Genomic DNA, 121896 nt, shown 5'->3' with positions numbered 1-121896 from the left:
GAAAGCTCTTACATAATCTTTAGAGTTTGGCACTGAAGCCTTTCATATAATACAATGAAAACACAGAGACAACTGTCACCCCAAGCTTGAACGCAGCTCTGTAAGAACCTGGCACTGGCATAGTTCTCAGTCTTTCTTGTGTTGATCACTCTTTTTCCTTCCTCTTACAACACTGACGAACTAGATCAGAAAGGAAGCCAAAAACCATTTTCAAGTGAAAACTTAGCATTTTCCTTCTCTTAGCTTTCACTTGCATTTAAGCTGTCCCAGATCTGCTTTCATTGTATCTTAAAAAATCATCAGTTGCTTATGTAAAGACACACATGCCTCAGTTATTGTTAATCTATGTCCCAGAGTTCAGCGACCATGCCATTATCTGACAAATTTTGTATACTGATCACTGACAGGAAGAGTACCAAAATATTTTACAAATATGTGTCACTGTCTCAGTAAAGGACTTGAACTGCTGCTTTGTTTGAAAAACTGTATGGTGTCCTAAGTAAGCCATTCCCACCATCTTTTCACATTTCCCTACCTTTGCAATAAGGCATGTAGCTTCCTAGTTCAGCATATGTTTCTTCATGGTACAGCAAAAAAACACAAATGCTATCAAAACAGGACGTTGTAGCTCCCATCTCCTTGATAACTTTCCTATGGAAAGGTAGTTAGTAGCCCTTAGATAAGGGTAGGAATCCACAAATTTTAGTTGAATGTAAAGGCAGATTTAAGTAAGGCATCTGAGTCTAATGACACTTTCAGTAAGCCACAAGCAGCTTTACCAAAAACAGCCCAGAAGCAAGGAGGTGGGAAGGAAATGCTGAGTAGATATAATCTCTCAAAGCTGCTCATAAAGGTCCAGGATTTCCGTATGTGTCTCATTAGCTGTAGGTATAGACAAGTGCCACAGGAGGTGACAGCAAGAAGCTTGCAGGTCTGCTGCACCTCTCTGCTTCCTGTATAGTTAGTTATATTGGAAGGTCCATTAATTCCAGCATGTGTTTTGCCTCTTGTAAGCTCAGCACAAGTTCTTATTTTTTCCCACTGCCGTCGGACAACTTCTTCATATTTATAAAGTGCCAGTGCTCCTGGGATTCAGCAGCTTCTGAAGTTCACTTCTTCCAGCTGTCTGATGGCTTTTCTATGGGGCTTTATCAGCTTTATTGGGTAACTTAGAGCCATTTCTTTGTATTAGACATGATTCCTCTATAGCATGTAAATAGTAAATGCTGTACTGTCATATAAGATGATGTGTTTCCTTGACCTTGTTTTGCTTGACTAATTCACAAACTTAATTTCTCCATAAGAATCTCTACACACCTGCTATTGCTTATTTCTCTAGATTTTCTTCTATTTTTTGAATTCAATGATTCACTCATACTCAAAGGAGAATACCCTACCCAAAGTGGATTCCCACTGGCTCTCAGGACCAGGTAGGCATACTGCAACTAGAGTAAATGCAGATCCCCATTCTGAATATGTAGTATAAGTGTATTAAGCATTACTTTAAATTCTCATGTCTTCATTAGCCTATCAGCCTGAGATACTAAGTGATGGCACAGAATAATTTCAGCTCAGACTATTTTTCCTGAAAGCATCAAGGAAGAGATGACATAAATGTAGCTCTTTCAAATCCCTGGGGACTGTCAAGTTACCTTGCAGAATTCTGGCAATACAGCATCCATGACTGCTTCGTGTCTCTGAATATCAAACAGCAAAGTCTATTGGCACCATAATTCAGGTGTATATTTGCTACAAGCATCCTAGAAAGAGATCTGAACATGCATCTGAGAATTATCCATAGGAAGCAAACTTTGATTGATGTACTAGATGGGGCTCAGCAGACATTACCTCAGCCCCTGAACCCAGATATCACTGCACACTCTTCCTGCCCAGCTCTGCTGTGATCATGCAGTGTTTCCCCCTTTTGTCTGCTCTTAGGAACCACTGCTGCTCACACAAGTGGAACAGACACAAGAAGTAAGCAGGCAGCTTGATGAGTTAGCAACAAGGTTTTCCTCCTTTACAGTTCAAGCATACTCTTAGCCCCAAAGCAGACACTTCCTTATATGGGTTTTTACTACGTTAACTCTTTGTGGGTGCTTCTATTTATGAGGCAGCTTCCTTCTATCTGATCTGGTGGTATTAAAGCACAGGTTGCTAAATCCTCTCTCTTTGGGTCAAAGGATTTACCTAAGTTCCATTTCTTGGGATCCTGTCCATGCCAATGCTCCATAATCTGTCCTACTTTCTCCCTAATGTTACTGTAGTTCAAATTATTATCTAAATGTTCACCTACCAATGATGAATGAATCATTAGCCTTTCAATCAACAGACTACATATTTTTAGGGTGTAGGGACCCTAATGTAAGGTAATTTAAAAAAATTGCTATAAACTTTCCAAGTCATACAGGTATGCTCTATCTTTTGAGGAAATTTTCCTATCATGGTTAAAACTTCAATAGCCATCACTCTTACTGTTTTGTATACATCAAACTTTTCTCTGTAAAGATCAGGTTATATGAGCTGAATGCTTCTGAAGAATCTGCACTCCTTCTGCAGTTAAAAAGTTCTAATCACTTATCTATAAGCCTTTTTGACTTTTGGACCCAATTAAATGTTCAACACACTAAATGTTAGATGGAAACTACATGAAGTTTAAACTCCAGTCTTCCCCAGAACAGTATAATAGGAATCAATATTGTAAGCATTCAAAACTGAAATAATGTACACACCGTAGTGTTTGTGGTGGTAGTTCCTTGCTATGGTCCACCCTTGGTACTGAGAGGGTCAGAATTGCCCTCCATACATTAAACCTCCACCTAACAGGGAATGCGTGCTTTGATCCTGTTGAACTGTGACCCAGGAGTTTTAGACTATGCACTCCTCATGAGCTGGCTGACCAACTACGCCCTGGTTAACCTCCCAGTGGTTAAAGCTTTATCTTTACATAGTTCTGCAATCCTGCCCTCTGGGGAATGGCTATACTCCCTCTCCTTTATTGTTTTCCTTGACTCAGTTTGTTTTCTATGGCTGAAAAGCTAATCCAGATAACAAATGTTATATTCATTCCACCATCTCCTACCCAAATATTAGAGATACATAAAGTTTTACTCAGCAGTCTTGTTTCCAGTCTCTCAAGTTCCCCTTGGAGCTTCTAGGCACTGCTGGTTTGAGAACAGCACTCTCTGCATTCCATGAATGTGAATATCAGCCCTTTGGGATGCAGCACCATCTAGTGAGGCAAACTAGCTCTGAACTTCATAGGGACTTGAAACGGATGCCACCAGCAATATGTACAGTGGCACAGGCCACTTTTCCCAGGAGGCCAGTGTTTTATTAGTCATCTGGTGCTCATCACAGGGAGTTCTTTCGTTAGCATGGCAAAGCACAGGCAAAAATCTTTAAATGTTGCAGCAGCTGCTCTCCAACCCAAGTTCTCATATTTCATTTGTATTGTAAAATTTGTCTCTGAACACAGTGATTTCTAAATCTCTGCCTCAGAATCTTTTTGCCATGTCTTTTTATTGCAGACTTCATTTTCTACCTCCTTCACACATATCTGAGGAACCCACTCCCTCTTGTGCTTTGTCTAAATTTGCCATCACCTAAATGCATAGCCATTGTCACTGGATCTTCCCATAGTCCCACAATACCTGTTGGACAATGGATTCACACAACTGCCAGCAGGTATTGTATTCACAATACAAAATCAATGTGTAAAGTGAATCAGACATGTTAGTCATAAATTAATCACATTTTTGCATCTTCCCAATTTTCCAAGGATGAATAGTAGCTAGATGATTCCCATGTCATTTCTTTGACCTTGCTAATGCAGTATTTTCTGATTCCAATAATTCAGCATGCTGATGCTGTGTGTCTCCAGCTGTTGGAAGTGTAGTTATTTTGTAGTCATCTATTAATTATCTGAATGCAGTTTTCAAGTGTTTCTTTGCTTTTCCTATTTCTATTGATCCTTTTCCATTCACTGTCAAGAAACTGCCTCCAAAGGCCCTGGTTGTCAGGACACTGCCCACTTACCACATTTTTTTCATGTTTTCAGTTCAGCTGTCCCTTACACTCATCGTGATGACGAACATGGCAACAGAGTCAGTTTCCTTCACATCCCTCCCAAACCTCTTTACCATGGTGTCTGTAAAGAACTTCAAAACACATAGATTGCTATAGGCACCTCCTATAACATAAATACGGGCTGGTAATTACCTAGTTTCAAAAGTTCACTTTTTTACTGTTCTTTTTTCCTTTTCTTTCCCCAATAGACAAACATAAGCATTTAGCGGGTAAGCACACTTTTTTCTTTTATGCATAGCCGTGCAGTGGGCACAGCGACACAATCAGTAAGTGCAAAGTGCCATCCTCGGTGAAACAGGCTATGGAAAAGCCGCGCCGTGCGGCGCCTCCGGGCTCGTCCAGGCTGGTCCCGCGGGGCCTCTGCCCTCGGCCGTTGCCCGGAGACAGCGTCCGCGCCCGGGCCGGCCCGAGCATGGCGGAGCCCGCCGGGCCGCCGCCCCCCGCCGCCGGCCCGCAGGCCCCGCACGCCGCTTTCTTCGGGCCCGTGGCGCGGGGCAACCCGGTGGTGGACAGCTTCGAGGCCGAGCTACGGCGCGTCCTGAGCTCCCTGCGGCGGCTGCGAGGCGTGAGGGAGGCCAAGCCGTCGCAGCACGACCTGCACCGCCACGGGTAGGGCTGCGCCGCCGCCCCGATTCGCGCGTAGCCGCCCGCCTCGGCAGCCGCTGGCCCTGGTTCCCTCTGCCCCTGCCTCAGCTCTCTTTCTCTGCTGCACCCCTCCTGCTTCGCTCTGTTCCTACAGCCGCCCCGCGGGCTCTTCCCGCCGGGCTGCGCTTTCCGGGCCGCCGGGCAGCGCCACGGCTCCCGGGCTGCGCTTCCCCGCCCGCCGCTGCTCGCCTCCCCCTCACGCTGCAGCCACGGGCTGCCGTGCGAGTACTGCGCCCGCTGCACTGGGAGATAGCCAGGAGTTTGCTCTCTGAACGAACTTCCCCAGCAGTCTGCCAAAGCACCCGCAATCCGGTTTTTTTTGTGTGTGGGTTTTTTTTTTTTTAAACAGTACTTTTTCATTGTAACGAAAATTCCTCAGAATCTGAGCACCGCGGTTTATTTTATTTTATTTTATTTTATTTTATTTTATTTTATTTTATTTTATTTTATTTTATTTTATTTTATTTTATTTTATTTTATTTATTTTCTCTCTTCTCAGTACTTCCTAGAAGTCAGCGCTTTAGGTAAAAAGCACGAGGGGCTGTGGAAGTTGGCAGCACCGTTGTTGGTTCTGCCAGAGCTGCCTGAGCTTCCTGGTGGGAAAATCCCTTGACAGTGCTGCAGGGACTGGCAGCCCCCCAGCGTGTGCTGCTGCGTGCGAGGGTGAACACTTGTGGGCACGTACGTGCCTTCAAAAGTAGGGCTACACGAGGATAACACCACACAGCTCTTTCTGTGCATATGTCTCTGTCTACGTTGGTGTATTTTTATACACATAGATGCAGGCAGAGCATATGGCAGGTATAATAGTGCATATTTGTTTGCTCGCGTACATGCATATCTGTGGGTATGCATAAGTCGAGATTTTGTAATGCCGTTAAGATAGAGCAACTGGAATCGGTCTGTGATTCATAGTGCATACATATGTCTTTTACAGACTGTGCATTTCTCATGTAGCTCTCCCTGCTGCATTAGGCATTGTGATACGAGAGCTCAACTCTTTTAAGGTGAATAGTTGATTTTCTGTTGTTACCTGAATACTACTCTGTTCAAAATGTACAGGCCTTTAACATAAACCCCACAAGTTTCCCAGGGTATCAAAAGTTCCTTCAAAAACAGCATAGGAGTTAGGTTACCGTATTGCTTAGGTGCAGCCTTTACCCTTGCATATTTCACTCAGTAGTTTCCTAGAAATAGTCCACAAATTACCCTGCTCTGAAGTAGGTGTATACATTTTCAGAAGGTGTTCAGATTCTGCAGCCTGGCCTTTGAGCTGGAGATCTTTCCTGTTCTAAGCTATCTGGCTTCCTAATTTGTTTATGGGGCATGTTCATCATCAGGTCTAGGCCTCGATATATCATGTAGGTAGGTATCAGTCTCCAGGTTTTTGCCTCTAGTGCTTTGAATCGCACCATGTTGGTTTTTTTATATTGTTTATATTGTTTCAGCAGCTGATTTTGAAGCCTTTTTATAGTTATAAACCTTTTCAGCTTTAGCTGATAGGTGTTATTATATTAAAAATTATTCTCTCCAGGCCAACTTAGAAGAAGTAACACTACTTAGCTGCTTCAGACACTACCAAAATTGCCAACAGTGATTCTTCTATGTGTTCTTTGTATCTTCTAGTTGGGAGGTGGCCGTGCTGAATCTAATCTGTTCGCAATATTGTGCTAAGTTACCAGTTTTTGTGAAGTGTCTCCAAGCCTTTTTTTGCTTTACCTCTCAAACCTAAGTAAGTTCTGCCTTATTCAAACTGGTATTTTGTGGATGTGACACATGACCATGCATACCTTGGCTGGCATGAGAGCATTTTCACATCTGAAGAAATGTGCAGTGTTCGTCATGGAGATGAGAACTCACTCTATCAAGGCCTTGATCCCAGAAGTCTCTGGTGGTAATGATCCCTACCAAAATTCCAGGGCATTAGGAATACTTAGTAACATGAAGCTCCAAGCAGCTCTGCATCCTCAGGCATTCTTCATTTCTATACGGACAGTAAAAAGGTAGAAGACTGGAATTCTGATTATAAGCATATGTTCAGGCAGTTAGCAAAGTCAAGACTATTTATTTGTGACTGTGAAATTTTAGGGATTTCTCTCCCTACTGCTTCATTGTTTGATAACTCAAAATTGGTGCATATGCTGCTTGCAGAACCAGCTGTAGTCTGGTCCTAAGAATTTCTGAAGGTAATGGCTATTACAGATGCCTTCCTAAATGCTCTAAAGACTTCTTGCTATGTCATTTTTCAAGCTGTCTTTTGTGGCATGGATTGAGATCAAAGTGTTCTTGTTTGCAGCAAGAAAACCAGCTTCCACGTGGCACGTATGTTTCATTTAGAAAAATAAAATTATCAGCTATATTCCTCCAACTCTTTCAACCTTTGGATTTTATAGGTCAACAGAAAGGCCATAATTCAGGCACTTAAATGTTCTAAGGTAGGAAACAAAAATTATTGAGGGCTTGCCCTGGTATCACAAATCCTTTCAGTCGGAAATAGTAACAAAAGTAATTTTTCCTCAACTAAACAAGAAATTGTTTTGCCCCATTTCTCTTGGCAGCAGAGCCATCAAAAACTTTACCTTGAGCTATTGGTTTTATCTCATGTTGTGTGGCTTAGCTACCCTTATTTAATAAGATGGCTTTTGATAAGTATCAGAGAATTCTTTATACTTGTCGTAAAGATTTTAACCACGTGGGCCTTATCCTGTGCACACTATTATGGGTTGACCTTAGGGAAATTTCTTCTATTATGGGTGGAAATAAAGAAATTTCACCTCTGAGCTCCAACAGTCCCCTAATTTTTTTTAAGAATTCACTTGTTTAACTCGTTACTCTTGTGTCCTACAGGCTGCTTATAGGAAAGGCTGAGGAGCTGTTTGAGAACTGTCTCACGCTCCTCTTGTCTGTGTCAAAGAAACATTCTTGTGTCATGAACTCACTTGAAGTTAGTCATGGCATTATAGCAGAATCATTTTACCTTAATCTTCCCACTGAAGCTGAAAGTCTGGTCAGTTCCGTCAGTACTTTGCTAAACTAGTTTTTAACAGATTTGTTACTTGTTTATTAGAGCTGAGAATCTCACGTGTTAACATGAACATTCAAAGCAAAAAATGAAGATGACCATTTCTGGGGACTTAGAGCTGATCAGTCTTAAAGAAATGTACTAGTCTTACCTTACCAGAGCTTTATCTAGGGTCATTCTTTCTATCTCTTTTCCCTCTTCTTCCCCTCTTCCCCTTTCCCCCTAATATCCATCAAATCTCCTGGTCTCTGAAGGTGTTTTCCTAAATTCTTCCTTTAATAGTCCAAGGGAACTTTGCTCAGCTGCCTGACAGATTCCTTTACTCTGGAGCCTCTTTGCAGATACTAAGTAGTGTGGAATATTTTTCTCAGTATAAGAACTCAGTACCCACCCAGACTGCTAATTGTTAAGGATGGATCAGGAGGGACTCATTCCCGTCCATTTGGAGAGTTCCCTTCATTTCACTGAGCTATGGTTTCCTTAAAAAAATTCTCCTTAAAAATGCCTTAGAACATTTTATTCTGATTGTTGCTTTTGGCCTAGTTTGTGCTGTTACTGCATTTTTCCTTTAGGATACACCTCTAGGATGTCCTACTTATTTCCTTACTGCTTTCTTTCAAGAACTGAGAATTGTGATGAGATGATACTTTTAGAAAAATAAAAGGATTATGATTGCATTTCTTTGTTGTAAAGATAATTTTGACAGATTTCTCATAAAGCCATCTGTTTCACCTTGAAATGTGAAGGTGGCTCACAGCTTTCTGTGTGGAAAAAATGTTATTTATTGTGCTTTTTTTAAAATTGGGAGTGTTCTTATAAGCTGAAACGAAGAGTTATATGAGAGACTGAGAATTCATTCCAAGTGTTTGAATGTCAAGAGAAGAGTTTAAGAAAGTGTCTTGAGTTCTGATCTACCCAGTCTTGAGAGAAGTTGAAAAGTTCCAGCTACCTCACACCAGTACACATATGGTTTATGCATGACAATTCGGCTGGAATGATATTTTTTTCAGATGGTAATGTCTTTAAATGTTAATTTATGTTTCTTCAGTTGTTTTCTTTCCTCATAAATTGCTACCTATAAATAATTTGGCTGTAGCAGTATCACAACTCTGCTGATGTTTCTGGACATCAAGTGATTTCTTATGAGAATAAATGTAAAAGATGCCTGGGATGGTGAACACTGTCAATACTGGTAATGATTTGTTAACGGGAATCTTTCATGAAAAAGTCCCAGCGCTAATTTGCAGTCTGTCCGATCAGTTATTGTATTCCAGCTAGAATGTAGCTTTCTTAAAGAAGCATAGTGTGGGGAAGTTGTACACATGGGGGCATGAGGCCATCAAGCCATGGTTGGTAGGGACTGTAGTACTGGCACGATGTAGTCAGTGTCTCTGTAGCAGAGGGAAACTGCTTAGAATCTGTTACCATTTGTGGGAGGCTTGCTGGTTCAGCAAAATAGGCAATTTGTTAAACAAAGAATCCTTGATGACAACTGTGGCTAGAATCAGACAGAGGCAGCAGAAGAGCATCACAACTATTGCCATAAAATCCTCTCTGTTTTAGCAAGTGTGTCATTTGGTTCTCTTTGAATCCTACTTACAATTTAAATCTTGTTTCCTGACTCATGGTGTAGCTCTGTATACCATGAGCTCTGTATTCTATAGCTCTGTATACTCTGTATCTTTATGGTTTATTCCATGGCTACCAGTTCCCAAGGTTGCAACTACCTGACCATACACTGTTATTTTGAGATTTTTTTCCTGCTCTTAACATTTGTAGTTTCTGGTCCAATAATTGCTGTGAACTGTAATTCATTGAGTCTAAGATACCAATTTTTTTCTCAAACAGAGCTTCTCAAATACTAGCTGAAAGGTGGGACAGATTTTGTGCTTGTGATTGTGCTTGAACAACACAAGGGAATTATTACTAGGACATTTTAATGAGAATTTACATGGGAGAAAATTCATCCTATTTAAAATGTATGGTAAAAACTGGTGACAGAAATGAAACCCAGAAATGTCCTTGTCTGCCTGTTAAATCTGATTTTAATGATCACTTGTTTTGAAATATGTAGAAGTTCAAATAGATTTGGAAGAAAAGAGTTTTCACAATTTGAAGTCTTCTTGATTTGTTTACTTGTTATGACAGGTCTACTGCCAGTTTAATCTGAAACTTTTTTCCTTATACCTTTTTTTTTTTAGAGCAAATACTTTGTTTGACATATGGATCAAATATAAGCCACGGCTACCAGAGTGGTATTACAATGAAAGACTTGTGAAAGTTGGTGATACCCTTGCTCAGATCAAAGTAAGTCATTTGAATGAGAAAAGGTTCAATCATAGCCTTTGTTTCATTATGTTTCTATGCTACTTTAATTTTTAATCATATTTTACTGAAAGCTATTTAGAAAGTAGCAAAAACTTCTACAAAATAATTCCAGTGACAGTTGATTGTATTTCTTGGTTTTTTATTGTAAAGTTGTCCTGATTTTTGAATATATTTTCTATATCTGTATTTTCTATGCACCCATTGCCTTTTCAAACACCCCAAAATCTTTCTTTAATATTTGTTTGATGTTTCAGCGTGGTAGAGTACAATATCTGACTGTGACTTTAATGCTGTTAAAGTACAAACTGACAATGATAGAGAAGTTCCACTGACTCAACTCCATGCTCAGTTAACCAACCATGGGTAAAAAGAATTGTCAGGAGAGGATCAGAGAACAAAAACCAGAGTGCAATTGCACATTATACAACTATATGTATCAGTGGTGCTTCTGCATCTTGAATTATGTGTGCATTTCTGGTCTCCTCAAACAGGGTAGATCACAACTAAAAGGGATTCAGGCGCTAAATTGTTGAAATCAGAGTATTATTTGAGGGATGTTTCATTATATGATAACTCTATTTTTATGCTTTTACTTAGTTGTGTGTTACTGACTACAGTTGGAGATGGGACGCCAGGCTAGTAACTGTTGATCTGACTCAATAAGGCAAATATATTTTTATATACTATTTGTCCTTTTTCCCATAAAAAATATTCCTGAAGTTTTCATAGCTTCTGGGCCCTAGGAATTGCTTGAAACATTACATGAAGCTTTTAGTGCTTGCTAACTGCTGCTCTCACAGGTTATTTCAAAAGTATCAAATGCTGCTCCCTGTACTCTGCATTGGCTTCCCAAAGCAGCGCTCCAATATAGTTTGGTCTTTATGTTCGAGGTGCTTAATGACCTGACCCTAGATTGCCTGAAGATAATCCATGTTTCTGCTTAAAGACTTCTGCTTGCAGCTTCAGTTTTCTAGTGTCATATATTTTTCTACAGTAATTGGTGTTGCTGAAGAAGTTGTTTTGCTGGCCAGCCCAATACTTTCAACTTCTTTTTCGAAATTCTTCTTTTTTAAATTGCACTTTTTAAACTTAATTTTAGAATGAAAACCTAGTTTTCATTCAATTTTTTTCCTTGAAAAGAAATATATAGAAACAACAAGGGGTGGATGTTGCAAATTTCAAATGCATTACAGGAAGGATGGATATGATATAAAACCAAGGTCTGTGATAGGTGGGGTAAAGTCTATTCCATAAGTACCCCTTTTGACTCCTAGTTGAAAACTAGTGTTGAATCTTTTATATTTTAACCTTCACATTATATAATAATGATGTGTAGTCCTGAAAAAATAGTCAGTGGGTAGGCACCTGCTTAGCTTTCTGTCCTCCTGCTGTATTTTTTTAATGCCTTTAGATTCCTTCCTATAATACATCTGCTATGTTTTTTTTAGGACACACCTAAATTCATTAAGTCATATATCTGGAAATTACTTAGTCCATTAGTCATCATATGATCAGCACTGACTCGTTTTCTTCCTGCCTCCACTCTGCCTGTATCTGCCTGTTATCCTGGGTCATGTGTTTTTATCCCGGGTCACACGTGTTTTAAACAGTTTAGGAGAGAATTTACTTTTTTGTTATGTGTCAGTAGCTATCCTAATGGTGTTCTGATTGATGGCTTTGGATTCTAAGTGTTAGCACAGCCTGAATGTACATATTAGATTACACAAGTGACTGACTGCCCATAGCTGTCCATGGAAAGTCAAAGTTTCTAGGTATGGCTGCTGCTTTCACACAGCAAATAGGATAATAGGGCCATGTGAGTTGGACTCCTCAGATGATTAAAAATTTAAGGTGTCACTGTGCTGGAAGGAATTTGTATTGAGAAAAAGAAGGGAGTGCAAGGAAATAAGAATTTTGTGTGATTAAATGTTAAAGGATCATTTTTAGTGGCAGAAATTAGTTACTGTTTCCTACAAAATTTATTTGGTGTGTGTGCTAGAATTAGTGAAATTGGTAGAGAAACCTAAATGTAATCCTTGCTGAAGGAAGTGGTGGTGATGATTCAGTAAATGTCACTTCCAGATCTGAGTCAGAGCTGAACCATAGAGTCAGCATGATTCTGGAGTGGTTCGACAAGCTGCTGGGGAGCTCTATTTGGAATGAGACATAAAGCTCAACATCTTCCTTGCCAACAGTTCTTAAAGACCCAGTGGCATTTTCTGGTCTATTAATGCTGGTTTCTTGGCCATATGTAAATTCCAGTTTTCACTTGTTTCAATCTTTCTTTAAGGCATCTTACTCTCTCTCTCTGTTTTATATTACACAAAAGAAAGAAAAAAAAAAAAGCTTTGACAACATGGAAACAAGGAAGAGAGAAGTTATTACATCTATATATTGCTTATAAAGTTCTACATTATGAAGTACTTTTTTCTGAAGTTTAATGTCATTGTCATTACTGTTATGAAGTTGTAGAGTATTCCAGCAACTCTTAATTACATTAGCCCAGCACCCTGCTTTATAATTGTTATCTGATATGTCGTATTTATGATTAGAATAAAAAAACTCACTAAAACTTGCAAAGCACAAGCCATTCTTTTAAGTATTTCAACCTTTCATATGTTGAGTGTTCACACTACATTGCTAGATATTTGTATGAAACTGTAGTGCTTTACTTCCTGTTGCTCTTTCATGTTGTTACTTTTTTTCATAGAGATAATAAAAAACTATGTTTTATAGAAATAGCAATTAAATATACAAACCATAAAAAGAACTTAACTTTTTTTTTTTCAGGAATATAAGTTGGCACTTGTACAGTGTTATGAAAGATACCTTCAGCAGTTTGTTTCTGTAAACCTTGATGATGTCATGAGTGATGTGCACTGCTTTAAATCCACTTTTTTTCCAAATGGTGTCAAAGACAAAAAAGCAGCACTTATGGTAGGTTGTGGGTTTTTAAAATTTTTTCTGGTCAAAGACATTCACAGATTCAAAGTAAGCAGTCTATTTTATCCTCCACGAACGTACTTCATATTAATTATATATTAACATTAACTAATATTTAATAGTTTGTTGATATCAATTGCATTGAGATTTAATGATCATATGTATGATATGAACATCTGGAATTGGTGTATATTTTTAAGAGGATGTTAAGTGCCTTATGCTTTTATGGCAGAAGCCAACCACCATCAACTTAGTGTTAAAACAGCAGTTTTCTCTGAATGTGGTGTTCTGTAACTGCTTACAGCAGTTTTTGCTCTAAAATAGTTGCTATTATCCACTGTCAGAATCAGGATGTAGGCAAAATTTGATAAATGTCCTGCAATTTTGGAAATTTCTGTATTGCATTATCTAAGAACCAGGCAGAATGCAAGACAATTAAAACATTCTTCTGTATTTTGTACCGTAAGTGTACAAAATACCACTTGTTATAAAAGGTCACGACAGTTAGAAAAGCAGTGTTGTTTTTTTTTTAGCTTATTTTCTCACTGTGAAAAAAAAGGGGAGAATGCTGAATAATTTTCTAAGTGCTTTAAGCTCTAGGAAGCCAAGTGATCTTAAGAATGTTTTGGAACATTTTTGTGTTAACTGCATATCAAAGTTGGGACTTGCAGTATACCTTTAGTTATTCGTGGAAGAAAGTGTTTCAGTTGATATAGGAAGAATGCTAAAAACATGTTATATTTTACTTTAAGCAGTTCTTTGCTGAGAAGCTCTACTTTTGTAAATGATGGGTATTTCGAATTAACTAATGGAAGTTACTCTGTGATCAAGAACAATGAACAGAAGTGGTAGGCAGCTCCTGTGTATTGAGCTAATCAAATTCATATCCTCAAGTCAGAGTGTAAATAGGTGTTTAGTGAAGAGAAGAAAGCAGATGGTTTGCTTAAAAGCTAGAAGCAGAATCATAATAGAAAAGATACTTGGTTTGTGTTATTTTTTTGTTTTTAAAATGTGGTTCAGCTTCCTAGAAAGAATGTGATCAAAGACTGTTAATACATTTTTAAAAAATGTTTTGTAAATATATTTTAAGTTCAAGAGATGCTTTCCTCTGTTTTCTGTATGTTTGAACCAGTCCTACTGGCAAATGTTATTGCAGCCCATACTAAAATGCTTGTTCTGTAACTTAGCCTTTACAGACTAAGATATCCCTAAATTTTCAGACATGGAATCTAGTTTGGCAATGATCCCTACAATTTGAAATGGAAAATGATAATGTGTCAAATGATCACATCTAAAGGCTCTAGGTGTAACTTTTTTTGCCATGTTCCCACTGCGCTTTTTTTTTTAATTAAGAAATGGCATTTCAGGGCTAGAAACTTCCAGCTTTGGTGAATTAACTGCAACAAAATAATATAATTTCAAAAGTATCCAGTTTAGGAAGCTTTGAGAGATTGATAGGTACTGACTGGTCATGTCCCATTTAGCCCAATTTTTAATGTTGTTTGTTCAGTTGATGCTGTAGTTCAGGCATGACTGAGGTCACATTGTGTTAGGTATTACAAGGAAGAGAAGAATAAATCCATCTGTGTAAGAGAAAAGTAACAGATGAAAGCGAGAAATAAGATATTGGTGATATAGATGGAGAAGTATAGGTAAGTTAAAATTTGTCTTAGTTTGTGGAAGACTTCTACAGAGAAGCCAAGTGTCAAAGCTAGATTATTTGAATAGCATTTCACAATGCCACATTCTCCCTACACCACTTCCAGCACTCCTAGTGCACTAGGTGTTTTTTCATCCTGTGACACAGTGGAAATTGACTCAGGTTAGTGGTACAGCAACCCTGAAGCTTTAGCATTTTCTCAGTATTCCAATGCTCAGTTCAATGTTATACTGATTTTTTTTTGCTGTTATACCTAATCTTTCCTTACCATTTTTTTGTACTTTGCTGATGTGAACTGAAATATGCTTGTATTTTAATTAACTTTATATATATTTCTATGTGTTTTAGTTCCATGCTTTGCAAGCGAGAAATGTTTGTATTTATGAGATGGTTTGCAGCAGAGACAGAAATCTTCAGAATCAAGAGTCCCTGCAGACTTGTCTCAGTGTCTTGACCTCATTACGACTCACTATGCAAGTGGCTCTACCTCAGGAGAATTTGTGTTGGCTTATCTACAATGGTACCTCAGGCTTTCCATTTACATTTCTTTGCTAAGCAAAGCTGTGAAGGGAAACTTTTATACTCTTTATGCTCTTCAAGGTCAACCCAAGGGTCATGAATAAATCTCTAGTTAGTCTTCAATCACAGTAGGGTTTTCTTTGTAATTTTTGTTTTTCTAATAGAAGGGATTTTAAAATTAGGATTTCCACAGTGTCCATTTTCAGGTGGACTGTTGTAGAAACATCAACTTTTTCATCATCATGTGCTTAAGAATACTAATAAAATCAAAAGTAAGGACATTTTTGGAGTAAATCCTGATTAACAAAAAAAGCTCAAGATTTTTCTATCAATAAAATGTTTGTTTTGATGAGTTAATTTTGTCTTGGTTTTTTGGTTGGTGGGGTTTTTCTGGTTTTGGTTTTGGTTTTTTCCTGCTTGTTTGCTGTTGGGTTTTGGGGTTTTTTTGAAAAGAGGATTTCAGATCTGAGAGCAAAAAATTGTCTATCATTACATCTTTGTGTACATTTTTGAAAGTACTTTGAAGGGAAGAGTTGGTAATAAATCTATTCTAAAAAATACCATATGGTACTTAAGAATTTTGATCTGTGTATAAGATTTCAGGGTGCTGATTGTAAATGCTTGTATTAGGGAAATTTGAGAAAAGAATGGAACTTCTGCAAACTAGATACAAAGAGAATGATTTCTCAATTTTAATTTAAGATTTTAATTTCAGGAACAACAGCATACTTTTGCTTTGAAAGGCAATGTTATTTATTTTATGGATTGGAAGGGCCGTACAAGGATCATCAATTCCAACCCTCGAGTGAATGGACGGGTTGAGCCCACAACCTTGGCATTGTTAGCACCATGCTTTGACCAACTGAACTACTATTCAATTGTTGCAATATAATCTGCAGAGATAATATGTTTGTAATTTCATTTTGAAAAATGCACTTTCTCTGAGCTATGATTGGTCAAAATTCTTATCCTTTTGTTTTGCTGGGACTGCTGTTGCCATCAGTCCCTACTTTTGAGGTGTGTTTTTTGCTTGTATATTTCTGTGGGAGAGGAATTAAAACTAAAATATACTCACCTGCCATTGTGACATCCCACTGCCTGTGAGTGGGACAGGTCTCTCTACCAATCCTAGCCAATAATCTACTCTAATTAGAAGGAGGCAGTAACTCAGTTTTTCCCTAGTTCCTGAGCATTTTTCTGCAATTTCAGACAATAGATTTTGTGCCTCATTACACATTTGACTGATAAAAAGAAATCTTCCTAATACTTGCTCCATTTAAGCTTATTGGCATAATAACACCCTTCTAGCTGTGACAGGTGACATTGTGATGCCTCCTGCTGCCACAGGTGTCCCCTTCTGAAGGTTCATACAGAAAGAAGAATAGGCTTTTTTTTGTCTCCCAGAACTGCTCTGTCTTTTATACTTCTAAGACTGATTTTTGAAAATTTTACGACATTTCTTAAATCAAGTACATTTTTGACAGGTTTTTATTTCTAAGTCATTTTGATGCCTTTGGAAACTCTACTCGCTTTCAAATTTCTTCATGTCACTTATCATACTTAATATCATGTAATTGTGGTAGTGTCTGCCAGGTCAGTGCTGTGATGGGCTAAAAGAATCATGTAAGGTAAGGTCTGTGAGGAGAGGTAGTGTTTTGCTTTAAAGAGCCTGGCATTTGGGGATGAAAGTAAGATTTGTCTCTCTAGCAGTTACTGAGTGAAAATTTGATTTGGTAAATTTTTAATATTTCATTCTCATGAAATCTCATGATTATACAGCTTCACTAATAAAACTAATATGGAAGAAGAATTTAATGGTTTCATCTTCTCTAAATTAGAAGTTGTTTCGGAAAAATCATTAGTTTTTAATTTGTTTAATGAAAAGTCATTAGATTGTTCTTCTCTGGAAGTAATAACCCAGATAATAAGAAAAAGATTGAGTTGCTTAGCATAACAAATTTCATGTAAGATTATAGAACTTACCTGTTTGTTTAATTTATTTTTGCAGGTACTATCCATATTTACACCATATGCAGACAATTGATGGTGATGGGTCAGTCTGCTAAGGTACGGCAAAATAAATAGAGCTGTAAAATTGGCAGGAGTTTAGAAAATGCACCTGTGTTTTGAATAACACCGTACCCTGACTTTTCCATTTCTCTGGTATTGCCAATAGTAGTATTTTGTCACAAGGAAATAAAATGTCTGTGTTTCAAAGTGGTTGATTTCTAAGCCCTCATGCCTTCCTGAGTCTGCTCCTTCCTCAGCTGTGGAATGGAGCCCAGTGTAATGTCTTGCTGGACATTGAAATGCCATATGTTAGGCTGTTTCAGAGGATTCCAGGTCCTTTGTTTTGGACAGCTATATATGTTCAAGAATTGGTCTTTTGTTTCTTAAAATGTGGAAATGTGCTGACACCTGGTGGCTAGGGTTTTAGTTGTGAATACTTGATAAAAATAACCTGGCCTTTCCCCCCTGCCTTGTTTTTTTTCTGAATGTAGTTTTTGTTTGTCTTAGCTTTACTATTTTCTCCTAAATCTTGAACAGAATTTGAATCAGCCTTAATACAATATATTTTCTCATTTGTTGTTTTATTAATCTTTCACTGAGCAGGAAAGATTTTTTATCTTTGAACATCTATTAAAAACAGAAGTGGCTTAGAACCTCCTTTAGCATACTCAGGTTTGTGCTATACAGGAAACAGAGGAATTGGTCATGGGTATTTTCGATTCTTGAAATTTAGACTAAAAGAAAATCTGTATATTGGCTTAATTTAGGACAAAGGTGGTGAACATTTTATGTACCTCAGGGAAAAGCTGACTCAAAGAAAATAGTAAGAGGAAGATAAAGATACTGTTCATTCAGTCAAGGGCAAATTATTAAAATTAAACTGCTGCAATGACTATGTTGCCCTGCAAATTAGGAGCCAAGAGTTCCATGGGTATAAATTAATCTAAGTGCAGGTTTTCACCACAAAAGACAGACTTCAACTCTAGATCAGTAGAGCTGTCGGAAAAGGGAGGGAAAGCTCTCAAGAGCAGATGAGAGAGAAGGGCAGGATCTTTGGTGGCAAGACTATGGTGAACTGGAGTGGTTAAGGTAGCTTGGAGGCTAAAATAGTGCTTGACTGCTATTTAAGATGGAAAAAAACAATAACATGCAGGTGGAAGGCTTTTCAGTCAATAAAACACGTTAAAAACTATTACAATTTCTGTGATTTTTTCCCCCCTCTTTCAGTTTGTCCCACCAGGTGAAGATAAGTCTTTTTATCTGTCCTTTAGTAATAGGAAGCATATTTATGTATGTTAAAATGCATTCATTTTGAAATTAGATTTCTTCAATACAGGTCCTGGAATACTTACTGTGGGCCAGTATATGTATGGAATCATCCATTCCACTCTTATCTGTGCATTATTTGACGTGGAGAGCCACCCTATATACGGCAGTTTCTCAGTGTTATTTTGATTGTCAAGCTGGCATTCATGGAGAGGTATCCTGATTTACCTTATGTAGCATTTCAGATGCAATCAAATAGGAAATATTTATTTAAATATTCCTGCTTATTAGCAGATCATATGTATTTAGAGTTCTGTCCATATTCCAAAATTTTACTCCAAAGGGGAGATGTGTTTCCACGTGTAAATGTATAATCAACTGAAATGCAGTAGCACTTTGTAATATACTCACAGTCACAGACTTCTAGCATTAAACACTGGCCGGGTCCCATGCATATATACAAAAGGTATTTTACAAAGGTTTTATTTTCCTTTTCAGTTGTTCAGGACCTGGCTTTCATTGTGGCTCTTTGCAGTTGTATAAATTCAGGAACTATATTACTCTAAAATTAGATATCAACACAGAGTATATATATACATATTTTTAATTCTTTGGACAGATATTTGCTCGCCGTGGTTTGATTAAAATTGATGAACTGAAGCAATTAGAAGATACCAGTTCTTCTCTGGAACATACAGAGACAGAAAAGATTTTTAGAGAGGCCACTCTAAAGGTATCATCATGCAAGTCATTATAAAAAGGTAGAGGAGTTATGATCTTTATGAACAGAACACATAAAATATATATTGACTTAATTTTTAATTTGTGCCCCAGATGTCAGTAATGATTTTCAAGAGAGCAGTATATGAATCCAGAAGAAAGTCGAACAGCTCTCGACGTGAGTCAAAAGTTAACCCAAGAAAAGCAGTAAATGTAAGTCTGATATTTCATATAATCCTTCTCTTCCTTTACTATTGTCATGTGATGAAAATGTGATAATTTTTCCAAATACGGATGGTGCCATACCCAAGCAGTAAGTTTTATATTTGCAGTTTCATAATTAACAGAATTTATTAAGAAAACTCAGAACAAGCTTCAAAGTAGGGAAGATGTACTAATTATTAGTTTAGAAGATTATCAGGAGACATCTGCATGGTTTTAAACTACATGGCCTTAATAGTCTTCCTCATAATTTCTATTGTACTATTTTTGAAGAAAAATACCATGCCAGAGTGTGTCTGGTATTGAATTGATTAGTCTAAGTACTGTACCTGCTTAGCATGAGGCTTTGCTATGCCTTTGAAGCATGACATTAATAACAGTGATATATATTTTACAGTATGTTATTTTCTGTTTTGAACATGTACTTACTTTCTGATGGAGAAATGTTTTGAAAAAAATCTTGCTTTATTGCAAGTTTAGATGTCACAAGGCTTAAATTACCTCTTCTTACTTAGCTGTCATGGCCTCGCACAACTACTGAGCGGCTGCTGGTGGAAATGTTTGATGGTGCTGCAGCTCAGTTCCTTGCCATCCTGGAAGCACTGTCTGATAGCAGCAGGAATCTATTGCCCCCTCATCCTCCTCTTCCTGATGAAATTCAAATCCGTGTTGTCACTTCTGAGCTTTTTTCCGCAGGCCTAGAAATCCTCTCAGGTAACAGCTTAAAGAAGCAAAGCCAGTGTAGGTGGGGAGTCTGGAACTCCATTTTTTTTTTTTTTTTTCTATTAAAAAAAAGAGAATGAGCCTGAAGGTATATATTTAATTGATAACAACAGCACCTATAAAAACAGGTAGTCTTTCTTATCTTCACGTAATAGAAGGTAAAAATCTGGTTTGATCTCCATGGTCTATTATATTCAGTAAAAATCTGCAGCAGTTTATGCATCTATTTTCTAAGTAAACTGGAGTTCATTATCTTTGTAGTGGTCTTTACAGGCTTTACTGTGCCATATATTTATGTCTAAAATTGTTGTTAACAAATAGTGTTTTCACTACTGCTGAGCAGTTATTGCACAGCCTCAAGGCTGTCTCTCCAACCCTCCCCTCCCCAAAGGCCGCTATACTGGGGGTGGGCAGGAGGCTGGGAGAGAACATAGCTCAACTCACCAAACAGCTGATCCACACCAAAAGCTATCCAGTTCAGCAGCAGCATCTGTGACTAAGGGAAAGGATGGGGGGATTTCCCAAGCAACTGCTGCACACCCTGAAGCCTTGCTTACCAGAAGGTGGCTGGGTGTCTGCCCACGTATGGGAAATAGTGAATAAATTACCTTTTCTTCTTCATTTGCAGTCACAGCTTTATTTTCTTTATTTATTTGGGAGTGTCTAAACCATGAGCTTTCCATCATATTTTTTCCCACTGTCCTGTTGTGAAGCATGAGTGAGAGAGCAGCAGGATGGGGGTTGAGAAGCCAGGCAAGGTCAGAGTACCATGGTATTTGATGTATTCTATTTTCTTAAAAAATCTATTTGAAGTTAGATGTGAAAACTTGAGAAAAACACTGGACCTGATGGTTCCTTCCGCACTTTTTTTTTTGCTGGGCTGAATATAGTCCTGGGTATAGAGGTATTTTGTCAGTAAAAGGATATATAGAGACTAAGTACACTTCAAAAGGATATTTTTCTTGGCATGATTACTGGCTAATTAAAATTTAACAAGTCAAATAAATTATAAATTGATTTAATAATTTTATATGTTGAAGGTGGAGAGAGCAATGACACCAGTAATTTTGGTATAATTAATCCATCATCTACCCTTCTGCAGTTGATGCTAACAGGTAAGCTAGCTTTGAATTTCAAAGGATTTCTTTAACCCAGTGATGTAAATGCTTAGTGGACAGAATTAATTTTCATGTTAGTTCTATACATAAAGAGTGTGCAAAATGGTGTCCTCTTGGAGTGGTTGTGTACAGGGCTGGGAGCTGGACTTTGTTGATCAAGCTTGTGGGTACCTTCCAACTCATGACAGTGAGTGTGGCATATTATTAGGACTACAGAACACTGCTGAATATATTAGCTAAAAAATTGCTGAGAGTTCCAAGGACCAGGAGGTCTATTTTCTGCTTTACTGTGGTCTGGGTAAACTTGAAAAGTGAGAAAATAGGCTCCTTATGTGTATACGAGCATTTTCTGACACAGTAAGGAGAAATGTTTACCTGTCTTGAAATAAATTGTATGTGTTTCCATGCAATTTTTAACCCAAATTTTGGATAGCAAGGGTCTTTACAGGGTGATAAGCTCTTCCTGCAACAGCAAGGACTAAATCCTTGGTGTTCTTTACACAGGTATGTTAATATCAATAATTGTAGAGCCTTTTTTGAATGTTACACGACAATGTAATATAGTCAAGTGGGCATGCTGGTATTTGTTCAAAGTTTGGATTTGATTATCTTGGAGGTCTTTTCCTATATGATTCTATGGTTGCAGATTCATCATTAAAGCAGTCTGTAAGCCTAGACATTACTGTGAAAAGATAAAACTATTGTTTCTTGTAAAGTTATTAAAACATACTTCAAGATTATGCTGACTGCTGAAAAATGTTTTGTATTTATCAATGCCCAAATCATGAAAATAAATTAAATTAAACTTTCAATAAACTTCTGAATACATATATGTAAAACAAAGAAAATATTTTTGTCATCACTGCAGGACAAAAAGGGGTGTCTGGAGATGCTGCTGTGAAATTTGTAAAATTAGCTTTCAGCTATGAAGAGTTGGACGTGTTTTATTCTGCGCTTGAATTTGTTAATAATTTTCTTCAGGTAATCTGGATATGATTGAGATATTCTTTAGTTGGTCTTTTCCTATGAGGGTAAGGAGTATGCAAAATACATACTTTAATGACCAGTTTCTATGTTTTTTTCCCTCTCAATTAGACTCAAGATGACCCAACATGGAAGAAAGCTGAAATAGAACTCAAACTCCTTGCACTGATGCAACCTTTAGTATTCCCAGGAAAATTTGAACGTAGTTTTTCTGTTACTGATGATAATAGCGAAGAAGACAGCACACTTCAAGGTTCTGAAAAGACACAGACAATTAGAAGTGAGTGTTGTTCAGTTATAATTGTGTTTGAATTTCAAATATTTTTACAGCAAGAGGTTTTGTTTATTATTTATAACAATGTAATATGTTTCATGCAGTAGTCTATGACAAAAAGTAGCAATTGAGAAAATGCTACCTATTTTTTCCAGTTTTCATTTGTCAAAATATGACTTTATATGATTTCCCTTAAAAATGCATGATATATGTTAAACATGTGTCTGGTTATAACCAAAGATGCAAAATGATTGAATGTTTTCAGGCAAGTTTTCAGGGAAAAAGTGAAACGCATCTTTGAGGGGCTTTTTTTTGTCTGTTCTTACACTTAATTTATGCAAAATTTCTTTACACAGAAGCAAGAAAAACTTGTTAGACCAACTGCAATTTCATTCTATGACAATCAAAAACCTGAATATATCTTGAAAACTTTCTGTTTCCTAAAAATAGAAATGCTCATTTTCACAGAAGTGAATAAACTTGGAATTATCTGTCCCCCTCTGAATTTACTGTTTCTTAGACCATGTTATCTGCTGGTTTATATTAGTAAATTAGTTGACTCATATATTTTCAAACTTAGTTTTTAAATTAGATATGATGTGTTGCCTTTCCTTTTTCTCCATTTTTTATTATACATGTTGAGTGTAGAGAAATCCTTAAAGCCTGAAGATCCTTTTCATGATATTACAATTCTGGCAACAACAGCGTTTTCCTGTATCTCCACATCTGAGCAGGTAATAACAGAATTTGAGACATTTCTTCTCAATGTGTCACTTAGTCTGTAATGAATGCATATAATTGAAGATCAAAGGAATCAATTGCATGACTAACAAACTGCAAGAATACAAAAAGTGAAAAATGTATTCATGAATATTTTTAGTTTGTGATTTAAAAAAATGGTATATTTGTTCTAAAATTCTCTGTAATCAGTTACTTTAAAAATATTTATTAGGTATTAAATTTATTTGGAAGACCAAAGGGCTGATTGCATGTTTCAGCTAATAAAGGAGAGATCAAATTTCTTTACATACGTTAGATTTAGGTGGGCAAATATGCTCAGCTGTGGAAAACCGTTCTGCAATATTTATAGAAATGGGGGCAGTTACCCTACGGAATGATAATACCTTTTTAACAGCACTATGTCTGCAATTTAAGGTCAATTCTCACTGCAAAGAACTGAAACAAGCAGCAGCAACAAGAAAACCAGTGAGAGTGGGACTCTGTGCTGAAGTCTCCACTGTGGAATTAAGCCCATTATGTATCTGATGATTTATTCCCAGAGTAACCACTTTTACTTGCTCAAACTGAGATTTCCCTTATTGTGCTACTGGGAGGGGAAGAAATTACAGTGCAATGTCTCCACTACTAGCACTTATATTAAAATAGTTTGTGATCCAAAAAACTAATGAATTTTTTTCCTTAGAAAAAACCTATTCTGATAACATGGCATATATCTTAACTGCAAAAATTTTTTTAGATGTAATTTGAATACTGCCACAATTTGGGTGTAACTGGAGCACACACTTTTTTAGCTTTGGTGTATTTTATATTTAGTCAAAGTACCTTGCCTGTGAGGTACCCCACAGATACCTTTAGATACCATGATTTGTCAGTTTTAAATGTGACCTCTGTATGGAGGCAGTTATCTGGATTTAAACTCTACTTGTTCCTCTACACTTTCCTGCAAATCTTCTTGATCTTTTGTCCAGAGAGGAAAGACAAATTCGCCCCTGATTAACAGAGCATTCACTGGTGGTGAAGTTACATGATATGTAGCTGAGGCAATCTAGCAGCTTGCTGCCACCAAAACAGTGCAAAAATAATTTTGATTTACATTTTTCCCCTTTTCTTCTCCCCTCAGTTTCATTATCAATATCCCATAAATCTTGTGCTCAAACATAGATGAGAGTATAAATAGTGTGGATATATCAGGTTTCACTGCATCTGAGATGCTGATTCAGCTCTGCTGTAACTAGTGATAAAGATGTGTACTGATCCTTACTGTTGAGAATGTCTTTAACACATAGATGGATTCTATTGCCTTTTAAAAAGTGTTAATTAGGAGGTTAACTGACTAGAGTTTTGAATTTGTTAATTATTCTCTTTGCAAGATGCAGGTAGGGTTTAACATTTCTTTCACTTGTTAGATATTTCAGTCCAAATTTTTTTCTAGTTGTTTGTTTTTCACTGCTTCATAGTCTCAGATGCACCAACAGCCTATGGAAGTACTCTGTCAAGCAAAATGAAACTATTAATTTAGATTTTCTTCTGAAAATATTTAAATACTTCAACAAAAATAAAGTTTTTTCCAGACTCTACTGATTTCAGCGTTATAGTTAATTTGCTCTCTCATGTAATTTTCACCTCACTGATTTTCTTGTCTGTGTTACTTTTAAGAGCTTGCCAATGGAAAAAAACCAAAAAAAACTCCAACTCCCCAGACCTCTAAACCCACTTATTTTGTTGAGAGAAGAAAAGCTAGGGTGGTCTACCAGAACTTATTTTTAAAACAAATTTCTAAAGCTTTCAAAATGTTGTCATCCCTTATAGGAAAGTGACATATTTTATTTACTTGTGTTGGAAAATGTTGGGACTGTTCATGTACTGGGCTATTTGTGTGTTTATATGCCTACCTGTTTCCACAATTATATTGTTTTTTCTTTCCAGAGTGTCCATCCTGACAAAGAAATACTTGTTGATGTAGTAATGTGTTTGTGGCAGAAGTGTAAAACAGACCTTCAGCAAATCCAAATGAGTGGAAGTGACTGCTTAGAATATATCCACAAACACCAAGCTTACCAAGTACTCCTTCATTATAATGTATTTCTCTTAATGTGAATGCAGTCTGTAATAGTAAAGGTAGTGAAATACTGGTATCCAGTCTAAGTACCTTTTCTTATGGTAAAATGCAGATAAATCTTCTTAAAAAATATCAATTTATACACACTTTGAACACACTGTGCTCACATAAGCCAGTACCAAAATATTCTCCAAGTATAAAGTAAAGTAAAGTAACCCACTGTCTGCCAGTGGGCCATGGTGGTAAGAAGCTAAGTTAGTGAAAACATTTGGGCAGGATGTAAGAAGAAGAATTTAAGATGTTGCAGCAGAAAATACCAATGTATTTCAGGAAACTTCCCTAGGTCAGTTGAAGAAAGTGCCAAAAACCATACAACTTAATTGATGGGAGTCAATAGTAGAATAGTATTCAGCCCACTGGATGGAGGCACAGCCTTACCTTGAATTTGTTCTGTGGGTGAGAGGCTCTTGGTGAAACGGGCTCGCTGGGCTGCCAGTTGGTGCTAACCAGCCAGTTTCTGGAGGAGTTATTTTTGTGACTCTATACAGCAAAATTGTTTGGAACTTCCCCAGAAGGTAGTGTATGGTTATTTTCCTCTGTATGTACAACCGTAGCGTTTGGGTCTCTTTTATTCTGATTTTAAGTGGGAAGATATGGAGATAAATGAGAAACATGTAATCAAATCTACTGGAAGGCTTACTGCACTAGAGGAAGGTATTAAATTTATGGCTGTAGAACATTCATAAAACTTTCCAAAAAGATTGGCAGGAATAATAATGTTCTAAAATAAAAAAAGTCTGCTGTCTGAAGGAACAGGGTCTATGGAGCAGCATAATTCAGCATCTCAGTCTGGTGACATTTAAAAAAAGAAGGCAGATCCAGGAAACAAGTTGTGTGCATGCTTGTGAATATTTTTAAACAATTTTGAGTGCAAAACCCTGTCTACCTCTGTAATACATAAATGTCTTCCAAAATTTTGATTTATCTCCATCTTGATTCTTTTTCTACCCCTTTCCATCATTTTTAGTGGGTTCACATACTCTGGATAGTGAATGAAATAATTAAGAAGAGCAACATAGCAGACACTAATGTAATGTTTGCAGAGATAACCTTATGTCTAGCTGCAATACTGGAAAATGTAGCTGATTCTACAATTGTATCTAAGGAAAAAGAAGGTAAGAAAAATTGAGTTTTCTTTCAAAAATGGCTTTTAAGATTGGAACTTTTCTGAGCTGAAAACTGACTAACATGCAAATTAAAAAAATACTGTAAAGACATTGTTGAGAGGGGAAGGACAGTATTTTTCACACAAAATTTCACCCATTATTTGAGCTAATGAAACCTATTTTCCCAAGGATTTATGATTCCTTTCCTTACGTTTCCCGTTCTACTGAAATAACCCCATTTTGAATTACATCTCTTATTACTGACTCTTCTCACAGGTCTTCTACATGTCTCTTAGCCCCTTCAGAGTAGCCTCCGATCACTGCTGTTTTCTCTGAATATGGGCTACGCAAAAGGCAGTACGCGCTGTTGCTAATTTGGAGCCTTCAAATGCTGGTTGACTAGTTGCACGCTAAAGGGGAAAATATTGAGGTCATACTGAAGCTTTTGCATTTATTGACTAATCAGTTTGGTTTTCTTCTCTATGTATTCTTGATTTTTGTATAGTAATTCAATTGTTTTTGAAGTTGAACTTGGCTGACATTACTGGGATATGTTAATCAATCACAGTAAACAAATTTCCTTTCAAAACCTGACTAATGTTGTAAAACATGAATATTTAGACATACTTTGAAAGCTCTCTGTTGTGTATTTTGGAATATGAATCATAATTCTTATAAATGTCTTACAGTAACTAGAGAGTAAATGTTAAGGATCTTATTAGACCATGTCTAGAAACAGAAAAAAATTATAATAGTTTTGCACTTTTGGAAATAAAAAAATCTTGGGAAACTACTACTTATTAAGGTCGAGTAGGTATTGGTTTTGGTGGTGTTACTTAGATCATAAGGTTCTCAGGCAGGCTAAATGAGTCTTCATTGTAGCACTCTTACTTTTTCATTCAGTTTAAATATGTCTTTTTGGAGGAAAAAAAAGCTGAATAGGTAGGAGCCATTGGTCAAAATAGGCTGACAGTCAAGCATGTGCCGGTGCTGAAAAGAGCCTATTTACTGAGTGAATGCTGAGTGAATACAAATTTTCTTTTTTATGAGGAAGAGACAGTGAACAAACAAAAACAAGCATGCAAAAGTGGCACAAGGAGTGACTGGAAGGTTGTTCCTCTGAAAGGGGAAAAAAATAATTTATTTCATCAAAAAAATGAAATTAGATGGTTTAACCAAGAACTAAATAAATGGTTTTTCTTGTTTTGAAGAGGGAAACATAAGTTTGGATGCTTTCTTCATAAATTAATGTAATTTAAACAATCAAAGCAAACTTTAAAAGAATGATAATACTGTTTCAAGAAATATTAAAATGAAATAATATCTGTCATAATAATATGACCTCCTATTCCTAAAAATCCTTCTATAAGTGAAATTAACTATGAATTAGATAATAGGTTTGAGTTGATTTCAAAATGGAGAATTGCTATATGAATGCTACAAAAATATGAGGAACTACAAAATGAGTCCTAGTTTCAGTAGCTTGGTTATGACATGGCTATGGTGCCTTTAAAATACAACAGTATTAGCTAATAATATCCTGTATTACTATAACTGTACATATACATCGCTGTGTGTCTAAGCCCTTGAAAGCTCTTCAAGAAACAGTATTGTTACCTCTCATAGTCAAACACTGAAGAACAGAATTATTGCCAGACTCTGAAATTATTAATAGAGCTGATCAAATGGTACTAAAATTTTCTGGATTTATTTGATTTTTCACTTCTGTTTTTCTCCCTATAAGAAGGAGGAAGTGCTTCTCTTTCTCAAGATGAAACCTGTGATATGCCTGAAATACTGATGGTAACGTCCAATTTATCTTAATTGATACATTGATTTTGAATAGAATAAGAATACTTTGCTTGAAGCTTTTCATACAATTTTGTATTTAGTTTTACAAAGATGAAATGTTTAATGAAATCCTTCTAGTGCAGAGGAAAAAAGCAAAGATACTTTTTTAGCTGAAATAAAATTTGAAAATTTTCTCTGAGTCTTTTTTATCAATCCTTTTTCTGGAAGAGATTATATTTGAAAGCTTTGTTACAGCATGAGCATAGTAATTTCCACTGTATACCTTTTTATTATGCCAGTCTGTAGTACCAGCCTTGAATGGTTTAATAGCACATTTTATTAGGATGGTAGGAATTTTAGTTCTTGCTTAATTTAGGAAAATACTTTGGGTTGTGTTTTTGTTTCCTTCTTTTTGGAAGGATTATGGGGAATACATGAAATTCAGAATTTCCTTGCTTTGTTCAGCACTTTTTAGAATTGTCCAATCAAATGGCTTACTAAAGCATGTTAAGGACAAATGATACGTGTTAGTCTGAGGATTTGGGGGGTTTGTCAGTCACGTGTCTTAATACTTACACACATGGACAAGGTTTAGTTCAGTGACAGTCTACTTAAAGGTGGTGTTTCCTGAAAACACTGTGTTTTCTTAGTAGTGTTTAATGGGTTATTGAAAAATTGCAAGTACTATGGTTTCGATTTAATTCTTTAAGTTTGGTTTCATTCTGCTATAAGCTAACTCTAATGGGTTTTTGTTTGCTTTTGATTTGTGGTTTTGTTTTGTTGGGGTTTTTTTTCTGTTTTTTTTTTGAGCTGATTTTATTTCAGTCCTACTTGAAATTTAAAACATTGATATTAGTATATTGAAGTATGAGGAGCTGTACCTATGTAAAGATAATCTGACAGTTTTAAACTTCAACAGCTAAGAAGAAAAGCACATTACTTTTGATAGTCTATATTATAGGTTTTTATGTTATCTAAGGAAATGTGTTTACATTTTCATTTCAGAAAACACCTACAGAACAATTAAAAATTGCTTATGAAATTCTTGAAAAAGCAATTAATGACATGAACACATCTCGGTTAATGACCTTTTTACCAGATGGAAAGTCGATATTTGACAACTGCTGTACAAAGGTAAAATTTACAAAAAGCTACGCTGCAACAAAATCTATCAGTAATATATTTTGATGACACAAATTTAATTTATTTAGAAATTAATTTTATTTAGAAATGTTAGCACAATCAAATGTACCTCATCTTCCTTGCCCACGTAAGAAGAGAATAGAAAAAAAAATATATCTCTGTGTATTAGTGTTGTGGTTTAACCCCAGCTGGCAACTGAGCCCTACAGAGCTGCTCAGCCAGTCCCTCAGTGTCCTGGAGAAAAGGTAAAAGCCAGAAAACTCATGGGTTGAGATAAGGATGGTTTCATGGGGAAAGCAAAAGCAAAACAAGGAATTAATTCACCACTTCCCACATCAGGCAGGTGTTCAGCCAACTCCAGGAGCCCCCATCACATGTAGCGTGGGTGACTTGGGAAGACAAATGCTGTCACTCGAACATCTGTCCCTTCCTCCTTCCCTGAGGTTATGTACTGGCTGTGATGTTGTATGGGCTGGAATATCCCTTTGGTCAGTGGGATCACCTGCCTCAGTTGTGCCTCCTCCCAACTTCTTGTGCTTCCTCTCTGGTGAGGTGGTGTGAGAAGCAGTGCTGTCACAGCCTTGAGGCTGTGTGAGCACCGCTCATTAGTAATGAAGACATCTCTGACATTATTAACACTGTTTCCAGCACAAATCCAAACCACTGCTCCATACCAGCTACTACGAAGAAAACTAACTCTGCCTAAGCCAAAGCCAGCATGAGTTGAAAGAGCATTTTTCTCTTTCAGTAATAGACTGTGAATTCCTTTAGGCTTTCTTTAACATTTTATTTTGAAATAATTATAATATATATAATATATTATATATCATATATTGTATAAGATAAGAGCAGAAATCCTGTTCATATTTATTGCTTGCAACTGTTTATTATTAAAATAAATGTTTGTTCTTGATGTGAGTTCAAATTTTCTAAATATTTTCATTCTATATCAATATGATACTTGTTTTGTGGATTGGTAACACAGTAAAAGATAGTTTTTGCGGTTTTGTCTTTATTATTGATCCAGTTTTCTATTGAATCTCAGATTCTGTCTAGTTCTCTTTGTCAATTATCTGTGCTTTCTCTGTCTGGTCACTCTCCTTTCCATGCTTTCTTGATTGACTGCCTATTACACGAATATGACAAATTTCAGTTTTGTCAGTTTACTGAAATAATATCAATATCCAGAAAAATGCAGTAAGCTAAATAATGGAATTTTGTATTTACTTGATTGCCACTTCCTATTCATTAGGTGGACTCAAATGATCAGAATTTGAATTCTGTTCTGGGATGTGGTGATGGTAAAACAGGAACAGATAATGGTTTTGTAGCAGATTTACACTTGGAGCTCATTCAGGCCCAACATCGAGTAGCTGTGAAACTTCTTAAAATTACACAAGGTAGGTTTCAGTAGTTAAAAAATCTTCATGACTTGATTAGAGCCTTTTTGCTAAGATATTCTGTAGTACTAAGAAGTAAAGGAGTATCTGCTTTCTGGAGAGGAGCTGATGTTTTGGCAGTTTATATATAATTTATGTACCAGAAATATTGTACTGAATTTGCAGAATTTAGATTTACATGATACTGGTCTCCAACCTTTACTCAACCAATGGCAGTTAAACTTCACTGCAATTAATGGATTTCATTCCTAGACAGTTGTTGTATTTTAGTTATAATATTAAGTTTTATAATGCCAGTAAAGAAAAATCGGGGGATGTTCTGCAGATTTTTTTTTCTGTAGTGCTAATTTTCTCTCTAGAGAATGACTTAAATATTTTATTCAGTGCTCTTGGTAATTTGAACTTCTACTCCTGTGAAGTTGTCTCTTTATCTTTCCAGTCAACGGATACTCCACTTTTGCTAAATGGCTTCTGAAAAAAACTCAGCTTTTTCTCTCATTATTAGTGTTGTTTTGGTTTTTTAAAATTAAAACCTAGTATTAATTTGACACTGCAGAGCTACATTGTGCCCTGCTCCCTATGATCAAACCTCTCTTTTTCTGTGGTGTTAATATAACTACTAAAAATGTAGACAGGAGGATGGAGTATTTTTAGTGGCATGATCTGTACAAGAAGTTCTACTTGAACCAAAGAAAAGAATGTGAAACAGAGCAGAGCTTTACTATAAAACTACGTATTAACCTATCACTCAATTTTTTTGCAATAGCACTATCAAAATAACTCAATATTCCCATCCTACACAGGTACTCAAGTTGTTGACAGACGTCTTAAGTCTAGTAAGTCTCGTGAAAAGAATATTGAAGATTTCCAGTATTTATCAGGTAAGACATTACTTAAGATTTTAGAAGTATAATAAATTATTGCCACTGTTTCATAAATATCTTAAAATATCTGTTTTTTAGAGGAACTTATAATGAAAAAAATTAAAAGGAATAAGCTATCCAGAGCAATCTTTTTGATGCAAAAGGCTGCACAGAAGTTCCCTGAAGAGTTAACTACTGCTTCTCAAAGGCAGCTACTGGAGGTAATAAGAACTTTATGATAGAAATACTTTACCATTAGCACAGTTTTTCATGTTCTATGTAATTAAGACACGTAATACTACTTTTTATAAAAACAAAAATGGAAGGAACTTGAGGGTCATTGTGTGTTTTTAACTTGTATTGTCAATTTTTTCTGGAGAAGTTTCAAAGAGTAAAGTGACCTTAAAACAAAGAAAGGGCACATCCCCAAATTTTGTGCATACATGCAAATTTCAGGAAACCTGAGAGAAGATTAGATCTTTCCTTCCTTCCTATTTTATCTCCTGCGCTTTGCAGTTATGAACCTATACGTTGCCAAAATGTCATTCAGGTTTCCTTACTGTAATCTTCGACACTGCTCTTTTTCCAAGATCTTCAAGTCTTAGAATGCTTTAGCTGGTGATGATGACATGGACTTTATTTTATTCATTCTAAAAAACCAGTTTATATATTGGGATTTTGGAATCTATTGGAGCTAAAAGCAGAGTCTTCCTGGATTTGTTTCAGTCTTTTGAAGTCAATGACAGTATTTCCATTGACCTTTGTGCCAGCATCTGCCCATGAAAATTGCCATGAAAAAGCTCATCAACAGGGCTTGAAGTTTCTTTATAGCCTTTATAACAGATAACAGAATCTGCAATTTTCAATATGTAATATATAAAAGAGTATTTTAAACAAGAAGTTACTAGAAATTGTTTTTCTTTTAAGTGCCACAAATTTGGAAGCATGATAAGTAATACATATATTTGTTACATCAGAAGAATGCAAAAACTGGATCAGAAAATGCATACATTAAAAATATCTCATATATTTGTAAAATATGTGTTATTTATGAATATCATATCAGATGCTGTGATACAGTATGAAAGTTGTAACTGTATTCACCAGTAAAGACTTACAAGCAATTCCCAAGAAATATCTGGTTATCCCAAGCAAACATTTACCTGTCAAAAATGTCCTTCACTACATTTTGCTTCTGTGCACTTTTCACCAAGAAAGATGTAGATAAAAAAATATATCTGCAGGTAGTTTCCAGAAAATACTGGAATTAATTTTGTCTGGACAAACTTAGCATGATCTCTTTGACATTTATTTTATGATGAAATATTTAATTATAAGCTCAATTAATTTTACTGCTTGAGGTGGATGGTACTCACTTAATAAACAGCAAATCCGTACTTTTATTTTCTTGCTTTTTTTTTTTTTTTTTTTTTTTGTAGAGCTTTATATTGAATTACTTGCATCTTCTGGTCTTTTCTCCTGTAATCAGCACAATATCCTACAAATCTGTTTTTATTATTTAGCAAAATAGGAAGCAGTTTATTTTATTTTGAGAAGCATACAAATAACCATTTCTCATGCAGTAAACAACGGAGTAGAATATGGAAGCTTCTGAGTCATATGTGTTTACTCAATTACATCAAACTGCTTAACTGCTGTGCATTTTTATTATTTCTTTCACAGTTGTTTAATTCGTTCTTCCTGTCCTATATGTCTGGTTGGTTATCCAAGTTTTTACAGAATTGGATACACTGGTAGTTGTCATGGGCCAGTTGTAAAATTGAAATAATGTGATTAAGTTAATACCATGGTGCAAGTCCGTGACAGAGGCAAGGATAAAATGTGTTTTATCACAGTTCAAGCATTTGGGGTTTTCATGATGACATTTGGCTTCCTCAACTGCAAGATTAATCTTGCTCATCTTGCAACACTGCCACGTTTATTATCTTCCAAGTTCTACAATTACTGAAGTACAGGTCATGCAGTGACACCACTCTCAGTCACAACGCCATCTTTATTCAACCTGGGAGCATTGCCACCCTTGTGGTTACCAGATATATGTCCTCAGACAAGTATGAGTCCATGATACTTTCAGTTAAAAATTGTATCATAGGACTGCTTGCCATGGAGAAGTATAGTTTTGAAGGAAGCAGTGAAGCTTCAAACTACTGCTTGCAAAAGTTGAATGGCTGAATGATGGAGTCACTCCATATCTTGTTCTTTATCTTGTATCCTTCCTGTAATATGTCCCATTACGGTGGATGCTAAATGGTGCTAAAGGGGGAGGGGATGGGGTGGAGTGGTAGGGCTGTGAAAGTGATTAGCTATGCAAGTGGTTCTATTAGGTCTTAGCTCCCTGTTTCACTCATTTCACCATAAACCTGTAATCCATTCACAATTTTTGGATATGAGATTCCAGGCTTACTCAGTCTGTGATCTGACACACTATTGTGTAGTCTTCTAAACACATGAGGACAAAGACCTGTTAAGGTATAAGATTAAAGGATTGTCACTGAATTACCAATAACTTGGAATTTTTTTTTCATTTTATCTTTCAGACTCAGCTCAGCCTAAATCCTTGGTCTAGTACTAAATCCTTGGTCTAGGGTACTAAAATTCTTCAAATAATAAAGTTTCTAGTTGTAGGAATACATAATTTCTTGTCTCTACACAAAATGTAATCCTTGTTCATCTCTGTGAGTTGGCCTTTTTAGCTTTATTATGGGCTGAACAGCTGCCGCAAGTAAAGATATAGAAGTACTAAGTTCTTAATATTAGATTTCCATGTTAAGTTTCTCTTGAACTGGCAGTGAAATCAAGGTGAAGAAACCTACCAAGTTGCTATTCAGTCAAGTACGAAAAAAGTGTAGCCTCCAGCCAAATGGCCACATAATCATTGTATGCAAGGTTCCCCCACATCTTTGACAGCTGTCAGCTTTCAGCTGTCTACAGATAACCAGGGGGAAAATGGCTTAGCCCTACCTTTTCTGGACCCAAATTCTCCTCCTTTTTCTTTATTTGTAGACTTAATTTTTTTCCCCTCTGTTTCTGAAGTACAAAAAAATTCAGTCTAACTGCTTCTACAGCTCCTCTAGAAATTCCACAGGTTAGGTTTCTAGCTCCTAATTAGGAGTTGATATCTTTTTTGTTTCTTGGAGATAATCCCTGGGTGGCACTAATTGCTTATCAGCATTATATGTGATCACTCTATTTTTTCCTATGGGTTCTTCCAAAATTGGATATGCTTCTTTCATAGGTAACCCTTCATTCTCCAATTCTGAAAGTAATCTGCATATATGAGTTTACACAAAGTACCATTCATCCTCATTTAGGATGTAGGGTAATATGAAAAGCTACTGAAAGTTTTGTATGTAGCAGTGAAATTTTCTATGAGAATTTGAAAATAATGTATAAAATTTAAATCTGATTGTTATATTTTAATAGTTTTCTCTTTTGTTTTAATTTCAATCATAGGAAGCACTAAGTTTAATTGAGCAGGTTGAAGCTGAACAAAGTGCATTGTATTGCAGTCTCAAAGAAGCTATGAGAAGCAAGAAAAACATCAGGACTCCTCCTCCTCCTCTGTTGCTTTCTAGATCACATTGCTCCATGACATTTAAACCAGCCCCATTTGATTCAGATATTCAGGTAATGTTTTTCATGATGACTGCATAAGAAATAACTAAACCATACACAAGAGAAAAAGTTGTTATACAGTGCTATACCAAAACATTTTTCTTTGTTCCTGAGAGGATTATGTTATTCTGACTTAATTAAGTATCCCTTTTTTTGTCCTCTGTGAGTCAATTTTCCTCTGTGACTCACTGTTTTGATCTTCACATTTGCATGAGACTTTCTTAATCTCATGCATCATGTCCCTTGGTGCTTCTGTTGTCTAATACTTATTTATTCTAAAAGCTAATTTTCTTGCTTGGGGGTTGCAACTATATTCCTAGTTACCCTCTGAAGAGAGGCAAGACTGTTGCATCATGCGATGCAAAAAAAGTTCCACACTGAAGTCTCTGTTAATGAAATGTTGAAGTGGCATAGTTCAGGTGGAAATAATCCACTTTCTGTTGAGCATGTAGAGTCACAGGACGTAGGGGGCATTAGAAGTCTCTTGTCCAACCTGCTCCAAGTGGAGTTGCCTGTGAGACTAAGCAAGTTTGCTCAGAGCTTTATGCAGTCAGTTCTGAAAACTTCCAAGAATGGAGAGAGCTTCTCTGGAAAGTGTGTTCCAACAGGGCAACATGAAAGAAAACTTTTTTCCGTGTACAGTTGAAGTCTCCCTTGCTTCAATTTAGATCTTCTTTTTCCTTCTCCTACCATGCACTACTGTGAAAAGTAAATGGCATCTCCTCCTTCTCCTTCTTCTGCCAATCAAGTAATTTTGTCACAGAGGCCAGTCATGGGGGTCAGCCCTAATTTGCCCTTGGTAAATACCTTCTGACTTTTCTAAATCACCTTATTCTCCTTCCCTTGTCCAGAAAGGATTCAAACAGGCTGAAGTATGAAAAACACACTATGCAGGTTATTTTTGAGAGAAATCATAGTGGTTTTGCTAGCTTCTTCCAAATAACCATGTGTATAGACCCAGTAGAAACTCAAATCTTATTAATAGTGGCAAGAATGTTTCTGTGAACAGTTGTTTCATAACCTGCAGTTTTATTGCAGTTTTATTAGTAAATTTAAAATATTTTAGTTAGGGAAAAGTTTATAATTTTTATCCTTACTGATTCTAAAATGGGAAAAAAAACCCAACCCTTTAAAATTTAGTTGTTAATTTATTTTAGTATATGTTCAAACTTCATTTTGTTTGATACAGGAGAGTGAATGCAGCATCTTGGGCCACTAGATGGCGAAGTGTGATTATTGTTCTTAAAATTTGAACCCAGTCTAAAAGAAATTTTTTTTCTGAAGTTAGCACATAGCTGTTGAGCAGACAGGAAAGCTAGTTTTTTAATGTAGAAGTTATTAACTGAGCACTTAGGATTTTAGTATTTATTCTTAGGATAAATGTGTGCCTAGGATTTAATTAGACAAATATAGTGTTTGTACTAGGAGTCAAAATACCTGTGAAATTTTCAGATCTTAAGGCTCATTTGCTGAAAATAATCTTCTCAATTTCAATAACACCTTGTGAAAAACAGTCAACAGGGGAACACCAACAAATGTCACATTTAGACTTCTGTAAGGCCTTTGATATGGTCTCACATGACATGCTGATCTCCAGATTGAAAAGACACAGATTTGATGGATGAACAGCCATTCGATAGATAAGGAATTGACTGGATGGACACAGCCAGAGAGGGCTCTATGTCCAGGTAGTGGATGGTGATGAGTGGGGTCCCTTAGAGCTCACTTTTGGGACTGATGCTCTTCAGTACCTTCAGTGATGACAGTGAGACGGAGTGCAGCCTCAGCAGCTTTGATGACAGGAAGCTGAGCTCTGCAGTTGGCACATCAGAAGGAAAGGATGTCATACCTGCACTTCTTTTGCCTGATTTTAAGGATCTGTCTTCAAGTAGTTTTCTAGATTGGAACTCAGTCCCAGCTTTAGAAGAGTACCATTGAACGGATCAAATAATGGATCTAGGTGATTTTAAATCTATGACCTGTAGAGTTTGTGCTTTGAGATAGCTTTGAGGAATAGGGTAACTCAAGATGGGGTTAGCATAATGGAGAATCATCTGCTTTTATTGCCACTAGTAGTATATCTATTTTTATAGCAGCTCAATAAAATAATTGATGTTTTAATGCAGTGAGACTATACTTTTTTATAACTAAGCTGAGGTTTTTTGTAGAGATTGTTTTCACAAAATTTGTGCATTCTACATGAGGCAAAAAATGGAAATAATACTGTGCATCAACTAATTTTGTTCTCATTTTCTATAAAGGTTTCATGGTACTGTATTTTTGGCTGTGTAGCAGGAGGAAGTCATACAAAAGTAAGGTTAAATAGCAATAAACTTCAAAATTCAGGAGAACAGGTAAGACAGAGGTAAAACTTGCTTAGGTAATTCTCTCTTCCTCTAAAAATACCCCAACTCTGAATCTTTCTATCTGACACGTTTTTTAAAATGTAACTGGCTAAGCCTTTGACAAACTCTTGTATCTTTATACTAAAAAAACTTCCAGGAATCTTTTTTGAATAAGAAATTAAATTACTCAAAAGCTTGAAGTTAAACAAATCTCTACCTTGTTATAACTATGGGTTTTTGAGTGATATCTAAGAAATGCAAAAGTAAAATAAAGTATATGACATATTTCTAGAGTGTATTACAGACACTACTCTTTCCAGGAATTAAAAAAAGAGAAAAGTTCTAAACAGATAAAAATTCATTATTCTTCTTAATTGTGTAACACCTATCAGCTATTTCTTCTAAACAAGACATTGCCTTACTTAATTCTGGCAGCATGATAATACAACTTTTTCAATAACCTTCACATTCAGACACAGTTTATTTCTAGGTTCATGCTCTTTCCCTTTCATTCTGTGAATATGTGGTACGGTGAATCATCCCTTACATCTTTAATTACTTATGACTGATCATGTTGACTGTGTTAGTACTCCTACGTTACTTGTTCATTACAATTTAAACATCTTGGATTTTTTTTTTTTCTGCTTTGTTGGTTTGGTTTTGCATTTTTAGGTAGGTTTTTTTGTTCCCTTTGGATCATATTCTGGTGTTTCTGCACAGACTGAGAAAGTTCTGGTTTTCATTCACTCATGCCTGCTATTGCATTGTCCTCCAGTATGACAGCAATGAACCATCCAAATACTATGCATTTTATGATTTAGGAAAGGAGGAAGAAAGCTTCAGGATATCCTCTTCAGCAGATTTTTCTGTAGTCTAACACCTCATTGATCACCTCAGTGATAATTTCTATGTCTGCAAATCTTTATGAAGAGTTCTGTTCTTTGCAGGGCAGGTCTCTTGTGCTTTCTGACAGAAGAATGATCTCAACTTCTTTTGCCTGATGTTTCAGGCTTTCCTGGCTCTGCAAGCAATAACTCTCTATGTGCACTGATAGACACTGATGTGAACACTGACAGTGTTTGGTGATGGAGAGGGAATCTTCCCCTTTGCACCTATTCCCATGGTGCCTCTCCTTAAAAGAAAGTGTATGGAAAGAGGTGTGTGTAGGTACTGGCAGTAGAGGCTATGATGTAATTCCTAATACTCTGATCATCAAATCCACAAAACCAAGCTTCATGTGGTGTTTCGCAAGTTAGTTTCAATATTCCATTCTGTAGCAGGTGAATTAACTGCTTGACAAGTGACTTTCAGCCCACTGCCAGCTGTTTTTTCTGTGAATTTGCTGTAGTCCATCTAAGCCACTGACCTTCTTAGCTCTGACAGGCGCTGGATGCACACAGACCTGAGGTTAACCATACGCCTCTGCATTGGAACTTCTGTTTGCTTTAGGATATGCTTTGCAAAATGCTGATCTGCAGACAAAATCTCTATCTGCTGACTCCAAGAAAAATGTTTAGAATTCTTGGGATCAAATGATCTATCAGCTAAGCATAAGGGGATGTTTCAGACTGTTGTAAAGATATTTCTGGTCTGCTGGTTCAGGATTCAGCCCCAGCATCTGAAGGGATTTCAGTTGTTCAGAGGTCTCCTTATGAAGGACAGACTGTTTGAGTAAGACCATTCTGTTGATGCTGATTCTCATGTTATCCTTCCATCGCTGGCACTTGTTTCTGGTTTCAAGACCCTTGAAGTCCTCAGATCTTCCTTGTGTAAGTCACCTTGGTCACAGAGAGGAAGGTGGAAAATCTTGTTAGGAGTGAGCCATGATATTGAAGTGCAGGTATACAATTACTTGAAAGAAAAATGAAGATGTTGTTTGCTTTGCAATCTTCAAAGTACTTTTGCTGGTGCTGAAAGGAGCAGATATATCTCTGCCTATATCTGATGCAAGAAGGTCGCATGTATGAAGGAGAGCAGTATGGTCTTTGTCTGGAAGCGCAGTTCAGGGACAGAATGTTTCAGCTCAGTGACTGCAAGCATGGACAATCACTGTGTGAATGTTCAAATGGACAGAAGTATCATAGAAAAACATCAGGTCCTTTTACTTAACTGTTCCCTTAAGTTATGTGGTCTGCATATGCGTTGGCATTCTAGAGAAAACTTCACCTATCATTTCACTGTTTTCTCGTAGTTTCTCATTGTTTTCAAGAATTTAATACAAGAATCTAGTATACGACATGCTATTAATCTGGATTGTACTTTGATTGTATCCAAGACCATTAAATAGTTTGTTTAATAATAAAAGTTTAGAATTTGTGACTTGTTTTTGATACGTACAGTGAGTGTAACTAGAAAAATATTTTTATTGTTAGATACCAGCGAATGGGAAAATTCTCTTTGAAGTACAAGGGTTAGATGCCAATGAGAAATACATATTTGCCGTCGCAGCATATTCTTCAGATGGAAAACTTATTGGGGATGCCATTGGCCAAATGACTAAGCCAATCCTTGCCTATCCACCCCTTTCTGCTACTACTGTTCGAGCATATTTAACTCAGGTAGGGTTAGAATATGATAATGGACCCCTACTTCCATTTGGTTGTAGTTACTTGTTTTCAGTCATTCTAAAACTGCATCTGGTAACAACTTGAGACCTTCTTGCCTTGATAAGCACAAATCACAATTTTAACATAAAAATAGTATATCTAAGTAAGTTGATTCTTAATTCAAAATTACCAGAAATGTCAGGTTAAGTGGAGAGGACTTGGTTTTCTTACCCATCTCTGTTTTAAAGTCTGCATTTTACTTCTTGCTTCTCTCTTTTTTTTTTTTTTTTTTTTTCATTTTTGTGGTTGAGACCAAGTGCTAGAAATAATTTTGTTAGTCATTATGGAACAAAAAATGTTATTGAACTTAGCAGGTGTCAAGCCATTTTCATATTGAAATTAGTTTTGTAGTATCTTGTGAGAGACCACAATGGTTGTCAGATCACTATAATTTTCTGTGTTCTTACTGAAGGATATTTAAAACAGATTGTGACACAGAGGAAAGTGAAATTGTCTAGCCCTACAGAGAGATCATTTGGAACAGTTAGAAGCTTTCCTAAAATAGTGCAGTGTAAGATATATCCACGTGAATTTATGCCTACTTATTTGGCTTAGTTTACATGCTGTTATTCAGAACTGAAGGGCATTCTGCCTTCAGTATTAGCAAAAGAAAAATGAACCTAGATTAATTTATATGCCTTCAAAAACTTCAGCACAATGCCTGTAAGGTTTTCCACACAGGGCTGTTAGAGCATTGGTCAGCAATCAAGGAACTCCTTTGCTTTCTCTGATACTGAATCTGAGCTGCTCTAGTATTAGTAGGATCCAATTGTTGCTACATGTATTTTCTTCAACTATGGCAGAATATTCTTAGAGAAATTGTAAATTTACATGTGGGGAGTTTGAAACATTATTTATCCTATAATTTTATTTGGCTTGGTTATTTCATGAGCATGTCAACTCATTGTTTGTTTGTTTTGTAGGTAGCCTATCAGACGGGCAACTTTAGATTAGCCAGAGCAGCATTTTCACCAATGTGGGATTACTTTGTTTTGGATTCTTCGCTGCCTCCCAATGCAGCTGTTATTTCTGCAAGGAGTAATTTGACTATATCTGAAAAAAGGTAACTGGTGAAACAAAATTATAGTTAATTCGTTATCTATAATTATTTTCTCATTATAGATGTGCAAATTTTATTTAGAAGAATTTCAAGTTGTGGAATTTTGTTCAGGCTTGTGATATGAAAAACGTTCTGAAAAAAAATTATAATTAGCTGAGGATTTTTATTATTTATGGAACTGCTAACATTTGCACACCTAATTCTTTAGAATGGCTGCTGTTTTCTTAAGATAATTGTGAAATATTTCTAAAGTGGGTACTAATTTTGTGTGATGGATTTTCATGAGCAAAGTGTATCATATGCACTGGGTTCCTGACTTTCCAATTAAGGGAGCAATAGATCTCAGAAACTCTGAACATTTTGCCAAGAACACCAACCAAAATAGGTAAATGTTTGCTAATTTTATTTTGGGGTGGCTATATAATGTGCCAATAATCTTTGCACATGCTAAAGGGCTTTAGAGATATTTAAAATTAATTCTTTTATGAAAAAATTTCAAATGCTCAGCCATAATTATGTAAGTTTTTCATAGCCCAGCTAAAAATTTTGTGGTTGCATTTACTGAAATTCAGTAGATTCAGGTTTGGAAATACATCAAAACTCAATTTAATCCCAGATAAAAGAATTTTTAGGAGATAATAGACATGAAATATTTTTTAAAATAGTTTTATATGTAAGTCAGCTATTTATGATTTGATAATGAATTAATATCCAATATAACTGAATACAAATGATCAACTTCACCATCTGCCTTTTAAGTGCCACCACATGTCTGATAGCTGACAAAGAGATGCACCAAGGGGCTTGATGTTACATGCCATAGCAGCACTTGGGATTTGCACCCAGCCTGTGGACTCCATAGATGCTGGCAGATAATTACTACACATCCTATTTAATGATTGTGTGGGGTTTTTTAATCTGTCCCTGGCCTGGGAAACAAAAGCAACCATAGTCACTGTGCTGTTTTCTGCATTTGTTTTGTCATTATATTTTTTTCATAGGCAGTTTTTTTTAACATATCCACCCCTAGAGATAACATTGTAATGAGTCTATTTTCAGATAAATCAGATAAAGACAGAAAATTTTAAGCAGCTGTGCAAACCAATTTCAGGGATTTTGCTTTTCTAACAGTTATGGCCAAGCCTCTTTTTTATTTTTTATTTTTATTTTTTTTCCAATTAACATGGAAGATTCTCACGGCTGCGGTATCGGGCAGTTTCACTTTTACTGAGCAGTAGGTAAGAAATTGGACTTGCTAAAGGGACAGCAGAGGGAGCCTAAAGGAAAGAAACCTGTGTTTCCAGCCAGAAGCCCTGGTGGTGGTATCTTGGTAATGTCAAGTATGTGAATGCATCTATTTGATCTTCCTTCTCGAGTTTCAGTCTTTTTCAGGAAACACAATCGAGGAGAGGAAGGAATTCTTATACTTCAAAACCATAGGATTTTTCCTGTAACAAAAATATTAAAAAAATACAGCAAGTACAAATGCCTCTCTGTGCCCAGTGAAGGAAAAAAACAACCAAAATTATCTTGACAGAAAAGCAAGCAAAGGAAAAGAGATTCTTTTGAGACTTGTAATACAAGACAAAAGTGTTGAAAAGGAGTCTGTTAGTAATACTTAGTAATGGACTTCAGAACTGCTTGTATCATTATCAGAATACAGAAGAACAATGTGTAAAAGGAGACTGAAAATAAATGAGCTGTAGCATCTGAAGTTTTCAAAGACAGTTCAAAATTGCTTTCACTGTATTAGATGATGTGAATAAGGAAAAGTCATAGATTTGTAGAAAGTGGATAGCAATTTCAAAAGAAGTCATATTTTTATTTATTTCATTTATAATTTAGAAATTTCAAGCAATTTTTCAGTTTTATATGTAACTCTTATTTCCAGAAAAAGTTATACTAATCCTTTTTGTCCATAATTTTAAAACTGAAGACTTCATTTTATTATAATGCAGTGTCAGGCATGCAAGATTTCAATCATAATTAACATGCTTTTACCGTTCTTTTGCTTTTGTATTTTGTAGGTTATGTTTTAAAGCTGTATCTCAGGCTTCTCCTATTACCTTGCACCTCTTTTTGAGGAATATATTTGCTGTTTCTGACATCAGTGTCATGGAAGGAGCACTCTTCTGTGATTCCATCTGTTCCAATGAGATATTTTATAAGGAGCAAGTATGTGTGGTTTAAAACAATATACTGGATTTGATTTTACTTTTTCATCATTGCAAGATATTGCAAGATAGATGTGGCAATCAACTAATCCTGTTTACAGAATACTCCATCTTCTGTGGGTTACATGGCCTTTATTTCTTTCTTTCTGAAGTATTTCAGAAGCTGTTGGCTATTCAGATCCTGCTGGAATGATGGTTTCTGAATCACTGATTGCCTAATCCGAAGCCCACTGATTCCTACTGAAGGATTTTTCTTTACTTCAGTGGTGGTAGACTATAATATAAGAAAGAAGTATAATAATAGTTATTTTTGTCCTATTAAGATCTGCCTTTAATTTTTAATCTTAAACATTTATGCTATTTAATACATGTATCTTAAGATGTGACTTCTAACAGGGTTTCATGGTTTTAATATACTAATATTTTATTTCAGAGTTTTTTATAGTATAATGGCATGTTAATGACAAAAAACACCCTTTCTTTTTTATTTGGATAGTCAAGCTTTGCCTCCTGTTTTATTGCATTCCTAGTCTGTTCCTTTCTTTGCTGAAGTACTTGTAAAGTATGTGGGCAGTTCATTATGCAGTGACTTTACAAGATCAACTCTCACTTGCAAGGACTGCAACAGATAACTTGATGGCAAAGAAGAATTATCCTTCCCCTACCTACTCTGAGAGACTAGCATGTGAAATTTCTGCTCCACCTAGTGTGAGGTTATTAATCAGCCTCAATTTATAAACTATATGGGCAAACTCAGAGGGTACAATTAGATCAAGAGCAATCGTTTCCTTTAGTATCAGGAATAATTTGTTTTTAATATACTTCTAACAGGTGTCAATGTAAATTCACTTTTAAACTTTCATCTTATTTGCTGCTTATCCTGCTTTTTAAATGGCAATAACATCTGTCTTCTTCCACTCTCAAATGATTTAAACTACAGAATGCATACTTAAATCAAAATGTGTTTTTCTTTTACAGGTTGCTAGATTAGCTGAATGTGAAAGAATGACTGTGGCAATTGAACTTAGCAACTGGTTGAACAATGCAAGTTACACCCTGCAGTCTGTTGTACAATGTTATGGCCTCCTTGCCCCACTTATTTATCACAAGATTTTTTTAGTGCCAGTAGTTCAGGTGAGAGCATTTTAAGACATAGCAGCTGTCAGGTTCTGCAGTGATTCAAATTAAACTTTTAGTAGGCAGTACAGTTGGAGAGATAAATATCTATGTTTGCCTTCTTAATAGCTGATGAAAGAAAAGCCTTTTAGAGTTTTATATGTCCCCAATGCATGTAAGTTAGGTATAAGCTGCACACATTCTGCTCTCAGACATGGTGAAGTAACTGCAGAGTATTGATTGTTTCTTCAGCGTGATTGTTGGTATTTTAAACCGTAGCAGAATCTACAATGTAATTTCTACTTGAATGTTATTTGCAGATGGCAATTTTGAGGAAACAAAAGCAGCATTTGCCTGTGGTTCTTTTTTTATTTTTTAATTTTTAAATTTGGAATGTTTGCTTCATATACAGTTTTGTTTTCTTCTTAAAGAAAAGAAAGCTATTCAGTGATTTGATAATGCAGTCTTTCCGGAAGCAAACACCTTTTCTTCAAAAATAGAGTACCTATCCTCCCATGCCATTTATGAAGCAGCAGATGTGGTTTTTAGATTGAGCAAGCACACAGTGGAAATACACAAATCTTTTTCCTGTAATTAGGTAGCTTTTTTAGGTAGCAGCAATAATAGTATATTGGCTCTGTGAGAAAGGATGAGGTGACTGCACTGCAGGTGAGGCACAGACCAGTAGCATCTGAGTATGGCAGACAGAGCAGGGTGGTGGTAAGAGGATCCACTGACAGTCCAGAGAACGTGAGGTTAGGGGGCTGGCCCAGTGTCCATCCAGGACAAAAAGTCAGGAGATGCAGGAATTGAAGCCAGAGGCTGGAGACAAAGCTACAACACAGCTCCAAGGTCCATCCAGGACAAAGAACTGAAGACCAGCACAGCAGTTCTGGAGGCTTGTGCCTGAGCTTGATTGGCACTCTTGGGCCCTGGGCAGAGGGTGTGAGGGGAGATCTCAAGTTAAGTAGTCCCCAGTGGGGGACTACTGGGGCACTTAGGGCCCTGGGAAGTTTTCAGGAGTCCTTAGAAAAAAAAAATAAAATCAGCAGTTTGAATACAGGGATAGCTTCTTGCTTAAGACATTGTTGGCTGTGGTCTCCAGCTAAAGGTACTGGTACAGCCACTGGAAATGGCTCCTGTTTCAGATTTCATAACTAAAGTGAAAAAGAATTTACCCACATGTTCTTTTCATTTCTTATGGACAAAATTGGGGAAAGAAGCATTTTATATTTACAGCATACTGGAAATATTTCTTTTTTTTCATTTGAAATTCTTACCATCTCAATATATTTTTAAACAGTCCTCCAACAGGATTATGTAATCTCACTGAATTAAACGTTCTTGGAGTCCGTGTTGGTTAAATCAGCTAAAATATCCATCATGTATTTATATACTAATATCTGGGATTTTATGTGAACATGTCATTTATTCCAAAGGGCTGTGGTTGAAATCCTGACACTGCTCAGTTAAATGGAAATTATATTATTGGCACTTGTACAGCTAATGTTTTGTCCTATTCATTAGGTTTCAAAGTATTTTCAAGGTTCACCATGAAATACAAATGGCTGTACAGAGATACAAGCTTCTAGGTATGCTTCAGACTCCAAACTTTCTTTTTAACCCTTGTATTTTCAGATCCTGATTAAATGCTTGGCTGTTCTCCAAGAAATTCCAAGTGCTACTTTGCAGAGGAGACAGGAAGGATGTTATGAGAGTATTCAGCATATGATAGCTTGTACTTCATATCATACAGCAAAGGTATGGTTCATATTTTTGTGCTTAGAGATGAATTTGAGATATAGCTCTTGTCATTTAGAGAAAAAAAAAAAAGAAATTTAGTAAGCTGGCCTTCAGAATGATATCTTAGAGATCCAGCTATCTTTAATAATAAAAGCATACAAATATTTATTAGTATCTTTGAATCAGTGCATTTTTATAACAATGCATTTTGACTTTTTTCTATTTATTCTGGAAAGAATCTATAACTATTAGTCCATGTCATCAGATCTACATTTTTATATGTATATTTTTACATGCAAGGTAGTACTAATTTCAATAAGGTACATGTAAAATGTAAGTTTAAATGTTTATTTATTGCAAATAAACCATATTTGTAGTTTTAATCAGATTAACATATCTGTTTTAGTTGCTAGTTAGATGCAAGAGACTTTATACTGTTTAGTCTTGCATGCTGGCAGAAATAACAACACCTTGACTTTCAACCATAATACATATTTGTAGATGACATTTATGATTTAGGTACTCAGTCTATTCAGTGAGATAAGGAGAATGACGGTACTGGATTTTTTCCCTCGTGTTTAGAAACATGCTGCAGTTCATTACTCGCTATCAGAAATGTGTGATACTGAAAAAGCCAGATTTCCTCTAGCTTTGGGTACGCTTCAGCTAAGAGCTCATACTGAAGCTGAGCTGTGGCTAATGATCTGAGGTATTCCCCTGTGCTGGTGATTCCTCAGCTTGGTCTTCATAGGAGCTGAATCTCTGTGCTTACCTCATGAGACCAGATCAGTATCAAATAACCCTAAAAAGGCCAGCATGGCTGTGAGGCCAGGAGCCAAAGGCAATGCCATGGCTGGCAGAGCAGCGCCTGGTATTGAGGTTCAGCCAGGCATCCAGATTATCAAGTAAATTTGTGGTGATGAGGCAGGTCAGATTTGAAGCTGGGAAGTCAGTCCACAGATCATGATAAGGCCTGGTGAGGTGGCCAGGTCAGACAGAGCCCAGCAGGCTGGTCTGTCATGATGGGAACAGTCTGATGTCAAGCTCAGAAGCTGGTCCATGGGCCAGGTGCCCAGTCTAGTGGATCCATTGCCACACCCAGGCATAACTTGGACCAATCTGGAGGACAACATTCCTGCCATATAGGAGCTAGCAGGGACTGTAGGCTTAGACTTGAGCTGAGAGGGAGCTCCTGGCCCCACAGGCGTGAGCCCCAGGTGACTGCTATCAGGGCCAATAAAGCATATTAGATGACTTGAAACCTTGATTAAGTGTTTGTTTGTTGTTGGATTCCTCAGCTTAATGTCTACCTACTTATATTGCTGATTTTTTTTCCTTAGAGATAGAATTTCAACAGGATAGCATACAGAATAGCAAAGAGAATGAGTGAATTGCAAAGGTTTCTCATTAAAGCATGGTATATGTTTTTCTTTTGACTTACAGTCAGGTCATGTACTGTGTTTATCCTAAGGTAATCTATACACGTAGGATCAAAAAAAAGAAGATCTTAATGTGAAGTTAGCTTGCACGTAGTAGAAGCACTTGGGTCTTTAGAACTCTATCTGAAGAAGATAAAGCCATCTAAAAACATTTGCTACACTGTTAATTTATAAATTTCGTAATTTAAAAATAAATTTCACCAGTCCTTTCACTAATACAGTTGGGATTTTAAAATGTGCACTTGATACCAGAGAGGTAAATGAGGATCATTTAGTTACCCTTTATGTTCTTTGATAGCAGTACTGCCTGAGAACAGGGAGAGTGTCAATCACAGCAATAGATACTTCTGGGTAAATCTTTCTATTCTCTGAGGGTTAAGCTAAGCAGAAGTAGAATGCATAGATAACAGATCTGCAATTCCAATTATCTTACATATCTACAGTCCTGTGTTTTTTTTTTATTAAAAGAAACTTGCATATTGAGTAATTAATTTCTATTTATAGTACTCCTGCATTTTGACAGTTATAAGTAGACAGTAATGAAATATTGCATATTATGTAAACCAAAAAATGTATAACAGATGATTCTTTTATAGGTACTACATTCATGGAAAGAATATGAACTTGCAGTAATTATCATTAACTATGGGAAAAAATTGTTGATCTCACCAGCAGTTTCACCTGGCCTATCAGGAAATGTGGAAACTAAAAGAGCACACAGTGGCAAAGAGGTAAAAGTAGTTTCTCTGGTTTTTACTTTCTCTTTTCTCTAAATTCTGTATTCTATTATTTTGAAGACTAGATTTATTAGTATTTTTGTTCTAGAATCATAGAATTGTTTGGGTTGGAAGGGATCTTAAAGATCATCTAGCTCCAACCCCCAGCCTTGGACAGGGACACCTTCCACTAGACCGGGTTGCTCAGTGCCCCATTCAGCCTGGTCTTGAACACCTCCTGAGGTGGGGAGTCCCCATGCTTGACAAAATCTGCTGTGCTAAAAAAATCATGAACATAATTTTTATTTCACCACAAAAAAAAAATAAGACAATTTGATGAAATTATAAAATATAGATTTAGAAGACTTGGGATTTAAGCTAATTTCTACTATTGACAAGCTGATTTTAGCTAAAGCTAAGCTTTCATAACAAAGTATTCAATATTTCAGAACCATTCCTCATGGGCATCCCATTTAGCAGCAATGAAGAAAGCAGCAGAAAATCTGAGTAGTCTTGAATCAAGTCTCCTCAAACTGACAGAACCAGGTGGGTGTACTGTTGAAATACTTCTTACCTTTGTCTGTGGAGTTTCCTATAGTTTGTAAAAAAAACATTTACTGAAGAAGTACTTTTATATCTTTCATGATGAATCAACCAAAGCAATAATGATCTTGGTAATTATCACCTGGTAGTGAGTGATGTGTGTATTTGTATTTTTTGTAATTTACACTGGAACACTCATTTCTTCTTTGAAAGGAATATTCATTTATGAACAGTTCTGCAAATACCTATGTTCTTCCAATATGCTTGAATTGGATTCCATGTTATTTAGCCTTGCTTTATCTCCTTATATCCGAAAATGCTATGTTCAAAGCCTATTTGTAACTTGTCTTAATACTCTTCCAATGCTCGTAGTAATGACCACTGCAGGAAATTTTAGTGGAGAAAACTCTCCCTGAAGGAAGTTAACATAAATTGTCCTTCTTGTGTGGGAATTGCATGCATACTAGTATTTAACTACCTTTTAACTCAGGAATGAATATACGAATTTTAACATATCTTAGAGTCTGGATCAAGCACAAGAATTTTCTGGCTTATAATCCTGCCTAAGTTAGATGAATTAACAAGTAAGAATTATAAAGAAAATTTGGTTAGAACTTAAACTCAGAGACACTACTGATGTTTTCCCATTATATTTACATGGTATCTTGTACTCTTTGGAGTACAAGATAGATTCAGTATAGAACTGTAAAATAATGTAGGTTGGAAGGCATTTCTGGAAGGTATTTATTCCAACCCCCTTCTCAAAACAGGTTCAATTAGTTCAGGTTGCTCTGAGGCTTGTCCAGTTAAGCTTTGAATCTTTCTGGAGAAAGAGATTTCACAACCCTTATGGGCAACCTGTTCCAATAGTTAACCACTCTTATGGTTAGAGAGGTTTTCTTTATATGTGTTTGGAATTTTCTGATTTCTGGCTTCTTTCAATTGCCTGTTGTGCTATCAGTGAGGACAGTCTCCACATTCTGTATTCCCCCTATTAGGAAGGTGTGGATTCCTCTTAGCTTTCTTATCCTAGAACTGAATAAACCCAGTTCCCTCAGGTTCTTGTTTTGTCATGCACTATAGCTCCTTATCATCTTGGCTGTCCTTCACTGGACTTACTCCACTGTGTCGGTGTCTTTACTGCAGTGCCTAAACCCAGGCACAGTAACCCAGATGTGGTCTCACAAGTGCTGAATAGAGGGGAATAGTCATGTCCCCTGACCTGCTGGCCTTGCTGTTTCTAGTATAGCCCAGTATGCAACTGCCCTTTGCTGCACACCCCTCATGTTCTAGTTGTCATCCATCATCTCTGTATATACATTTGTTCGAAGAGGAAGCATTCTTGTGAAAAATAGGACAAGGGCTGATGGTCAAATTCCATTAATCTGTGCAATAATTTTTACTTCATTTTTGCTCATGTTGATGCCTACATTCCTGTAGAACAAGTCACATAAGGAAAGAATTCTGTAAGTTAATTGAAAATCTTGTTGGTTACTTAATAGAAATTAAATTAATGGATTGATCAGTTAGGAAAAAACCCCACATTTTCAGTAGCTAGCAAATAATTGATGACTGAAGTCTGTTCTGTTGTTGAAATAGCCTATTTGTCAATAGTTTCAGGATACAAATTGAGAAGAAGCCTTTTGGTGTAGGTATGCATAACTGACAACTGTCCGAACAATTATGTATGAATGGTTTAGGGCAATGTGCACACCTGTAGGGCTTGCTGCTAAAAATATTTTGGAAAAAGCCTTGTCATAGGAAATCTTTATAATTGGAGCAGCACTTAGCGTTCCATTGATGATAGTCTACAAGAAAAATGGAAAAGAGCTGAACCTGCTTCTTTCAAAAGAAGAGAAAACCAAAATATTTCACACACAGTACAATTCAAATTCTGAAATTTCAAATTTTCCCGATTAAAAAATTTTGGGACATATTTTTCTTTGTGAAAATGCGTATTTGGAGCATATTGGAACATATTTTGAACTTGTCACATGGGAGAGAGTACTTTAAAAGGATTTCCTAAAAAGTCTGCTTTTCCTGTTCTGACTTAATTGGACATTATTTACATTCAACAGACCTAAACTGACGGCTCTTACTGGAGGTTGTAGCTATTGATCCACAATTACAACTGGTTCCAGAGCGCATTTTTAATCTTACTTTTTTCAGGGATTTGCTGCATTGATGCTTTTCAACAACAGGACTTCTCTATACACCAAATTTGTAGGTTGTATTTCTTTATTAAGGAAAAATAACAAGTAGTACATGTAACATTGTTTTGGTGCTCATTAGTGGGTAATGCAGTTGTGTTTAACTGCTATTTTATGTAAATATTTAGCTTAAGAAAAAAGAATCTTCTACCTATTTACATTACCCATATACAGATCATGAATGCAAGCATTAGTCAATAGCAGTATCATGTGATCAGTTCTTGCTGTATAGCCTTAAATACATATTTTGACATGTCCTTTCTGCACATTATTCTTCACGTATGATTTTCATGTCTCTTTGTTAGAACTCTGATGAACTCCAGACATCCTCTGTATTAGTCTAGTAACTGTAAGTTCATCACTCACATCAGCTCTTACTTGAGTTGTACATCTACTTACATTAGAAGAAAAGAGCAAGCATTTGAATTTCTCTGTGGATGACAGTGAGATTTAAAAGCAAATTCTGTGCTAGGGAAGGATTTTTTAAATTTTCAGTTATAGGTGGAGTTTCTATTGTATGTTCTCACTGCTTTTCATAATGGATTTCATTTGCAGGTCCTGGAACACAGCTTACAGGAAAGGAATATTCTTTGTTCCTCTACCCTGTAATTTCATGTTGGACATCAGAGCGTGCTTATCGAGAAGGTAGGGATAGCTGGTGTTTATATTAATTTTAAAGGCCCCTTTACTTCAGAAAGTTGTCAGTAAAGCAATCTCATTCTTGCTTGGAATAAGCTCTTGGGAATGTTATCTTCATTTGGTTCTCAAATACACAAAAGCAAGTGAAACATAGCTTATAAAAAGTTCTGAGTATACACACACTGAGAAGTGAATGCAACCCCAATTATTTGGGGTGTTGATGCTACGTATATAAAATACTAATATTTTAAATTAAATCATGTTTGTTTTGTAATAACCTTAGAAACAATTAAATTTTAAAAAAAAATGTGCCAAGCTTTCAAAGATTCTCTTTGTATGGGATGTTCTTTTAAAATTGAGATACCCCATTTCCACATTAAATTATTTTACTGGACCAAGGATTCACAGAAATCTCTGCTTCTATAATGTTTGTAATTCTAGGAGTGTATTAAATAGAGTGAGCTTGTGATTCTGGATGCCCAGTCACAAGAAACATTTAACAACTGCCATTGTGTATCCCTGACATTAATGTCACTATGAGTATACAACATGACATAAGTAAGTGCTTTGAGACATACATAGCTGTAATTCTAGCTGAACTCAGACTCCTGTTACACCATAAACACCTGTGTTATTTGTTACTTTATTTCAGTGCTTAAATTCAAAGGGCAAAAACGTTTCCTTGAGTTCTTTGTTCAACTTTTGCACAAAGTCCTGAATGAAGAGAAGTTTCAATGTGTTCTGGAGTGGGCAGACAGTATGGAAGATTTCTTGAAAAGGTAGATCTCTGTTACAGTAGTAGTGAAAAACTACTACTTAGGCTCATGAGAGTCACAGTTACAAAAGAAACTGTAAATCTTACCTGTCAGAAGACCCATCAGGAATAATTTCCCTGACTCCTAGTCTGCAGAAATTCCATGAACACAGAGGATTGTACAGCTACAGTAAATACTGTATTGTGACTTGACCGTACATGGAGATGTAATATTTTGGTGATTTGCCATATTATTATGGGGTGGTGGCATAGCTTGGGAAGGTGCAATGGGTTAGATCAAAAGCAAACTGATCAGGGCCTATGATAGTGTCAAAAAAAATTCTATGGGGAAAAGATAAATGGAGCCAAATTGTAGACACTTACCTGAAAAGATCTTCTTTTTAAAAAAGCAAATCAGTATTTCTAAAATATAGGAAAGGAAAACAGTGAAAATGAGATGTATATTTTAGGGAACAGGAATTGTGATTACAAGAGACCAAAACAATAGAAATTCTGTGCATAATTCTGTTGCATAATTTGAGTAATAAGGAAAACTGTTTTGTTTTGCTAGGCATTAGGAAGGCGATTTAGCTGTTACTCAAAAATTCAGATTTCTATAATAAACCTTGAAAATTAACACTTCCTATTTTCTGAAGGGGATGAAGAAAAGAAAACCTTCTGAATTTAAAACTGCAAATGAAATAGAAATTGCATATTGTGCTCTATATGTTCCCAAAGATAGTCTTTTATTATGAAAGGAGTTTAGCATGATGAATATGATGATGATTTTAAAAATATTTTTTTTCAGGAGGAATGAGAACTTCTTTGGTACTGATGGAATTTCAGCACAAGCAAAATCTCTCAAAATTTCTCTGGGAGAAAGCACACGTGCTTCAGGAGTTCAGAAGGTAAGTTTTTTTTTGAAGGAGTTGTGTGTTTTTACTGGGTAGCAATACCATAAGAACAAAATAAATTTTTAAAAATTGTCTCATAAAAACCTCATCTGGAGACATCCATAGTTGCTAAAATTTAGGATGGAAACTCTAGTCCTCTGACTGAGCACAGCTGACCTCTGGACTCCTAAGACCAGGAAGAAAGGTTGGCATGGGATTCATCTGAAAGACCAACAGTTTTGAGAATTTGAGATGAATCAGAATAAGGCATTCCAAAATCAGAAGAAACTTGCCTTTCCTTACTGCCTTTATAATAACATGGTGGTAATAGGAAATGTCTTGGATCCCATCACATTCAGAAAAGGAAATCAGCTCAGGCCTTTTTGTACAATATGTACTTGCACTTTTTTTGTGAATAATTGTTCTTGGTTAACTCCTTGTGCAGATATTCTAATTGCACAATAAAGGCTTTTTGTTCAGAATTAATTTAAAATAAATTTTTGCTTTTACTGGAAGATACAAATAATGTTAATGGATTTATATTATTTTGGAGGAAGTGTTTTCTCCCACATTATCCTCTAGTAATGTTGTAATACTGGTAGAATCTGAGCTAGATTAGTAAAAGAGTTTTCCTATCTCAGCTTTTGCATTTCAAAGTTTTACTTTGAATATTAGGAAAAGAACTGTCATTGTTTCTGTGATGAAAACACTAGTAGATGAAAGAAAATGTTTAGGGACCTGGCTGGGTTCTTTGTGTCAGGCATTTGATGTAATTTCCAGAAAAATGATGAAATATTTCTTGTGCCACCTTAGTTTGACAACCATTTGCAGGATATTTTTATGTTCTGTTCCTACATAAGCCAAACTGCTCTATACCTCAAGTAATTGATAATGTAGGTATAAATAATTATTTGAAGTATATTTAATATTTTGATGCAAGATTTTTTTTAAAGGGAAAGGACACCTCACCTTCAAGGAAACAAAAGGCATCACCTTCGAAGAAACCAACAAAAAAAAACATGCCTAAGAAAGGACCTCTTAGAGAGTATTTAATGAAAAATCCAGATGCAATGAGTTCTCCAGAAGCACAAAAGTAAATGAACACATTTGTCAGACTTATATACAGAAAAAAAGATTTTGACTGAAATTTAGTTTACAATTAAGTGTGTATTTTAATTTTTGTTTTATATTGAAGAGACTAATTTCTGCACAGGCCTATCAATTTTCTGATTTAGTTTAGTATAAAATTGTTTTCCATTCAAGGAAACAAAATCTGTTGCATTTCTGTTTAAGAAAATAGCTGTTAAAGATTTCAAGTATTTGTATTAATAATAATTAATATTAATACTAATATTAATAATTAATAACAATAATTGTGTTTCAGTTGTGTTAGCTTAAGCATTTTGATTCATCAAGGTGGAAAGCTCTGTTAATCTGTGTATTATAATGCTTTTCAAACTGTGTTGGGGAATTTACCTGTTACAAAGCTAATAAAAAGTATTTATTGTTTCCTGTTTTTCAAGTAGTTTCAGAATACTTTTTGTGGTCCTTGTACTAGTCTTTTTGGACTATCTGTTCTGTAGCTTCCAGAAAACCTGTTTTTTGATTAAAAAAAAAATTAAAAAAGAAAGATATTCATTCACCTCTTCTTCTGGCAGATATTTGTATTAAACAACCTAAAAAATTTCCATATAATCTTCTAAATATTCACCTAAGCCATCTAAAAATGTTACTATTCCTCCTTGACAGAAGAAACCCTGTCTTATTTAAAATTATTTCCATGGCTTTCAGCACAAGAGGGGATGCTAAGCCTATCTTGGGTTTTTATCAGCTACTCTTTTGTGTCATGCATAATGGTAATGCTGCATAATATAATCAAAATCGTATGTGGTATACTTTTCTGCCCATAATTTAAAGGTGGAAAACAGGCACAAAAATAATTTAGATTTTAATTTTAAGGGATCAGTTTACAGTTAATTACTAAAAAAAGAAAAAATGAGATTTGGTTTGCATATAACATGGTATGTTTGTGAAGTAATACAGAATTTTTTAATCTGTCAGGGAAACTAAAAAACCTTGGCTGGAAATTAAAGGCAGGCATCCAGATTTGAAATACTATGTTCTCTTCATAACGGAGGTTGTTAACTACCAAAGAAAAGCAATAAAAAAAATTATCCAGATTTACAGTATAATAGAAGACCCTCCTAAATTGACTTTGAAGCACGTTGTATTTGCTATAATAATCTGTTTGTACAATTCAGGTACAAATAACTTTAAACTGAGCTAAGCTTTTTAAAGTACTATGACAAATATCATATAGAAGTTGATAAAATATAAAATAGGATTTATTGTGTGTTAAAGATTAAGTGCACTTAAAGAGGGAAAGCACAGTTGCTTTTCTCAACTAAAGCAAAAGTCTTTTAGTTAGAAATATGTCATATGCTTATGTGCTTATGAATATAAATCTGGGGATATGCAACAGGATACTTCTGTGTGTCTTTACCAGGACTTTCTTTTCTAGAGCTTCAAGAAAACAGAGTTTCACTTTTTGCTGCTTCATATGTTTTGGTTTAGGAAAGGCAAGGATAAATTGAAGAAATTAGCTCATCAAACCTTAGTGATGCTGCTGAGTAAATACATAACCCGAAGTCAGTTTTGTCAAATGTGTCTTGAAGAGATGCCCTGGAAGTCTCAGATGAATATCTATCTGGCAGTTGCACACTACCACTTATTTAAAAAGAACCTCGAAGAGCAATATAATATTGGAATTAGTGGTTCACAGCATTTGGACAGGTACGTCTTACTGCACTATCAGTGATTGCTATTAATATAGATAACTGTGCAGAGAGACCTGAATTACAATATATTCATATGAACAGTTCAGCTTTCAAATACAAATGAGTTGTTACTATTTAAATTGTTTTTCTTTACATCCTGTGGACATCAGGGACAGTTTTGATTGCCAACTTCATTGGTGAGATGAAAGCTTTGAAATATACTATACTAAGTTACTTTTTGGTTGCTTCTGACATTTGGCTATCATTCATTATTTCTTATTCCTAAAGCTGCTGGAAAGTAATCACTTCTGAGAACCTGAATTTTGTGTATGTATTTTAAAATACTTTTTGATATTGTATGTGGGGTTTTTTTGGTGTTTTCTTCTCTTTCTCCCATTCTGCAGTTACAATATTTTGGATCCTGAGATATTCTCATTAAACAATTCTGGTACTGTACTGGCGAAAGATGCTGTAGAGGATAACATAGGAAAATCAACTACTTCTCTCCTTGAAAAGTCAGAAGTGACTGAAACCCAAACCTGTAAGAATTTTTATTGGTGCACAACTGAAATCAGTTTCAACTTTTTGTTTCTCTTGATTTCTGTCTGTCTTAACCTCCATCATTAGTTGTCCACACCACCTTTGGAAAAACAGTCAGTCATGCCAAGTTAATAGAAGGCATTTCTAGGTTTAAATTGTCCTCTATATTTTTGTGTGGCATACCTTGTATAACAGAAGTCATAGCAAGTGATGTGGCATATCTAATAATTCTGAGCATTGTTTAATCTATTAATAAATATGTTACAGTTTATAAATTAGTTATTCTTTATCCTATACTTTATTAACAAGTTTGTAAGTTTAAAAAACATTAATGATACTAGCTTTAGGTTTGCAGATACCACACCACCTACATATATTAAATTGATAATATTCTTAATTATTCTGAATGCATTGATAATTTCTTTTAGTTTCTGAGGTTTGTAATTGGTTGGTAGTTTCCTTTACATTTCCTAGCAGGTCAGAATTTTCCTGAGTCATTCTGTAAGTAATTTTTTAAAGTTATAGGATAAGTTTATTACTATCTTTCAAATTTTCAGTAGAATTTAATTTTCCTTCTCTGCTTTCTCCCCAGTGTTTTCCTGTGTCAGAAGCTATCTTCTTATTTTCTAGAAATTTTATTTCATTTCTCTATCGCATTTGAAATGTATTATTATTATTATTATTATTATAGCTATTTTTAGTCCTATGAGGAGGTTCCAACAGGAGCCAAAAGCTCCTTCTCTGGGTAATTGTGAAATGCAGGACTTTGATTTCCTCAGATATTAGTGATAGTGTACAAGTCAATGTACCTGTATCTTTTCAATAGCTCTTCAGGGACACATTCTTGCCACAGCAGTAAAGGTCAAAATTCTCCTGTCTTTTCACACAAGAGTTCCTTAGATAAAATCAACTGTCCCCTTTGCCTTCTCCAAGGAGGTGTGACAAAAACTAGCACTTGAATTCACTTTGCAACAGCCTGCTTTTACAAAAACACCTTTGCCTTCATGCTTACCAGTCACTGAGAACCACTGCAATTGGCTGAAACCTGATAAAAGTCCTGCTTACTATCTCTTAGCCTTTGCAACAATTCTGATTGAAAGGATTACATAAAATGTGTAATTTGCCATCGATTTCAAATGCTGTATAGCTTGGAATTAGCTTCTGCCTGAAATCTATAGTTCAGATATTGCCAAACCCCACTACCATGAACCTTTGCTTTTCCCCATGGGGGATATTTGATGGCGAATAAAATAATGAAGGAATCCTACACATACCACAGAAGTTTTCTGAAATCTTCATTTCTTCCTAACTTCTCCTTTAAGAGGTTTCTGTTTAAGAAAGATTCTTGCAAGCTTGCCAAGAGATTTCTTGCCATGGTGATTTCTTCGTAGAACTTAAATGAGGATTGTGCTTTGGCTTTGACGCTGAAGACTGTTTGGTACCCATTATGATTTTGCTCAAACTTTTTTCATCCCTGCTTCTCCCAATTCCTAAGTAAAACCATCTTATATTTTAAATATCATAACCTTACAAACGTGATAACCTTAACATTGGCATTTCCTAGCATTTAAGTGTTTAGCTGCCTTAGCAGCTAGGAAAATCCTAGCTGACTGTTTTTTTCTTTTTTTGAGAACTTCAACTCAATTTTAACAAGTGAACTTTTTGTTTTCAGTTACAGATAAATCTTCTAAGAACAGAAATAAACGGGGTCGAAGTCGAGCAACAAAGAGCCCCAAAGAACAGGGCCAGTTTCCATCGGATACCCTTTTACTGAAGCATTTTACAAGCATCTTCTTGCATTTGAAAAGAGCAGTGGTAAGACGTGGTTGGTTTCTTATTAAACTATATATTACTAAGCATTGTGTTGCAATACTTACTACTTCTTACATGAGGAGACCTCACACTTCAGAAAATGAAAAAAATTTTTACTGGTTAAAAGTAATGTTTTCTTACCTTCTGAAAAATATCCAAATACAATGTGTGAAATGTCAGACATCACTTGTCATAATATATATTTCTATCAAACTTACAATAATTTATAAAATTGTTCTATTTTTCATTCCACCTTTGTAACTTTCCTTCTCATGTTTTTTAATTTTTTCTGAAAATACTTGCAGGCTTACCTTTCCCTTTACAGGTCTTGGTGAATGTCACACTAGAAACAGGAGAACCAGGGATTGAAGGGAAATGCAAGCTAACTACTCTCCCCATAAAAACTTCTAAACTCAAGTAAAAACACACATATATGTGGTGTGAATTAAATTTTAATTTCTTATTCTCACACCAAAACCTATGAATAGTATAAATTAGTGCTTCTATGAAAAGGTAAAAATTAAGGTTCTATAATGCCTAGACTGTAATTCTGAAAGACTACTTATGCTAAATTTTTCAACAAAAGAATGAAGCTTTTAATTTTTGCACTTTGAAGGTATAATTATATTTTGAATGGTATACACAGGTTCTTGCTCACCGTGGTGGCCACTGGACATTGCTTCAAAATGCTTGTCGAGAACTTTGGAACTACACTCAAGAATTTCAGTTGATTGCTAACCAGTCACATTCCCATACAGATGCATTTCCCATCACCTGGGATATTCTTCAGAACACCATTTGGTTGCCATTTTTTTTTGCTTCTGACATGATCATTGATATGATAGTTGACCTACAGGCAAGCAGTTCTCTTAAGGTAAAAATTACTTTTATTAAGACAATTCTTTATTATCACATTTTCACTAGAGTTTTCTCTTTCTTGCAGTATATTCTGGTATCTCCATGTTGTTCTCTGTAGCAAGTTTTTTAGATGATTACAGTACTTTCTAATCTCTGTAATAGATTTCTCCTTAAAACACATTTGAAAATAACAGGTATAATAATGTTTCTTCACTGTAGATTGTGGATCCCGAAGGAGACTTTTGCATTCCCAGTTGTTTAGGAGGTATTGTGGATGAGAATGGTGGTTCTAATCTTCATCCCCAGCCTCCCCTGGATGATGTGAATGTGGTTGATCTGAGATGGATATGTAATCTGATTCTTAAAACAATAGAATTGTTATATCAAATGAAGAAGTGGGAAGCACTGGTACACATAGCTGTACAATTTAACATATTTACACAGTAAGTTATACGAACTCTTAATAAAAACTAAAAAGCTAACATATCATTTAGTATACCATTATATTGCTTAATTACAACACTTTATTTTTTCTTCCAGTGAGAGGTTCACAGAACAAGTGAGTCCACTGCTGGTGTATGCTCAGAGGCAGCTGATGGAAAGGATACAGCAGTTCAGTGGCCCAGACAGCCATGACTCTCATGTCACAAAATATCTGTCTGATGATGCACGGAAGGTGAAACACAGATTTATTTTTGGGGCACTGACTCTTAATGTGAACTAAATGTGGAGTAGCAATTTCACTGATTAGATTAATATGCTTTCTCACAGTGTTCCCAACTAGTCAGTTATAACAAACTAATGAACATAATTGATCTAAGTGCATGAAAAGGCTTGTATGATGTGATTCCAAGAGCAGCAGGTGACCCAGAAGGCATTTCTTCCATGCACAACAAACCCATTCCATATTATAAGCCTAAATATAATTTCATGTTGTTTCTTGATGACTCTTTTAATCTTACAACATTTATTTGGATATTGCTTTGTTTCTATATTGGAACACCGCTCCAAAAATTAATAAAATGGAGTTAAATGAAACACTGACAATGCTGATAAGAAACTCTAAAAAACTTGATCACCACCAAAAAATCCCTAAGCAGCACAGCAAGTTCCTCTCGTTAAAAGCCATGGCTCTTTTTCCAAGCGCCACTTGGAAAATTTTCATTGAATTAGCTATTAGAAATTGGAATTTTCCTTTTTTATTTTTATTTTTTTTAATGTAAGGTTTCTTGCTAAGAAGTTTTGCTGAAGTCAGTCTCACTGTAGGTATTTTTAGGCTGTTTCTATTACTAATGTAAAGAGAGGACTTGAGGGAGAGGAGAGAGAAGTGGGGTTTGGAGTACGAAACAGGTTTGTTCTGAACATGAACATGAACATGAACATGAACATGAACATGAACATGAACATGAACATGAACATGAACATGGGGTTGAGGAGCCACTGCCTTGCCTAGAGACAGCACACTGGTGCTCAGGGTTTGCAGGGACTCTGAAGGCACTGGTGGCTCGCAAGGGCAGCTGGGGTGCTCTGTATTCTCTGTTTCCTGCTGACTCTCTCTGGCCCAGCTGTTCAGAACATGGTACTTTATCTACAAAAGGGCACCATAGCAAACCACTTCATAATGCTGGTAACTGAGCTGTCAAAGAGTAATCATAGTTTTGAAAGATAGTTTACAGATTAAAGACTAGTGCTAGCTGCCAGTAGTAAGGATTTCAGGTAAGAAATTTGGAGCTTATGGCTACATTTCATCAATCAGTGCCATTCAGAGAGTCTAGAACTACTTCTGTTGGTCCTTGTGCTTCTGAAGTGGTGTAACTACATTAGCAAAATAAAAAGTCTGTCGTGGATTGGTCCTTTATTGGAGTCTGGAAGTTTGCTTCTCTGCCGGAGAAAGCTCTGTTTTTACTTGCTTAGAGCTATTTTGTATCTCCTGATGTAGCTTTACATTGTGTTTCCGAGGCAACGTCCTTTAGGCATGCTTACGGTGACAGGTTCTGTGCAAGCATGCATTCATCTGGAGAAAATAAGGTGCAGTATTTGCAGAATTTCAAGGTGTTTCTCATGATCATGGCAAATATCAAATAAGAGATAAGTTTAGTGCAGTCACTTTGAAGCACTTACATCCAATATTTAGGTGTGAATGTTTCACCTCTTACTGACAAGAGTAGTTATGGGCCATTGGTGTCTTTCTTAATTTGTCCTCTTTTTATTTTGTCATATGACAGAGTATATAGATATTTAGCTGTAAGAGCCAAACATTGAATTTTCTTAACATTGTTCAGTTATCATGAAACAATTCCTGCTTTTTAGATGAGTTGCAGAAACTACATAGGGTACAAATTCCAGCTGCCAGTTGCTCGTTCTGCCAGTGAAGGGGTTTTTCCTGGACGTTTTTTCAGTCCTGAGACAAATAACAATTCTACAGGTAAGAGCAAAATGCAGTATCTTGTGTTCTATTTTCTTACAAAGTTTTTTCTTTGTTTCATGCTGGATTTTTTAATTTTAATTCTGTTTCTCCTCCTTATCATAGTTCTTCCACTTCTCCTACAATGTGTCTTTTATTTCAAACTGAGCTTTTTCTTCAAATTACTGTTCTTGATATTTTGGATGGATTGCAATGTTGTCAAGATATTCAATTCAATATTCAATATATATCAGACTATGTCTGAAAGAAAAAAGAAAAGCAGGTGCCAGATGACCTACAACCTGTGAGGCAGTGTGGTGGTCTTGGGCCAGTTTTCTGTTGCAATTTTTGCATATCCCACAATATACCCAGAAATTAGTGTGAATCAGCACTGTTATTGACAGAATTAATGTTCCTAGTGGTTAATAATTTGCTTTAAGTCACAAAACAACAGGAAAAAAAGGGAAAAATTTTATTATACTATAGTTTGAAGTTGTGAAAATGTTCAAATATGTTTTACAGGGTGATTTACTAAAAATATTTATTTATATATTACAAAATTTTTCTCCATAACTATTAATTCCTTTTAGATCACAATCAAGAAAAAGACCTTTTAGTTTGTGTGCCTCTTGATGTGAATGATACACTGAAATGCTTTAGAGAAACTCTAGAAAAATCTAAATATCAAAGCAGAGCACTGAGACACAGCAGAAAACTACTTTCTTTGTTTCTTGCACACACACAAGGTGAGTGATTCATTGAAGTGTTTCTCCCTTAATTAAGTCATATGCCTTTGAAATAGTAAAGAGTGAAAGGAACAGATTTTTCTAAATTTAAGTTTTAGTTCATTGAGGAAAAAAATATAGAATATGAAGTTAAATTTGAAGTTCTATGAGCACAAGCTCTAAACCTTATTTCCTATCGTTTGTCTAATAGTTGGATGATAAACTTTTGTTCATCCAGATGTGTCACCTGTCTGTCTGCAGCCATACTCATGTCCTGACTGGCAGATCTTCCCAAGTTTATTTTCACTAACAGAGCACATATCCTTTGGTTACACTGACCAGTGAATTATGTCCAATAAGTTTTATTAGAAGACACATAGAATTATAGCACAGGAAACCAAATAGAGATAGGGCACACAGGAATTTTAAATTTGTTCAACTAATATGGTGTGGAAATGTTTGGGGTGCTAGAAATAATATAATACTTTGCTAAACTGATCATAAAAATCACTTTTCTAATCTAGAAAATGCTGGAAGAGCAATCAGCAGTCATATCTCCTCAAGTAGAAAGCTGAAATTTAACATGGCAGATGAAGTGATATTTCTACCAACACCATGTGACCTTTCTCAAGAAAAATACAGTTTCTCCAGTACGGTTGAGAGTAGACCAATACCAAGGTCACAGCTTTCAGTAATTATCTCTTCCTATGAACAAACAATAGGTAATTTTTTTCATAAATTTCTGCTTACAGCTAAGAAGTAACATTCTGCCTGTGTTTATATATATTTATTCCATTGTTATTTTCCTCTGTTAGACAGCTGAATCTGTCTGAAGGCTGGTTTCCAGGAATATACAACCTTCTTCCTCATGACTGAGGAAATCTGCTTTAGGTCCTAAAAAAGCCAGTAGTTGGTTCATAATTTTTACAGTTACCTCATTTTATGAAAAAACATTACTTCAGTGATGTTATGCTGATTAATCCCCAGTTGAGAATCTGATGTAATGCTTAGCAGATTCTGTGCATTTGAATATATGACTTGGCTTCCATCTTACATTCTGGTATGGTTTTACTCAATACAGTCAGAGCTCCTTGTGACTACCTGTATTTGCTGTGTGGCTAAACAGGTCAAATGCACTAGGTCAACAGATGCTCTAGGTGGTTTTATTTGCAGCATGGATTCCAAAGATGAGTCTGTGAGAGTACTGCTGTGGTGTATGCAGGCAGAGTTGTTTAGCAGGGCCAGTGATCTGCTTTCCAGTTTATCTTGTGAAAAGGAAGAAATTTTAGAGGTCTGGAAAAACAAAATTATAAAAGATTAGGTAAACAGACCCATATATCTTATTTTTGCTCTCAAAGTGAGTTGAAATAAGAAATGATACATTTGAAGGTAAAATATACAAGATAAATAAATTAAAAAAAAAAAATTTTGCATTGAATTACATGTGAATTCATGTCCACTCATGCCAAATTTGTTCAAGGTTCAGTAACCAATTTAATGATATGACAATGGCTTTTTTTTAATTGATTGAAAATAAATTACAGGAATCCTTGAAACGAGTAACCAGAGAGACCTCAAGGTGCAGGCTCTCCATGAACTTGGAAATCTTCACTTTTATGCTGGAAATAAAAGGTACATAGTTACTGGATTTAAAAAGATAAAAGTTTCAATTTTTTTAATTGTCAGCCCTATACACCTCTACTATCATGTAAGTTCTTGTGCTGTCTGCTAATCCATAGATTTTTTTTCATCTACTTACTATTAGCTATATTTTGAGAGGGCTTTTTCCTAGACATTGTTTATTTTTCTTAGCTATCTAGTTGCCATTAAGGAAATTAATAGTGCATTTTTGTGTTTTTAAGAACTAATGTTGATGGCTTGGTGATTTAATTTGAGTCCAAATAAGTCTCTTGACCAGAAATGGTATATTTTTTTGGTGTTGTAGAAACTATATTTCAATTTTTAACCCAATCAGAATTAGTTAAATCTCAGTCAGTAAAGGAAAAATGAGACAGGTCTTATCTTCCACTTCAGAAAATGTCAGCAATGTGATGGTATTTTCTATGTTACAGAGCTGCTTTTAAATATTGGTGTCAAGCCCTTGATGAAACACTCAATATTGCTGATGCTCTTAACACCTGGCAAGAGTTAAGTTTTCAGAAAGATGCTACAGACTGCTTTGCAGTTGGAAGATCAACTGATATGAGTCAGAAATTTCTTTCTCAGGCTGGACCTTGGGGATGTTTACATGCAGCAGTCCTAGTGGCTAAGATAGCTCAGTAAGTATCTTATCCCTATATGTATTTCTATCGTATTTTAAGAAAATTGCTCATCCCAGATATGAGGCAACTCCAATTTAATTAAAAACCAATAATGAGATGTTACAAAAAGGATTCATCAAAAGCAGGGGATTTTTTCCTTTCAGGGAGAAATTTGCTTCTTTGGAGAATATTGTTTTTTCCCTTTTATTGAGTTTTATCAAAGATTTATCATCTGATCATAAATGCAGCTGTATGTTATATGGAGAGATCATTACAAGAAAACAAAATGATACAAAGTCATAAGTGCAAGGATTTTACAGTCATACTGATTTTCAATCAAAATATCACATTTCCCAAGTTATTGCACATATTAAATATTAATGTATCTTGAGGTCAGATTTACTGCCTAAAGTACTAGTTTTCTGGTGAATTAGAACTAAATAAAATTTAAATTGCTGCATAAAAATCTGCCATCAATAAATATTTCCATGTAGTACTCTCTGACTGCTGGAAAAACTCTGTGAATGTAATTCTGAGTTGTTCCTCAATGTATTGTGCAAAATATAAATCTAGAAGTACCCAAGACAACATTAAATGACCTTAGAAACACAATGAAAGGGCAGAGCTTCATCCAAGTAAATTACCTTACCTGTGAAGCAGGCCATATTGATAGCACTGTAAAATAGCTATAAGTCAAGGCAGTTTTGTAAGTGCTAGCATGGGTATTTCGGAATGAAGTGACATTTCCATACTTAGAATTAGCACCCAGAAGGATGCTAAATCTTGACTCAAGGAGTCAGCTCCCAGGGACTGAGTTTAATTTGATTATAAATGGCAGCCCTGTTAATTCTGAACTGTGGTTCAGTGTCAGGTCCCATTAGGCATGACCAAACCCCTAGCTGCTTTTACAGGTGATTGTGGCACCTATTTGCTACATTGGACACTATCCCTTTACTGCTAATACTTCCATGCCAAATCATGGCAGGATTTGGAGGGAACTGTCCTCCTGGTTTCTCCCTCAGGTGTTTTTTTTGTATTTAGACCTCACTTGGACTGTTAAACATCTTTCTCTTGAGTTGCTCTTTCTACAGCAACTTAGTCACAGGCTGTAAAATGCAGATTAAAGGATTCTAATATTCTAAGATTGAAGTAAAAATTTCTAGGATTGTTGATCACTGGACTACCCTTCTGCCAGGATGGTTTAAGGCTCTGATGAGGTACTGTGTGGGAATCATTAAATTTAGCTAGACACCTGCCATGTTAAGCTACTTGTGCTAGTTATTTTAGGCTTCCTTTATGGAAAGAAATACACTTTAAAGTGTGAGTTTCTTAATCTGCTTTATCTTTTTAGTTTTGTATGAGATGGAGTTTGCCCTTAGATTGCCTGTGTCTCTCCGTTAAGTTTGAAGATAATCTAGACAACTCACTTTGTCTAGTTACATCTTCGGTCAAAGGCTTCTTTGCATGGTGTGGCTGAGCATCCATTTAAAAACAGGCAGTTGTTTTCCAGTAGGAAAAACATCTAGATTGTATTAGTATTATTATCACATTAGGCTAAAAAGCCAAGGATTTCAATAATTTATATTGATGGGTACATTTGTATTTTTTATTATTTGTTGCGCTTTAGGTATATAACAACATCACAGATGAGATTAAGAACAAAATACTGCTATTTTTCTGCGATACTTTTTAAGGTAAGAATGCAATTGCAATTCAAATTCATGAAGTTAACAAATTGCTTCTGAAATGACCCTCTGTTAAAATAATTCTCTTTTTGTTTTGCTTGTAAAGGAAAAATGGAGATCAGAGGTAGTATACAATTTATGCATATTAGATACAATGTTTTTATTCTTTGTTTTTTAACATTATTTCTGTATTATAGCCTAAAAATTATCATTTCAATAGGAGGCTAGAGTGTCTCAGAGAAAAAATACTGAAAAGGGAAGATGACTAAAACATTTGATAGTCAAATATATTTTTCTTCACTTGAAGTATTCTGCTCAGGAAGAGCTGGATGGCATCAACAAGAACAGAGTGCTCTCTTTTGGATCTGTAGAGTTTTCACAGATTGTCTTCAGTTTTCAACCAAGAGCACAGATTCTTTGGAAAAAAAGAAATTTTTGAATCTTTTTTAGCATGGAAAAATATTAGTTTGTAACACTAAAATCTCAGCTCTATAATAAGTTTGCTCTAAAACCAGAGGATATTAAAAATGATTCAATTTCACTCACAAAGAAAATGATATCATTAAAATTAAGTTTGCAGACTTTCAGAAAAAAGACCTATAAAGAAAAAAACCCACAACATTTCAGTTTACTTTTAAATGGAAGTTAAAATGCCAGTAGCAAAAGCAGTACAGGAAAAAGGACTGCAAGTATTCTGCCAGTTATACTCTACTGGGATCAATGATTACTCATCTCAGTGCAGTTTCAGGAAGTTTTCTGGCTTCTTCCAAAACCAAGCAATGACATGGTCTGATACCTTGTGTCATGATTGTGACTGTGAGACCTGCCCTAGGCCACACTGGAAAACTTGTTAAGCTCACCAAAGGGAGAACAAGTTGAAGAAACAAAGGTAAAGGAGAATTTTGACTTGCTTCTAGCACTGTAATTGCTGAACAATTACAAAGCTGAACAATGGTGATTCCTCCTTTCAACAGAAGTGGTAGCAAACATTTGTTCCAGTTGTGTAACAGTAGAAATAATTGTGACTTGACTGAAGTGGGTCTGATGTTAATTGGGATAGAAGCAGCTTGCAGGGTGATTGTCTTGAAAAATATAATCAATTACTGTCACTGTACTGCAAGAAGTTCAAGCCATAATTTGTTCCTTGAATTGGAAAGCTTTTATAACCTTGTTTAAATTCCACCTCTGGTGTAGGCTTTAGGCTTGTTAATATTTCAGATCTGAGTGTAAATGCAAATTTCTCTAGCATATCATTGCTAATTACACCAAGATAAACACAATTGGGAAGGAATATCCAACATCAGATACAATGTTAGCATTCTTCCCTTTTAAAGAGAGAACATTTAAATGGTTTCCTTGAATTTCATATTAATTTTTAGTTATATGATTTAAGCTGTGCTAGCTGACCTAGTTAAAGGTGGAACTAGAGTGAAACAAGCTTTTAAACTGGCTTTAAAGTCAGCAACATTCCCAGAAATTATTAAATTTCATGTTAGTTTTTTTGTTACATGATTTAAGGTGCACTAGCTGATAAGCTGCACTACCTGACCTAGTTAAAGGTGGAACTAGGGTGGAAATAGCTTTTAACTGGCCTTAAAGTCAGCAACTCTTCCAGAAACCATGGGAGACATACTGTCCTTAGACTATTTACATCTTGTTTATTTCTCCATCAGCCTCACACATAAAACATTTTCTCTAAAAATATTTTTCAATATTGTGGCTGGAAACAGCTGAATAATTAAGGCATTGATGGAATTGTGTTTATGAAGTCATTTATGAGTTGGAGTTTATAGTGTCTCACTAATACCTGTACACTTTTTCACAAATAATTCATTGTTATTACTTTTAGACCCTGTTTAGAGCTTCTCTTCAACATCCAACATTTGACTGTGACTTTGTACAATATGAAACAAGTATTCTTATTCCTGGTATTGACCTGTTCTCTGATCGCTACAGAGCTGATATCTCTACTGTAGTTGCAAGTCTGAATTTCATTATGTTTGAACTACACTGTGCAAAACAAAATTTAATAGTAAGTATTATTTTTATCATCTGGAAATGATTTTTAAGACACCTAGTCTAAATTTTTTGTGTGGGTGTATTTATGAGATACCTCAGAACCTCTAGCAAAATACCCCTATGGCTAGGTTCTGTGGCACTTGAAACAAGGTACAGCTTGCTGCATACAAGTTTTAGAAAACACAGGAAAAATTTTTATTCTGGAAGATGACAACACATGGTTCATTTAGCTCAGACATTTTAGAGGAAATTTTCTATTATATACTACTTAAAATACATAGTACAGAAAAATACTTTAAATGCAATATGTCCTGAATGCTTTCAATACTTTAACTTCCAGTAGATAAAAGTCCCTTCTGCCTTTCTCTTTTTCATGTTCTTTTATTCTTCTGTATGAAGTGTTTTTATAACTTTCCTCCTATGCTGCTCATGTGCCTATTTCCTCCATTTAATGTCTGACCATTTCCACTTCAATCCAGCTTCCTTCAAAGGTAAGCAGGTACAGCAGGTACCATCAAGGGTACAGCAGTGCTATACATTAGAATTCAGTAGTAGTACTGCAAAAGGTACAATACTCTCTCTTTTCTAGTTTGGTCCTGTATGCACAGAATTTCCTGTCAGGTGATTATTTCACTGTAAATCAAGCATGACAGAAAACTCTCCATCTGAAAAAGCAGATAGATTTTTTCCTGCTTTGATGAGTTAAATCCAGTTATGGCAAGGTCCTGCAAGTGGCGGAGCCAGTACCAGGGATGGGGAAAGATCGGAGGGTTGGCAGCAGGGAATAACAAAGGTTAGGAGGTAGAGATGGAAGAGGAGTTAGGCAGGAGGAGGCAGAAAGATGTTACACCTTTTTTGCCTGTAAGCCATTTGTTGAATTGATTTCTTTTGGAACTTCAGGCTAACTCCTGTTGTTGCTTCTTCCTCTCCTGTGTTACTGGAGTTCACTTTGTTATTTAGCTTTGTGTTACTTCCTCACTATGGGAGATCCAGGGAAATCAAGGAGCAGACAATTACCTAGAGGCAGAGGCACTTAATTTGTCTGTTTGCTTCACATGGCCATGCACATTTTTGATTCTTTCTGCACTTTTGCCAGCAGAATATAGATCCGGGTCTTGGATCATGGTCAAAGAAATTGCAGTTTTAGCCGAATGAGGGCTTCATTTCCCCTGAATGCTTATTGTGTGGGAATGTTTTGGATGGTGGGTGCTAAGTTGATTTGACACTTAAATCAAAATACATCAAGATTCAAGTTTTATTAAAAATAAAACTTCAAAGACTAATTTTGTTGAACTACTTCAAATATCAGTAGGAAACTGTATGGGTACATTTAAAACATTTGCCTCAAGCATTTGTAATCCAAATTCAGAAATATTAAGCTACATTATGAAAACTTAAAGTAAATTTGACAAAAATCTAACAATGCTGTTAGCATTTTCTAAGCTTGGGGACATTTTAAAGTGAAGAAAAATGTAAAAGCTGAAAAGTAATTAAATTTCGGAAGTTCTTTCATTTTCAATAAACACATAAATCTGTTAAGAAAGAATATACTTTTTCTGAAATATTGTTTAACAATAGATCATAGAATCACAGAGTGTTTAGGGTTGGAAGGGACATCCAGATCATGTAGTCCCAACCTCCCATGCCAAGGGGAGGGATGCCTCCCACTAGACCAGGTTGCTCAACACCCCATCCAGCCTGGCCTTGAACACTTGCATGGCTGGGGCATCCACAAGTTCACTATGTAGCCTGCTCCAGTGTCTCAGCACCCTCACAGGAAAGAACTTCCTCCTAATATCTAACCTAAATTTCCCCTCTTTCACTTTGTACCCATTATTCCTTGCCCTTTCACTACAGTTCCTGATGAAGAGTCTCTCTCCAGCTTCCCTGTAGGGCCCCTTAAGATACTAGAAGAATATACAGTGTATCTATACTTAAAAGAGCTCAGTTTTAAAATGGTTTTTTGTTAGTTGTCCCTACAAAAAAATTTCAATTTAAAATGTAAATTAATTTGTCACTAAGTCTCATCACCATCTACTTTATGTTACAACTGGTATAATTTCACTGAGACAGTTGCAGGACTTCATTGTGTTTATTTTGAAAAGCTTACAGAATTCTATTCTTCTGTTAGCTATACTGAAAAAAAAATAAGGCATCAAAATGCAGACAGTTTTAGAAATCCAACCTGTTTCCAGTAGGTTTACTCAGTAATGCTGTAGTAAAAGACCCCACCTTAAATACAGAGAATAATTTGGACAAACTTAATTTCCTACATTGTGTAGCACATTTAAGGTAGTATCAGAGCTTAGCTTTAGTGAGTTGATTAACTTTTTAACACATTAATCTTTCAGAAAGTGTAAGAGAAGTAGTGATGGTGTGTGAAGGTCAAAGCAGTAATCTTATCTATATACTTTTGATACGTAATTGCAATGTGTTATTTCCATAATTGTACCCTGTGTGATGTTTATAGCTGCATGATCTACTATTTTGCTACAGCTTTTACCTCTGTTCACATTATACCAATATATTGTGTCTGAGATTTGTAAGGATCCAGCTAAATGTATTGAAGGAAGAATCCTCAAGGTAATCAAATAAACTTTCTCAAAACACATTGTGCTTCAAGTAAGCTTTTCAATTCTTTGTTAAGTGTAATCAATTCAGTATTTGTATATTTCTACTATGAAAAGTAATGCTTTAAAGTTCAGCTGCTGCTTAGTGTTTCTTAGCACAGCAGATGGTAGGGCTACTTTCTAAATGCAATTATTATTTATATTCTCAATTTTAGGAGCATGCAGAGTTATTTACACAATTTTACTGTTAATTTCCTACATAGGCTGTTGAGTGCTTCCATAAATTCTTTTTACTCTCTATTTAATGAAGAGGAGGTTTTCCTTCTTTGGTCCAGACTTCTCACTTGGTGTTTTTTTATCTTGTTCCGCTTCTCTTATAAATGTTTTCTTAAGTGTGAAACATGAATGACTATTTTTTCCCCAAATGTTCATTTCTGGATTTGTTCTTACTATCGTGGTAGAACAAGGTTCCATGAAATCTAGGAATAGATATTTGTCTTTTCACTAATGTTCACTTTGTGTTGTTGTTTAAATAATTTGTGAGTTTTGGGTTTGTTTTTTTTTAAGGCATCTAACTATCAAGAGATATTAAGAGTATTAAAGAGTCAAAGTGATACTGACTTCAGATATTTTCAGGAAATGCTGATATGGATTAGGTAGAGTAGCTGAGTACTATGAGACTATGAGTAAAATCTGTGAAATAAGTTTTGATCTTGGGCAGTCAAAACTCTTACCAGATGAAGCAAGTTTTTTCCCTTTCTCAGGAGCAAGTTTTTAAAGAATTTGTTTTTCAAAGAGAAAGACCCATCTTTGCAATTATTCACTGTAATATGTAAAAGATTTCTTTCCATTGAAGATCATTCTCCATCAATGTACTATTCTAGTTGTCAAATCTATTGAAAATTACCTTTGAATACATTTTATTTTGAGCAAAAAGAATAATGAGTAACATTCAAATCAAAGGCTTTGTTATTTTTTCATAGATCAAAGTACTTACAGATATAAGATTTTTTACGGAGGCCTTTCATGAACTGTCTTTGCTTATTTCGGGAGAGAGAATTCCATGTAAAATACCAGCAGGATACAGATATACCGAACAAATCCAGGTAAACACCAGAAAAGTATGACATTGAACTTTAACAGTCTATTTTCTTCATGAAACTGCACATACTCTATATCTGCAAGTTGTTACACGTTCCTAAGAAATTCCTAAATTTCTTTCAATAGATGAATTAAATAAGCTTTGAATGACATTAAAATCTCTCACTAAGTAGCAGGGACAAAAATCAGTTTTGAAACAAGTTTTTTATACACTGAATACTGCAGATACTACTGTAGAAAAAACGTGTGATTTCATATGCAGGCATGAAAAGTATAGATAAAGCTGACATGGGGTCTTGGGTCCTGGGGAGGGCAGGGACAGCCTCAGGAGATGCTGGGCCATAAGCGCCATTGCTGCTCACAGGGCTTTGACACTCACATCACCCCAGGTCAGTTTGATTTTCCCTCTATCTGGTCACTAATGTGCTACAGGGGTTGGAAGCTGTTAACAATTGACCGGGGCTTTTGTCTTACCTGTGAGCATACCTGTGCAGGCAGATCAGGTTATTGGGTAAGCCTCCCCCATAACCATCCTTCCCTTGCTTCCCAAGCACATACCGAAATGGACTAATGATTTAATCCTGCATGAATGCAATCAAGGTATCCCTTATCTGAGTGATGCTTTTGGGTAGGTGACATGACAAAAGACTTCTGGACAGAGCACTAGCATTCAGCATGAACAGTAGGAAAAATTTCATCACCAAAAGCGTTGTCAAGCATTGGACAAACTTCATGTTTGCTTCCTTTACCCTGTGTTGCAGACAGTGAAGCAGAGCGAATTGAGTTTAATGAGCAGATTTGAAGGGAAATATCCCTCCTCCCATCTCTGTTAACTCATTTGTTTTATACTCACATTGTAACATAATAATTTCTTTTGGTTTTGTCCATTTTCCAGGCCTTAAAAAAATTCGATTCCTCAAAATCTCTCATGAGTACTACAAATTTGCAGGTAAAAAAAGCCTGAAAGAGGTAAATATTTTATGCTATTAAAAATATTTATTTCACTGTCTTAAGGTAGGAATTTTCCAGTTCAGAAAAAAATTCATGTTATTATTAAAAAAATCCAGTAAATTGAAGACATATTCTTCTCAATGGATTACTATTTCCTAAATTTTAAATTTTATGGCTGACCTCTCAAGGGAAGGGCAACTACCATTTTCACCATTTTTCAGATGGGAGATCTAATATGTACAAATCTGTGGCTTTTCTGTGCAAAACACACTAATGGAGTTATTCAGTCTTTGTTGTGATATGGAAGCTTAGGTGTTTATCCTGTTAAAATATTGAGTGTCAGTTTTAATGTTATAATTTCTGTCAATCAGACTTGTCTTCATAGATTTGTCCTAATTCAGATGGGGGTTGAAGTCTGTTTCTGGAGGTAAAAAAAAATTAAAATGGTGACTCTATAAACCAGTGTCTAAACAGTAATTTTCTCATTTTATTTAAAATCACCTGTTTATCAATAACTTATTTTGTGTTTTTCAGTTTCAATAATTTCCTTTTATTAACCTTCTCTCAGATCCATTGAGCTGGTAGGGGTAAATGTTAGCAGAATGTGAAAAAATTGTACCATTAAAACAAATTGGTAAAATAAAACCTCTACTTTTTTCCCTCCACTTGTCTCTGTTGTTTACAGTAAACTTATGTGTCCCATACAACAATTGGTATTACAGGATGGAAATGAGAAGTGTATCTTGACAACTTTTGATCTCACTAGTTTCTGATTTCTTTTCAAGTTGTGCATTTTCTTGAGCTTTTGATTTGAACGCTTCACAGTATATGTGGCGCTGTTACTGGTCTCATAATCTTGCAAGTCTGTGTAGACTTTCACCTTCTAAATGTATTAATCTAAAATGGGACTATTAAACTCATGATAAAACAAGGATGCTATAATGAATAACAAAAAGAGTCTATGAAATGTGCTAGAATGATGTGATTCAAGAATTTTTTTTACCTTAACAGCAGACTTTTCTTTGAGTTGAACTTTTTGAACTACAGATTCACGTACAATGCAGAAAAGTAGTACTTGCAGTGATAATAGCTATAACTTCATAGATACACCTTCTACTGTAAAACCAATCTCTTGAGGCTGTAGCAAGTGCTACTAAGGGGTGAAGTTTGGAAAAACAAAAAAACAACTCATTCATAATAAAGGAGAATATTACTAATGTTATTCATGTTAATTGTTGATTTGTGTTATAATTAATAGAAGCAGAATATGTCTTGAACAAGAGAAAGGTAAAATGTGTCATTTCAAATAATCCCAATTATTAACCTTCTTGTAGGTACTGGAAGATACATTTAATTCGATTCTGTCTTTAACAGTGGTGCCACTGTGCAACCAACAAACTATGAATAAATTAACCTTAGCCAAAATGCATCTCATCATTTGTCTTTCTGCTACAATAAATAATATACCTGAAAAAGTTGAAAAAAAAATATATTGTGTTGACAACAGCGGCTTGCCAGAGCCAAACAAAACTACAGCATCAAATGTAAGAGGTAATTATAAGGATGGTGGAAAAGTTTATTTATATTGTTTCAAGCATGTTTTTTTTCACTTTTAACTGCATATGAATTAATATGCCATGTTATGAAAATACTCATTTTAAATGTTGCTGAAAAAAATTAGTCATTATTGAAATAAGCATTAAGACTTGTTGAAGTTCTTCTAGTATTCTTCAATTATTCTTCTATTATTCTTCTATTATTATTATTAATAGTGATAATGATAATGACAATAATATCAAAAAGAACAATAATAATAATAACAACGACAATAATAATAAGTTCCATTATTACTTACTTCGATGTTGAAAGTCCCAGCTGTTAGTAGAGACAAAAGGTCTATGTTCTTCAGTTACTGAGAATGCTTTGGTTCTGCATCTGTTATCTGAAATTTTATCAGCAATGTATTTTACAGTTGATGCTGATCAGAATTCAAGACAACAGGAACAAAGAGACAGAGTGGTGCATCTTGTTGACCGTAAAGATGAATTAAGTATAGCCATGCTGAAGGTAATTTTGACTTTTAGGAGAAAGGATTAAGAAAATGCAGATTGATCCAAAAACATTGCTAATGCCTTCAATGTAACAGAAATTATGATGAGAGGATGGTATGAAAAAGGAGACTAAAAATTTATGTTCCTAATTTGACTGTAGTCTTACTAGCTGTGCATGAAGTGTTGACCATTTGGTGCAATCATTTGTCATTTTTTGTACATAATTTTTCAAATATTTCCACAATCAGATCTCAGTATGACTATTTCAGCATAAAGGGTAAAGACTGAATGGGATTTCAAGATAGAATCATCTCCTTTCAGAGGGTACCATCTGTAGAACATGCCAGAGACTCTTTGATGGGGCAATATGCTATGCAAATAAAAAACATTCTCTACCATTCTCATATGTGAAATATTTCAAATTTTTCATGTTGCTCTTTCTGGTACTTTATTTTGAAGAAAACATACTTTTTATTAGAAAAGTATTGCTATTAAAAAACATACTATTTATTAAAGAAGCTTAGAACTTCCTTGTTTGAAGGGGGTTTGTTTAGTTGGATTTTGCTTAATTGTAAACTTTATCCTTGGCAGTTTCACATCACAAAAATACGAAAATTAAGGGCTGACATATTCTTCATTCAGAGGGGTCTTGCACTTTGGAAGTATCTACTTTTGGCCATTGTTACAAGCAAAGTAATGCACAAAGTACATCTGGAGAAGGGAGGATGAATTTGTATAGCAACTGGTGTAGGTTATATGCTAGAAAGTTAAAAGTTTCAGAATAAATTGAAAATAGCAACTTGAAAATAACTAAAATAGAAATGTTCATTTGAACTGATAGGGCTCATTTAAGAGGCATAATATATTTCTTACTCTTGATTTTTGTTTAACTATTCTATTCTTTTGGAGGGGTTTTTATGGTTTGGGGTTTTTTTGTGATTTTTTTTAAAGCAGAGCTCTGAATTTTGATCAAAGTAGTGTATTGATCATACAAACATTTAAATTAATTTTTAGTTCTGCTGAAAGCTTCACAATTGAGATTTAATTTAAAATTAATTTCTTCTTAGATGTGTTTTTCACAGCTTCCTACAGATTTGTTGATCAGAAAGACTGTAAATGATAGTTGAACTTTCAGGATACATACTGCACACAAGGATGTCAAAATATAGCTAATAAAGAGTGTAATACTTCTTTTAACACCTTTAATATTGTTTCTAATATTGTATTTATTGTTTAAAACTCCTAAACATAGTGAGAAGTATAGTATAAAATTATCAAGTATAGCTATTAGATAAAGAATGGGAAATTAGTGAGTAACATTTCTAAGCCTTAAAATATGTAGTTAAGCATGCATGGCAATAGAACTGGTACAGTTAAGATGTAGCTGATTTAAACACAATAATTCTGAAAACATAAGAAAAGCAGAATTGCCCACCCCACCCCCATTTATAGAAAAGGCATATTTCACTTAAATTGATTTATTTTAAGATGCAGTGATAGCAGGCTGTGCAGAAAAAATATATCTAAAGAAAATGTTTATTTCTTTACTTTTTGAAATCATATAACTCTGTTTTTATCTAGGGGATTTTATTGACAGAAGCTGAAGAAAGTCTTAGCTATTTTGTACAGGACATACAGGACAAATATGATGGAGACATATCTCGATGTTCTGTGGAAGATTTAGAGGCTCTTATTGAGGCCAAACTTGAACTGGCTTCTATTTCTCACCAAAGGCATCAAGCAGCTCTCAGGTGATTAATACTATGAACAACCTAATCTTGCACAGCCTTGACCACCAGTGATTAAAAAATAATTTCATTATTACTACATCAATATTGTAAATCTGAGCATTTATCTGTAACAACTCCTTTAGTATATTTACAAATGTAAGATACAGAAGCATTTAATATTTTTTATTATTGTTTTATTTTACTTTTAAAAAGATGATCAGTTATAGGGTCAGAGATTCAATTGGCACAGAGAATCAGTTACAATTTCCCCATGAGATGTTTTTGTGATAAAGTGTTGTATAAGAACAAAGAAAAAGTTGCAATGTTCATGATTTTGGTTAAAGTCTGGATATGTTAGATCATGTGTGTTCTTACAATATTAAAGTGTACAACAGAACACTAATGTTATCTCTGAACTACTGAATTCTACTTTGTTCTAGAGTGTCCTGTGTTTCTGTCCTAAAGGAACATTTCTTCTTGATGTACTTATTGGTTTCAAATTAAAATGTCAAGATTTTATTTTTTAAATTACAGTGGTTAAAAAGCATTGAAGTACACATTAACATATTAGAATAGATTTTAGCAGCATTAATTATACTGTTAGTGATGGTATCTAAAATACTGTTGTATTATTTCTACAGCTGAATTATCTCTATGTATCTGTATCCCTGATATTTTCTCCAGATTAACATTCCCAAATTCAGTTGTTTTTTTTTTTTTTTTTTTTTTTTTTTGAGATTCTGATTTCTTTTGCAGAATTTAATGTTCTTGGAATATACTGGACATACAGAAATACATTAACACTTTGTAGATGTTAATTTCCATTGTTTTGGTCTTTTACCTAGGAGGATTCATCTGTTTCACATACCTGTAATTTTACATTAATTTGTGTAAGAAGGATGTTAGTTTAATGCATCATTTTATCAGTGAGAAGCTCTTTTTGTCTAATACTTTATTAGAGGGAAAAATCTTTCAATTGCTAACTACAGATGGAGCGCACTCAGGTGTAGCACCATCACCTGCCAGACTAGATTGAGACTTGCTACAATGTAATCAGTATTTATGATGTTTGTTAGGTCTAATCTAACTAAACACACCAGAATTGCTGCAGTAAATCTTATATCACAGTAAGCATCAAAAAAAGGGAAAAAAATTAACCCTTTCTTTATTGTTGAAATAGTGGTGAATATTGCTGATGAAATGGTAGGTGGCTCATCAGGCCAATAGATAAATCACTCTCAGTGGAATTTCTTACTATGGTTTATTCTATGACAAAACAAGCCACCTTCCTTCTCTCAGCTCTCTTTGCTGAATAAAAACTCTCCAAATCAGTACTTTTAAATAGCACAATTTCTTTTGCATTGTTATGGTACAGCAGTAACAATAATTAACAAGGACAGGTGCTTCACTGTGCTGTATAGACTGCTGAACTGAAAACAGTAACAGTCTGCAGTGTGGTCTTTACCCCAGCTTTTGTGTATGTTATTTTAAAATTATTATGTTATTTTCCCTAAGATTCAGATATTAGGACTGTAATCATTTAGCAATAATGTCATTAGTGAAGATGCAAAGCAAGAATTTGTAGGTTAATTGTGGACATTTCTCATCATGAAATATAAATCCATTTCAATGGGTTTTAAAGCAGATTAATTTACTTTAAATTGTCAAGGAGAAATCCACTAGTCACTGACAGTCACCTCATCATACTTTTGAGTGTCCTGAATTTTTTAAAGGCACTATACTAGTAACCAAGTATGCACACTTATGAAATATTGTGTGTGTAATCTTAGCTTGATACTAGGCCTGGTAAAACCTATATTAGTGGAGTCCTGTCTCAGACATTCTTACCCTGCTGAATTTGATTATATCCAGTATATGCAAGAGATTTCAATGAAGAAGCCTTCATTTTGTCATGCAGTTTATATCCTAGAGACTAGTTTCTCTGTTGGTTTGTAACTTGTCTCAGATTGAAGAAACTTTTTTAGAATATTGAGGATTTCAATGGATGTCAAGGATTTTATAGATCACTTTCTGTGACTCTCAAATTTTTGATGGGTGTTTGTTTAGTGGGTCTTATATCTTGATAGTGGTCAGTAGCAGGGGAAAAAAAAATCAAAAACAAAGTAAGAGTTTGGGTTTTTTTAACCTATTTTGCAGTTTTATTGCACTGCCATGGAAACTGCTGATATGTCTGCCTCAGATAGAAATGGAGCATTTCTTCAGACAGCTGAATGTTTCTGCCTGCCAGCCTAGAAATCAAACTTTGCATCATATTACAGAAATTCATCTTTTTTTTTTTTTTTTCCTTTAGCGAAATGACCTAGTGGTGAAATTGTTACAGTCAGCTGTACTTTCCTATTTTGATCATCTTGTCACTTTCTGATCCAGCTGATAAAAGGATGTGTATTTTGTCAAGGGAAATATATAGACACATCACTCTTGTTGACAGCAGAAGAGGGTCACAAAAATTTCATCAAGGGAAGCTTCTGCATTACAAGCTTCTGTCTTGCAAAAAAATGTATGTTTCAGAATTAAGTTTATATATAGGACTAATCCCATTGATCTCAAGGAGACTAGTGTCTGTCCTATAAATGTGAGTTTTTTAATTACCCAAATGTGTGCTTGTCTGCTTACATTAATAAATCTTGACTTAAAACAAGGCATATATGAATCTTTGGGCTTGTGGTCTATATTTTACTTAGGAATCAATGTGTAAGCATATAGGTAAAAATAGCCTCATTTTCAATATTGCTAAATGTTGACAAGAGCAGTTAACTTGAGGCAGTGGTGCTGAGGAATTTAGGTTAATATTTGTTAATAGCCTGTATATACTCTTAGGTGCTGTACCTTCTCCAAGGTATTTGAGATGTGAACCATAGCATCTCAAGCAATATTACAAGAAAAAACAGATTTTGCAGTAATTTAACTTTGATGTCTGGTTTCAGGGAAGAACTCTTAAAAAAAGAAAAGTAGTTGGGGTACATCATTGCATTATCGTTATTTTCTGTTTTCTTTTATAAGCAAATTCTGTTTCACCTTTTCTGTTGTTAGAGAGAAACTTATCAAATTCAACATTGATTTATTCTGTTTTCATTTTGTTGAATAAAACTGAGGTAAAGGGATGATGAAAGAGATTCATGAGGATTGAATTCTGAAAGGTAAAAGCCAAGATATTAATGGCTTTGGCTCTCATTGTTACTTTGGGGTCTATTTGTGCTGAATTGGTGTAATCCATCCAGGTCTGCATCATAAAAACAGCAAGGAGGGTAGAATCAGAAATGACAGGAAGACTTAAACTGCTCTCTTATCTTAACAGGAGGTTATCCATTCTGTGGTTATACATAAGTTGACAGAATAATGTGTGTAATTCAGAAGTAGTTCAGCTCTTGTTCAGCATTCTTTGTGCAAGATCTTTGCCTTTGGAACCATTAGTCTAGAACATCTCAAAAGCAGTAAATTCACACAGACCATGAATCTCTCTTGCATTAAGAACTCTTTGCATTGTTCTGGCAGCATAAAAAGGACTTAAAAGTGTTAATAATTCTTTTCTATTTTTTTTTCATATGCTTCATAACAGCCAGTCTCAAAGTAAAGAGAGTCTGTATAAAAAACCAGCATAGATAAGAACTTTGGTTATACATTTTTAACAATTAACCTGCTGAAAAAATCTTTTAAGTAGTGAGCTAGGCATACTCTCTGGTAGCTTAGAATTATTAGAAAAATGTTGCTCTGGGCAGAGAACATGTAGAATGGTAAAAAAAAACAACAAACCCAGACAGACAGTCCCCAAAACCAAACTCAAAAATGTTTTAGAGAAGATGTAAGAATGTAAAGATTTACAGACATAGAGGAAAATGTGCAATTGGGAGAAACCAATACAAAGAGACATTGGTTTTTGCAGTTCTCAGAATATTTTGAGTAGTGTGTCCTCTGGACAACAATTCCAAATTTTCATAACAACTGTTATGAAAAAGGTGTTCTGTCTATGATGGCTTTGCAGATGTCTTCATCTAATAAAACAATTGTATTTACGAAGTCTGCTGCTGTAGACACACATTTTGTACATGTAATGAAAGTGGAACATTATCTGAGTGTATCTGAGTGCTTATAAAGACAGCAAAAAAAGAAAAAGCCAGTAGTTAATATTTTAAGAAACCTGACAATATTTTGAGATCTAAGCCCCTCATTTTTTGACACATAGGGTTGAATGTTGCAGCAGTCCTAATGGTGTCTGTATCTTTCAAAGGTGCTGTTCAGAGTGAACTCCAGAAAAGAATTTAGGGTATGGGGGAGGGAGTACAGTAGATGCAATGTCATGTGATTTCTTACTGATGGGGTACCTCATTATCTTGATGGTGTTTACTAAGATCCTGTGAGTATTTGACCATGTGGATTTAACGGGATTAATGCATAGCCTAGAAAAGTTTTAAAAAGAAAGGTATTAATCTTAGTTGTGGATGACATAGAACTCTCTTAATGTATCTTGTAATTTTCAGTATTTTTGCATCTTCTAATTTCTAAGAACTTATCCCTGAAGACAGAAATCCCATGGTTGGTGTTGATCTAGTGATTTGACTAGATCTAAAAGCTGGGCTTGACAATTTTAGAGGTCTTTACCAGTAAAAATGAATCTATAATTCTGTGTGTAACTGGAAATTATAATGGAGTTCTGTTTTGATTGCTCCAACAGAATATGATATATTTTAGCTTATATGCTATTGATAGAATAATACAACCTCATGGTTGGAAGAGACCTTGAGCTCATCAAGTCTAACCATCAACCCAGCATCACCACTGTGACCCCTAAACCACTAAATTGTATCACCCTGATCCAGATGCCTGTTAAGCTCCTCCAGGCAAGGTCACCCCACCACCTCCCTGGGCAACCTATTCCAATGCCTGACCACCCTAAAAGTGAAATACTATCAGGGTGTCTTATGGCACAGCTTTTTCCTCTTACTGCTGTTTTGTCACTTTTATGATGCAGTGCCTACGAATTCAGAAAATAGTCTGAGTGCAACCTTGTTTTACTGATGCAAAATTGGTAACTGTTGATTTACATCTCTGGCATAGTAAAAAATAAAGTATCTATTTTAATGAAATCATAAAGTGGCAAATATAATTAGTATTTTTAAATAATATTTCTCTTTTGCAATAATAATATAATAATATAACAGAACAGAACATAACATAATATATAATAATATTTCTCTATTGAAATACCACAGTGTTGCTTTGGCTTTCTCTGCAATTCGACTTCTCCAAGATGCAAAAGTTTTTAGCATTGATGGGGAACATTTTCAAGAAGAAAAGGATGAAAGGGAGTGTTTGGTATGTCTGGATATTTGTTTTAGACTTATCTTTCTTTGTATATGAATCTTTCTTGAATTAATTGTTGAGTGATTTCCATAATATTAGAACATAGCAGTCATTTGTATTATGTGGTTACCATTAACCTGGGAAAAAAATGATCTTTGTCACACTTTGGATACCTGCTTGCTTAAAGTGTGCTCAATGTGTCTGTAGTCATCATTATAATTTGTATGAGGTTAGGAATTACAGTTTTTATTTCTATTACTCTCAAATGGCAGCACTGAAAATCTTCTTTTGTTTAAAACCCCCCAAACAAAAAAGAAGTGAAAAAAAAAAAGCTATCAGTTGAAAATCTTGTATTATTCAGTTAAGGTACTTTAGATTTTCTGATTGAAAATGGAATTCTCTTTGAAAGAGCCAGATGGACCCTTTTACATCATAGCTGTGTTCCACATGGAGCAAGATTTCAGCTGGCTTCTGTTGTCCAACACATAGGGATTCTGACCTCTGCTTTGGAAAGCCTGTTGGTCACACACCACAGTCACTCTTGAGTGCACAGTGAGTCAAACTGACTCACATGGTCAGAGCAATTGAGCAGTTAGGTTTTGTAACATCTATTGAGACTGGACTTTATTGCACGCAATGTAATTATTTTCTGTCTGTGTTGCGTAGCAGGGGCTTCTGTCTCTCTGCACTTGCTCCTCTCTTTTCTTAGGATGGTCCTGTATTCAGTAACTGAGCTCTAGGTATTTTTTTTCTCATTTGCATTAATGCAAGTCAGTCATGATGTTTTTTTGTATAAGTAAAATGCATGTGGTGGACTGCCCGGTGATGGCTTGTGGAAACAAATAGTAGAACATGGACTATGGAATTTCAGTAATAGAAAGACTTTTAGAATATATAAAGATAGCACAAGGAGTTGAGCTGAGAATTCTCACAAATATCTGTAGTACTACATTACACTAATATTTGTTTCTAAACACTAGAAACATAAAACTCTGGAAATCAAAAACTAAAATTTTCTTTCTAGTCATTACTGAGGTACCAGAAATTGATACTGATCCTGCTCTACAATTAGATTTCTGTGTGCCTTAGAATTTTTTGTAATATTCCTTTTGGAGTGGAATAAAATCCAAACTCTTAGAATTATTCTTCATAACAAATATAGTATATAGATATATTTATGGAGTCTCACTCAAAAAGTGGTTTAATATTCAATGCTTAAAATTATTTTTATATGTATTAAAATTTAAATAATAAATGGCCTCCTGTTATTAAAAATACTTATCTACCCTTCAAATAAACTTCTGTTTAGAATGTTACTATCATTTGTAATATATTTGTATTAATTTAATTAAGACAGATGCTGCCCAGTTGCCTTGTTTGTAGTTAAGTATGTTACTCAGAAAGTAACATTTTTCTTGCTTTTGGGACTTATTAGGATTCCACCACTGAAGATGTTCAACTCCCTTCCCATGTAACAGCACAGGGGCACGTGAATGTACGCTTGTGGCTGAGGTGTCGAGCGATGCTAGTGACTGCACTCGTGACACAGATACATGGTGTTGTTGATCTGAAAGGTACTATATTTTCTTGCTTTGTATTTTGGGATGATACTGGGAAAATGAGCCTATACAGACACAATTCTTCTCATAGTTAAAAAAAATACTAACATTAATTCTGAGGCTGTATTACCACTGAATAAATTATTTGTACTAAATTCATCCAATCCAATAAAGAAAATAAATCTATGAGCACATTATCACCTAGAACATGGAAACAGAAAGTATTATATTAATTTTCATTTAATGTTCATTATCTTTTGATAATTGTGTCTAAAATTTTCAAATGTTCTAGTGTAATTAAGAAAGTATGGTTGTTTTAAAAAGTGCTGATGCTGAGTACTTCTGGTTTTCAAAGTCTCAAAATATTTTTCACTTTCTATATCTCCAATAAATGAAATATCCCTATGTAAAAATTTCGTAAAAATTTTCCTGATTATTTTTTAAAAATTTAAGAGAGATATTGCAAAACACATTTTTTGAAGTTTGGTTATGAATAAAATATTTTTCGTTCCCTGGTTCTGTGAACAACTCTGATGCTCACTTAAGTATCAAAATCAGTCTAAGTCTGTTGCCAAACTCTTACTTAATCAGCGTTGGATAATTTCTCCGAAGGCTGTTACTATTTTAACTAAAATCAGATTTTTGAACAAGTGGAACAGATCTAAAATACTGTAATGTTTATGTTGGTGGCTTGCATAACAAGCATTTGGATGAACTTTCACCTAGTGCAGTTTAGAAACAAAGTGATTTTTCTTTCTTTTAAAAGTGAATTTGACACAAAATTGATGAAATTGTACAAGTGCAGTGTGGAATTTATAATGTCATCTTTTCTGTAACTTTTTAGTGTAGTAATACTTAAGAATGGTGGAACACACAGTAAAGTATTTTCTATTCTATTTTTACTATTCATATATTCTCTTCTTTCAGGAAATGATGTGGCTGAGCGCCGAAGTGTGATTAAAGAAGTAATAGTAGAGGCAGAAGCCTTTGGTGATATTGAGACTCAGGCTGAAGTAATGGTGCAAGCTGCTATTCTTGACCTGCAAGAAAAACGTCCTGTGGCAGAAGTTAAACTTCTTTTGCAGGTTTTAACACAAAGGAAAAATTTCACTTTTCTTTGATGCATTTTTTTGTGTAGTCAGAACAGCTGATGGCAGCATTAAATAAGTTTGAAATAGTGCCTCTAAAATAGATTTTTTTTTTCACTTTGTGTGATTTGTCCTCATAAATAGACAGGAAGATAGTAACTACTTTGGTTTATGTTCTCTATGTCCAAACAGAATATCATCAGTTTACTCCAAGAGGATACATTTATTTCCCTGCCAGCTTCTTTGACTCTTGTGAAAAGTATGCTTCTGCTGGCAGAAATACTGTCACTGCAAACAGAGGATTCAGAACATTGCTCTTCTGCAGTGGAACCATTAAACTTGCTTGTTTTGGCACATGAGCTTACCATTAAAGCAGTGAGTACATGTCGGTGCATTTCCAAATCCTTTCAAGAGCCTTAATTATTTATCCTGGAAACTATTTATCAGTTATTAAAAAGGGCTATTCCTAGTAACTGATCACTTCAGTTTTAACTACATTAGAATAGTGTCAAGAAGTAGTTAATCTTACCAAACTTTTTATCCATACTCATCATGCATGCTCACATGTGTAATCTGGTATTTTCACAGAATTTAAAAATACTGAATAGTTGCAAAATACACATCCAGATGTAGAAAAAGATACAGGTAATTTGACTTTTAAAGAGATGAAGAACACTCTCTTTTTCCATTTTCAATGAGGGACATGTTCATACTGAACACCTCAGGGAGAATGTAAATCATTAAATTCCTAACTCTGAAGCATCCAAGAATTTAGCTTTGCGTCTTAGAATAATTTGAATCAGGACAATCTATTTAAAGTAGCATGATACTTTAGGTGGATGGATTGTTACAATTGGTATGAAGAAATAATTTCCATGTAAAAATTTAAATATGTAAATAAAAAAATAAATCTAAAGACATGCACTTCATGAGAGTACTAAACCTTTACCTGTTTGGGATCCAAAAATATGTAGGCATTTTTATCTGAATTTGGTACAGGTTATAGAGAAATATTTCTAGATCAAACTCTCTCCTCATATTTTCTAAAACAGAAGTTTAATCCATTGAAATATTTATTTCCTTTAGTAATAAAGAATCATATAGATCACTTCAGTCTCAAACTTCCAACTGTGAGATTTGCTAGCCTTCAAGTGACTTGGCATTTTACAGTGTCACCCCATTGTCTTATCTCCATGAATGAAAGGTTTGACTGGCCCCTGCATGCTAATTTCTTTTTCTTTTCCAGCCTTTGCTGGGTGTCAGATTTCTTTGTAGAAATGACAGTTTCTTTCCAAGGCTTTGGTTACTCTTGAGATCTATTTCTTAGATACTAATTTTAGGGAGTTTTAAGAGCCAAAGCCTAAAGTTACTAAATTTAATCAAGAGTTCATTAAAATTGTTTGTTTGCATCACAAGACTCTTCTGCAAGACAAGTACACACTAAAGAAAAGGAATTCAAGAATATTGAATTCTTTTCTAGTGCTCTTTTCAAGACACATCAGTTTTGCAATACCTAACTTACTTCTTCAAACTGCTATTTAATTTGCTGTCTGCAGCTTGATTTTAATGAGCATACTCTTTTCATAGATTTTTGATTATGGTGAACCCATTGAATGGCAAAAAGACAGTACATTGACTTGTCTGGTCTTACCCACGAAGAATATCTACCTGCCATATATTAACTTGCTAGCCCAAGTCAAAATGAAAATTGGTAAGACAAACACAACTCATAATTATTTTTAAGTTTTAGTTAACTTTCACTCATACAAACAATATTATAATTTTGTATTTATATCCATCGACCACTTGAATTTTTGGAAATTGAATTTTAACAGTAAATGTGTAGCAGCATCTCTTCTAAAGAATTAGCTTATTTTCACATTAATTGGTTGTCTACTAAATAATGTACAAAGAACTGTTTTGTTTTTTTGCTTTAGGACACACATTAGCTGAAAAAGTAACTTCTACAGCTGCAACAGATCGCTTGCAATGGCTCTATGCTCTCAGGCATTTAAAATCAGCATTGAATCTTTGCAGATCATCTGCAACAAAAAAATTTAATATGAAAGCTCAACTTCTTTTTCAGATAGGTAAATAAACCCCTGTTTGTACATCCTGAGTGCCTTCCTAGGCAATGTTAAGCATGGTAGCTCTAAAAATGCAGACATTTTGTGGCCTGAGGGCCACACTGTGTGTGCACAACAGCACAGAACAGGCCTCTGTCTGCTCATCAAGTCCGTATATACAGTGCTCTGCTGGTTGGGATCAGGAAGTGCTGGGAATCGTTATGATTCCCAAGTTTGGTTATTTTATCTACTCAGTGAAGAGAGTTGTTACACAAGTATTGTGCATTACCTTTTAAACAGATCTTGCTTATCAGGAGAATAGATAATGTACTGTGTTCAACTTTTCTGGAGGGAAAAACAGATTGGGTGGGTCTTACAGAAGAAAAATTGTTAACATCTTGAAAATTTACTTTCTGTATTTCTTTCTAAGGTAAGATGGAACGCCAGCTAACTGAAGCAGGCAATAACAAATCATCTAAAACTATTGAAACGCTGTTGGAAGCTATTAAGATCAGCCAGCAACATGATCAAAAATATGAGTAAGAATATAGCTATATAACTTTGAAAAGAATTTAAGTAAAACATGAATATAATTTTTAAACAGTTTTTTGAGACTTGGTCTGGGATTTCTATTATGGAGTATCTTTTATGTTTTAGAGAGTTTTATTTCAATTGAGAAGAGCTAGTGGATGTTTATTCTCTTATTTAAAACAAATAAGAACATTTAAAAGCATTTTTTTAGAGCTACACTAAAGTTGCAGCTTTCTGTTCTATTTCCAAATTTGTACCCTATCTGTCAACACTGGGAACAGAGCTATCAATTAAACAGGAGGTTTATTCATATTTCAGAAGATGAGCTGTGGTCTGCCCCCTTCCAGATAACAGAAATCCAGCTTGAAAAGGTTACCAGCCAGAAATAGTCAGAAGAGCAGAGGCAGAAGGAGCGTAGGAAATGTGTTTGTAACAGATATCAGGACAGTGACTTTGGCATTAGTTATCAGCCTAGAAGATGCCTGAAGAGCTGAGCCAAGACAGCCAATAAATTCTGTCAAGCAGCTCTGATACATTGGACTTCAGTTTTTTTGTTTCTTGACCAGTCTAAATGAATAATGTGCCATGTCTAGTTAAGAGACAGTGTAAAGGCAGCAATTTACCTTGCTTGTTTGGGTATTCTGTTACTTAAGTTAATGAACCAGAACTCTGAATGTAGAAGTAGTAGCATAGTAATAAACCTCAACAAGCAGCCAGCATGATGAAAGATGGTGCAGAAATGGACTGTGAAGTTTTGCAAGTTTAATTTGCTACGATCTTTTTAAAAGAATGTACAGAGACATCAATGGACCATGGCTTTCTTGTTTTAGAGAGCTTAACATCCTGCTCACATTTATACAAGGCCTGTGATATCTGTGGGATTGTTTAATTAAAGTTGTTTCTTGATGTCTCACATCCTTTTTTGTTAGCAAGACTAGAAATTTAACTGAATTGTTGCCAACCAAGTGTAGAATTTGCCATCTTCTCAGTTAATTTGCTAGGTCTTTAACTGTACAATACTCTGACTTTTGTATTTTGCCTTACACAAATTGTACTAAAGCTGCAATTTATTGTACTATATAAACAACCAACTCTGTGTAATATTAATCTGTCCAGAATAGTAACTGTATGAGCAGGAGTTCGTTGCTATGCTTGCGGAAGTCATAAATGAGATCTGAAGAAATCTGCAGAGCCAGCAAGAATCTGCATAAAAAGACTGTTATAAACCTATAGGGAATAGAAACATTGGAGAAATTCTCCAGGTATAGTGATTTTCAGCAGGTCAAGGGGAGTAATTCTGCCCCTCTGCTCTGATATGGTGAAGTCCCTCCTGGAGTGCTGCACCTAGCTCTGGAGTTCTCAGTACAGGAAAGATGTGAACCTGTTGGAGCAGGTCCAGAGGAGTGCCACAAAAATTACGAGAGGCTGGAACACCTCTCCTGTGAGATAAGGTTGAGAGAATTGGATTTTCAGGCTGGAAAAGAGAAGGTTCCAGGGAGACGTTTTGGCAGCCTTTCAATACTTTAAGGGGGCTTAGAGGATGGAGTTAAGAGCTTTTAATAATGCTTGTAGTGATAGCACAATAGGTGATGGTTTCAAACCAAAAGAGGGTAGATTCAGACTAGATATAATAAGGAAGAAATTTTTTACAATGATGCTTCATTGGAATAGGTTGCCCAGAGAGTTAGTAAACGCCCTGTACCTCAAAACATTCAAGGTAAGGTTGAATGGGGCTCTGAGCAACCTGATGTGATTGAAGATGTCCCTGCTCCTTGCAGGGGAGTGGGACTAGATGACCTTTAAAGGCTCCTTCCAACCCAAATCATTCTATGATTCCATGATTTTTGTTTAGTTTACAGTACTACTGTAAAAATCACTGAAAAGAGAAGGAAACATAGAAGGAGAGTGGGAATAGGTGATCACTGTCTGAAGGTGTGAAACGTTCTGCTACAGAACTCAAAACTAAGAAGGTTCCTCATCTGAGCCCAGTTAGGAAACAAAAGTCTGTTTGGTCACTGTGGGTATTTTAGCTGATTCTTGGGAGTTTGACTGAGGATCCAATTCGATTGATATCCAAATTTAGCTAGCTATGTTTCAGGGAAACCAGGGCCGGAGAGTGGGAATAGGTGATCACTGTCTGAAGGTGTGAAACGTTCTGCTACAGAACTCAAAACTAAGAAGGTTCCTCATCTGAGCCCAGTTAGGAAACAAAAGTCTGTTTGGTCACTGTGGGTATTTTAGCTGATTCTTGGGAGTTTGACTGAGGATCCAATTCGATTGATATCCAAATTTAGCTAGCTATGTTTCAGGGAAACCAGGGCCATGTATAAATACCTTAAATTGTGCAAGGAAGACAAACACTACAGAAAGATCACCTCCCTTGCAAAAGTAGGGTTTTCTTACTAAATATTTGCAATTTATTTATGGAATATTTGTTTCAAATAATGCAAATTATATTTGATGTACTGTTAAATCAAGCTGTTACTTGTTAAGCACACCATAGGGATGTTTTAGACTCACATGACTTTAAAACAGGATCCCATTGATTTCTGAAAGAAGCTACACTTAAAGTAGATGACAGGCACTGGATGAATGGTTTATTTGGTTAGGTATCTAGCTAGTCTTATGCAGGAGTCAGATTGTATCACTGTAATGCTTACTTTGATAGTAAAGCTGATTATTCTATATGTTGTTTCTTACAGGTTAATAAGACGGTCATACCTTGAAATAGCACTATCATATTTGAATTTTGCTGAAATTAATGAGGATGAATCACAGACAGATTTGGTGCGTTCCAAATCAAGTGTGTGTTTTCTATCTCTTGGGCAGTGGCCTCTTCCAAACAGGAAATATATATTGTGCACCTTGCCATACTATTAATTGCAGAGACTTCTACATCATACTGATACTGAAAGTCCTCCTAGAAAAATCACACAAAGAAATAAAATAATTTTTGATCTCTCAGAATTTGATCTTGTTTGATGTTATCTCTTCCTTTTATTGCATTGAATGATAGTATTTAAAATATTTTTCTGTACGAAATAGGAAGACACAGACCCAAGTGTTTTCATTTTTGATTATATATGAATTAATTTTTACCTTGCAAAATATAGTTAACATTCAAACATATTCAAACATTCAAACATATTTTTAAATGCTAACTTTATCAGATTTCAATTTTTCTATACAAATATGAATGACAGCATGAGAAATACAAGTTTCTACAAGCCACGGATAGAAAGCAAAATGTGTAACGTTGGAGAAAAGAGGTAAAGAAGATTCAAAAAAATGGAATATGATAGCAGCACTGTATACAGTAGTGACCATAGTATAAGCTGTTCTGAGGGAACTTTTTCCAGGAGCAGCCAATTAGTATGCTCTGGAATTTTTTTTTCATTTTTAGCAGTTAATCCATGGATTTACAGTCAGTGCTAATTTTTACAACTTTCAAATAAAACAATTACTTTGTAATTTTTTGTAATAATGTTTGCAATATTGTAAGTAGGAGGACTTTTTTTCTATGTTTGGAATATAATTTACCTTAATATATTTAGAATCCTGATTATGAACTGGTATATAATTTTAGACCCCTTCTGAAGATCGGTCTTCTGAGGAGGCTATGCAAACAGAAGTCTACAGAGTACAAGCCTGGATTGCAGTAAGAGCAGCTGCACAGGTTGGTGCAATATCCTGAAGAGATTCTTCTATTCTTACATTTCATCTTATTCTACTTACACAAGCAAATAAGGCAATACAAACAAGAGTGAAGGTTTCTTGAAATTTCTGTCATGGGTCTTATTTAATAAAATTAAAATGGACGCTGAATAATGCATTTAATCTCTCTTGGACAGATCTGACTCTGTTTACCTTAACTTGGATTCAGTGCAAGTAAAATGGCACATGGCCTGATATGTGTGCGTGTGTATTTGACATGTGGGCAAACATCAGTAGCATCCAGATGAGGATATCTGGTTTGAAATCACTGTGTAGTAATTAAGCTGTCAGCAGTAACGATTTATTTAGATAGAATGTGTACCTTATGTGAGCAAGAAATAGAATATTTTCCTAACTTTTAAAAATATAGTATGTTTAATAATTAATTTTTTGTCCTCATCTTGCTACTCTGAGAACGAGTCCCAAATAAAATAAATGTTATTTTTAGGTCAGTGAAGCTGTGCTTGCTTCTCAGCAGTTAATTGGAATGAAGAGAATTAAAGAAAAGCACATGAAGGATGAAGTGAAAAAAAAAATCCCAGAATTTGCTTCTATGGATCTTTTTTCTTCGTACAGAGATTTCATATCTGGTATTCCTTTATATCTAGTAATATAAAAAAATTTAATATCTAACTTTAATTTATGAAAAATTATATATCAGTTTTGGAAAGTAAAAGCAAAAGTCTCATCGTGCATAGCAATACAAAATATTAAGTAGAGACTTCATGGGCCTTTAAATATCAGCCTGTGCAGTTGTTCAATATGTTAAGAAAAATTAATTGTTTGCATACTGTGTTTCAGAAAGACAGAGTGCACATACTGCCGTAATTTTGGAAAAGCAGATGGTCCTTTGTTACAGGACATCCGCAGTCACATAAAGCAGATATTGGCCTCCCTATCAATCATCACTGCTTTCTTTGCTTTTTTTTCTTTTTCTTTTTTTCCCCCAAACCTTGACTTATAACTGATTTTTTTCCCTAGGTATATTAGCTTTCTCTTGGAGAGTTTGTTTTCCTCTTGGTTTTGCAAAGAGATGTTAGTGTTGAATAGCTTCTCTCCCTGCATCATCCCCCAAAAATCCAACCAACACAATAAAAACAAAACCACAAAAAACCCACCAAAACTAACAAGCTCAAACTCTTACGAAGTCTTTCTCATCCAATGGATTATTATTTAGATATGCTTCCATTAGCTTGGTAGAACTTTGCCTGGTTTGTAACTAAAGTCTGCATTTATTTTTTAGCTAAAAGAATTGATGAAATGGAAGTTTTTGATCTGAAAAAAAATCCCCAGTGAAATCCATACTGAAATCCAACAGTGAAACTAGGAATTCTGAGATAATGACTGCTAGATGTTATATAAACACTGAGGCAAAATCATAATGTTTATTTTTAAACTAGGAACCATTAATTTAGTGATACAATTTTGGTTCAGTGACTTAATTTCAATTATCACAAGTGACTGAGAAAGATTGAATTGCTCTTTTTGATAGGTGCTGGCAAAGCTGAGCCATGTCTGCCTACTGTACAGTGTTTAAACATATGTGTTTTGATTGGTTTATGAAAACAAGTGTTGTATGCTAAGACTTTCCATCTGATTGTTTTGTACTGGCTCCATTTGCTTATAATTACAGATCATTGTTTCTTTTAGCAAATGCAGCAGGTGTTTCTCCTGATAGTTCTGTTAGCCACTACTAAGAAGAATAGAAAATGCAGAAAAGCAATAGTAGGCCAAAACACAAAACTGGAAATTCTCAGCATAGCGCACTAAATATTTTCTATAAAACTTTTAATGAAACACATGTTTAAGTTTTCATCTATAAGACAATATGGCCATTGAAACTCTTGGCATTGACAGTGAAATGTCAGGAATAATAGAGACATTCAGATTTTGTAGAAGCACTTATAATTATTTTCTGAAAGCTTACTGTTAGGAATCACTATAACATAATGTTTGTTCAATTTGGAGTGAAAAACAGAGCTCAAGAACTGTGCTTTTGAAAGAGCTGTGTACTAATACAGTAAAAACCAGTACTGAATACAAGCAGTGATGTAGTGATATCTGTACTGATAAATTTTTCCTCTTTCTGCATAAGTACAACTTTTAGGCAGCACAAAGGAAAATATTATCTTTTGTTTTATTTCACAGTTTAGAGTATATTTCATTGAAAATGTGCTTAATATCTAAAGGGGACGAAGGATTAAAACTAACAATGAATAGTTCAGAGTACCTAACTCTTCTGAGTTTGGGTCAACATAACTGGGAGGTTCAGCTGACACAGTTATGATTGATGATTTCCTTGTGTTGTTTCCATTTAGTAAATATCTCCTATTGAACAACGGGCAGAATTAATGGTTTTATATTCAAATTCAGAGAGAGAGAATGCACCTTGCTCTCTACTCTTTTTGAATTTCTTGCAAGGATTAGTAAGGTTCCTACCCATGATCTGAGAAACAATTTTCAACTACTTTTAAGGCTATTTACTATTCCAACTCCTATTAATGCAGAATAGAAATAATTTTTCTTGTATCAAAAACAGAAGCAGTTTCACAAGTTATACTTCTAGTTACAGATTAGTCAATTCCAATACAACACAGAAATAGCCTTTAAATTCCAACCACTTAATGTGTGTTCTTGAACTCTGATTGGAGTTGCAGATGGATACAATGTTGTCTCTGAAACTCCTCAAGTATCTTCTACTGAAAACAAACAAATCACAGAAGACTGTCCGAGTGAAAGTGAAGGAACAGAAAGTCTTGTCACCAAGGCCAGCCAGAAGAAAGATAAAATAACATGGGTTCACCTAATTCGCTACTACAATCATTTAAAAAGAATTTATAACACAAACCTTTCTGGTATGTATTTTTATTTCCTTCTAGAACACTGCTAAAGATCAGATACTGTTCTTGAGTCAGGTGTAAAGTCTGTCAACTGAAATAGCCTAATTTTGAGTTCCTTTAAATTGTATAAATGGAAAAAAAACTTCATGGAAATCCAGATTTATGTCAGTTTACAAATGATGCAAGTGAAGATATTATTACCTTTCTTCATAATTATTCATAAGCCTCCACAATAACAGGAAGGACTCCCTCAAATTTTAATTGTTATTACTACATTGGAAGTTCTAGAAAAATCAAGCTTAAGTCACATCATAAATAAATCTGTTCAGTTTGAGGTTCCATTTTGGAGACCTGAATGTAGGGTAAATGGGAAGGCTGAGCATTATTGATTGTGTTTTGACTGAAACCCCAGATGTGATTTGCATGCATAGATTCATTCACTGTAAACAGAACATGGTAATAGATAGGGCCTTTCAAACAGAGTAAGAATCCATTAATTGCAAGGCCTTAAGACTCTGCACCTACATGTGATGGCCAGCTTTTAGATATACAAGTGATGACCCAGTAGATGAGAAGAATACTTCATTGTACATACAGATGTTATTTAGAGAGAAACCTAGCAACTCTGAAAATAACAGTTCCAGAGAGGGCTGGGTTTTCTCCTTGCAGCACTAAATGAAAATATTCTGGCTCACCACAGAACTGTAAGGACAGGAAGGTATCGTCAAGTAGGTATTGGAACATGCATGTAAATCGCACCTTTAGTTACCTGTTGGGGAGCCTAGGGGGAAAATCAGCTGATCAGCCCCTAGCTGTCTAAACTGGGGTCTTAAGAGCTCTTAAAGCTTATTTTGACTATATTGAATATGTGTTTATTCTAGTGGGTGCTTAGGCATCTAGTGAACATACTGGTGCTTAGACTCTGAATTTAAGTACCTACACCTCATTTGATTACCTCCTCATTTAAGTACCTCCCATTTGATACTACTTTATAATGTCTAGAGGGAGTTTGTTTCATTGTCTGATCACTGGTGGAAAATTACAAATAACGTAAGCTAGTAATATTTAAGGACAATCAGTATAATTGTTGGATATGCATTTATTTGATATTGAATCTATTTACATATTTTATTATGTTTCAAAATTTATGAACATAGAGTAGCTGTAGTAACGTGACAATTTAATGGAAAACAATGATGTAATTTTAAAAATGTCTTTTAAAAACTTCCCCCAACCTAGGACCCGGGTCAGTTTCTCCAAGAGATGGACTCCTTGGTTTGATTTCTGACACAGGAATTGTTCTGCGCATAGCAGAAATGCATTCCTTCCTTGAAAAGAATTTGTTTGAATATTCAATGTGTTGTCTTGAGAATTTTCCAGAAGAACTACGTGAGGTAGAAATGTCACTCAGTAGTCACAGTGATTCTTCAGAGGTACTTATGTTCTTTCTAATGTTTCAAAAATATTATACTGGTATTTCATTCAGATTCTCAATAATTCCAATGGTGATATTTCTGTGAGCACTATAGAAGAATGAAATTATTTATGCAGAGGATCAGTACAAAACCAAAATCCTGTGCAAGCAGTGAATTACGTAGTTAACAAATGCAAATATCCATGTGTTATTCATTCCAGCAAAAATAATCTTCATCCCATAGCCAGTGTATTTAGACTCTAGAAGATTAAAAAGAATTATATTTAAAAAGGTGCTTTTATTGGTTAATAAAGTTGGTTGTTATTCAGTAAGGGCTGAGGTTTTAAATCTTGCAAATCTTCATCTTTCATACCAAAAATGTGAGGTCTGCCGGGACAGAACTTGGTGAGCCTCTGAAATTCCCTGTAGACTTCTCTACAAAGTGCATGAGGATCAGGTGGACTCTTGTCACTTCATGGAAGTAGCCATATAATCTGAGAATGTTAGGGTGCCTAACACTTTGTGGTTGATGTTCTGCACCAGCTTCCTCAAACTGTGTTTTAAAGAGCACTTTCAGTGCAAGAATAAATTCGTTTTGTTTTTCAAGTGCCAGGTACACTTACCCAAATTTTCCTTTCCCTGGAGGATGACCACTTTAAAAATCATCAAGAGATCACTGCCTTTTTTTAGTCTCTTTTCTTTTTGGTCTCTTTGGTTTTCTGTTTAGAGGTGCTTTCTGTTTCAGGGTTTTCTGCAGGTCCTGCAGCCTGGTGAGATTTTTCACTGCTCTTGCTTGCAGCCTGAGGTCTCACAGTTGCCTGCTGGGGCAGTCTGGGTTGGTTGTTGGACAGTTTTTGGGTTGACAGTACAGATGTTTTTGGATTGCACAAGAACTTACTGGGCAAAGTTTGCAGGACAGAGAGTGCTCTAGTGCCTCTGGTCAGTAACCGGCTGTGGGCTGAGTGCCGGGATACAGGGACATGTTTGGGGGCATTTCCAATGGGATTTGCAACCTTGGTAGCGTGGCCGGGGTGCACGGTGTGGTTCTCCATGTTCCTGCCCCCAGCGCCAGAGCGGGAGCGGCACATATGGCTCTGACCCAGACCCGCCGCCTCAGGGCCGCCGGAGCTCCGAGAGGTGGAGTCATCAATATGGTGACCCACAGGGGGCTGTGGGACACCAGGTTGACTGGCAAGGGGTGAACCAGGCCAGGTGCTGGAGATGGAGTAGTTTGACTGTATTAAATATAATATAATAATTATATAATTATTAAATTATTAAATACATGTATTTAAACATTTGCATAACTCTTAGTCTCAAGTGGAACATGTGCATGTGTCTGTTTAAATGTGTCTTTGTAATTAAAAGAAAAGGGGAATTGTAGCAGAAGGGATTACAGGCAACCTTACCCCTGATGAATCACTGCTATATCCAATAAGGATGAGTGTGATAAAAGGGTAGGTTGGCTGGTCAGGGGAGGAACTGAAGGACAGAGCAGATGAGGTATGATCCAGAGGAAGGACCGACGAAACGGGAGAGAGAATTGCTGCTGTGAGGTCAGACAGAGTCTGCAAGGGAAGCCTACAGTGGGGGCTTGCTGTGGGCCGAGTCTGCTGGAGTTGGTGTCAGGATGGCTGAGTCGTGAGGAAGAATAAACAGGGATCTTTTCATGTTGCATGAGTAAGAGTGTGTCTCTTCTCTCATTTCTATCTCTAACATGCGGTCTGCTGTGACAAAAGATCACTGTGGCTTATTTTTTAGTTATTTTATTCAGTATTAAATGGAGACAGGGGAGCCTTGAGGAGGGAGAACTTGGTATGTTATAACAATGAATAAAAATACTTCTGTGAAAGTAGCTTGTCTAGAGTTGGTGAACTTTCTACAGTGTTGGACAGCATATCATTACTCATTTCCCAACAAAGAGCTGACTGTGCCACTGAATAAATTGTAAATATATAGTGTGTGACATTTATAACAGCCATCATATATCAAAAATTATTTTACTGTCTGCTCTTTTTTTGACATAATTAGTATTACAGTATCCTGGAATAATAAGCTTCAGAGCTCACTGTCATGTTCATGACGGGTACAAGCTGCATAATCATGTGTTAACTTCACTGTTGTAGACAGCTAACAAGCATAAAACTCTTACTTTTTTTAATTCTAAGATTCATTGATTTTTATCACAACATTTCTAGAAGCTTTAACTATCCAGAAGGTTACAGATGTTATTTTAAAAATGTAACTGTAATTTATTACTGTGAGTTTTAACAGTACAAATAGACAAACCTTTTGAAAGAATTATTTTTATGTATGAAGTTGTTTCACTTACATCTATCTCTGTGTTCTATTTTTGACTCTTGAAGGTTTTTTCAGGTCTGCTGACCAAAGAATCCAAATTACATTAGGTCTATAATTAAAATTCTGAGCCCTGTTACATTTTTCGTGCTTGTTTTTTGTTCTGCTCCATGATAGTAAGTAGGACTGGAAATACTTAACTAAAACAGATTGTTTTCAGATTTTTGAGAAAGTTGAATAAACAAATGTTTTATGTATGATATTCAGCAACCCACCAGTTGGACAACAGCCATTGTAATGTCCTTCTTCAAAAAGATTCAATATGAATAGAAATCCAAAGGGTGCAGTTCAGTAAAAAAAAACAAACATAACACACATTTAAGAAAGAAATATATAGCATAAAATGGGATTTTAAGAGCTCTAGTTCAGGGGCACATCATAAATTAGGTTCTTCCTATGTCCATATATGTGTTTTCTCCTAGTTTTGTTCGCAGTCCATGCTTGCAGGATAGTTGGGTGATTCATTACTGAATTGGAAGAGGGCTGTAGAAGGTGGATCTTCCATGCACACCCCATGGCTTACCATGGGTTATGGCCACTGAAGCACATCCATGCGTTCCAATTTATGACTTCCACATGCCTGGATTCATCATTACTTTCACTTCTACTAAAGTTTCATGGCTTAATGGCATAAAATTAGGTTATTGTGAAAAGTCCATCTTCTGTTCACTTGGATTTACTGCCCTGTAGTTGTCATACGCTGACTTTTCTGTAGAGAATGTAGGTAAAAATTCTCCATTTTTTCTGCCGTGGACATTCAAAATTTGAAAAGAACTAACTCCCCAGAGAGCTGTTTTTAGTGTCCACATTTTTGAATCAATGATGGAGACATTAGGACCTTTCCAAATAGTTTCCACATTACCTGAAAATGTGACTGGCCAGTCTTCTTTGCAGATAGATCTATGTTATAATTTAAAAAACAGAGATGGTGTGTTACTGTTCAGCCTTTAAATCAAATATTTCACAATTTTAAGAAAAGGTTTGGTTCATGAATGAATGTTGACTGACAGTATTCCTGCATTAATTCCTGGTGAATGACAGCCAGCAGTAGCTGTTTGATGAATGCCCTGCTAATGTTCCATATGTATTTTATATAAATACAACAAATCCTCACAAATTAAGTGATTTAATTTTCAGCAGGTGTCACCCTTTGTTAGTTGCACAGCTGAGAAAACAGATAGGTAAACATAAATAAAGCATTAGTCTAACATTCAGAATCCTATTTTAATTATCAATATGTGTGCTTCACAAATTACTTTTTCATCACTAAATTTTGTATCGTCAGTGTGCCAAATACTAGCTTTGAGCCAAACCCACAATGCCATAATGATTTGAAGTCAAAGACAACAATCATTGTGACTGTGGGTGTCTCTAAGTCAGACTACAGACCCTTTGTATTTCCTTTAGAAATGTGTCATCACATGAGCTTTGAAAAGTCTTAACTTGGTGAAAAGGACACTTTTAAAAACTACCCATTTACCTAAATAAACATCTATTTATGCTGGAATGAAAGCCATACCAATTCCAGTAGACACTTGATTATAACAGATTTTTCCTGTCTCACCACAGAAAATATAATTTAAACCTTTATTTTGTGTTTCAGATGTCTCTTGATATTACTGAAATTGCATCATTAGTGTCACATGTGAGAGTAGCTTCTCCAGTTTCTGTCGCCACAGAAGATAAGCGGACAGAGAGTAGAGCAACAAATGCTTTGGATAAGGAAATTTACATTCAGTGGTATATTCCTTCTGTGGCAAAGCCATCAAACTATACAGAAACTAAGGTATAACTAGAGCAAAGCAGTTCCTTAGGTAGTGGAGCAAATTAAGTCTCATTTCCAATGGATATTTGTGTTGTGAGTTACCAGCTTTTTAATCAAATTAACTGGTAGGAAGAATTTATTTACTCTGCTACAAACCTGCTCTTTAGAAAAACAGAATGCCCTGTCAGTTTTTTGTTGGCAGGCCAAAACTCCACCTTTTTTTTGCCCATATAGAGCTTCCAAGCCATACTGTATTCATCCCTGTTGTAAATCCCTGAAGTCTTTAAGATCTCCACTCTAAGTTTGGGTAGACCTGACCGATACATTTGAATAATAGTTTGGTGGGAGACTCTTGGAAAAGCGAAGATACACATGTACAGGGAAAATGAGATTTTATAAGCCTCACTTTCCTAAAAGATCAGACTGAACATGAAAAATGAAAGAGATGGGAGGGTTGCAGGAATGCCAGAGACTATGACAAGGAATTTGTTTTATTTTCACACAAGGGAACAACATATAGGTAAAATTTCTGCTACAGCAATAAAAATCCATGATCTCAAACTTTTTGGCATAGCAGATCTGTTTCTAAATTTCTATTGGAACCATTTATCTTTATTAGGAAACTGATAGAAGCTCTGTGAAATTAATGTAAATAATGTACCTTTTAATATGGTTTTACAGGTTATTTTAGCATTAGCATACAGATCAGTAGAGGACATGGGACAAGTCTTAAAATCAAATAATGTATGAATGCCATATTCTTGACATTTTCTATATAGTCAAAATACTCAGCTACCATTAGGAATCATATTTTCAACTGCACTAGTAAATTATTGCAGTGAAAGATGAGAATATTCTATTTAATTTTCTTATAATGATATGGCTTTATTAGATTGGTGAGTTATGCACACTTCATGGATTTAAACATAGCATGATGACAGCCATGCATATGATTGATGGGGATCAGGACAATGCTGGGATTTTCAAAGTGGCACCATAGGGTATACCTAATTTTCAAACCCATAGTAATTATATTCAATTTAATTAATTAAATTGATTTAAAGCCTATAAAAACTGAGTGGAGAACAAATTCATATGAAGCCACACTCCTCTCTTTTTCGAAGGCCAGTTATCTAAGGCTTCATCAGTACATTATATTTGATATTTATTGTATCTTGTATCACTGAAATAGCTCAGGTCTACTGCATTACAGTTTACTCATTCTGTCTCTTTTATAGGTTTTGTTGCTTTATGCTTATAACATAAACCCTATCAAGATCAGCGAAATGACGGTTTTTACTCCAACGTCTGTGTTTTCAGGCCACTTGTGGATTCCATTGGCTAGGTAAATAATCACTGACTCTGTCCTGTTATTTCATGCTGTATTAAAGATCAATCAGCCATTTAGGATGAGAGAAAGTAAAGTGCAAAATATCAAAGAGCTGTAAATCTTTAAAAGCATTCATTTTTTCTTTTCAAAGATTTTTGACTGTAAAACCTGTAAGATGTTGTACACAGTGTTAAACCCATCCAAACAGTTGCTTTTTCAATTCATTCATTAGCATTTTAGTTTTGATTCTTAAAGAACCAAGTAACACATGCTAATCATATTACACTGGCATAGCAATGTAGCAGCTATAAGAAACACTCCCAGCAGTTATTCCCATTCTCTCAGTGGATCACCTACTTTCTCCATCCCATATTACAACCCTGAGAATGCAAGAATTTTTCTCAGTTGTAGCACCATACTGACCTGAATTTTACATCCTATGGCATTTTTCATTATTTCTTCCTTGTCATTCATCTTGTCTTAACATTTTTGGAACGGCTTAGTGGGTGGATGAGAAGAAATAATGGGCAGCCTCTGCCACCCTTGTGCTGGTTGGATGAAAAAAACTTTACTTAGAGAGACATTCCTAAAATAATTCTTCCAGTTTTTCATGTAAAAAGCTAATGCATTCTATATCTCCACTTTATTAAATGAAAAGCTTGTTTTTGTAAAATTAGGAGATCAATCTTGAAATTAAAGAAAATGTAGAACCTAATCAATATGTAATAAAAGCTAGATCAGCCTAATTATAACCTGGAAACAACAAATATTGTTGTTTTATACCAATAATAATGAAAAACACTGTCTTCTTTTAGAATTATTTCTTTAAGGGAGAAATTGACTGATCTGAAGGAGCAAGTTGAAATAATGATGCAAGGTTCTAAGAGCTTTTCAACTTCAGTACCAACAAGTTTTCTTACGCAAAGTGAAACTTGGAAAATAAGTCTTTCAGATAAACACAGAGTGAGTGATGTGCAAGTGCATCTTGATGAAAAAACAGAAGTAAGTGAGAATAGTTTGGCTTTTATATAGGTTAGACTTGATTTAAGATGTCTTTTTTGGGAAAATAAATGACAGGCAACTTGGAAGGCAGACATTAAGCTTCCCTCACCTCTTTACAGAAAAGTTGAAATACTTTCACTCTCTATTTAATATTTAACTTTTCCTAATATATTGCTTGTCACTTTAGGAAAAAAACCCAGGCATTTTCAACCTTCTACTTGAAAATACAGGCTACCTCTTCAGGTACATAGACTAGGAAACTGATACCTAATTTATAGTAATCTACATCTGAAAATCCTTGGCAGTGTGTTAAATCAGCTTGGTGATCAACCCAAAAGTGTTTTTTAAACATCAGTTGCACATCTTCAATGTAAAATGGGCAGTGGTGGTTTCTCAAATAAGAACCTTCTAATAACGTTATTGAGAGATGACTAAAATTGGAACTGAATTTATTTTCATTTTCTCTGTGCCATCTTCCTCTTTTTTTTTTGTTAGCAAGGCTGAATATGGTCCACAAGCCAAGTAACTCTCCCCACATACACACACACACACACACACAAAAGGTAATTTCAGAATTTTCCATGTGCTCTGTTTGAGATAATGTCATTGGAATAGAATGTTGCCGCAGCATAAGTGCGGCTTGATAAATGCCAAGGCAAAATAGACGTTTATTTTCAAAGTGGGAGACATTTATCATGTGACAGGATTCTCTTTATATCTATTATGTGAAATGATTAATGATGTAGAGGCTGTCATTTTGTCTGATGGATGCTGTGAAACAGTGACAATTGTGCACTGTGCCATTATTACGAGGCTGTATTTTGACCAGCTTGGAGAACAAATGATATTTTGGCCAATCACTGTTTTCACAAGGGTAGATAGAGCTGTCCTTTAGTGGGTGTTTCTGATTACCTGAAGGTGTTTGCTCAAACTTTCATTAATATATGTCAGTAATTGGTAAAACAATGTTTAGAATACTAATAAGATTAACGTGCCATGCATTATACATGTATAAATATCATCTTGTCAGGGTGTTTGTTTATCATATCTTCAGTAAACACATAGCAAAAGTATGCTCAGTCACTGGATTTAAAACCTGAACCAGGAGCAATTTTGCCTCAGTAGAAATTGCAAGATTTGGCCATTATGTTTGTACAGGAAATACAACTATTTGTGTTGCAGAAAAATTATATTCATCAGCTAAGATTCATTTTGCTGTAAATTCAATTGGAATAACCTAAAACTTGAAAATTCTGAAAAATTTTGTAAGGCTGAGCCATCTGTTAGTTTATCAGAGGAGACTGATAGTATAGCATATGTTTGTACTACACAGATAGTACAAGTTTTTTCTTGTTTTATACCATTAGGAAATAGTTAAAAGGTGTTTATCTGAAGTCAAAGCACTGCTGTCTGTTGTTCCAGCCCAGTCCTCTCCATTAACTGAGGTATGTTGTTCTTATTAAGAGTAAAAATCTGCTTTCTAAAATAAAACAATTTAAATCAATTAAACTGAAACATGGATTATACCACTAAGCATCTTCCCATTTTTTTTCTCATTGTTGGACTTTCTGTTTTGGTTTTATTTTATTATCTTTAAAAATAAAATCCAAATGTGCATGATTACAAACTGTGAATATCTTCACTGTTCATTAGAATCAACTTTTCATACCCGTAAAAATGTATTAAAAGGGGATTTTTGCTCACAATGGTTAATACAGATTATCCACTACTCTCTGGTCATTATTTACACAGGCTCCAGTGAATTTCCATGATGCAATTGCCAAATGCAATTTCTTTCCATTATTGCTTTTTTACAGTTATTCAGGCTTGATTATTCCATTTTCTTTAGCTTTCTCTGCCTTCCCCATGACATGTTTTGAGAGATAGCATACCATTTTTTGTCCATACTGTTGGACAAAACATCTTATTCATCCTGTTACCCAGTGCAGTCAGTATCCCAGAGAAGACTGTGAGAACTGGCCCATGGTGACATCAGGAAAGGACCACAGCTGCCAGACTCAAGAGACTCCATGGAAATTCTGGAATCCACTGTAACATATCACTCCCTCAACTAATCCTCAAATATCTTGCCATTATTATTCACAATGCAATGATAATGGAAAAGGCATCCACTGTACTCTCCCTGTCAGTCAGAGAGCTCTTCCTATCAGAACAGAATCTGAGTTTTATCTGAGAACAGTTGGGCTAGTGCCGGCAGAAGAGAGAATCTGTCGTGCTGTACTGTGCATCCTGCAGTCCAGTATGCACTTCCCTTTGATACACATTGCACCATTCTTGCCACTCCTCATTACCCATCCTGAAGTTCTCTCTCAAATGATGCCCAGGCCTTCATGTCACTTAATGTGGCTTTAGCAATGCATCAGAATACACCCACATCCCTTCTTTTCAGAGTCCCACTGAAGTGTCTTCCGTGGTAGCAAGATTTGATAGATTCCTAGGGAAAAATACAGACAAACTTTTTCAAAGAATCATGGAAACTTTCTGGACTGCTTAAATTCTCGTGGATTCCTTTCACCTTGTCTGCTTCTATTTGTGGATCTATGATGGAAATGAGGGAGCAGATTTAGTGGTGTTCTTCTATTAGAACATCATAGAACATCTCATAATACGAATGTGATGTTTACTGCATTGTTTTATTCTCTCTAAATTCCACAGCAAACTAAAATGTTTCAATGGGTGGAACATCACAAAGCTTTTTATCAGGAAGTTTCAAATACAAACTTCAAACTAAGATGCTTTGAGATATGGTAGTTTTGGTTGAGCAGCTGAAGCCTAATCCTTTAAGATGCTAAGTATCTTCGTTCTCCTCTGAAGCCAATAGAACTTGTAGGGTGCTTAGCACTTCATTATGTATAACATATGTCAAGGTAGCATTTCCAAACTTTCATATAAGTTGTATGTGTGTGCATTACCCTGTCTCAGGCAGAGACAGAAAGCTCAGGGAGGGACTATGTACACCACAGAACAACAGTACATTAATTTGTTGTCAAGCATGCTGGAGAAGGCAGCAGATACATTTCTTATATGTAGTTTTTCACCATTTCCCCCCCACAAAACACTTCTCTGTTGCTCATCTTCTGGTGAATTAATTGGACAAAGTCAGTTCTAATTTGTGGTCTTTGTTTTCTCATTGTATGAGCTGTCACACGTCTATCGTGTTTCCACTTTCTCTTCTTTGATACTGTTTTTTCTGTCTGTGTGTCTTACAGTGGTTTTGATTCAGCCCTGAACTATATTTATAAATGGAAAATGTGCATTTTCATTGAATTATTCATTTAAAATTATTTGACTCTTCTTGTTTTAAGAATAAAAAAGGATTAGCCTGCATGTTTTTAATGCTATTTAATGAATAGCTATGTCCTTGAGGGAGATAAAGTGTAGTTTGGAAGCTGCAATCTTAAATCTGAGAAGTAAATTTATAAATAAAATAATTGCATTAAAAATTAACTTCCCTAGGTAGCTTGTTCCAAGCGTCTCTTCCTTCAGTTTTTTTTGTTGATACCTAAATCAGTTAAATAGTTTTCCGTGTTCAGTGGACGCTCAAACCAGTTTACATTGCCCTTTATTTGACCTTTTACTGTTACCTCAATTCCTTCAATTTCTCATCTTCAGAAGAGCCTTTCTTGCTTGCTCTTCATTTTACCTACAGATGATCATGATAAACTTTGTGAGCAAGACTGTTCGTAAAGGTTTCCTCCCTTGAATCGTGTTTTACTAGTTTCCTGCCAGAGATGTCATTAACCACAAATTTATACCAAGGCAATAAATATTTCTAACTTACCTATTGATTGCAGTTCAGTAATCTGGCTTTATATGGAACTACTGGTATATATGTGTGTATATATATATATATATACATATATCAGTATGTTGGTATATATCTACTTTTAGGTACCTCTAAACTTAATAAAGTTACTCATTTGTTTGTTTTTTTTTTTCAGATCCCATTTGATGTTACTTTGCAATCAATAACAAATTTGGAAGATATGTTTGATCTTGCCAATGGATGTATAGTAACTGAAGCAAATCTTTTGGATTGGCTCATTTCTCTGCTTCACTAAATGCGATTTTGCCATAACTTAATCAGTTATTAGCTGAATGCTACAGACCTAGACTTAAGTTCTGCTGTTAATGAAACAACTTCATTAATCACACCAGGATTTGGTTCCTGTTATGTTTCATAATTTTCACTTTTAGCTTATTTCTAATTATTTGAGCATTAATAGTTTTTAAAATTAAAATAATTTTTAGGAATTTAATATTTTATAAGTATTTTTTATAAGATATTCTAGATTTTCAATAATTTCTTATTTAGAAAAGCTGAAAAGGTTTGTAGCCTTCTAGCTCCTGCTACTAGATATTCCTTTTTCTCCTGAAGTTGTATTCTCATCAGCAATTTTTAAATTTCTTTTGCAGTTCTCAAAAGTTGGTATTGTTTCTGAAGTTGAGAATTTTTGAGGGTCTAAAATCATCCCTGAGTTTTTTCTTTTGTTCATCTGTTTGGAAACTAGCATTTCAGGCTGTTGAGGGTGCAAGTGATCATTCAGATGTCTTCATAATTTCAAAAGCACTTTTTAAAAAAACAAAACCCCCAGAACAAATAAACAACTCCTCCCCACCAACAAGGCAGTACAAAGAATAAAATAGTACAATACAGAATATTTTATTAATCATTCTAAAAAGCTAAGGGAACCTTTCTGAATGTTGCTGTAAATATTAAAGTGCTCAAGAAACACAAATGAGTCCTAACAACAGCCACCTGAGTCAATATGCTTGAACATATCAGAGCATCTCAATGCTCCAGCGATTGAGATGGAGAATTTGACATGAACAAGTGAGTTAGCAGACCAGAGAGGGGCCATAGCCCTTTGGTTTTGCTCACATCCCAAAGCCAGGCACTCCTTTGATACTTATATTGATTTGTTTGCAATAAACAACAAAAAAGCCCAGGACATTCTGGCAGGAATCCTGTGAGACTAGTCCTATAACTAGTTATGGTTTTGTATTTCCAGGAAAATTCAGCATAAATGGTTACTATTCCTGGGTTCATTTCCTGTGAAAAATGCCAGTCCCTTTCACTTCAGTCAGGCATTCCCTGTAGTGTAGCCCAGTGATTAAAAAAATAAACTTTTTTGAGCTATTTGGGAATTGCACTTTTATCCTGGTGTGTGCTTTTCAGAAAAATGTTACCTGGTTGAGTTTCTTTTAGGAAGGAAGAGGGAGAGAGAGGTAAGATTCTGAATAATGAGTATCTTAAATGTGATCAGTACAAGAAGAAAGGGAATAAAGTTTTCTGCTATTTTTTTTCATTCCTATAAAAGAAAGAAGTTTGGATGTATTTCCATTATGAGTAGCTGTTTAAAAGTTGCACTGTTTTTTATTTTGTGTACACTTTTCTGGAAGATGGTAGGTAGTAGGAAAATTAGAAGGATAGTGATACTATGACGAAAAGGAATGAAAAACTGAGTAATTGATAAAGCAGTTATTTTTACAAGACAGTTTTAAAACTGAGTTAGTATGATTATTTAACTCAACTGCCTAACAGCCAGTGTGGAGGAGACACTCCTTAGCATTATTCTTTCATTAAAAGAATTTATTGTTCTGCAATTGTTCACAAAGCAGGAAAGGTAAAAATTGACATTACTCATTTTTCTTTTACAAGGAACAAGTAAGAAATTGCAGCTTTCTTTTTTTTTTTTAATTTAAAAAAAAACCAGTCCAACCAAACAAGGTATTCTTTCTTTTGTTGTGCTTTATGAAAACTAAAAACCTATCTTTTTCTGTTTGGGGTCACCTTGAGGATTATCATAGGACTTTTATGCACCTTAATTAATATTTGTAAAACATGCTATAGCATCAGGTGAAAATGGAAGTAAAGTTCTATTACAGACAAGGTGTTTTGTCAGTGCTGCCTGTCTGGACCTTGTTATATTTCCTATACTTGAAAAAGAAATATTAAATAAAAGACTTTACATACTCGTTTAAAATACATTACTATACTTACTGTCCTGTAATACATACTTTCTGAGATTTTTTTTTTGAAAGAACAATATTATCCTTTAACACAGCACAGTGAAATAATAACATTAAAACTTTGACCTCACTGTATCCATAGCAGCAGAATTTATTCTCATAAACACAAGATAAAGTATTCAATACAGGTTTCAGAAGAAACATTGGAGAAAACATTTTTCTTTTAGCATATAATTAAACTCTTTAGTTAAAATCTACTTGTATGGAGGGAAGCTCATATCTAAACGTCTCCAGTAATCACACAGAAAAAAAGAAGTATAAAAGTAATTGCAAATTATTTCTTGGTTATGTACTGCAGTAGTTGGGCATTTGTTTTTTTTTTTTTCCTTACCAGTAAATGGAGCCTTCAATAAACCAGAATGTATTTATGTCAGCACCATGCTGAATTAGATTTGCATAAAATACTTGTCTGTGTCACTGTCTCCAAAATTAAAAAGGAAGAGGAGGAAGGGGGATTTCACTATGTAAGGGAAGACCTTCCTGCTATAGGAAGTTCTTCTCTATGATTTGCCCCAACAATGCCAAAGAGTTACTTACCATATTAGCAGCTTTGAACCCCTGGCATGTTTACCAGTTCTTTTCAAATTTTAACTGAAATATTTCTTCATTCTACGTCTGTGGAAGGAATGGATAGCGGTTCTGTATCTGATAAATCGTGGGATGGGGAAAGGAGAGAGACAGAAGGGAGAGTGCACTGTGGGGAGAAATTGAAAGATTCTGAAAAGAATGACATTTTATCTTCAGTGCATCCCCTTGGGTGAGGGAAAAGAAAGACCTATGCAACACTAAAGAACAGTAGAAAGTGGTGTTTGGGTTTTTAAATTATTTTCCACTATGTGAACTGAATGAAGCAAAAATGCTGAGAACAAAACCAGCTTCTGGTCCTGTAATTAAAAATTGTATCATCAACAACATGCTAGAGATCAAACTGAATTTGAACAGGAAGCTTAACAGTGAAAGGTCTGAATGGATTTTAGAATATTTCAGTTTTCAAATACTGCTTCAATATTGTTTTAAGTTATATTTGTGCCTTGAAAGATGTTCTATATTCAAGGCATTCACAGGATTTCTCATGCCTACAAATGTATAAAAACTTGAAATTATTTCTGGTTAAATTAATTTTATGATGTGGAAATCAGTAATTTCACACAGATTTATCCAACTGTATGTGACTGGCTTTTAAATTCCACTACAGCTCCAATTCACAGTAATTTTTTGTTGCCCAAAGTATATATCCATTTTCTGGATGACATCAATCTAACAAAATAATCCTAGTAATTAGCCTCAATATGCCTCAGTTTCTTTATCTGAAGATAACAGTAATCCCCCCATCAGTGAGGGATTTTAAGTTTTCTGCATCAACATTTGGAAAATATTTTCAGATCCGGGAATGAAAGAGGAAGGCTATTTATATTATTATTCGACTGAGACACACTGAAAAGGGAACAGTCATTTTTTTCCAGTCCATTTTCAGTAAAATCCAAGAAGGAAGATTCTTTAAAAGAATAATGATGGAGTTAGAATTAATTGTTGGCTAATATCCTGAACTAATTAAGCCAGCAGAGAGATCCATTTGTGCTTGCCAAAGGTTTTCTTTGAGTTAAAGATACTGAGAACATCATTAAATGAGAGAAGTGAAAATATGAAGCATAGGTTAATCTTTAAAACAGAGTGGGTGAAAGGGTCCAGAGGCAAGTGCTGAAGTCAAATATTTACCACTGCAATTTAATTTTCCACTTTGAAACCCCAGAGATAATTAGAATTATTCTCATTTGTCTACAATCTCGGCATGATTTAGAATTCTTCTTAATGTGCAAAGAAAAAAAGGAGGACTGTGCTGAAGCAAATGGCACCAAAACTCTCAGTGCGGAACCAGAATATGCTACCTAAGGAACAGCCACGAGCTGACTGAGCCAGTCCTGTAGTCCTGTGTGGAGGGTGAGTGTCTGTGAAAACACAGAACACCTACAGGGCTGGTTTAGCTCCTGGCCAGACATTCAGAGTTGAAAAGTACATTTGAGCAGCCACCAAAACATTTCAATGCCCTAGGCAAAGCTCCTTGCTTCTTGGCAGTGACACATCATTCCCCGTGAATTGTGCCATCATACAGCTAGTATACAGCAGAGTGAAAAGTCAGTGAAAGTCAAGATTCTGTCTATGCTGTGAAATTACTGTATATGTGTTATCATCATACAATGTGCAGTCTATTAATTAGCTCTGGTACAGTCCTATGATTCCACTACCAAATGGGATATTACCAACTTTGAAGTGGTTTTCAAACCGCTCTAAAAAAAAAATTCATAAAGAAATTCAGGCCTTTTTTTCCCCCTAGTGTCCTGACTGGTCGTATTCCCCTGGAACTCTGTGGCTCATCCTACAACCTAATGTCACTGTCCCTACAATGAAAACCTTGTTTATGGGCAAAGAGGAAATCTGTGCATGTTTAACGGCAAAAATGTATTAGCATAACTGGAATCTTAGCCTAATCCAAGAATTGGTATTAATCCAGGTCTAATTATTATGGGAAAAGAATACTTCTATATGCTAAAAGTTTTAATAACTGTAGTAATAATAGTTACAATTATCATATAAACTATTTTTGCCTCTCTTCACCTGTGCATTGTTCACACTTCCACTGCTTTTACAGCCTTGCACAGAGGCCTTTCAGCACCAACACTGCTTTGGCTTTAAGGGTTGGGCTTGTAGCTGTAGTCCTTTCCCCAAACAGGACACACCAACGTGTCCCAGTGGGCATATACCAAGTACAAGCACAGCACAGGCACTGGCACAAAAAAATACCAGCAAAGATCCTACTAGTAGGAAAAACTGATTTAATTGATTTAATTCTGTTACAGAATGAAGCATAACATGCTGATCATGTTTACTTAAAATCCCCTAAATTGTTAATTGTTCAAGACTTCAGGGCTTGTCAGGCAGGTGCTCACCATTGTGCCTGTAAAACCAGTTATGCTCCAAAGTGAGGAGATAAAGAAAAAAGCCAGAGGATGTGGTTGTGGTAAAGAAAAGGCTTTGGATTCTCTCTGTACCAAAGCATAACAAGTAGGAATGAAAAACAAGCAGTGTCCTCAGAAGTGAAACAAGATGGGTTTAGCAGAAAATTAGGACTTGAATACTTGCAGGAATGCTGTGAATCCCTTACCACTCAGCTGAGAAGGCAGGTAATTGAAGATACAAATTATGACTAATGATTGTAATGAGGATTAATAGATGCAATAAAGACATGATCCTCATTGCTGTAGGGAAATAATGGCATTTTGTTTAACAGTGGCATGATTTCTCCTGATTCTGAGTTCACTTATATAGACTAGATATTAAATGAACTTGGAAAATCAGAAAAGGAAAGCAAATCAGGCATTTCAGCTCGACTGGTTCTGAGGGTACACAGGGTAAAGGCAAATATCTACAGAAAGTTTTGCTACAGGTTCCACGTCTAATGTACCTTTAAATTCAGTATATAATTTTGTGTTTAGGGATACAAAGCAGGAGTATTACCTTAAGGGAAGTGCTACCTTTTATTTTACCAGATGAAAATAACAAAGAAGTCCCTCCTTCTGTAAAAATCAGCATGACCAGGATAACAGCTGTATTGCAAGTCAGGAAACAGATGCAGCAATTCTCTATTAGTTGGTGTTACTAGAAGTAATGTATTAACTGCTATCGCTTATTTCGCTCTGTGGCCATGCTGTCCCCGTGTCCCAGATGTACGGACATTCCAGATGCCGGCTGTGCTGGATGCCTTTTGCTCAGCACTGGAACAACAGGTTGCCTTTTGCTCAGCGCTGAAATCTGCGTTTCCAATTCAAAACGCGGCAGATGTGGTGCCCCTCAAAGCCACTCACGGTGGGTTTATTGTGTGGCCAGCGGCACCTTCCTTCCGCACTGCCAGGGAGCGGCTCCGTGCCCGTGCGGGGTCAGGGGTCCGTCCGCAGCGGCCGCCCCGGGCCGGCCCCGGTGGCTGATGCGGGCGGCTCCGGCCCCTCCGGGCCGCCGTAGCGCCGGGAGCGGCGCGCGGGGGCTGCCGGGACGGGGCGTGTGAACTTGGGCGCGGCGCGGAAAGTCGGGCCGCGAGCGCGCGCGCGGGGCAGGGGTCGCGCGGCCGGGCCCAGTCGGGGCGGGCCGGTCCCGTCCCTCAGGTGGAGCCGGGGCCAGACCGCTCCCTGAGGCGGCTCTTGGCCGGGCCGGCGGGGCGAGCAGCGGGGGCTCGGCCCGGTGCCCGCCCGCCCAGGTGCGCAGCGCCGTGGGGAGAGCGCGGGAGCGGGGCCGGGGCCGGGCGGTGCCGATGCCAATGCCGTGGGGCGGGGTGCGCCGAGCGGCTCCTCCCGCGGCCTCCAGGGCTGAGTTGTGGGGCGGGAGACGAGCCCCGTGTGAGGCGGGAGGAGCGGCTCCGCGGGCTGATGCCGAATGAAGGCGTATGTGGACCCTGAATTTCTTGTGTAGTTTTGTGAGTGCTGACACTCCCGGCAGTAAGAATGAATGGCCTAAAGCGGTGTGGAAACGTCCCGCAGACTTTGACTAAGGGGTGGTTCTGTTTTCAGCCGGAGGGAAGGCTCGCGTTTACATTTGTCGTTTGTTAATAGTTTAAAATTACCAAGAGTAAAAATCTGAGTGTCAGCGTTTCAAACCAGGAACCGGTTAACCTGGCTTTAACTCTTAAAAGGTATCATTCAAAATAGGTAGCGGTATATTGTTTTGGCCTTTTTGTTTTGTAATGTTTTGTAAGGTGCGATGATGGGTGACTCATTGTCGCTCGTATTCTGCTGTCAAAGGTTTAGTTTAAAGGACTTTGGGATATCTCCGTTGGAGTGGTGAGATGAACGCTGAAGTGAGTCCTTTAGGTTCCCCACTGCCAGCCTTCCCCTGCAACAGTTTGATTCTGGTTTGTATTTCCCCATCTACTGGTGGGAAATGGGTCTTTCAGATACTCATGGCTTCCTGGTCGGCAGCTGTGAACTGTGGAGATAAAAGCCTCATTTTAGTCTCTTGATGCCATAGAGGGGGTGGGTTTGTGAAAGAGAAACTACGCATTTCCTGCGAGAATTCAAATAAGCAAATGCTTGCAGTGTCTGCTGCTTTCACTCGTGTATGCACCTGCATGGTACTAACTGTTTAAATCTCCAAATAAATATTGTGGTTGTCAAGAAAACTTCAACCGGACCATTTCAAATTGCGTTTTTGAATTGTTATTTTGCCTGGTTTATTTTTTTATTTTATGTCTTTTCACTTATTCTTTCATTTATTTCTGCCAAAACAGGTGCAGCCATGCAAGAAAGTATACGTTTTGCATCATCAGGAGATGACGTTAAAATATGGGATTCCTCATCTTTCTCTGTGGTGGAGCAGTTCAACCCACATACACCTTCACATCCAGTTAGTTCACTGTGCTGGGCCAGCAATAGTATCCTTTACAGTATCAGCCGTATTTCTGTGGGTGTTCTGCAAAATTCCAGTGGTTTTTTTCTTTCCTTTTCTTACTGAAGTATTTGTAGAACACAGGCCTGACACGTTTTGAACTCTAGTTTAAAAATGTTGGTATGTATTTTGACCAAAGTTTTGCGGTTCCCCGTGCTGAAGGGATTTGCAGAAGCAGTTAATGCTGGTAAATAATTCTGAAGAAGTTTCTCATCTTGGGAGCCAGTGCTTTTCTAATGGCTGTAATATGCCTGAATTGCCTGCCAAGTATAAAGCTTACTCATTTGTTTCTTCAGTAGTTGATTATGATACTCACTTTCAAGACAGTGCTTAATTAACTAACAAGCTTGAGCAAAGCAATTACTGGTGTAGTAAAATTCTATACATAGTATAGTGAGGAAAATTGTCATCAAAGATTTTTTTTTTGCCTAATGTATGGCAAAAAAACTTACACCAGTTGGAACGCTATGGAATGTTTTAGCTATGGAGCTTGCAGAGAATTTGAAGCACAGATAATATGTTTTCATGTATATGCCTACACACTTGCATGTGTTTAGTAAACTTTATGTGCAGTCTGTCTTACGGTCTTTCTTCTACCAGGTCTCCTCTTCATCTCCCAGGACGGAAACAATGAAGTACCTTGCTTTATAGACTTGTCAGCTTGTTAGGGATAAAGCGTTAGTTCTGGTTCTGTGTAGTTCTATAAAATTATGCAAAAGTGCCTTAAAATAATGAAAGCAATAGCAAGCACTACTCTGCCTGCTGGTTTTCTTGTGTTAAATCCAGCCACTTAACCTGTGTTATTCTTAAATGAGCAAGTACAAAATCAAAATGGTCGTTGGGCTGAAGACTGAACGATTACTCAATTTGTTGTGTGGCAGTGCAGATGCAGTCTCCTTGCTCTGTAGTTCTATACGTGTTCTTATTACTCTGGGGTACTTGGTTTCATAAAAGATTCTTTTTGGGCTTTTGTTTTTCTTTTCTCATTACAGAGTGGGAGAAATTGGCAACTGCTCTTTGTACTCTAGAAACTGTATGGTGAAGTAGTCTTAACATTTGTCATGACCAGGACCATTCTTTAAATCCATAGTCTGCTAACAGCAACAGACATTCCTTTGAACTAGTGATAAATGGGGCTCTTACTTGGGGGTGTAGGGAAACAGAATTGTAGACTGGATAAGCTGCCTTAGTGGTAAAGAGCTCTTAAATAATGCCTGGCAGATATTTCTCATCTTTTCTATCAAAGAAATTGCTGTCTCTCTTGTATTGGCAAGTAAGGGCTGTAGTTAATTTAAGAGCTCCTTAATGAAAGCTTGGAAAATAGCCTTATGTTTCTGTTTCTTGGTCCCTTCAAGGTGCATTGCTTTAGACTGGTTAGCCAATCTGTTTTATGTTCAATAAGGGAAACTTCCTGTTTCTTTTATTAATCACCAGTATCCTACAATTATGCTCCTTAACTTGTGACAAAGATAGATACCTGGCCACTGCTTCTGCTGCTGGTGATAAAATAGTTGTTTCAAGCTCTAAAAGCAAACCTGTTCCACTCTTTGAAATAGCTGAAGGAGTAAGTATGAGTAATGCTTTTCCCTAATTTTTTCCCCAGTTCAGTTTGTATCCTGTGTGTCTCACCTCTGTTCTGCATATTGGGATCAATTTAATTTAAGTATTGTTAGAATTATGACACATATGTAAAAACATTTCCTTGTGTATTGTTACAGAGTGGGGACAACAGTGCTTATAAAATAGTTCTGTCAGTAAGAAAATACAGATGCAGTTATGCAAATGTGATAACTTGAGTCAGTGGTTCAGATGTGAGCTAATGTGAAGGAGATGGGATAGCTCAAATGTGAACTTCATTTTCCAACTGTCAGTATTGAGCATGCCTATGAATTGTACACTAGAAAACATAAAGAAGAGTTTATGTAGAGGTTGTTCTTGGAGCATACATGTGCCAGCTTCTGGAATTGCAAGAAACAAGAATTTGTGTTGTGTTCAAGGTTTTTTGTTTTCCCCTGTTAAATGAAGTGTTGCACATCAAAAAGCTGAACTTAGTTTTAGAAGTATCTCTTCACATGGTCTCTTACATAGCTTGTTAGTTCTAAACCATTCTAATTATTCTCCTTGGATAGCTGTTGTAATGCTAATTTGGACTGGAAATGTTTTGAAAAGTTGTTCAAACCTTGCTTAGAGGGTGCTGAAGCAAACACTTTCAAAGGTGGAGTGTTTGTCCTGAAGATTTCACTAAATTTGATCTATAATTAATGCAATCCCTTGCAATTTTATCATGTCAATAATTAGATGGACTTGTTTTTTCTTCAGTCAAATCTTGAGAACTTAAAAGTGAATTTTCAACATGATGGAACTGAATAATAATTTGTCCTCAATGTAGGCCTATCATTAAGATTGACATTTTTTTTTCAAAAACTGGTACTTCAGTGATTATTTTAAAAAGAATCACTTAACTGAATTATGAGGTTTGCTGCTATATTATTCCCTGTAATGTTTAGGGAATGTGAAGTATGTAACTTAGACAACTTCTTGATTTTCTTCTAAAGAGATTTTTTTTTTTTCCTTAACTTAGGGGTTTTTTTTAAAAAACCTCAGTACCTGAATAAAGTACCATGATTGCACTTTACAGAGCTATAATTTAAAAGGAAAATGCGTATTGGAGGAGAAGGTGCCAAAAAATTTGAAATGGGAATATGCAGTATTTGAAAGTTTCTTAATTTATATTAATTTATGCGCTTACATTTTAAAGTAGATTAAATGTATGTCCAGCTGGACTTGATTTTAAATGCCTTTTGATAGAAAATGGCTGTAGAGTATGAATAGGTCTCTCTGTCAGTGGGACTGTTTGTGCTGATGAAATTGAAAACACGCATCAATATGCTTTGAAGTAGATTTGCATAAATCCCTTAATTATCTTTAGCATACTTTTTTCTTCTTTCTCCATTAGGCAAAACAGACATGTGTGAGCTTGAATTCTAGTTCTTCATACCTCGTCAGTGGAGGCCTTGATAACACAGTTAATATCTGGGATTTGAAATCCAGAAAGATTTACCGCAGCCTAAAGGTAAGTTTGGCTGAGGTAGCTTTCCACTCCCGGGTTTTGCTGCCAACTGTAAAAAATATACTTTCTCTAAGTCCGGTGTTTGTAGGATCAAGGTCATATATAGTAGCTAGCACACATCTGGGTCTTGTTCAAGTCTGTGTTCTTTATGTGCTGTAAATAGCAATGTTAACGAACATATGTGACCTGATGTTTTCAGAGTACAGTTCTATAATAATATATGTTTAAATTTTCAGAATAGACTTCTTATTTTGCAAATTTTTATTGGGGTTGTCTGATGGGGATTTTTTACAGGCATTGCATTGCAGGTATTTGCTGTTTCTGATATGTTGAATGAGAAAACACTTCTGTATTTGTGGAATACTTTAGCAGAACTAATGTTGTGCAAAACTGGGAGATGGTTGGCTTCTAAATGATCCAGTATGAATTGTCTAAAATTTTGTTACAGTGCACGATGACTTAGTATGATAGGATGACTTAGTATCTTTCCCAGATACCTTCAGTAGATGGTTTGCCCTTATTTAGCACCACTGTTTTAAGAGGCTATGAAACTTTAACTTTGATTTATCCTTTTTTGCTTGGACTTTCAGAGTTACAGTTGGAAACAAAACCTCTAGGTAGCCAATGCAATACTTTAAATATCCATTGCTAACTTTTGGGTTAGAAGTACTCAATTGTGTTCCCCTATATAGGAAGATACGGGAAAAATAATATGTTCATTATACACAATATCATCACTGCAAATGACTGTACTGAAAAGCTGTTTGGTAAATACATGTGTTAAAGCTAAAAGTGGCATGTGTTAATGCTAAAAGAAGGGGAAGTTGTCAGTACATCAGATTAACAGAAAGTATATTCAAATAATATCACTGGGATATAATATTTTGTGAGACTTTACTTTTAAAATAATCTTCATAACAATTGTGGTAAATATTTCTGTGGTTATCTTATTAAAATATTGTATATAATTATGTGATCATCTTTACTAATTAAAACCACCTAATGGAAACAATCAGAGGGTGGTTATGATTGATCTTTGGTATGTTTTGCTGCTGTTTTCTGTGGTATTCCATAAAAACTCTTAAATTTTTTAAAATGTTACAGATGGTAGAAAAAAATCAAGCTGAAGTTTTTTTTGCGAAAGCATAAATTAGGAAGAACGTCTTTAACACTCTCCCTCTAACCTCCCTTTCCCACAGGAGCATAAAGATGAAGTCACATGTGTTGCATATAATTGGAATGATGGCTATGTTGTTTCTGGGTCTTTGAGTGGTCAAATCATCCTACACAGTGTTACCACCAACTTATCAAGTAGTCCCTTTGGTTATGGCAGCAGACAGGTAGGCTCTCTGTGTTAAGTTCCTTCAGGTACTAAGCTTAATTTGCAGTCTTTACAAATTGAAAGTACATATCAAGAGCTTTTAAGTTTTGGTATTCTGTTTCATTTTAATTTTTGAGAGTGCCCTTAAGGAAAGGAGAAAGCAGATCACTCGCTGCATTAGAGCCTTAAATACTACGTAGCATTGAAATACAAACTTCTCAAGTGCCTTTTTTTCTATACAGGTTACAGCAAATTTTACTTGGTAGACACTGGCTCCTCAAGAACAAACTTGAAGATATCTTAGAACTGGTTAAAGCACAGTTGGCTTTACAAACCAAAGCAGGATTTTGATTCACCACTCTATATATATTGCAGAGGGCAAACACCATGCAGCCTGTCTGGGTTCTAACTTATTCAAAGCTTTCTGTACAGTAGAGGTGAATACAAGCCTGTATTTGGAAATAAATTTTTAATCTGGAGATTAAAATTTCACAGCTGCTCAAAGAGAAAAGTAATGAGGTTTTATCTTACCTACTCTAGGTATTTAGTTAGTATTTGGGAGAACTAGTTGAGGGAGAATTGTGCACAAGGCAAACACAAAGCATATGTACTACTTAAGACCCTTGTTAGGGTTTGCCACTGCAATTCCTTTCTGCAGACTCAGAAGATATTAAAAGAATTAGTGGGTATCACAAGGGGAATTCCCTTGATACAAAAGCATTTGCAGTAGTAAATGAGCTGTGTTGTCCCACTGGAAATTCCAGTGTGTGCTCTTACTGAGAATTGTCTTTTCTTATGGACAGCCATGTGTTTGAGGTCTAGGCAGGCTTTTGTTTTTTACTGAATCATTTTTACAGAGGCAGGAGCTGCCTGGGGGATGCAGCACTGTTGCTTTGGTCCTAAACCTGACCTTTAATGTTGCAAGAAATGCTGAAGTTGTAACTTACTCCTTTTCTGTTTCTGCAACAGCTTTCTCAGCCTTAGATTGCAGATAGTGTCAAATTAAATTTTTCTCCTGTCTCGCACAAACAGTATAACCTGGTGAAAAATCTCTTACAATCTCATAGCATCTCAGGAATTATGGTACACTTACTGATGAAAAATCTCTGTTAAATTGAAGCTATCTCTGCTCCTAGGTGCTGCAGTCTTTGATCCATTGCCAGTCTCATACTTATATTGAAGCAAAATTGTACTTCATACTTGGTTTGATCTTAAAAATCCATCTATATAGTCAGGTCATTTTTCTGATTTGATTGTTACGATTTTATAAAGAATGTGGATGTGAGGCAGGAGCTGCAGGGAGGTCTGATGCCTTGAGAGGCTGCCTGGAACAGAGGCTAGACAGTGTTAAAGGAATAAAGTAGGTATTTATTAAAAGGCCTTCAAAGGATACACCTTGGGCAGTACAAGAGCCTGGCTGGGGCTCCACCCAAGATGGATGACCGGTCACGAGATTTCACACTTCTGTAAGTTTTGGTCAATTTACATACTGGGGTTAATTGTCCAATTACAGCTTCAGGTTATGAAGTCACATCCTCCCAGATTGCTCTCCTCAATTCACTGTTTATACTTTTTGGGCCTGAAGCTGGAACAGTGTCCTTGGTTCTCAGGCTGGAAAGGATTGTTTTGTCTAACTACACTATGAGAAGAACTTGCTACCACTGTATGTGAATTTAATATACTAATGCAGTACAGAAACTGGAAAATATAAAAGCTAAAACTTAGGGCATCAGGTCCATGGCTGGATTATGCAGCTGAGGTGAATATCCAGAGTGGGGACTATGCTGCTAGTTAATTGGAAAATGAAGAAATTCTTGTGAGGATGGTTTGCATGAAGCTGTTTGATATATTCAATTCTTTCCACCAGAAAGTGATTAGGAGTAAGAGATATGCTGTGAATAACTGTTTTGTCAGATGAAATCAAGAAGTCTGCTGCAAAGCTGAGTGACCTTTAGGATGGATAACGCTATTTGATGTGTTAAAGTAATTGCAAACAAAGAGTTCCTGTTCACATTCTAAAGGGTCTGTAACGTTTTCGTAGGGAGGTCAGTTATTTGATTATAGCTTTAATTTAAAATGGAATTGAGCTATGATTTTGTAATGAGTTGGCTAGTTGGATGTCCCAGTTTACCAGCTTGTCTTTGATCCTAAAAATGTTCATTACTTGTATGTGCAGAAATAGCTTTATTATTGTTTTGGGTTTGAGTTGGAGAATTGATTCTGCAGTGAAGCAAATATCTGAAGACTTGTGTAATTCTGTTAAATTTAAAAAGCCTTTACTTGATTTATAGCTTAGGGGCCAGGTTTCCTTGAGAGTAAACTTGAATAGATAAACAGTGTATTACACTGTTTGATCCTGGTGCTAGTTTTCTGACCTAGGACGGGTCACCACTCCATAGTAACTTTTTTTTAGAATTGAGGAATGTGAAGTCTAACTAACCTTATAAATTTTAGCTTGTCTGTGTTTGATTCAGCATGATGGAATGTAGTTTCCATGCCAGTTAATTTCTCCTGTTGTGTAGATTCTACAAGTAGTAAAATAGCCCAAGGTTGCAGTGCTTTCTCTGACTTTAAACAAAATTCTTTTCATAGGAGCATTGGTCTATATTCTGTTAATTGATTTTAATTTAGAACACCTTTGTGTTTTATTAGAATTGAGTTCTTGCAGAGTTGTTTGCAGATCCCATAATTTGTCTTTGCTATTGGCATTCATTTAGACTACCAGATTCTTATCTGCTTGCTGTTGTGAGGATAAATTAAGGTTTGTTTCAAAATACAATGTTTGTTCAAGTCTTCACTGCCTGGTGCAATTCTCCTAGCAACAGGATTTAGTTTAGCTGTTTGAACAGCTGGCTGATTCGTAAAGGAGTGTGATGGATTCTGGCCACTCCATATAGTGAAATGTTTGTCAGCTTTTAAAGCTAAAAGTGGGGAGCAATGGTAATATGGGGTATGTGAGCATATGAAAGAAAATGGAGAACTTGCCCAGACCTATGAGATTAAAAGGATAAAGGAAATGGCTGACTTGGTAGGATAGCAAGGGAGGTTTGAGAAGAGCTTGAAGAGAGTAATGTTGGTGGGCAGAAGGACAGGAGTGAGAAAATGAAACGAGCAGATGCCAGGGCAGTAAGGAGGAAGGTATTTGGAGGTGAAGAATTCAGAGAACTTTGAGGGTCAGGAATATTTCCCATGTAGATCCTGTTTGTAATTAAAGCTGTTACTCCTGAATCTCTCAGTATTTTTTTCCATATAAACAAACAGAAAAATGATGATAAAATTGTGACTAGTAGCAGACCATATTAATGATGAAGAGTTGTTCCTGTTTGAGTATGCAGTTGAAGGTACCACCTCCTTAAAGTAGGTTTAAGCAATTTGGCTTCCAGCAAGACAAACAATACAAGTACTGGAAATAATTCTGGAAGAATACGAAGCAACACATATCTCCATTAAAATGAAATTAAAGACAGAAATATGATTAAGGGCAGTAAAATATGTTGTGGTCTGTACCAGAATAAAACAATAGATTTTTGAGAACCTTTTCAGGTAAATTAAATATAAGAGCACTCATTGGGCTGGACTTGAGTAGAGTACTTGATTCAGTGCTTTGTGAGAAAATAATAGATAGGATGGGTAAGAAACTCATTATATTGATAAATAAAATATTTTCTTTCATTATCTATCTTGTTTAATATTTTCATTATATAGAAATATATATTTTATGGTAGTAGAAGTAAGGTCAGCAAAACTGGGTAAGGGTCTGGAGCATGGGTCTTGTGAGGAGCAGCTGAGGGAGTTGGGGTTGTTCAGCCTGGAGAAAAGGAGTTGTGATGGGACCTTATTGCTTTCTACAACCACCTGAAAAATAGGTACTAGCAAGGTGGGGGTTAGTCTCTTTTCACAGGTAACAAGCAATAGAAGAGAAAATGGCCTCAAGTTCCACCAATTTAGATTGGATATTAGGACAAAATTCTTCTCTGAAAGGGTAGTGAGG

At 35.7% G+C, this 121896-nt stretch overlaps 2 protein-coding genes across 3 annotated transcripts in view; both read left to right on the top strand.

The window, feature by feature from the left end:
- Positions 1 to 4501: 4501 nt before the first annotated feature.
- On the top strand, positions 4502 to 106112 carry LOC131592081 (cilia- and flagella-associated protein 54-like). Its single transcript, XM_058863359.1, is given in 69 exon segments — positions 4502 to 4698; positions 9958 to 10063; positions 12875 to 13021; positions 15036 to 15207; positions 17215 to 17273; positions 18553 to 18696; positions 19102 to 19215; positions 19317 to 19415; positions 19940 to 20169; positions 21198 to 21262; positions 22134 to 22246; positions 22361 to 22535; positions 23172 to 23257; positions 25191 to 25325; positions 26351 to 26504; positions 28240 to 28292; positions 29286 to 29414; positions 30676 to 30823; positions 31627 to 31704; positions 31786 to 31907; positions 35161 to 35334; positions 37584 to 37676; positions 40040 to 40225; positions 41197 to 41336; positions 43361 to 43508; positions 44486 to 44641; positions 46262 to 46384; positions 48402 to 48542; positions 48971 to 49067; positions 51830 to 51919; positions 52566 to 52692; positions 53476 to 53575; positions 54514 to 54653; positions 56135 to 56353; positions 56742 to 56878; positions 58550 to 58692; positions 59336 to 59563; positions 59767 to 59990; positions 60088 to 60223; positions 61858 to 61972; positions 62542 to 62697; positions 63201 to 63398; positions 64221 to 64308; positions 64749 to 64955; positions 66565 to 66631; positions 68472 to 68654; positions 71138 to 71224; positions 72195 to 72317; positions 73208 to 73261; positions 74598 to 74814; positions 75236 to 75330; positions 76896 to 77065; positions 82273 to 82375; positions 83799 to 83937; positions 84850 to 85007; positions 85203 to 85385; positions 86598 to 86721; positions 86948 to 87100; positions 87507 to 87615; positions 90310 to 90412; positions 91194 to 91283; positions 91770 to 91911; positions 93979 to 94176; positions 95401 to 95594; positions 99537 to 99719; positions 100937 to 101043; positions 101844 to 102030; positions 103398 to 103475; positions 105993 to 106112. Coding segments are annotated over 69 exon segments (9459 nt in total).
- A 6131-nt stretch (positions 106113 to 112243) lies between these two features.
- Positions 112244 to 121896, top strand: part of LOC131592036 (protein NEDD1-like) — a 25007-nt gene continuing 15354 nt past the window's right edge. Inside the window, exons 1-5 of one of the 2 annotated variants that reach the window (XM_058863279.1) lie at positions 112244 to 112330; positions 113357 to 113500; positions 114984 to 115078; positions 116471 to 116587; positions 117784 to 117924. In XM_058863279.1, the coding sequence (XP_058719262.1) occupies positions 113365 to 113500; positions 114984 to 115078; positions 116471 to 116587; positions 117784 to 117924 (489 nt within the window). In that variant the 5' untranslated portion in view covers positions 112244 to 112330; positions 113357 to 113364. Of the gene's footprint in view, positions 112331 to 112492; positions 112515 to 113356; positions 113501 to 114983; positions 115079 to 116470; positions 116588 to 117783; positions 117925 to 121896 lie in introns of those variants that run through there. The other variant, XM_058863277.1, reaches the window with a different exon arrangement.

The sequence above is a fragment of the Poecile atricapillus genome, chromosome W, assembly GCF_030490865.1.
Source record: "Poecile atricapillus isolate bPoeAtr1 chromosome W, bPoeAtr1.hap1, whole genome shotgun sequence".
Lineage (NCBI taxonomy): Eukaryota > Metazoa > Chordata > Aves > Passeriformes > Paridae > Poecile > Poecile atricapillus.
This window is presented reverse-complemented; position numbering and strand designations above follow the sequence as displayed.